The sequence below is a fragment of the Salvelinus namaycush genome, chromosome 21 (genome assembly GCF_016432855.1).
Source record: "Salvelinus namaycush isolate Seneca chromosome 21, SaNama_1.0, whole genome shotgun sequence".
Taxonomy (NCBI): Eukaryota; Metazoa; Chordata; class Actinopteri; order Salmoniformes; family Salmonidae; genus Salvelinus; species Salvelinus namaycush.
Window position 1 is genome coordinate 18,530,715 of NC_052327.1, and position 117,241 is coordinate 18,647,955.

The 117,241-nt window shown below is 42.9% G+C and overlaps 1 protein-coding gene across 1 annotated transcript; it reads left to right on the top strand.

Annotated features, from left to right (window-relative positions):
* The first annotated feature begins 37,424 nt into the window (after positions 1–37,424).
* On the top strand, positions 37,425–104,236 carry LOC120066152 (peroxisome proliferator-activated receptor alpha-like). The gene is made up of 7 exons (XM_039017312.1): positions 37,425–37,593; positions 78,916–79,159; positions 82,816–82,973; positions 89,514–89,652; positions 94,839–95,044; positions 98,346–98,802; positions 98,995–104,236. The coding sequence occupies exons 2-7, from the start codon at positions 78,964–78,966 to the stop codon at positions 99,237–99,239; spliced, it is 1,401 nt and encodes a 466-aa protein (XP_038873240.1). The 5' UTR covers positions 37,425–37,593; positions 78,916–78,963; the 3' UTR covers positions 99,240–104,236.
* Positions 104,237–117,241: the final 13,005 nt, after the last annotated feature.

A 117,241-nucleotide genomic window follows, 5' to 3' on the forward strand; every position in this document is an offset into this window, starting at 1 on the left:
TTCCGTACCAAGAAGACGGTGAATGTTCCTGAGTGGCCAAGTTACAGTTTTGACTTAAATCTACTTGAAAATCTATGGCAAGACCTGAAAATGTTTTTTTAGCAATGATCAACATACAATTTGACAGAGCTTGAAGAATTTTGAAAATAATAATTGGTAAATATTGCACAATCCAGGTGTGGAAAACTCATAGAGACTTGCCTAGAAAGACTCAAGTTGTAATCGCTGCCAAAGGTGCTTCTACAAAGTATTGACTCAGGTGTGTTTTCATTATTGGGTATTGTGTGTAGATGGGTAAAAAAAAACGGTAGGTGGGGGGCAGTACATCCTATATAAACACAAACTCACTTCCTTGACAACCGCTCTGCACTGCTTAGCAAAGCGCAAGAAGTATGAATGCCCTGACTTCTGCTGAGGCCGTATCACCGTAAATGCTGCATGGCCAATGCAGGAGTCTGATTGACCATGCGCCCAGATGCACAATGCACTTCTCTCTCCAGAATGCGCTCATTCCCAATTCGTGCACATTCATTGTTTCATAACTTAATTGTGTGAATTGTTTGCGTTTGATTGTTATTGTATATAAATTCCCCATTACATATATCATCAATAGTACATTTACTGTTAATTCCTATAATATATTATCTACAATGTTTGTTATTTTGGTTACGGTCATTTATTTTTATGCATTCAATATTATTATTCCAGTCGTCCTGTTCTCATTGTCGGTGTGGACACATTGTTTGCAGAGTGCACAAGCTATGCTACACTTGTGAGAAACAAGTTTGGGATTATTTGATTTCATTTACGAGTTTTGACAATTGAGTCTTTTGTTTGGAGCGCTAAGTAATGTTTTATTCTCCTCAAACAGCAAGCAAACAAAGTCTGTTTTCACATCCATTGACAATTACAATAGTTCCTCAATGTAGTTGATAACCACTTCAGAGTGAAAGGGTAACATGTCATGCTCTGAAACGTCATAAAATAGGCTACTTATCATAGGCTACTTGAACTGAAATAGGTTCCGGTACTCATTTTGGGTGCTGGTACTGTTTATATTTAGGTGCAGGAGCTCCACAATACTTCTGAGCTAATATTCTATAAGGGGAACAGGAGCTCGAGCAGTAGATCATTTGAGGTGCCGGTACTCAGCTCCGGTGAGCTCCTGCCCAAGTCAACCACTGCTTGTTATCCCAAGCGCAATAGCCTACAGCTGTGAATATCCCGACGCGGGAAACTCTGAGGGCCCAGAATATTTTATACAATGTTGCAAATTCGCTAGCGCAAGCTTCAGGCCGGACCCATTTAGTTAATAGTTGACACAATGTTTCAAGTTCCTTGCAGACTGGCCATGTGTAGCCAATGTGATTCATAGGATATTTATTTTTATCAGGATATTTTCTACCTGCAGGCTGCAATGTTTTTATTTGTTGGCTTTATTTAGGCTATTTTTACATAGTTGGCAATAGCAATATAAGTTCCTTTTTAGGTTTGCATAATTTTCATTGAGATTTGGATAGAATTTTGATTAACCACATGACAAGGATTTTGAGATATGAAGACTTTATTATAAAAAAATAAAATAAAAAAACCATAACTGGCACACAGATCGGTAGAAATAGTAAGATAAATTGGAATTCCACATGAGAAAGGTTGCTGACTCCTACTGTAGCCTATTACTGGCAACTTCAGGAGAGTAATGGCAGAATCTGGGAAAGCAAGCAGGAATGGGAGGAGAAAAGTTGGGTCAGGTTAAGTTTTTTTTTCTTCTTCTGGTTATCTAGATCTCTGGCGCCCTCTTCAGGCATCAAACCGTAAGCTTAAAGCGTCAGACAAACTGGAAATAGTTGATTTTATTAAAACACATATATATATATTTTTTTCACCTTTATTTAACCAGATAGGCAAGTTGAGAACAAGTTCTCAATTACAATTGCGACCTGGCCAAGATAAAGCAAAGCAGTTCGACACATACAACAACACAGAGTTACACATGGAGTAAAACAAACATACAGTCAATAATACAGTAGAAAAATAAGTCTATATACAATGTGAGCAAATTAGGTGAGATAAGGGAGGTAAAGGCAAAAAAAGGCCACGGTGGCGAAGTAAATACAATATAGCAAGTAAAACACTGGAATGGTAGATTTGCAGTGGAAGAATGTGCAAAGTAGAAATATAAATAATGGGGTGCAAAGGAGCAAAATAAATAAATAAATACAGTAGGGGAAGAGGTAGTTGTTTGGGCTAAATTATAGATGGGCTATGTACAGGTGCAGTAATCTGTGAGCTGCTCTGACAGATAGTGCTTAAAGCTAGTGAGGGAGATAAGTGTTTCCAGTTTAAGAGATTTTTGTAGTTCGTTCCAATCATTGGCAGCAGAGAACTGGAAGGAGAGGCGGCCAAAGGAGGAATTGGCTTTGGGGGTGACCAGAGAGATATACCTGCTGGAGCGCGTGCTACAGGTGGGTGCTGCTATGGTGACCAGCGAGCTGAGATAAGGGGGGACTTTACCTAGCAGGGTCTTGTAGATGACCTGGAGCCAGTGGGTTTGGCGACGAGTATGAAGCGAGGGCCAGCCAACGAGAGCGTACAGGTCGCAGTGGTGGGTAGTATATGGGGCTTTGGTGACAAAACGGATGGCACTGTGATAGACTGCATCCAATTTATTGAGTAGGGTATTGGAGGCTATTTTGTAAATGACATCGCCGAAGTCGAGGATCGGTAGGATGGTCAGTTTTACAAGGGCATGTTTGGCAGCATGAGTGAAGGATGCTTTGTTGCGAAATAGGAAGCCAATTCTAGATTTTACTTTGGATTGGAGATGCTTAATGTGAGTCTGGAAGGAGAGTTTACAGTCTAACCAGACACCTAGGTATTTGTAATTGTCCACATATTCTAAGTCAGAACCGTCCAGAGTAGTGATGCTGGACGGGCGGGCAGGTGCAGGCAGTGATCGGTTGAAGAGCATGCATTTAGTTTTACTTGTATTTAAGAGCAGTTGGAGGCCACGGAAGGAGAGTTGTATGGCATTGAAGCTCGTCTGGAGGGTTGTTAACACAGTGTCCAAAGAAGGGCCAGAAGTATACAGAATGGTGTCGTCAGCGTAGAGGTGGATCAGAGACTCACCAGCAGCAAGAGCGACATCATTGATGTATACAGAGAAGAGAGTCGGCCCAAGAATTGAACCCTGTGGCACCCCCATAGAGACTGCCAGAGGTGCGGACAACAGGCCCTCCGATTTGACACACTGAACTCTATCAGAGAAGTAGTTGGTCAACCAGGCGAGGCAATCATTTGAGAAACCAAGGCTATATGGAGAAATACACGTTAAAAAACAGACGACTTTCGGTCGGCCAAGATTTTTTTTCAGGGACAGACCTTGAGCTCATGAATGTATGTGTAGATATAAAAACAACTAATGTTCTTTGTTTGTTTGTTTGTTTACAGAACCCTTTATATTTTATTTGTCATACAATTCTAGTGTTCAATTATACTCTCCCATGTAAATTAATTAAATAAACTTGAATTTGGCATGTTTAAGGCTGGCCTCAGTTATAGATTGTGTTGTCCAGCTTTCCAGGCTTACAGCACTGAGGCTGAAGAAGACTAGAGTGGGTAACAGTGGCCACTACAGGTCCTCTAGTCTCTGTGTAAAGCAGGATTATATGCAATACACTGGGGCCAGAGAAGGCAGAAGCAGAAAAACTGTGTAGGTTTCCCCTCAGACCCCCTAGCCATGCTCTCCTCTCCTCTCCTCTCCTCTCCTCTCCTCTCCTCTCCTCTCCTCTCCTCTCCTCTCCTCTCCTCTCCTCTCCTCTCCTCTCCTCTCCTCTCCTCACACATGGAAGCCATTAGCTCATTATGCCGCTGACCACTGAGGATTGGGGGCCATTTTATTCTCTCTGCGTTTATCGGGATGTCATCAGGCACGTCACATGAGATTTATCCATGAAACCACACGAGCTCCGCCGAGACGCTGAGCATAGTAATAATGACATAATATTGGACTGGGGGAGAGTTTGGGGGATGATGTCGATTTTCCTCCTCTAACGCTAGAAGTCCCCCATGTAGGCCCTTTTGTCTCAACTTTGACCTGCACTCAATCAGTTTACCTCAGCAGACCAAATGAGCGACTCAAATCACCAACAAAATAAACTTGCATTCGGGCTGGTTCCAGGTACTAGTTAGTCATGTTTTAGATAGTTTGTAATGGGTAGTGTACCACGTCCAAAGGGCCCCTTAGTACAGTATGCATCGTTTGGATGGATACTTGTTTTATGTACCTGCCAGGCTGAGTGATATTCCAGATAGCATTTGGGCTGAGAGCCTCTACTAGTTTTTCTTCCAGCACTCATATATTCCCTCCCTTTTTTGGCCTCAGTCGTCGCCATGGCGATTTTGTCCTAGAAAAATTGCAGACTGCAGAAGTGTAAAGTTAGAGGTAGGCTACTGGAGCAGAGTGTCAGAAGGTTTTTCCAGAAATCTCCCACTTGCTATTTTATCCACTCCAATCCCTCTCCTCGCCACCATTTTCTCAAACTAAAGACTGCCAGTAGGAGGAAATTGTTAAGCTTTTAGTTGTGTGTTAGATTTAGTACTTTTAGTCAGTGAATGTATCTGAAAATGTTATATCTTGATTACATGATTGTAACCATTTCTAGGTCTTGTAATTTGTTGGATGGTGATATTGTTACATTTACGTCATTAATTGTAACAACAACAAAAAATTCAAAGTGAAGGTTATTGTGGAAATGCATGTAGTCATAGAACAAGTGAATACCCTCTCACACTGTCAAGGCAAAGAAAATTAATATGGACCTACAGTATGCTCTTACTTGGAGTTTGGAGAATACAATTAAAGTAGTTTGTTGCTTGCTGTTAACAGTTGGGCATCTTTGTAAAGCCTTTATAGCTCAAATGGTTGTGTTTTACTATGCCATCCTACAGTGTGTCTTGGTTCACCCACACATCACAGATACTGTATGTCCCCTGCCCTCTGCAGTCTGCACCTTCTTCTTCAAGCCTTTTGACTTGTCAAAACAGTACAGTTCCACTGCCTCTGCTCCGTCGTCACAGGAGTTGGGTTACTCACAGCAGGGCCATAAACATGCACTGGCATAGGGCCATCTTGCCCTACTGTAATTACAAACATTAGAAACAATATATAAAAGACCCTGGCTGCCTCTGCAAGGCTACATACTCCAACTGCAATTAATGTCCTTGTACAGAATTATCACCCTTCAGCAGCACGGCTAAGTGGAGGCTGGTAATTGGTGGTACTCTCCTCCAGTCCAATAGGAACAGCCCTTTACTTCTCTCCATGCTACCACCTCTCCTTCTCTCTGTACTTTGTTGAGAGTTGGCTAATGATGATAACTAACTACCCCCATCCTCCGTCCTTTTCACCTCCACACACTCGCCATCACATGGGAGATCTGTAGGCACACACACACACACACACACACACACACACACACACACACACACACACACACACACACACACACACACACACACACACACACACACACACACACACACACACACACACACACACACACACACACACACAAGGGCCCCCCGTCCATTAAGACAAGTCAACAGTTTTTCCATAACATTCCATAAACTCCCTTTAATATAGGTCAACTTGCGCTACAGAGAGAGATAGCAAATCCTCCTTATTCAAAGTTTAGCTGTTCCACAAGGTCTTAGACCAAGGGCTGAACAATATCTTTTCATGCATCCTTGACTTGACAAAATTCAAATTGCATGTTTTTGTATTCTTGACAAAGTTCAGCATTTTTGCCTGTCATGCACATCCGTGTACTTTTACGGGAAAAGATGTAGCACGATAATACAAAATGTACATACGTTTAAATTCTTCTTTCGCTATGCAAAATAAAAGAGGCCCGTGATTTTGTAAGGTAATTTACCTTCATGGTTAGAACTGTCTCCATTACGGCGGCAAGCCTCGAAACTTTTGTATACCGTGTGGGTCCGAGTCCCACTTGCAACAAAACAAAATGTAAAAAATTCCTACTGCTAGTCTTTGAGTCAAATAACGAATATGTGATGAAGTAGATGATAATAACAAAGTATATAAAACATAGTACATTTAAATGTACACGTCTATGTAATATGTAATATTATTAGCAGTGTGTCCAGGTAAAGAAAGAAGCACTTAGTCATTATTGAATCCTCATTTAAACAATGTTGGCTGCCCTTCCCTTCTTAACACACTACCACAATAAGTGTAACTTCTACATTTCAAAGAAAAAATAGATATAATCTGTGATTCCAACCCTTGCAGCCACCTTACACTCTGAGCTATTTCACCAGTCCTTCCTTATAAGGCATTTGATGGCAAAATGTTGTTGTGTTGTTAGTGTTGGTGTTGTGGTTGCTAGAATTTTTGTTGGTGCTCATGCCGATGAATGTTTTGGTGTGTGTGTTCAGTGTTCAGCGGAGGGAGCAGAGAGATTGTGGTGTGGTACATCCTGCACTAATGAGTTTCCTTGCCCAAGTCAGACCATGGGGAGAATATGGGGCGAGCTCATTAGTCAGCAGACTACAGAGACGGGAGGCCCTGGAACCAGACTGATCTCGATCTATCTCTCTCTTCTTCCTCACTCTCGCTGTTTCTCTCCCTCTTGCTCCCGCTCTTTCCCTCCCTCGCTCTCTCTCTCTCTCTCCCTCCCACCCTCTCTCTCTCCCTCTCTCTCTCTCTCTCCCTCTCTCTCTCTCTCTCTCTCTCTCTCTCTCTCTCTCTCTCTAGGCTGCATGACTGACTCAGACCTTGGCCGATGGCAAGGGACTTTTGGCCAATCAGAGAACCCCATGGTCAGACAGACGGACAGCCCTAGCAGTAAGTAACTTATTGTAAGCTATTTTATAATACAATTTGTAATATATCATATCGTATAGATTTGGATTTGTTTAGTATTTATGACTGCCTCATCTTAATTTGAAATAGCAATTAGCAAGTGCAGGTGGCTAAAACACACAAACACACACACACACCACACCGTACCTAATCTTCAGAATCCATTTGGGCATAAAAAGTTCTGTGTCTAGCCAATCAGCGCTATCTCTCTCCTGTGCCTGAAACCGTTACAAAATGGTGTCCGCTCTCTGCCTTCAGCTCCCTCCAGCCCCCTGCAGCTCTCCCATCCATTTTGTGTGTCTCTGCCAAAGTAGTCAGGTAGCAGGATGAGAGGAGAGAAAGAGAGAGAGAGAGAGAAAGAGAGGAGTTGTCCAGAGAGAGAGTAAAAGTGAAGGGATGGGGTAGGCTAGATGGGGCATAGAGAAGAGGGCACTAGTCCAGAGGATATTGGGTGGAGAGAGGTATGTTAATGTACAATGACAGGTAGGAATACAGAATCTGCTCTTTTCTTATTTGGAGGTTTAATTGTTGCCGACTGACTGACTGACTGCATACAAAAACAGCCTTGAAGACAGTGCCGCTGGACCCTTCCCAGCTCCTCTTCTCAAAGAGCTGACCTTGGGCGGACGCCATAAACTGTTATTTTCCATTGGCCCAAAATGTGATGCTGGCAAGGCCTGCAGCTGCACACCCCCACCCCAGCCCCCTCCGTGCCCCGCCCTGGCTCGACTCCCCCAGCAAGTCTGTGCCTGGCCTGACCCGTAACACAACCTGCCTGGCCTGCTTACGGTGCAGAAGAGCCGGGGCCGCCCGAGCTCTATCCAATGCCCCTACCGTTTCCCCAGGCCTAACTCCAACCTCAGCCCCAGTTCCAGCCCCATGCCCCATCCTCAGCCAAGCCTCCAGCCCCAGCTCCAACCCTGACCCCAACCTCAGACCCACGCTAAGCCCCAAGCCTCCAATCTTTAGCCAGTACTGCCCGCGGCTCTGGAATTCTGCACATGCCAGGCATTCGATTAGACAGACATAATAGTGTATAGATCCCGTGCTGCCTGGCCATACTACCACGGCTATATGGATAAGGGACAAGGCTTCAAAGACCCATGGTCTTTAGCTATGCTAAGCTAACTGTGCATCATTCCTTTATTGGCAATGTTAGCAAACTCAGATATTGCCCCCTTTTTAGCAATGTGGGAATCTATAGCCTACAGGCTACCAGTAGACCCACATAGACTCAACAGAAGCCTAAGTTAGGCTGTAGAGCACTGTTCAGACAGTCAACACCTCCATAGCTCAGTTCTTTCGTCCTCTCTCTCTCTCTCTCTCTTTAATATCCTTCCTCTAATCTGCCCATGTGCTCCAGTATGGCACAGAACAGCCTACATATTGTATTTGTGGTAATGAATTATAGATGATATTGCATAACCGTTCCCGTTATAACCTTATCTGTGAATCATCTACCCAGAGACATGCATCATGGATACATTTCCCCATGCTTGCAGTCTAGACCGGACCTTGTGGAAATGATACTGTGAAGTTGCCTGGCCTCTGGTGGGCCTGCGTTTGTTTATGGTTACACACAAAGCAGATGGACGCGCAACATGGTCGCATATCTCACACTAACACTCGCTGACACTGCCACAAGCACACACACTCACCCACGCACACACTCACACTCTCGCACACTCACACGCCTGAGGAACAATCGAGGTGGACTCGTGAGCTATTTATTTGATCTCTGATCTCTCTTTCTATTCTCCCGTTATCAATGGGTTTTATGATTGTCCCATATGACTCATGAGGATACTTAACCTGAGTAGCTAGCTAGCATTGACAACAGTGGTTTACATGGCAGACCTGATCCTGCCAAGGGCTCAAATGGTAAAGTACAGCAGCTAACGGTAGCTAACTGTATGTAAGTTAACTGTATGTCGGTTATAGTTAACATTAGCTATTTGTAGCTAACAGTACAATAGATAACTGTACAGTAGTAGCTAGCTGTATCATAGCTAAATGTACAGTAGCTAACCATCCTAGCTGCTAACCTGTTCATCAAAGTTACTGTATATACTGTAGCCCCCTGTCCTCCCACTCTCTCAGCCAGTTCAGAGCCAGGGAGAGCGAGGAGAGGAGAGGTATGTGTCCCACCCTCTATTAATAGATCTACGACAGATGGAGCTCTGTGTAGGCAGGGCGCTCCGCGGCAGGCGCTAGTCTCGTCAGATGGCCAGGGGCTGGGGCACCGTCAGATCGAGGGGTGCAGGGGGGACAGCCAGAGTGGAGGGATGGACGTGTCAGAACTGTTGACTTGTCTTAATGGACGGGGGGCCCTCTGGGTCACCAGGAAGATGCATGGCTCCATCAGTGCTTCTGTTAGCATGGTGGCTAGTGGGTATTAGTGGGACTATGGCCATTACTGAGACGAAGGACAAAGGGGCGATAAGACTTGAGGAGTGAATAGAACAGGAGCCATAAAGCAGGTGGGCAGAAGAGTATTTTGGGTCATATTGCTGATCACACAGTCCCTGTACAATAGTTAGCCTGGAGGCTACAGTTATGGCTGGCCTTTCTGGATTATTTTTGAGAGAGGACAAATGCCATGTTTCTCTGTGCTGTAGAATTGGGAAAATCACATTTCTATCACGTTTGTGTTTGTGTGTATATGTGTGTGTGTGTGTGTGTGTGTGTGTGTGTGTGTGTGTGTGTGTGTGTGTGTGTGTGTGTGTGTGTGTGTGTGTGTGTGTGTGTGTGTGTGTGTGTGTGTGTGTGTGTGTGTGTGTGTGTGTGTGTGTGTGTGTGTACATGTTTTACTATAAAATTCAGAGAAGTGGGGACATTTTGCCTGTCCTCACGTAAAAAAGCTATTTTAGGGGTCAGGTTTAGGGTTGGGCTAAGGGTTAGTGTTGTGTGTGTGTGTGTGCGTGCGTGCGTGCGTGCGTGCGTGTCTGTCTGTCTGTCTGTCTGTCTGTCTGTCTGTCTGTCTGTCTGTCTGTCTGTCTGTCTGTCTGTCTGTCTGTCTGTCTGATGAGAAACAGCTGGTGGGTAAAGCTCCCTGTTCCGGGTGATCCCTGCTGCATGCCTTGTCACTGCCATGACTGAGGCCATTTTTCTTCTCTAAAGATGAGGTTGGTGCTAGGTCAGCTAATGTTGGTTAATTCTGCTTCCATACAGGCCATGTTAACGAGGATTTGCTATGTGCTAGATTATCACAAGATATTTTCTAATCATACAGTCAACATGCACAGATGAATATCACTCCATAGACAGACACACATGCACAGCATACACACCAGGACACCTCTCAAGGCCCATATCAGCACCAGAGGTTATAGGGAGGTCAGCTTGTCTGACTTTGACCAGAACCCCCCCCCCCCCCCCCCCCCAGCCCATGTGTAACTGGACCTGGTCTGCCAACCTGCTCCCTGCTCTATGCGTCTCCCTCTCTAAACCTGGTATGAATAGATGTCCATGCCTACTCCCTCCGTTAACCCAGGGGGCTAAGAAGCCATGCTTCCCTTTTTAAACGCTCTGACGTTTCTGTCTGGATACCTCCTGTCTGCACCTGGCTACCTCTCTGGGCTACACACAAACACACTGATAGAGACACACACACACATACAGATACTCAAACACACACACACACCGGTCTACAGAAGCTCTGACAGGGGGAATGCAGAGAGGGGTGTACGTTTGAGGAGAGGGTGTGTGCGTGTGTGTGTGTGCGTGTGTGTGTGCGTGTGTGTGCATGTGTGCATGTGTGCAGGTGTGTAGGGAGGTACTGTGTACAGTATGGAGGGCAGGAAGGTCTGTGAGCCTCTGTCTGTAGACAGCCACTGCTTAGGTTAAGTATAACTATGAGAAATCTAAGATGTGTCAAATAAATGATATGCAGCTCAGGCCTCCAGCTATGCATTTGGTTTGCTAACTTACTAAGTGGTTAGATGTCAAGATCAAGCTTCTTGGTTACAGCAGAGACATTCAATCCCCTCCTGGATCAAGATCCCTGTTTCCTTCATAGTTTTGTGCAGGTTTTTTTTAATGAAATAGCGCCTCCTGTTTGCACATTAGGTAATACCTTATATGGTACAGAAACGGTATGATGGTATGAAAATCTGAACCCTAGTGCGGGCGTGCGTGTGTGTGGGTATGTGTGTGTTTGCGTCTCACTGGATGTTGTCAGCTGGTCCATGTTCAAAGGAATTCCTTTACCAGCATAGTGTCAACTATGGATCATAACTCTACAGCCATCTGCCATATTAGAAGATAATGTCGAATCAGCAAGCTAAGGTCAAGTGTTTTCACCTTGTGAACCAAGACCGCTCCTTTCCAGTAAACATGTATTATAGTGTGTGTGTCCATGTGTCTGTGTGTCCATGTGCGTCCATGTGTGTGTTTGTACCTAGAAGCCAAGCCTCCAGTGATCCACTTACCAGAACAGTAAGCAAAGCTATGTTTAATAATGCAGGCAACAGAATCCTCCTTACTACTGAGCCGACACAATGGGCCTCTCAAGACTCTCTGTACTCTCCTCTCCTGCTCCTAGGGGATAAAGCAGCAGAGGAGCACTATCCAATGTGATTGAATGACTTGACAGCAGGCACTGTGAAGTGAATGAGAGAATGTATGTGCGTACTTGGATGCATACTTCTGCATCAACACACCAATTGCATTTTCTTTTCATTTCACCAGGCAGTTGATTGAGGGAAAAACTAATTTACAACAATTACCTTGTTCTTACATTTGGTTGCAAGAAGCCAAATATCAAGTTTAAGTTTTCCCCTTTCTACAAGTAATAGATTTTTCCTCTTGGGTCCTTTCAGATGCTGCTACCTGACAAGCTGCTTAGAGCCTGATGGAGAGAGGAGGAGGAGGAGGTCATAGGCCAGTGTTTTCCCCTCTCTCTCTCTCTCTCTCTCTCTCTCTCTCTCTCTCTCTCTCTCTCTCTCTCTCTCTCTCTCTCTCTCTCTCTCTCTCTCTCTCTCTCTCTCTCTCTCTCTCTCTCTCTCTCTCTCTCTGCGTGTTAAGGAGCAGGTGAGAAACATTAACAGCAGCAGCTGCACTTTTCTGCTGCTGCGCTGCTCTGCACACATGTGGTTCAGGATATTCACCACACTGTCTATCTGTCTGTCCACCAGTGTTAACACACTCCTCTCTGGGATATGCCTAGTGTACACCAGTTACCAGGAAGACATTTAGGACAGGTTTTCCAGAAGCACATTAAGTCTAGTCCTGTACTCAATAGCTCTTTCAATGGAGGTTCTCTATAAGGATGATTTTTAGTCCTGGATTACACTTATTCTTTGTCTGGAAAGCTGTCCAATTGAGTAACAGAGTTACACTTCAGACAATCCCAGTATCTCTGTGTCAGACTGCTTGGAGGTGAATGATTCTGTGATTGTGTGTTCATGCTTCAATCCTAACCATTGTTCTGTGTCTTCTGAGATGTGTTGCAGCTGTCTTCTTCTGTACAGGACCACACACGCCCCCTTGGTGACCGACTGTCTTTGCCCCAAACTACTTTCAGTAACCATCTCTGTCTGTCTCTCCATTTGTACTTACATCTGTCCTGTCAAAAAAAACTAGAAATGACATCTGATCTCCTTTAAAAAAATAAAAAACAAGTTGTCTTCCTGACCTGGTTGATTGGGACCAAGGTGCTGGAGTGCCAGTGTAGACCGCCGGGTCTATGATGGTCCTTTGGGGTGAGGTAGTAGGTTGTATAGTTTTAGGGTCATACCCTTCCTGTCAGATAACTATACAACTTACTGTCTTTCCTGAAGTGGCTGTAATATCATCCATCATCTCTGCAGAGCACTTGCCACCTAGACCTCGATGGGAATATGTACTATGAACCAATTAAAGTTGATAACATGTTTGTAATGTCATTTATATGATATCTATGCATCATTTGGTTCTGTTTTGGTATGGCTCTTTGTTCATTTCAATACTTTTGTTTGTATGACGTAGTTATTATTTTGCCATGAAAGTGATCTTGCCTCTCTGATGTTCGCACAGGGTGAGGTAGTAGGTTGTGTGGTTTCAGGGTAGTGATTTTGCCCCATCAGGAGATAACTATACAACTTACTGCCTTCCCTGAAGGGCAGCAATACTACACCAGACAACTGCAGAGGGCGCTGTTGGCACCACATGATAATCTAGCATTGGAACGAGGTCATCTAGCTTTTGATCAGCTACAGAGGTGACTGCAGCGTTTCAGGTAAAGTCTACTGACAATCTAGTATTACGATGTATCTACCATGTTATTTGATCACTTTGAAATTGTATTTATTCAAATAAGTAATAAAAATTATTATTTTATAAATGTCAACTGTCTGTACTTCGTCTTTCATTTAGCTGTGTTTGGATTTAAGAATCATATGAAACTCTTCAGCAGATGATAGACAGTACTCTAGCTCCCTAGTCCTAGCCAACACCGCAGAGAGATAGAGAGGAGATGGAGTGTGTTTGCCAGTCAGTATCGGGCCAATATGGGTTTCAGACGTGCCTTACTGTCTAGGACTGCAGTCTGTCTGCTGTATCTCATAGCAAGGACAGATAGATTTATTACCCTGGCTGGTCCAGGCCTGGTTCAGGTTCACACTGGGACCTTCACATTATTGCCTGGCCGGACCATGAGCAGCTCACAGGCAGATAGCTGTAGCTCTTTCCTTGGTCTCATGGGTGGAATGTTATTCATCTATTTCATTATTAATAAAGATTATACATTTTTTAAACATCTAAAATCTGGTGTTTCTATGTCAAACAGTTTTGTTCCATTTCAGTCTTGCGTGATATATATATATAGGGATGCGAAATTAAAATGAAATAAACATCAAGTCTATGTCTGACATGGTATAGGTGTCTTCTTTTATTAAGCTCATAACAATGTGTGTCTGGTGTTTCAAAGTAGATTTGTTTAAGACTACTAAGAGTCACTGTGACCCTGATTTAGCCCAGTGCAGTAAAACGTTTTGAACTGGGTGACCGCTTCAGCAAAGCTCATCACAGCTCCTTGATACACTATCTGAAAAAAAGCATAAGAGTTAAGTATAATTTACCTCAACAAACAGGACAATGCAACGGCACTCAATACAGATTTTAAAAATCTGTCACGCCAAGAATTTCTGGCTCTAGTTACATGTACATCAGCCACATTTTCCATTGATATTGATTATAAATACCAGTGTATACAGTACTCTGTCTTCAACTGGTATGTGTGTGTAGTTTCTCACTATGCGTGTGTAGTTTCTCACTATGTGTGTGTAGTTTCTCACTATGCGTGTGTAGTTTCTCACTATGCGTGTGTAGTTTCTCACTATGCGTGTGTAGTTTCTCACTATGCGTGTGTAGTTTCTCACTATGCGTGTGTAGTTTCTCACTATGCGTGTGTAGTTTCTCACTATGCGTGTGTAGTTTCTCACTATGCGTGTGTAGTTTCTCACTATGCGTGTGTAGTTTCTCACTATGCGTGTGTAGTTTCTCACTATGCGTGTGTAGTTTCTCACTCCTTCAGTGCAGCTTATATTAGTATGGATCCTGCGCCTCTTACCAGTCCTCTGACCGGCCACCATATTGAATTGATGTGAGTCTTGGCCCTGGCGACAAAGAAGAGTGAGCTGAATACTAAGACACATGACACAATGGCTCTGTTCACTCTGTCTCAGGGAGACACTCACCAGCCTGTTTCACCTAGCATCTAGACTACATTTTTAATTTCAAGTGGTGACTGCCTGTGGGGTGAGGTCATATCAATCCTACAGTGGCTGTGTCTTCATTTGCGTCCTTTTCAAGGCATTCACTTAAATGAGTGTCCTCTAGACACCTCCATCTGAAATATTATCATCCCCTATTATGAACACACTCTTGGGTAGTCACATAATGTGCATGATTTGGATGAGTTGTATTCCACTTTAATACTTGAAACACAATTTACTGGTATGAAGAAGAGCTACTTCACTTTAGTGAAATGACTGCTTCGAATTCATAAAGGTGATTAGATCGCCATCTAGTGCCTGCTTGTGCACAAGACCAGAGCCACTTAACAATCAAGCAATAACATATCTACTGCTCCTGTCCTTAGCTGCTAAGAGATGTTCTCAGAACTATCTATTTTGCAGTTAAATACGACACGTTTGACACATTTCAGTCAATTGAATTTTGATGCACTGTGTGCATTACAGCAGCAGGTGGGGGTAGAGGGCCATTTCACTCAGTGCAGAGCCTTAAAAAAAATCACTTTGGTGCAATTTTCACAGGTATGTGGTACATTTTGTTGTACAACTGTTAGTACAAAACTCTAAACAGATCATCAAAAATGCAGTTGTTTTAAAACTCTTAGCACCTTTTCAATTGACCAAGTAGGACACACAAAATCACAGTCACTTTTTCTCCAAGCGTAATCAATGTTTCATTTAGAAATACATGTTTCACATTGCAATACACGTTCGTATCAAGTAATTTCCTTTCACAATGCAAGGCTCGCATTACTTTTTTATATCATTTTATTTTCATTTGTTAAAATACATTTGACTTAATCCTACTGCTCTTAATTTATAATCACTTAACCGTTTGATAAACCTATAGATCTTTTACTGGTTTTTCTAGTACAGATTTTGAAATCTACATAATAAAAATGTATGTTTGTAAAGTATAAACACATAAAGTATGGTATATACTATGCGATTAGGACTATTACGATTTTACTTCACAGTAGGTAAAAAAATATCTGATATTGACATCAGAGATGTACGGTCCCTGCTAAAAGAAAAACAGCATAGACCAGCATAAATTTCAAGCTGGCCTATGCTGGTCTATTCAGGTCAGTGCTGGTCAGATGCGGGTCAGATGCTGGTAAAACTGTTCTGACCAGCATAGTCTAGCTCAGGGATGGGCATCTCCAGTCCTCAGGGGACGGATTGGTGTCACACTTTTTCTCCATTCATAGAAAACACAGCTGATTAAACAAATTGCACTCTAAACTGAAGATCATGATTAGCTGATTATTGGATTCAGGTGTGTCAGCTGTGGCTGGGGCAAAAGTGTGACACCGATCAGGCCCCCAAAGACTGTAGTTGCCCATCCCTGGTCTAGCTGGTTATGCTGGCATACCAGCCTTCGTTGTGTTTTCACTGGTGACCAGCCTTCGTTGTGTTTTCGCTGGTGACCAGCCTTCGTTGTGTTTTCGCTGGTGACCAGCCTTCGTTGTGTTTTGAACATTGGTGAAAAGTATCATCTAAAGCAAAACCAATATAAATTAACATTACGCTAGTTTGCAAAGTGACATTTTATTCCTATTGGAACTCAGCCAGCGTGGATTCCTGCAATCTGCATTCAGAATGACTGCCAGGGTTAGAAAAGGAACTGAATGAGAGTAACTAAACCATCTAAACAAGAAAGACCATTTCAGTAATGGGTGCAAAAGTCAACTAACAGACTGGATTAGTTTAGAAAAAGGTAAGTTATTTGTGTTAGTGTAGCATAAGATACATTAATTAATTAATAAATCAGTGTACATGCAAAAACACAGATATTGAAACAAACAATTCAAGAGAATTTAACTGCAATACAGTATGCTGGGAAATATGATAATGAAGGGTAGAGTTTCGCAGACCAGCAATATTCTGATTACTTGGGAGTCAACTTCATTTGGGATTTGAACACAAAACCTCTCCGGTGCCAACAACCTGTATTTCTTGCTATGCCAATGGATCTGTGGGTGTGATAAAGGTTATGCCAATGGATCTGTGGGTGTGATAAAGGTTGTTCAAAGATTAGAACAAATAAGCATGCTGTTGTTTGTCCCTGTACGGATGGGAACCCGTTTACGTTCCATTTAGAACCCTCTCATGAAGAACCCTCTGGTTCTAGGTAGAATTCAATGACAGGTTCTACAGTTATAGGATGCTTTAGATGTGCTTATGGCACACACTGTAAAAAACAACCTGTGATTTGACAGTAAATTACCTGCTACTGAGTTGCAGTAAAAATACAGTTTGTTTACAGTTGAATAAAGGCGTTATTGTTGTAAAATGACTTGTTATTGTTTACCTCACTTTCACTGCTCTTTAAAATGTAGGTGGGGGCAATGTATTGGGGAGTGGCTCATCGCCATATTTAGGGGTATAGTCTAAAATATGTTGTATTTGTGGCAACCGTTAGTTAATTAAGGTTGAGCACCTCAGTTATCAACAGTTTGAGTTTGTGGCAATTACAAGTTCTGCTGATATGAGGTTACTGTGAATTTCTCTACAACCTAATGGCAGTTGGTCACTGGGAAGTTTACTTTTCAATAATCAGCTTGCTGCAAGTAGTTATTGTGAAATTCACAGTGACTTACTGTAGCTGATCTGTCACGCCCACTGACTTGATGATGTGGCAAGATCTCAAGGTTGAGTCCAGGTGAGACTGGGTCCCAAGTGGGCTCACCACAAAGAATGCTTGAAGGTTCTGAACAGAAATCCTGATTCCCATGTTAAATAGCCTTTTGAATGACTAAAATATCACCCATAATATTTGTGTATATATAGAATAAAGAAAGGCTCAAAATGTGAGAAAATGTACTTCTATTTTTCTCTCACCGTTAACTACCAGGAAGTTCGAAAAGACAGGGTGAGTGGGCGGGGAGCTTATATTCATGGGCTGGCCTTGACTGACAGCTCTTTGAAACACCTATGACAAGAAACTTGAATGCAGTGAGCAGTGTTGCAGTAAAATCATCTAAAGCAAATTTGGTGTTCCACAAAGCAACTCAAACAACATTGAAATGGCATTAATTATATATATTTCCCGTTTGGCAGGCCTCTTATGATGCGGTTCACAGCAGCACTGACAACTGTGTCAGAGTTTTGAACTACCCTCCTCCCCCTTTTGTTCCACGCTGGCTGAAGACCTAGCTAGCCAGTAACTAGCTAACACCAGACACAGATGAAAGGGGAAACATATAAGTATCTTTGCCATAGATGAATAGTGTAAACGTAAAATTATATTTGCTGACACACAACAGTCAAATTTTGGCACCAGTAGAGTAGCTAGCTCTCTGCAGACATGCCTTCTCCGATATTGGTTACAAGGAGGTACTTATTCAAATTAGGTAAGAGCATATCATGTTACCATTGGTGTATTAAAATTAGAGTTAGGGGGATGTCACCCTATCCCCTTAATAACCCCTTCTCTTAAGCAAGTGTTTGACATGGGGGAGGGGACCAGTAACTTTATGATAAAGCTTCACCAAAGCAGACACAACAGCCATTGTTCACACTTTGGTGATCTGGTTTCATCCAAATATCCTCCAATTTTATGAGAAACAAGATTTTGACTGACAGTGCAGGTTCTAAATGTCATGTACTCATACAAAGATTGCATAACTGACAGTGTTAAAAGAGGTATGTATCCTTTGTCAACATAACCATCAACCACTTAAACTGGGACAACACTTCCACTGATGGTTGGCACAAATACACATATATTAGACCATGCACCCACATATGCTAATGAGCCCCACCAGTATACTGCCCCACCTACATTTGAAAGCCCAGTGATGACTGTACCTCAACAAATTTACCATTATACTAGATTATCTGCACATGTACCCGAAAAATAACTGACCAGTACCATGTGGGTCCTATGTGTACCTATGCGTACCTCTGAAGGTGCCTTATGTGACCTTTGTCCTTTTATTACCCCAAAAAACAACACTGTACCTAAACGGTACCCTAATATTGAAAGTATGTGGATATATGCTCTTACTAATAAAGATGTTCCTAGTGGCACGGCTGAAACATTAATGCACTTCTGCCCAAAAGATTCAAACCCTCAAAGCATTTATGTACACTTTACATCAAGTGTCTCTGAGCACTGCTATTATTACATTGGTGTTGTCAGATAATCAGACAATTATTGGCTTGATTCTGGGCGGAACTGTATTCTTGCCATTAAATCTGTGGTCAATCTCTGCCATTCACCCAGACCTGGCAGCAGTGCAGGAAATTCAGGTCATTAGCAACCAAGAGGTTGTGAGTTCAAATCCCAATGGAGGTATAGTCTCAAGTAATCAGCAGTATACTGTCCATCTACAGCAATAACACCTTAACCCACCTGTGTTTACTTTACTTTCACTGCAACTAGTGTACTGTAAAATTACAGGAATCTTTTAAAGGGCTACTATAGAATTTTGTTAATGAAGCCGCTTCGCTAGTTCCTCCGAGTCAGATGAACTCGTGGATACCATTTTTAATAGCGTAGCATTTCATGGTATTAAAGGAAAACATGGTGGCGAGAGAAAGACCCCCCCCCCCCTCAGTCATTCTGAATGCAGCTTGTAGGTCAGTAAAAGTTACAATTGTTGGATGATCCACACAGTCTGGATGCTGGTCACTAACACAACAAAGACTAGTCACCAGCATAAACAAAATGAAAGCTAGTGACGGGGAAACCAGGCTTGATGAAGCAATGAGGTTTTCCAACCAATTGTTTTTCGAAAATAGGTTAATTACGCGAGGCTTTGATCAACACAGTGTACACTAGTGGCACCTGCTGGTCAAAATAATTTAGAGCAGCCAAATTATTATAGATGACGTCCCACACTCCCTAGCACGTGCGTAGCGTAACCATATTGTCTTCTACCAAACCAATACCAAACCAATCAGGTGGTTGTTTGACAAAACAAAGCTTCAAACGTCATTGATCATGTGCTTCTGATAAAAAGGTAAAGGCATTGGCAAACTGCTTCGAAGTAAACTGCTTAGCGATTTCGATGCATGCTTTGGAGCTCCGGCATCAAATGTAACATCACTAGCGAAAACACAGCGAAGGCTGATCTATGCTGTTTTTTTCAGCAGGGGAATGTAATACATCCTCTATACAGTAAGCATGTATCCAACATGAAATTGCTGGGGTATTTTTGATGGGGGGTTTCACACTGCTTTCATAAAATTGCATTGGTCAATACAGTATTGTAATATATGCCATTTATGTAGCAGGGGTTTTTATCCAAAGTTACCCCTTTGGCAATTGAGCCCACCACTCCAGTGTTATTAATGCCATGTGCTTAGTAACTGAGCCACACAGGACCACTAAAGTACATAAATACAATACAATACTGTAATATACAATGCATGATTACAATACAGGTGGAAGGTGTATGATTGTCATCCCCTTGAGCATGCCAACCTCCTTCAGGCATGGATTTGCCATGCCAAAAGGTTTTTCCCCAAGTGCATGAACAATGAAGACATTTACTGTGTCGATGAGAACCTATGGCCAAATGCTCAAGACAGGCTTGATGCAAACTAGTGCCTACTAAACGTTGTTTCTTTTATTAATTTATTTGATTTGATTACAATACACCTGGAATGCTTTTCCAACACTCTTCAAGGAGTTCCCACATATGCTGAGCACTTGTTGGCTGCTTTCCCTTCACTCTGCAGTCCAAGTCATCCCAAACCATCTTAATTGGGTTGAGGTCGGGTGATTGTGGAGGCCAGGTATTCTGATGCAGCACTCCATCACTCTCCTTCTTGTTTAAATAGCCCTTACACAACCTGGAGGTGTGTTGGGTCATTGTCCTGTTGAAAAACAAATGATAGTCCCACTAAGCGCAAACCAGATGGGATGGCGTATTGCTGCAGATTGTCTTCAATTGTAAATTAATCACTAACAGTGTCACCAGCAAAGCACCCCCACACCCCCACACCTCCTCAATGCGTCATGGTGGGAAAAACACATGCAGAGATCATCCGTTCACATATTCTGCGTCTCACAAAGACACAGCGGTTGGAACCAAAAATCTCAAATTTGGACAAATTTGGACCAAAAGACAGATTTCCACCGGTCTAATTTTCATGGAATCCACTACTAAAGGACACCAATAAGAAGAGACTTGCATGGGCCAAGCAAGTCTCTTCTTATTATAGGTGTCCTTTAGTAGTGGTTTCTTTGCAGCAATTTGACCATGAAGGCCTGATTCAACCAGTCTCCACTGAACAGTTGATGTTGAGATGTGTCTGTTACTTGAAGTCTGTGAAGCGTTTATGTGGGCTGCAAACTCGAATGAACTTATCCTCTGCAGCAGAGGTAACTCTATGACTTTGTTTCCTGTGGCCGTACTCATGAGAGCCAGTTTCATCATAGCACTTGAAGAAACTTCAAAAGAAGGTTCTTGACATTTTCCGGATTGACTGACCTTCATGTAATTATGTACTGTTATTTCTCTTTGCTTATTTGAGCTGTTCTTGCCATAATATGTACTTGATCTTTTACCAAATAGGGCTCTCTTCTGAATACCACCCCTACCTTGTCACAACACAACTGATTGGCTCAAACGCATTAAGAAGGAAAGAAATTCCACTACTTTGAAGAATCTCAAATATAAAATAGATTTTGATTTGTTTAACACTTTTCTGGTTCATAGTTTTGATGTCTTCACTATTATTCTGCAATGTAGAAAATAGTACAAATAAAGAAAAATCCTTGAATGAGTAGGAGTGTCCAAACCTTTGACTTGTACTGTATGTTGTAATTATATCAAATCAAAATCAAATGTATTCATATAGCCCTACTTACATCAGCTGATATCTCAAAGTGCTGTACAGAAACCCAGCCTAAAACCCCAAACAGCAAGCAATGCAGGTGTAGAAGCACGGTGGCTAGGAAAAACTCCCTAGAAAGGCCAAAACCTAGGAAGAAACCTAGAGCGGAACCAGGCTATGAGGGGTGGCCAGTCCTCTTCTGGCTGTGCCGGGTGGAGATTATAACAGAACAGGGCCAAGATGTTCAAATGTTCATAAATAACCAGCATGGTCAAATAATAATAATCACAGTAGTTGTCGAGGGTGCAGCAAGTCAGCACCTCAGGAGTAAATGTCAGTTGGCTTTTCATAGCTGATCATTAAGAGTATCTCTACCGCTCCTGCAGTCTCTAGAGAGTTGAAAACAGCAGGTCTGGGACAGGTAGCACGTCCGGTGAACAGGTCAGTGTTCCATAGCCGCAGGCAGAACAGTTGAAACTGGAGCAGCAGCACGGCCAGATGGACTGGGGACAGCAAGGAGTCATCATGCCAGGTAGTCCTGAGGCATGGTCCTAGGGCTCAGGTCCTCTGAGAGAGAGAAAGAAAGAGAGAAAGAGAGAATTAGAGAGAGCATACTTAAATTCACACAGGACACTGGATAAGACAGGAGAAGTACTCCAGATATAACAAACTGACCCTAGCCCCCCGACACATAAACTAATGCAGCATAAATACTGGAGGCTGAGACAGGAGGGGTCAGGAGACACTGTGGCCCCATCCGATGATACCCCCGGACAGGGCCAAACAGGAAGGATATAACCCCACCCACTTTGCCAAAGCACAGCCCCCACACCACTAGAGGGATATCTTCAACCACCAACTTACCATCCTGAGACAAGGCCGAGTATAGCCCACAAAGATCTCCGCCACGGCACAACCCAGGGGGGGGCGCCAACCCAGACAGGAAGATCACGTCAGTGACTCAACCCACTCAAGTGACGCACCCCTCCTAGGGACGGCATGAAAGAGCACCAGTAGGCCAGTGACTCAGCCCCTGTAATAGGGTTAGAGGCAGAGAATCCCAGTGGAGAGAGGGGAACCGGCCAGGCAGAGACAGCAAGGGCGGTTCGTTGCTCCAGAGCCTTTCCGTTCACCTTCACACTCCTGGGCCAGACTACACTCAATCATAGACCCACTGAAGAGATGAGTCTTCAGTAAAGACTTAAAAGTTGAGACCGAGTCTGCGTCTCTCACATGGGTAGGCAGTCCATTCCATAAAAATTGAGATCTATAGGAGAAAGCCCTGCCTCCAGCTGTTTGCTTAGAAATTCTAGGGATAATTATGAGGCCTGCGTCTTGTGACCGTAGCGTACGTGTAGGTATGTACGGCAGGACCAAATCGGAAAGATAGGTAGGAGCAAGCCCATATAAGGCTTTGTAGGTTAGCAGTAAAACCTTGAAATCAGCCCTTGCCTTAACAGGAAGCCAGTGTAGGGAGGCTAGCACTAGAGTAATATGATCAAATTTTTGGGTTCTAGTCAGGATTCTAGCAGCCGTATTTAGCACTAACTGAAGTTTATTTAGTGCTTTATCCGGGTAGGTGGAAAGTAGAGCATTGCAGTAGTCTAAGCTAGAAGTAACAAAAGCACGGATAAATTTTTCTGCATCATTTTTGGACAGAAAGTTTCTGATTTTTGCAATGTTACGTAGATGGAAAAAAGCTGTCCTTGAAACAGTCTTGATATGTTCGTCAAAAGAGAGATCAGGGTCCAGAGTAACGCCGAGGTCCTTCATGGTTTTATTTGAGACGACTTTACAACCATCAAGATTAATTGTCAGATTCAACAGAAGATCTCTTTGTTTCTTGGGACCTAGAACAAGCATCTCTGTTTTGTCCGAGTTTAAAAGTAGAACGTTTTCAGCCATCCACTTCCTTATGTCTGAAACACAGGCTTCTAGCGAGGGCAATTTTGGGGTTTCACCATGTTTCATTGAAATGTACAGCTGTGTGTCATCCGCATAGCAGTGAAAGTTAACATTATGCTTTCGAATGACATCCCCAAGAGGTAAAATATATAGTGAAAACAATAGTGGTCCTAAAACGGAACCTTGAGGAACACCGAAATGTACAGTTGATTTGTCAGAGGACAAACCATTCACAGAGACAAACTGATATCTTTCCGACAGATAAGATCTAAACCAGGCCAGAACTTGTCCATGTAGACCAATTTGGGTTTCCAATCTCTCCAAAAGAATGTGGTGATCGATGGTATCAAAGGCAGCACTAAGGTCTAGGAGCACGAGGACAGATGCAGAGCCTCGGTCTGACGCCATTAAAAGGTCATTTACCACCTTCACAAGTGCAGTCTCAGTGCTATGATGGGGTCTAAAACCAGACTGAAGCATTTCGTATACATTGTTTGTCTTCAGGAAGGCAGTGAGTTGCTGCGCAACAGCTTTTTCTAACATTTTTGAGAGGAATGGAAGATTCGATATAGGCCGATAGTTTTTTATATTTTCTGGGTCAAGGTTTGGCTTTTTTAAGAGATGCTTTATTACTGCCACTTTTAGTGAGTTTGGTACACATCCGGTGGGTAGAGAGCCGTTTATTATGTTCAACATAGGAGGGCCAAACACAGGATGCAGCTCTTTCAGTAGTTTAGTTGGAATAGGGTCCAGTATGCAGCTTGAAGGTTTAGAGGCCATGATTATTTTCATCATTGTGTCAAGAGATATAGTACTAAAACACTTGAGTGTCTCTCTTGATCCTAGGTCCTGGCAGAGTTGTGCAGAGTCAGGACAGCTGAGCTTTGGAGGAATACGCAGATTTAAAGAGGAGTCCGTAATTTGCTTTCTAACGATCTTGATCTTTTCCTCAAAAAAGTTCATGAATTTATTACTGCTGAAGTGAAAGCCATCCTCACTTGGGGAATGCTGCTTTTTAGTTAGCTTAGCGACAGTATCAAAAAGAAATTTCGGATTGTTCTTATTTTCCTCAATTAAGTTGGAAAAATAGGATGATCGAGCAGCAGTGAGGGCTGCTGCTCGATGTGATACTATCGAAGGGTCTATTTATCACACATATCTGAACAATATATTTTTTCATCAATGATTGTGAAAGATGTTTTCAATCACACCTTTTATCACACATGGGATAGAAATTATGTTATGTATTTTGATGGCTAGTGCAAGTATATATTGCCTAATGTCAAAACAGTGTAATGTACTGTAATTCGCAGTACTGTAGCATATTACATTCAAAGGGCAATTTTGAAACATGTATCTTGCCATTTTTGCTATTTGGTTGTTAAAACAACTACATTCAGAAGATATCATTATCTTGTGTTTTGGTGATTAAATCAATAAATTCAAATCGACAAATCAAATTGTATTGGTCGTATAAACATATTTAGCAGATGTTATTGCGGATGTAGCGAAATGCTTGTACATTGCAAAGTTTCTTAGGAGCCATGAACCTGTGCGACCATGTTTACAGTGCATTCGGAAAGTATTCAGACCCCTTGACTTTTTCCACATTTTCTTATGTTACAGCCTTTTTCTAAAATGGATTAAATAAAAAATGTTCCTCATCAATCTAGAATCAATACCCCATAATGACAAAGCAAAAACTGTTTTTTAGAAATGTTTGCAAATTTACATAAACAGAAATACCTTATTTACATAACTATTCAGACCCTTTGCTATGAGACGTGAAAATGTGCTCAGGGGCATCCTGTTTCCATTGATCATCCTTGAGACGTTTCACAACTTGAATGGAGTCCACCTGTGGTAAATTCAATTGATTGGACATGTATTAAAAAGGCACATCTGTCTATTTAAGGTCCCACAGTTGACAGTGCATGTCAGAGCAAAAACCTAGACATGAGGTTGAAGGAATTGTCCATAGAGAGCCGAGACAAGATTGTGTCGAGGCACAGATTTGGGGAAGAGTACCATAAAATGTCTGCAGCATTGAAGGTCCCCAATAACACAGTGGCCTCCGTCATTCTTAAATGGAAGAAGTTTGTAACCATCAAGACTCTTACTAGAGTCCTGGACTTCCTGACGGGCCACCCCCAGGTGGTAAGGGTTGACAACAACACGTCTGCCACGCTGATCCTCAATACTGAGGCCCCTCAGGGGTGTGTACTTAGTCCCCTCCTGTACTCCCTGTTCACCCACGACTGCGTGTCCAAACACGACTCCAACACCATCATTAAGTTTGCTGATGACACAACAGTGGTAGGCCTGATCACCGACAACGATGAGACACCCTGTAGGGAGGAGGTCAGAGACCTGGCAGTGTGGTGCCAGGACAACAACCTCTCCCTCAATGTGAGCAAGACAAAGGAGCTGATTGTGGACTACAGGAAAAGGAGGACTGAACAGGCCCCCCATTAACATCAACAGGGCTGTAGTGGAGCGGGTCGAGAGATTGAAGTTCCTTGGTGTCCACATCACCAACGAACTATCATGGTCCAAACACACCAAGACAGTCATGAATAGGGCATAACAAAACTTTTCCCCCTAAGGAGACTGAAAAGATTTGGCATGGGTCCCCAGATCCTCAAAAAGTTCTACAGCTGCACCATCGAGAGCATCCTGAGCAGTTGCATCACTGCCTAGTATGGCAATTGCTGGGCATCTGACCGTAAGGCGCTACAGAGAGTAGTGTGTACGGTCCAGTACATCACTGGGGCCAAGCTTCCTGCCATCCAGGACCTATATAATAGGCGGTGTCAGAAGAAAGCCCATAAAATTGTCAGAGACTCCAGTCACCCAAGTCATAGACTGTTTTCTCTGCTAACGCACGGCAAGCGGTACAGGAGCACCAAGTCTAGGACCAAAAGGCTCCTTAACAGCTTCTACCCCCAAGCCATAAGACTGCTGAACAATTCATCAAATGGCCACCGAACTATTACAATGACCCCCTCCCCATTTCTTTTTACACTGCTGCTACTCACTGTTTATTATCTATGCATTGTCACTTCACCAGTACCTACATGTACAAATTACCTCAACGAACCTGTACCCCCACACACTGACTCGGTACCGGTACCCCCTGTATATAGACTCGTTATTGTTATGTTATTGTGTTACTTTTTTTATTTGTATTATTTTATTTTTTTACTTTAGTTTATTTGGGGAATATTTCCTTAACTCTTCTTGAACTGCACTGTTGGTTAAGGACTTGTAAGTAAGCATTTCACGGTAAGGTCTACAAATAAAGTTCACGGTAAGGCGCATGTGACAAATAACGTTTGATTTGATTTGATTTTCGAGCTGGCTGCCCGGCCAAACTGAGGAATCGGGTGAGAAGGTCCTTGGTCACGGAGGTTACCAAGAACCCGATGATCACTCTGACAGACCTCCAGAGTTCCTCTTTGGAAATGGGAGAACCTTACAGAAGGACAACCATCTCTGCAGCACTTCAGGCGTTTATGGTAGAGTGGCCAGACAGAAGCCACTCCTCATTAAAAGGCACATGACAGCCCGCTTGGGGTTTGCCAAAAGGAACCTAAAGGACTCTCAGACCATAAGAAACAAGATTCTCTGGTTTGAAGAAACCAAGATTCTCTGGTTTGAAGAAACCAAGATTGAACTCTTTGGTCTGAATGCTAAGCTTCACATCTGGAGGAAACCTGACACCATCTCTACGGTGAAGCAGGGTGGTGGCAGCATCATGCTGTGGGGATGTTTTTCAGCGGCAGGGCCTGGGAAACAATTCAGGATCAAGGGAAAGATGAACAGAGCAAAGTACAGAGAGGTCCTTCATGAAAACTTGCTCCAGAGCACTCAGGACCTCAGATTGCAGCAAAGGTTCACCTTCCAACAGGACATCGACCCTAAGCACAGAGCCAAGACAGGACAAGTCTTCAGGACAAGTCTCTGAATGTCCTTGAGTGGCCCAGCCAGAGCCCAGACTTGAACCCGATCAAACATATCTGGAGAGACCTGAAAATAGCTGTGCAGCGACACTCCCCATCCAACCTGAGAGAGCTTGAGAGGATCTGCAGAGGAGAATGGCAGAAACTCCCCAAATACAGGTGTGCCAAGCTTGTAGCGTCATACCCAAGAAGACTTGAGGCTGTAATCGCTGCCAAAGGTGCTTCAGCAAAGTACTGAGTAAAGGGTCTGAATGTTTATGTAAATGTGATATTTGAGTATTTTATTTCTAATTAACTTGCAAAAATGTCTAAAACCTGTTTTCTTTTGTCGTTATGAGGTATTGTGTGTAGATTGATGAGGATTTCTCGTGGTCTGAATATTTTCAGAATGCACTGTAAAGGTACCATTTGCTGCTCATGGCATTTCACAGTAAACTTATATTTTGGATCAATGGTTGTGTGATGAAAGATGTTTCCAAACAAAATGAATGCACAAGAGGTTTTGAATATAAGACTTGCTGCGTTACAAATGTTACCAATTTGGAGTTTTGTATTAAGAGTTTTGAAAATTCACAACATACATGTGAAAATAGCACCAAAGCTATTGTTTTTTTAATTGTTTTATATACTGAACAAAAATATAAACGCAACAGGTGACAATTTCTAAGATTTTACTGAGTTACAGTTCATATGAGGCAATCAGTCAATTGAAATAATTTTGTTTGGCCCTAATCTATGGATTTCACATGCTGGGCAGGGTGGCAGCCATGGGTGGCCGCAGGCAGGCCCAGCCAATCATAATGAGTTTTTCCCCACAATAGTGTTTTATTACATACAGGAATACTCCTCAGCACCCCCCCCCCCCCCCCCCCCTTCTTGATATGCCACACCTTTCAGGTGGATGAATTATCTTGGCAAAAAAATGCATTTTTTGTGCGTATGGAATATTTAAAAATACATATATTTTAGCTATTGAAACATGGGACCAACACTGTAAATGTTGCGTTTATATTTTTGTTCAGTGTAGGTCAGTAGATCAGACAATGATATTTTAAGACAATGATAGACAATGATAGACAACTATATTTTTCAGACAATGATAGTTTAAACCCTTTACAATGAAGATCTGTGAAGTTATTTGGATTTTTACGAATTATCTTTGAAAGACAGGGTACTGAAAAGGGGACGTTTCTTTTTTTGCTGAGTTTATATTGTATATCTGTATGGTTAAGCCATTTTGTCTCAAATGGGAGTCAATGGGTTGATCCTCAATGAAGGAGTTGTGGGGAAACATTCTGTGTCCATTCCCCTGATTCAGATTGTGAAACCAAACAAAGAGGTGCAGACAGAGAGACTGTAAATCCGATGGCTGGACACTCTTTTTTTGACAATCCCTCTGAGACATGTTCAAAAAGTGTTGAAATGAGCCCTATCTTCTTAATGATCCTTTCTTCACAGGGAAAAACCTCCAGTGCCATGGCTCGGGCCTTGGAGCCGCTCCAGGGAATGCAGAGAGCTGCCGATTACCGCTTGCCACAGGGCTGTGTGTGTGTGTGTGTGTGTGTGTGTGTGTGTGTGTGTGTGTGTGTGTGTGTGTGTGTGTGTGTGTGTGTGTGTGTGTGTGTGTGTGTGTGTGTGTGTGTGTGTGTGTGTGTGTGTGTGTGTGTGTGTGTGTGTGTGTGTGTAGCACAGTATTTGGAGCACAGGGGTCTGGAGGGTACAAACTGGCCCCAGGGTACGGGAAGAGGAGGAAGGTATCTGGGCCAGCAGCCAGGGTCTGATGGAGCAACACACAGCACTCTGCCAATGGCACAGTGTGATGGAGTCCAGACCGGGGACAGAACATGAAGAAACAGGCTGCAGGAGAAATGTAATCAGTGGACGGGTTGTTGCACACTCAGCACCTGGCCAGGCCCGTACAAACAAAAATGGTCCATTAATGTTGAAATTAGTGCAACAATTATTGCAATATCCATATGTTATCACATTCTCCTCAAGGTTTTAATGCATGTTCTTCTAAATCATATAAACTGTGGGTAACTTAATACTCCACGCTATGATGCGTTTGGCGTTCCTCACAATGATATGGACTGGTTTTTGTATTTTTCATATTAATATGGCTGTAGAATTTAACCTTCATGAAAACAATTATTTAGAATTAAGTATTTTTGACATTTAATACAAGCTTCTCATTGACAAGGTCCTCCTGCCCTGGTATGCCTGTTTTGTTTGGACAGTATTATATGACCTTTTCATCAGGCTATGGGCAAAACTACCAAACACAATAAAGAGCAACGTATCAAAATAAACTAGAAAATAATTGTACTTTGAAATTGATTTAATTTAAATACGTATTTAGTATTTTAAAATACAGAAGTACATTTTCAAGTAGACGACACGAACAGCAAAAACATTCTCAGTAACGGTTCCAGAACCGTTTTATTTGCTATGGCTGGGATATGTGTTGTTTATCTACCTTAGTTGAATGCACTGACTCTCTGGATGAGCGTGTTTACCAAATGACTAATATGTAAATGTTTATGTGAAAATGGACATACCAAAATGAACTGCAAAGCACACAGGGTATTACACTGGACAAAAATATAAACGCAACTTGTGGTGTTGGTCCCATGTTTCATGAGCTGAAATAAAATATTCCAGAAATGTTCCATATGCACAGAAAGTTTATTTCTCTAAAAGGATGTGCACAAATTTGTTTACATTCCTGTTAGTGAGCATGTTTTATTTGCCAAGATACTCCATCCACCTTACAGGTGTGGCACATCAAGAAGCTGATTAAACCACATGATCGTTACACAGGTGCACCTTGTGCTGGGGACAATAAAAGGCCACTTTAAAATGTGCAGTTTTGTCACACAACACAATGCCACAGATGTCTAAAGTTTTGAGGGAACATGCAATTGGCATGCTGACTGCAGGAATGTCCACCAGAGCTGTTGCCAGAGAATTTAATGTTAATTTATTGTAAACCGTCTCCAAAGTCATTTTAGAAAATGTGTCAGTACGTCCAACTGACCTCACAACCGCAGACCACGTGTTTTGTGGGCAAGTGGTTTGCTGATGTCAACGTTGTGAACATAGGGCCCCACTGTGGCGGTGGGGTTATGGTATGGGCAGCCATAAGCTACGGACAATGAACACAATTTCAATTTCATTTCATTTCATTCTAGCCATGTGAAATCCATAGATAAGGGCCTGATGAATTTATTTCAATTGAATGATTTCCTTATATGAAATGTATCTCAGTAAAATCTTTGAAATTGTTGCATGTTGCATTTACATTTTTATTCAGTATGTTATTGGACTTGTTTCGGGGTCATGGCTAGATGGGATACAATTTATTAACCTAATTGTCCTAACCTGCTATGTTAATTCTCCTAAACCTGCTATGAAACGTCAATTTTGACAAAATATGTATCCCTTCTAGACTAAACCTTGATTTGGGCGGAGCTTATTGGAATAATATGCCATTTTTACATACACATTTATGTTTAGTTAATTTAGCAAATGCTCTTATCACACCATAGTCCCATCAGACTTCTGACACCAATGCAAGTTGAAAGGGGACCATAGTGATCTGCTATATAAAAAAAATGAATAGAAAGTATTTTGTATTTTGAAAATACAAATTACAGCTCTCGGAAGTATATTGTTACAAAATACATTGGACTATAGTTCATCCCAGTATAATACAAATGACAAAATACTCAGAAGTATTGAAATACATACTTCGATGAGCCACTACAACGCAGTGAGGCTGACAGTAATCTCCAACGAGGAGCCTGCCAAGGATGGAGCCGTCAAACGCCAAGGAACAGCAGGACCAGAAACAACAACCACCAGACCAGAAACCATGACCCGCCTGGAATTCAGCAGGGTAGTTCTCCAGAGAGGAATGGGCTTTGTGCCATCTGACGTGAACTGCCTCGTAAAACCCCCAGCGCCACAGGAATCATTTGAAGGCAGTTTCAGGACTCCCCAGTTACTAGAATAGTTTTGGTCAAAGTTCTGAAAGTGCGAAGATTCAGCCCCATTTAACTCTGAGCATACCCCCCTTTCCGACACAGAACCCAAGGTAGTTACAGTACAGTTCCACAATGAATGCATCCAGGACTACGACATACACGTTTGGTTAAGCAGTTTCGCCACCCTCAAGTCAGCGGCTAGGAGGGTCCTGGACGAAGACAATGTCTGGACTTGGGCACAAAAAAGGCTAGTAACCAGACCCAACCCGAGTGGGCGGAGTCCAACACCTCCCCAGCATAATCATGCTGGGAAACAACAGAGGCTCTGTCCACTGCTTCGGAATGCCCAAACTGTGCAGTACATACATAGAGCTGCCCCACGGAGGCACTAGCATTGAACACACCTACCAACTGTTTGCTCTGTGGTAAGGTGGGTCTGGGCAAGGGCCCTGTTTGCTCCTTCTTTCTTCCAGCTTTGCCGCTGCATCACTCATGCCCCAACACCAGGCCAATGGACATACCCTCCACCACCCCCATCCCCTGCTCCCTCTTCATCCCTTTCTCCCTCAACACTTATCCCTCTCACAGAATCAGACCAGGACTAGGAACCATTCATCACCACACTAGAAGAGGCGTGGAGGAAGGACCAAAGCTCTAGACCTATGCCCGGAGCGAGCAGGCCATAGGGGAGTACCATCACTGACCTATGGGTCTTGTGCTTCCAGGTGTGTCTGCTCACTGCTCAGGTTGTCCTTCCTCTCCTCTACAGACCCAAATCTTGACCTAGCACCTGCAGCAGCCCCAGTTACTGGTTCCTGTTATTTTTCTTCCCGGTCCCCAGCACCAACCCTTGGCCTCCAGTCCCAGTCCCAAGAGAAGTACCAACCCAGGTTTTCCCAGTCCAAGCCACAACACCAGCACCAACCCTGGAAACAGCACTGACCAACCACACCTGCCAATTCCTTTCAGCAACTGCCAGCCCAGACCACACCCCTTCCCCTACCACAACACAAGGACACAGACACATTGTGGACGGAGTGACCGATTGACTGACTATAAAAAATATATATGTATTGCTTTTGTTTTGTTTTTGTTTGATTGGATGACCCTTTGTTTATTTATCTAATTTAAATTGATTACGTATTGTTTGAATTGTTTATTTGGAATTTTAAATGAATTATGGATGTAATTTGAACTTTAAAATGTAATTCATTTTGGAGTAAATGTATCCTAAGTGCCTATGTACCTTCGGAAAAGTATTCAGACCCCTTGACTTTTTCCACATTCTGTTACATTACAGGCTTATTAAGAAAAAAACTATCTACACACAATCTACACACAAACAATCTACACACAATACCCCATAATGACAAAGCGAAAACAGGTTTTTATAAATTTTTTACACATTTATTAAAGATAAAAAACAGGAATACCTTATTTACGTAAGTATTCAGACCCTTTGCTATGGGAGTCGAAATTGAGCTCAGGTGCATCCTTTCTCCATTGATCATTCTTGAGTTGTTTCTACAACTTAATTGGAGTCCACCTGTAGTAAATTCTTTAGATTTGGAAAGGCACACGCCTGTCTATATAAGGTCCCTCACTTGCATGTCAGACAGTGCATGTCAGAGCAAAAACCAAGCCACGAGGTCGAAGGAATTGTCCGTAGAGCTCCAAGACAGGATTGTGTTGAGGCATAAATCTGGGGAAGGGTACCAAAACATTTCTGCAGCATTGAAGGTCCCCAAGAAACCAGTGGCCTCCATCATTCTTAAATGGAAGAAGTTTGGAACCACCAATACTCTTCCTAGAGCTGGCCACCCGGCCAAACTGAGCAATCGGGGGAGAAGGGCCTTGGTCAGGGAGGATACCAAGAACCCAATGGTCACTCTGACAGAGTTCCTCTGTGGAGATGCGTGAACCTTCCAGAAGGACAACCATCTATGCAGCACTCCACCAATCAGGCCTTTAGGGTAGATTGTCCAGACTGAAGCCACTCCTCAGTAAAAGGCACTTGACAGCCCACTTGGAGGTTGCCAAAAGGTACCTCAAGACTTTCAGACCATGAGAAACAATATTATCTGGTCTGATGAAACTGAGATTGAACTCTTTGACCTGAATGCCAAGCGTCACGTCTGGAGGAAACCTGGAACCGGAACAGGTGTTGGATCTGCAGAGGAGAGGAAGGACAACCTGAGCAGCGAACAGACACACCTGGAAACACAAGACCCGGAGGTCAGTGAAGTACTCCCACGTGTCTGCTGTACGTCATATACCAAGAGCCCACAAACTCAACTTTGGACCTTGAACCAAGTTTCACTAGGGACTGAATTAGGTCTGGGATTAGGGACTGAATTAGATCTGGGACACCAGGTATGTGCAATGAATTATCAGGTAGAACAGAAAACCAGCAAAACAGAGACCACCACGCTGCTTGGGGTCACCTTCCAGAGGGATGGAGATAGCTCCATCAGCTGAGAGGAGACCATCCACCATATCATGTTATTTTTGCATTTTATATCAGAAGGTGTGATGTGCAAAAAAATGTAATAAAAATGCAAACGTATGGAGCACAAACTTAAAATGATGGACATGAATGACATTTATCCTCATGGGTTGCCAAAGCCCCCAATAGGCCACACCTTTGGAATAATCAAACATGGGTTAATTTAGCCATCAGTTTTTATTCACTTTCATGCTGAATGTCTTTTTTTAATGTAATCCATAGATTATTTTCAGGAGGTGTGGCCTATTGGGGGTGTTTCTTTGAAATAGGTATTTTTGGCCACCCGTGAGCGAACATGTCATTCCTGTTCATTATGTGATGTTTGTACACTGTAAACATTAAGTTTTCTTCAATATTCTGCGCATTAAATATTTTAAAGGTCATGAACAGTCAAAATAATATATTTCATGAATTTTGATGATACTTGGATTAAACCAGATCAAAGAATGGAAAGTGAAGTTTGATCATGAAGTTACTGTTCCCCTGCCCTGTGTCAAACTATTTGGATTTAGGAAGCAGGATTGTTAAGGGCACATGGTGACATCACCCTAACGTTCTCATTTGAATACGCCAATGGTAACGTGATATTCTTCTACCCAATTTAAATAAATTATGCCTTGTAACCAACATCGGAGAAGGCGTGTTTGCAGAAGGGAGTGATTTATATAGCAAGATAGCTAATCTACTGGTGCCAACATTTGACTGTAAACTGTCAGCAAATATAATAAAAAAGTTTACAGTTTTCATCTATGGCAAAGATACTTATATGTTTCACTATTAATCTGTGTCTGGTGTTAGCTAGTTCCTGGCTAGCTAGGTCTTCAGCCAGCATGCAACAAAAGGGGTCTTTCAAGACTCCGATACAGTTGCCAAGTCAACACATGCATGTGTGCTGCTGTGTACTACATTACAAGCAATGTGCCAAATGGGAGATGTATAATTGATGCAATGTCAATGTTTGAGTTGCTTTGTGTATCACCAAAGTAGGAAAAGAGAATAATGCTGCTCACTACATTCAAGTTGTTTGTCATAGGGGTTTCAAAGAGCTGTCAGTTAGGGGGAGCTCATGAATATAGGCCCCCATGCCCACTCAGCCTATCTGTTCAAACTTCCTAGTAGTCAGACATGAGTGATAAAGTACTTTTTCTACACAATGTAGCATTTTTATCTAAAACAAATATTAAGGGTAATATTTTAGTTACTCTGTGATGTTCGTCGTCGGAATGAGACCAAAGCGCAGCGTTGAAAGTGTTCATAATTTAATGTTCACAAAAACACTCAAACAAAAGGAGAAAACAAAAGCGCACAGTTCTGTCAGGGAAACAACCTAAACAGAAAACAACTACCCACAAAACACAGGTGGAAAAAAGCTGCCTAAGTATGATTCTCAATCAGAGACAACGATAGACAGCTGCCTCTGATTGAGAACCACACCCGGCCAAACACAAAGAAATACAAAACATAGAAAATGAACATAGAATGCCCACCCAAATCACACCCTGACCAAACCAAAATAGAGACATAAAAAGCTCTCTACGGTCAGGGCGTGACACACAAAAATATATTTTACATAGGAATAAGAATGACTGTTCAGTACCTTTTTAATATACAATTAATAACATTGTTTAAATAATATAAAGTTGTAACTATTCCAACGTTGGGATACGCATAGGCATTTGAGGAACTCAACTTGTGTAAGCCTCATTAAGCTACCAATGTGTCAGTGCTCACCCTTAACATGTGTTGACAATACAACAGAATAGATTGACCAGAATTACATGTACTCTCACAGGTGGCCAAAAATAACTATTTGACAGCCACGCCCTATTAAGCCAAGCCTCCAGTCTTCTGATCTAACGCTGTGGATCATAGCTCAATAACCCAACTGAAGCCTTGTTCACAGTGCAGGCCTTAATGCTCGGATCAGTTTTGTTTTTTAAATCCATTTTGGACTACTGACTGTCCAAACAGCAAGTTACAAGTAACCAAATCGAATTTGTGTGTGTTCAGACGGCAGTAATTTGCTGACATGGCTACGCTAGTGGTCATAGTAACAACAGGTGTGTGTTCGCAGTGGTGTAGGCTGATTGGTGGTGGTGCTCATGCTTCCTATCGCTCAGAAGTTATGTAGCAAGCTAAGGTGGCAACAATGCCGGCCACGGATGTTTCCCAGTTGCTTTGAATGTTCTAAAGTATAGTGTAAGAACACTTTTAAAGCCTCAAAGAATAAATTATCCAACTTTCAAAACAAGTCATTTTTGGTTAGCCACAGCAGTCAACTAGCTAGGTAGCCACAGCAGTCAACTAGCTAGCTAGCCACAGCAGTCAACTAGCTAGGTAGCCACAGCAGTCAACTAGCTAGCTAGCCACAGCAGTCAACTAGCTAGGTAGCCACAGCAGTCAACTAGCTAGCTACCCACAGCAGTCAACTAGCTAGCTAGCCACAGCAGTCAACTAGCTAGGTAGCCACATCAGTCAACTAGCTAGCTAGCCACAGCAGTCAACTAGCTAGCTAGCCACAGCAGTCAACTAGCTAGCTAGGTAGTTGTTTAGCTTTCTAGCACATTCACTAATTTGTTTGTAAACAATTAACAAGCAAGTTAGCTACCACATGTTCTTGTCAAAACTTTAAACAGAGTAGCTAGCAAGCAACAAGATATGTCAAATAACAGTCTAAAAGCCACTTGAGGGTAAATAAATCAGATTTGACCATTCAGACACAAGTCACATGGCCAGGAATCAGATTTGTATCTGATTTCAAACCACCTACAAAGGTAACATGGCTACACTAGTGGTCATAGTACAGGTGTTTTTTGGCTGTTCAGACTGCGGGAGAAAGAACAGATTTGAATCGGATATGCAAATAAATAGGATTTGAGTCACTTCAAACTGCCAATGTGAACAAGGCTTTCAAGTGACCCAACTGAGTCACCCAGCATATTTTAAAAGTGTACTCTCTAGGGCCAGTGGTGAGCTGTGGAGGCAGAGGGGGGCATGACAGGGGATTCAGGGAACTAGTAGGGGGCACTTGAAGTGGAATGTGTGTGTTTATTTTGCCACTATTTAACAGGTAAGTCATTGAGAACACATTATATTTTACAATAACGACCTGTGTGTTTGTGTGTGTGTTTATGTTTTTAACATGGTAATACAGGTATATAAACATTGAGTAAATGTAGATATGAGGGCACAAAAGTAGAGCATGAAAGTTCTTATAATGCCCATATTTAGTGTTATTGATGCTTCTGTGACATTCTTTCCTACGACATTGGCAAACAGCGACTAGTGGACAGAGTTGGATGATGCGGACTGTTCTTGCCTTGCTCTCTCATGTCATTTCATTGTTAGGAGGCGTCCTGAACAAGGAAAAGACATGGGGAGAATCTCAATATCATTCTTCTCGAGTCCTCTCGCCCCTCCTCCTTCTCAAAACCTATTGGAGGAGAAGGACAGAGAGGAGGGACCTCTGGCTTTGTCATCCAATGGTTGTTGAGAAGGAGACGAGGAGCGAGGACGCGAGGTGTGACAATTGAGATCTTTTAATGAACTTTTTCTATTCGTTGAAATGATAGGTGTGTCAGGGGTGTGTGCTTATTTTGCCTCAGCTGTCAGTTATTACGTCAGTTCCGGCGGGTGGGTCGAGCTCTGTGGTCTGTGTGGTGGTGAATTTTGACAGCGACAGCGTTGTTTAGGAGACAAACAAGGACGTGTAGAAGGGGGCTATTTTTCTCTCCTCGTTCCTCCCGATCTCGCACTGACAGTTTCTCAACGCACCTAGATTTCTGACGATATGGCGGCTTCAGATCGGGCTGTCTACTGTAAGGTAGATCAATTTGAGCGCTTTATTACTGCACATATCGATGTGAATTGCATTACTTTATGTATATATGGTGTTGACAGAATTGAAATGTTACGATTCGAATTTGCCTAATTTCATCGACTGATGTTTTTGATGGAATTTATTCCATTCATATTTATAGTTTGAGCAAAATAACAGAAAATCTATGAATAGATAGTGTTGCAACAACATACCTGGGGCCATTGTTATTGTATAATCTGATTTCACATCGAGCACGCCGGCGCATCCGACATGGATATCGATACATGCTTTTCGTGATGTAAGGCTGTTCATAACTCCCGTAGTCTGTTACTACTATGAATAAACAGCTGCCCATGAGAGTTTTGTGACAGTCTTATACTCCAAGTTGCACATGCAAGACATTGTTAAGTTATTTTTCCCACGCATAGACTAGGCTACATGTTGCACTGCACAGTCCTTGAATCAAAGTAACAAATGTTTGCCCTAGTGGAGCCTTACCCTAATCATGGGAGCTTGAGAGAGATGTTCTATTTTAGGATATGCATTTAACTTATAGAACATGTTCAAGATTTTTCTCATTGCAGAAGTGTTAAGTTAAGACAAAAACATATGTTTTATTGTCCCATGCACCAGTTAGCCTACACTTTGAAGTTTATCTTGATATGTCAAATAGGGGCGAGAGGTGGTGTTGAGGACATATTCAGTGATGGAGCTAAAATGTTTGTCTGGAATGACAGTTGTTGGAGCGGCATGTAGCCTAGAGGTTGGAGCATTGGGTTCGAATCCCCATGTCGACAAGGTGAAAAATCTTGAGCAAGGTACAGTACTTAACCCCAATTGCTCCAGGGTCGCTGTTGATAATGGCAGGCCCTGGCTGTGACCCCACTCTCTGAGGGTGGCATTCAGTGCCAAATTGCACACTTCCTCTGTGAGTCTGAAACTTGACCCAAATCCTGCTGTACCTGTCCCAGTCCAACCAAGCTACAGGAATGCTGCCTGGGTTTTTCCACATCCAGGCTTGTTGAGATTTTAACCCATTTGTTGCCTTCTTTTAGTCATCCACAATTTTTCTGAATTTGTTACACATGGGTCACAGTATTCTCTGTGAGGCTTGGTAAGGATATACTGTTAGACGTTTTGTAATTGTATCAGTAACTTGTATTATTAATCAACAGTATTATATTGTATAAACTGAATACAATAGATTACCGTAGAATGCACAAGACCTTTCCGTAGAATGCACAGTAAAATACCATAAATGTGTTTTACAATATTAATTATGGTGCATTGTGGAAGGGGAGTCTCTGACAATGCACCATAATTAATACTGTGTTACACATTTACTTTATTTTACTGTGCATTCTACAGTGTTTACAGAAAGGTATTGTGCATTCTACGGTAACCTACTCTCTTCAGTTTAGGGAGTCTCTGACATATTTCAAGGTCTGCTTTAAATAAGCTATATTTGGGGAAAGGGGATACCTAGACAGTTGCACAACTGAATGCATTCAACCAAATGTGTCCTCCACATTTAACCCAACCTTTAAATCAGAGAAGTGCTGGGGTTTGCCTTAATAGAAGCCCAGGAAGCAGTTGCTGAGATTTTTCCACCTTGCCGGCTCAGGGATTCTAACAAGCGACCTTTCAGGTCCAACGCTCTTAACAGCAAGGCTACCTGCCGCCCATATTTGTTGCAACTGTGAGTGAGAATGCTGTATCCCCACAGATATGATAATATACTGTATTTTAGGAATTCTACAAACCTTGTCCTGAAACGCTACTGGCCAATTGCTGCCAGTAATTTACTGTGATTCAGATTACAATATCAATACTGCATTTTTGGAGTGCCAAAACCCTTTTGAACACTAGTGGGTGTGTGGTATTGTTGTTTCTTACTCATTAACATATTTTGAGGTGTGTCTTATAAGCAGCTATATTTGTTTCACCCGTTGGTGAGAATGCTGTACCAATTTAACTGGTATGTGGTAGTGGTTCCCTAACAATTATGTTTATATAGGATACAGATCAAAGTAGCAGCAAAACTTTTATTTATTTATTATGGAGTTTGGAGAGCTAAAACTACTAAATATCAAGGCATTAAACCTCTCTCTCACAAAGCTACTCTTAGAGAGGCACATCTGATGTTTAAAAGGTGGCTCTTTGCTGTTATACAGATTAAAACTATCAATTTCTGGTGGATTGACAATGGAACCCTGTTTAAAGTAACCTTATTTTAAATGAAGCTATACAGAGTTGGCTACAATTCCAATTTTATCCTCCAGAAGAAGCAATACAAAATTATAACCAACTAATCGCAGCTCTGCCACAAAAATGTAAAAGGCAATTACTTAAAAGAGAAAGGAATGAATTTGTTTGTCTGCCACCAATTAAAGATCATAAATGGTTTTAAAATAGCTAATATAAATCGTTAAAAAATCTGTTTCACTTTTTGTCAAGAGGGTTGACCACTATGCTACGTACAAGATAGTTGGGAACAGATTTTCGATGTCCCAATACCATGGCATCGGGTTTATGAACTGATATACAAGACAACAACTGATGCATCAATTTAGCTTTTTTCAATATAAGATATTATATCAATTTCAACAGTCAGACAGTTGCAGACTCTGCCATGAGGTAGAATCTGTAGAGCATCTCTTTTGGTACTGTCCATCGGTAGCTTGTTTTTGGAGTCAGGTCCAGGAATGGTTGTTATGCCATAATATCAGGGTGCGGTTGGACCTGGAAACTCTATTGTTAGGCAATTTGAAGGACCACAGTCAGTCAATAGGAAATATCATTGCTGCCTTGAGTAAAATGTTTATTTTCAGGGCAATTTTGGCACAAATGTTGCAAATGGGGAGGTTCAAGTCCAGAGTGTGACGCCATGGGAGAATGGAGGGATGTATTGCTTAGGGAAATGTTACAATGATGATTTATTGGGAAATGTGGGTTGATCTGTGGCTGTCTGAAGGGTAGAATTGATGAGCGTTGAAATAGTTATATACACAAATGTACAGTGTAAATGTTTGAGGTCCTCCAATCAGGGGTGAGGGTGGGCGTAGGATTATTGTATGTTTTGCTTTTCGTTATTTATGTTTTGTGGTTTGGCTTCACGCTGTGTGCTGGTCCGGGTAGTTATGGGTACGCTCGCTTCCACGCTCAGCTGGGTGTCGGACGGGGCTTGGTTTTTCCCGCCCTTGGAAAATCACTTTGGGCCGGGGGCAGGGCCTTGCCGTGCTTGCATCTCGGGGCGGGTGGTGGCGAGCACACCCTCTGACCAGAGAACCTTTAATATTTGAGTTGCTAGCCATGTCCCTTTGATCTGTTTTGCCCAGTAGTCACTGTCAGTTTAGATGCTTTTGTTAAAGTCTAAATTGCAGGTGATATAAAACACAAAATATCAGTTAGTATGCTGAAATATACAGTATAAATAGTTAAATATGCACTATTAGAAAATGCTGATTTTATTTTCAATACAATTCAACAGCAAAGTACTGTTTTGCTGTTTTATTATATATTTACTGCAGCAAACTGTAAATGATGGTTTATTGTGGAGAAATATTGTGGGAAGAGAAAGAATCGCTGATCATATTTTAAGGCTTTGTTAGTGGGTATATTTGTTGCATCCTTTAGTGAGAGTGCTGTACCAATTGAAGTGATATGTGGTAGTAGTTCCTTAATAATACAATTTATACTGAATAAAGATATACTGAAAAATAAATGCAACAATTTCAAAGATTTTACTGTGTTACAGTTCATATAAGGAAAACAGTCAATTTTATAAAACATTTTAGGCCCTAATCTACGGATATATCATATGACTGGGAATACAGATATTGCATCTGTTGTTCACCAATACCTTTTAAAGAAAGTAGGGGCGTGGATCAGAAAACCAGTCAGCATCTGGTGTGACCCCCATTTGCCTCACACAGTATCTCCTTTGCATAATGTTGATCAGGCTGTTGATTGTGGCCTGTGGAATGTTGTCCCACACCTCTTCAATGGCTGTGCGAAGTTACTGGATACTGGCGTGAACTGGAACACGCTGTCGTACACTTCGATCCTTATATGCTCAATGGGTGACATGTCTGGTGAATAAAGCAGGCCATTGAAGAACTGGGACATTTTCATCTTCCAGGAATTGTGTACAGATCCTTGCAACATGGGGCCGCGCATTATCATGCTGAAACATGAGGCGATGGTGGCGGATGAATGGCACGACAATGGGCCTCAGGATCACGTCACTGTATCTCTGTGCATTCAAATTGCCATCGATAAAATGCAATTTTGTTCATTGTCCGTAGCTTAACCCCACCATGGGGCAATCTGTTCATGACATTAACAAACTGCTCACCCACACGACACCATACACGTCTGCGGTTGTGATGCCGGTTGGACGTACTGCCAAATTCTCGAAAACGATGCTGGAGGCGGCTTATGGTAGAGAAATTAACATAAAATTCTCGGGCAACAGCTCTGGTGGACATTCCTGTAGTCAGCATTCCAATTGTACACTCTCTCAAAACTTGAGATAAAACTGCACATTTTAAAGTGTCCTTTTATTGTCCCCAGCACAAGGTGCACCTGTGTAATGATCATGCTGTTTAATCAGCTTCTTGATATGCCACACCTGTCAGGTAGATGGATTATCTTGACACAGGAGAAATGCTCACTAACAGGGATGTAAACAAATTTGTGCACAATATTTGAGTGAAATAAGCTTTTTGTGCGTATGGAACATGGCACCATGAAACATGGGACCAAAACTTTACATGTTGCGTTTATATTTGTGTTCAGTACCACCAGATATCTTATGATATACAGGATATCTGACTATATCTGGTTAGTGCTAATACAATACTGAGATATTCACTGTAACTTTGATGCCAGAACAATGAAATACAGTGTAATACAGTATTTTGGTAGATAGTGTGGTCTACAGCTTATCATGAGGTACTCTACCTCAGGCAAGCAATACCTTGAGACTTCCTTAATATTAGACATCACGCACCAGCTGTTATTGACAAATAGACACACACCCCCACCCTTCGTCTTACCAGACATAGCGGTTCTGTCTTGCCGATGCACAGAAAACCCAGCCAACTGTATATTATCCGTGTCGTCGTTCAGCCACAACTCAGTGGAACATAAGATATTACTTTTTTTAATCTCCCATTACTAGGATAGTCTCGAACGGAGATCATCCACTTTATTCTCCAGTAATTGCACGTTGGCCAATAGAAAGGATGGTAGAGGCGGGTTACCCACTCGCCGACAAATTCTCACAAGGCACCCCAATCTCCGCCCCTTGAATTTCCGTATTTTCTTTACATGAATATTGGGGATTTGGGCCTGGTCTTGGAGAAGCAGTATATCCTTTGCGTAGGACTCATAAAAAAAAAAATCTTTGTCCAGTTCGAGGTGAGAATCCGCTGTTCTGATATACAGAAACTATTTTCGGTCATAAGAGACAGTAGCCGCAACATTATGTACAAAATAAGTTACAAACAATGTGAAAAAAACACACAAAATAGCACAGCTGGTTAGGAGTAAAACGGCAGCCATCTCCTCCGGCGGCATCGTGGGCGGGTGGTTTGCCGATGTCAACGTTGGGAACAGATTGTCCCATAGTGGCGGTGGGGTTATGGTATGGGCAGGCAGAAACTACAGACAACGAACACAATTGCATTTTTATCAATGGCAATTTGAATGCACATAAACGCCATGCCGAGATCCCGAGGCCCATTTATTTCAAGGTATCTGTGATTAAAAGATGCATATCTGTATTCCCAGTCATCCGTAGATTAGAGCCTAATGAATTTACCAATTGACCAATTTCCTCATATGAACTGTAACTCAGTAAACTCTTTGAAATTGTTGCATGTTGCATTCATATTTTTGTTCAGTATACAATTATTTTCAAAACCAATGGATCCTTAACTTAACATTTTCAGTAACGTTTATAGACACGTTTTAATTGCTGTGACTGTGATAAGTGTTATTTTTATCAACCTTCATTGAATGCAGTGACTGCAAGTTGCTAAGGGCAAGAGTGCCCTCTAAATTACCAAAATGTAAAAATTAAAACTTGCAAAGAACACTGGGTAATATGTCGCAGCATGGGTAATTCCAGTAATATACTGTAAATCAGAATGCAGTAAACATGTTGGTACTGTAAAATGGATTACCATAAAATGAAATACAATAGCTGTAGTGTCAAATAAATTACAATAACTTATTGGCACATTGCTGCCAGTAATGCACTGTACATTTTACTGGAATTGTTTTACATTCTAGCCTGGACACAAACTGACTGCAGTGGTAGTTGATGGTTACATAATAATTATCTTTGGTAGCTGCCTTGGGGCCTTTGTCCATACTGCCAGGGGTGTGTGGAGGTGGAGTTTGCCTTTAGTTCAAAGGTCACCCTCCCATCAGTGAAAACTTTCCACACTGGCCCTTATCATGCTTCAAAGTTCTGCCATGGTTGCATATCCCAAAGTGTTCATGTTCCTGCACAAGGAGGTCTACTCACTTTCCTTCTTTTGTGCATGTAGGCTAAACTATGTTGATTGCAAGCTGAAGTTCCTGAGGACCGCATTTTCAGTTGCAAATACTTTCTAGAAATTGATCTGATATTGATGTATGAAATATTCCTCAAGAGTCCTTCAATGTGCACCTGCAAAACTGTTCTTTCCGCTGCACCAATGATACAGGGGGATTTGAGCTGCAGGACACTTCTTCCACCAGCAGCAAGTTGGTAGTTGCCTGTTGAGTTGGTTACTGACAGAACCCAATGGATCTTCTGTAGCTTTCAAAAAGGTATCATTTCTCATCAGAGCTTTCCATGCAACTTCACATCATGGTGCACGGCGCTATAGTGTAGAACCACTGCAGATGAATAGTACCTGCATAATGGCTATGACCCACAATCTCAGGACATAGTCCCTTCCTAACCATCTGTTGTACATGTTTAGTCTATTCCTATGGGAGCAATGGGATACTTCTCCTGTTCTGTTCTTAGGCAGTATGTTTCTAAGTGGCTTGGCTGCACTGTGAGAGACTTGTCTGTAGGAACTTGACATTGGTGGAAAAAGTACCCAATTGTCATACTTGAGTAAATGTAAAGATACCTCAATAGAAAATGACTCAAGTGAAAGTCACCCAGTAAAAAACTATTAGAGTTAGTATGAAAGTATTTGGTTTTAAATATACTTAAGTATCAAAAGTAAATGTAACTGCTAAAATGTACTTAAGTATCAAAAGTAAAAGTACAAGTGTAAATCATTTCAAATTCCTTATATTAAGCAAAGCAGACGGCCACATTTTCTAGATTTGATTTATTTACGAATAACCAGGGTCACGCTCCAACTCTCAGACATCATTTACAAATGCAGCATGTGTTTAGAGATTACGCCAGATTAGAGGCAGTAGGGATGACCAGGGATGTTCTCTTGATACGTGTGTGAATTAGACCATTTTCCTTTCCTGCTAAGCATTCAAATGTATGGAGTACATACTTCACGACATTCCTGAAGAAAAGTAAAAGTAAATATTATTAGTCAAGTCATGTACAGATACCCCCCAAAACAACTTAAGTACTACTTTAAAGTATTTTTACTAATGTACTTTACACCACTGGAACTTGAGCCCTGTAATTGTCTTGGCTGCTTTAGACAGCTGCATAGAGACACAGAGCGATAGAAAGACAGAGGGGAGGGCTTTACTTTTTCCCTCCTCAAACAGGACTTTCCGGTTTCGTCTTTACTGCTTTCTTTCTTGCATATATCACCTTTGATTCTCTGTGATTCCAAAAACAACATGTCAGTAGGTTTACAACACATCGTCCTCTTTCAGAAGCCTGGTATGCGTGTTCATTAGGGAGGTGAGAGTCCTTCTGAAGACAAATGTCACCATAGAGCAGTATCAAGAGGCTGCTGTAGTTCAGAGAATGTGATCATGGAGGTATCGGCGAGCGTGTGGGCATGTTGGTAACTCTGTGAGTGCATGCGTGCGTTGGTGCATGCACGTGTGTACTTGTTTGGCGACGTGTTTATGTGTGTGTACTTCTCTGCCTGCGCAACTGACTATGTGAGGATATGTGCGAGTCTCTTAAAGCCGATTTATGCTTGATGCGGATCGGAGGCTCCGTACGGAGGGTGTGGTACAATTGCGGCACCTCCAGATGCCAAATCAAGCTCCGTATGGCGATGCCGTGCGTCTCCCAAATGTTTTAACAATGCAGAGGGCTCCATTATAGCTCCACATTGACATGATTGGTTGACGGTAGGTCAGGCGAAACGTCCTGTATAAACACAAACTCCCTTCCCTGACAACTTCCTTCACAACAGCTCTGCTCTGCTCCTCAAAGTGCAAGAAGTATGAATCCCCTGACTTCTGCAGAGGCCGCATCGCAGTAAATGCTATACAGCCAATGCAAACGCCGGATTGACAATGCTTTTTGCTTTACTCTGCTATCCACTCCTCTTAGATGCTAAGGGATCAGTAACCCCACAGCACTCCCATTGATGTCAGAGACTACAGGGCCCTTCTGGTATTTCTCAAGCCTGTGTACACTCTTAGAAAAAAGGGTTCCAATAGGGTTCTTTGCAGAGGGATAGGTTTTTTTTATCAGAAAACTTTTTGAAATAAAGTATTTTTTAATGATTCTTCAGATGGCAAGAAGGGTTCTATATAGAACCATATATCATCTTTCCCAGCATGCTCTATTGCGGGTGATTTTCAGAATTGTTTGTTTTAATATCTGTTTTGCATATACATTGATTGGTTGATTAATTTCATTATTATTTTTTATTTAACCTTTATTTAACTAGGCAAGTACAACGACGGCCTACCGAAAGGTAAAAGGCCTCCTGCAGGTACGGAGGCTGGGATTAAAAATTTAAAATACAATAAAAATATAGGACAAAATACATATCACGACATGATAAACACCACAACACTACATAAAGAGAGACCTAAGACAACAACAGCATGGCAGCAATACATGACAACAAAGCATGGTAGCAACAGAACATGACAACAACATGGTAGCAACACAATATGGAAGCAGCATAACATGGTAGCAGCACAAAACATGGTACAAACATTATTCGGCACAGACAACAGCACAAAGGGCAAGAAGGTAGAGACAACAATACATCACGTGAAGCAGCCACAACTGTCAGTAAGAGTGTCCATGAATGAGTCTTTGAATCAAGAGATGGAGATAAAACTGTCCAGTTTGTGTGTTTTTTTGCTTGGCATCTTAGTTAGTTTTGCAGCTGGGGTGTAAGAGGAGCGATTACGATAGAGGAAGCCAAGTCTAGATTTAACCTTAGCCTGCAGCTTTGATATGTGCTGAGAGAAGGACAGTGTACCATCTAGCTATACTCCCAAGTACTTGTATGAGGTAACTACCTCAAGCTCTAAACCCTCAGAGGTAGTAAACAAACCGGCGGGGAGAGGGGCATTCTTCTTACCAAACCACATTATGTTTGTTTTGGAGGTGTTCAAGAACAAGGGTAAGAGCAGAGAAAGCTTGTTGGACACTAAGAAAGCTTTGTTGTGGAGTGTTTAACACAAAATCCAGTGAGGGGCCAGCTGAGTATAAGACTGTATCATCTGCATATAAATGGAGGAGAGAGCTTCCTACTGCCTGAGCTATGTTGTTGATGTAAATTGAGAAGAGCGTGGGGCCTAGCATCGAGCCTTGGTGTACTCACTTGGTGACAGGCAGTGGCTGAGACAGCAGATGTTCTGACATTATACACTGCACTCTTTGAGAGAAGTAGTTAGCAAATCAGGCCAAAGACCCCTCAGAGACACCAATACTCCTAAACCGGCCCACGAGAATGGAATGATCTACCGTATCACAAGCTTTGGCCTAGTCAATAAAAATAGCAGCACAACATTGCTTAGAATCAAGGTCAATGGTGACATCATTTAGGACCTTTTAAGGCTGCAGTGACACATCCATAACCTGACCGTAAACCAGATTGCAAACCAGAAAGAATACTATAGACATCAAGAAAGCCAGTCAGTTGATTATTGACAAGTTTTTCCAACACTTTTGATTCACAGGGCAAAATAAGAATAGGCCTATAACAGTTAGGATCAGCTTGATCTCCCCCTTTAAATAAAGGACGCACCGTGGCTGCCTTCCAAGCAATGGGAACCTCCCCAAAAAGGAGAGACAGGCTTGGCGATGATGATAGGGGCTGCAACCTTAAAGAACAAAGGGTCTAGGCCATCTGACCCAGATATTTTTGGGGGGTCAAGTTTAAGGAGCTCCTTTAGCACCTCAGACTCACTGACCACCTGCAGGGAGAAACTTTGTAGCGGGGCAGGGGGAAAAGAGGGAAGAGCATCGAGGCTAGTCGCATTAGAAGGTGTAGGAGAGGGTGATTAAAGAGTGGTGATTAAAGAGCTCAGCCAGATCACGGACGACCAAGGGGCTGAACCTGTTTTTAATGCTCATTTTCTTTATGGGGGTGTGTTGGTTAACAATACCACTGAAAATATATAAAAAAGAAGGTCCAAGCGTCTTCGACAGAATGGCTCAAGCTGATTCTATACCATTTTACAGAGGCCAATTCATGAAGGAAGGCTTGCTCATTAATGTTTTTTAGCAAGCATCTATGACAAATCAGGACAGGTCATTTTACTGAGCAGCCATTACGAACACAGGCTGTTAAACAGTGATCACTAAGGTCATTACAGGAAACACCAGACTGATACCTATCAGGATTATTTGTGAGGATAACATCAAGGAGAGTAGCCTTTTCTGGGTGTTTGGAGTCATACAATGGGATTGGTAATAATCTGAGAAAGATTTAGGGAGTCCCATTGCTTTAGGACTTGGTCAGGTTGTTTAAGCATGTCCCAGTTTAGGTCACCTAGCAGGACAAATTCAGACTTAGTTTAATTGGCCAGGAGCGAGCTTAGGGCATTTAGGGTACAGGCCGTTGCTGATGGTGGACGATAACACCTAGCAACAGTCAACAAAGAGCTATTTGAAAGTTTAATGCTTAAAACCAGCAAGTCAAATTGTTTGGGGACAGACTTGATGGAGACAACTGAGCACTGAAGATGTTCCTTGGTAAAGATTGCCACTCCACCACCTTTGGAAGATCTGTCTTGACAAAAAAGGTTATAACCAGAAAGGTTAACAACAGTGTTTAAAACACTCTTTCTTAACCACGTCTCAGTAATGACCGAAACACATCTGGATTAGAGCTGTGAACCCACACTTTCAATTGATCCATTTTAGGTTATAAGCTTCTAGTGTTAACGTGCAGAAAACCCTGAAATCAGTGAAGCAGATATCAGAGCACAAGTCAGAATTGGGGCTACCAACAGTAGATGGGCCAGGGTGTACATACACATTTCCAGATATCATCAGCAGTAATACAATCAAGGCACAGCAGAGGACAGGGAGAGCTCTGATGTGTTGATTTTTTATGACATTTGAATGTGCATTAGATGGCAACAAGATAATATTGTACAGCAATATCATCAGGTAACATGAATACAAAGCCGGCGAGAAGTTAGAATAGGATGGGAGGCCTTGTAACCAATAGAGAGTCAGAGTCCCGAGTGTGGGAACAAACATAGTCTGTCCCACGGTTGGGTAAACAAGCAAGTTCATAGTCAACAAAGCATGCAAGAGTCACGAGGCAAATAAAGCACAATTAAAAAAATCTAATGACTTGGGGCTAGCCATTGTAAGTTCAGAGTCACTCGCCCCAACAGTGCGTGTGTGCTGGAGGCGAGTGAAAAGTCGGGAGAGGCAGGATTGTGGCTGGGGTACCTGTACCAGACGGGAGACAGGCCAGGGCAGATGGTGAACAGATCGCCAGGTGCAATCCAAACAGCAGTGCAGCAGGCAATGGGAGTAGGTGTCACACTCACTTGGGAGAAGCTTTTTTCGGGAGGCAGATTCCTTGTAAAAAATCACAGTTAGCTAGCTGATGTAGCAAGTCTCTGTCCATCATTTAGTTTCCATGTGGAAAAGGAAGTCATTAGCTAGCTATATCTCTTCAGTTTCGGCTTTTGGAGGTTGCAAGAAGGATATCTTCTGATATGATCAAAGCAACAATATTGTTTCTTATTGAGATAATTTACAATTGAAGTGTCCTGGCTGCATATCAGTTCAAAATAGAGATTAATCCAGGGGTTACTGTATTGTAATGACCTCTGCACAGATGGAGGGGGCTTCAAAGGTCTCTGCATTTGGGTGGGGGAGGCTGTGAAACTCTCCTGCCAGGGCTTTGAGACACCTCACTTCACACCTCAGTGCTAATTGATTTGATCGGATCTGTTCTGTCCTAGCAAACTTGGTAGCCTTAACTTAGCATTCCGTCCTTACAAAGTAAAATATATCATTGTAATGTATTTTTCTTCTTGCCTTTTAAAAGTATCTTCAGACTAAACATGACTCACTCAGTTCCAGGTGTTTTCAGGTTTCTTCTGCTTCTTTTGCTGTATAGACCTTGGAAATATGAATCTTTGGTAGCAGGAATCTTTCAGGTCATTTTGTCCAACATCAGGTTTTAGTTTAGAAGTTTTGATTTGGAGTGAAGGTTATGTTGTGGAGGGTAGTATCCTGTATATGTCCTTGCGGAAAAATCAAAGTTTACTGTATCTATCTTTTTGTAAAAACATGCGGGAGCCCATCTGCTCATGATCTCTCTCACTCTTTGTGATGCTACACAAAGATAAATAACATACAATCTGTTAGTGGTAGGTCTCATTGCACCCGTTACTGGGATGGTTGTTCCAGTTTAGATGATTGTGGTAGTCTCAGTATTTAATCCTAATTCTGAATGCATGTTGTGGGTGATAAAAAAATTCCACACGTCCTTCTGATAAAGTGATACAAGTATTAGCGCACTGTTTTGAAGCAAACTGCTTAGCAATTTCCACGCATGCCTCGGAGCTCCGGTATCAAACGGACTTGTGGCCTGTAAACCAGGGGCTTCCTAACACCACTGTGTTAGGATATAATTAGGCCCTCAACGATAGGCCTTCTGATATGTATAATGTATTGTCATAAATATTTAAATCGTAAAGGCTAATAACACAGGTGGAACCGTTCATAGAGGGTTCTAAGAAGAACCTTTAGATGATACAATGGTTCTTGTTAGAACCCTTCATAGAGGGTTCTAGGCAGAACCTTTCATAGTGTTCTAGGTATTCTAGGTAGAAACATATATATATATAGTGGATTCTATGAAGAACCCTAAATAGAGGGCACAAAAAAGGGTTCCGCTATGGGTAAAAACTTTTTTATAAGAGTTTTGACTAACTAAGGTCCTTGGAGGACACCTTACAACAGTAAATAACAGAGAAGTCTCTTTCGCTTTCTCTTTGTCACTCTCTATCTGTCTTTGTTTTTCCCTCTATGTTTGTCCCGCTCTCTCTCTAGTATCCATTGGATTAGCTCCAGGGACTTATGAGAGAGATACAATTTGAACATCCTCTGAAAACACAGCCTGACTAATGTCATTTGGGAAGTAGTGCACTACGTAGGGAATAGGGTGCCATTTGGAATGCAGACTAGATCTTCCATGGTAAAGTTCCTCAGTCCCATCTATAGGATTGGGTCATAGCCAAACTTAATGTAAGCTGCTCTGGACAGGCACTAGCCTGAAGTACTGCTCGGGCAGCGCCATCATCATGGCCCACTGATGTCAGCTGACTGACTGTCAGGGTAACTTGAACCCCAAGGGGCTTACATCTATGATGATAGTAACGGGCTCCCTTGAGTGTCTCTCTCTATCTCCGTAGCTGCTCCATAGTGTTGGAGTCAAGGTCTACTGTGTCTATCTGGCTGGAGCAGGGGTGTATTTGGCCAAAGGTGTGGGAGGTGGCGATAGGGGTCAATGTGCCGGGTGAGTTGGAGTTGGGGTAGGGGTCGGGCACGTCTGGCCACATGAGGCCTGTCTAGAGAAATTGTCATCAATCACGTAGCTTCAGCCTCTTCTGCTCTAGTAATGTCTTATCCATTACTGGGTTAAGCCCTGACCAGTCTCCGTAGATGTTCGACCATAGATGTACTGTAGAGCCTGACTCAGAGTATAACTGCAACGTATTAACGTTTTCCCTCAAACAGCCTGATCGGTTGATTGGATGAGCCTGGGTATAAGTGGTCACTCATTATCAACAATGTACTATGGAGAAGGGCTGTTCCTGCTATATTCCTTGGAGCTTAATTAAGACTGTTTATAAGGGTGATACCTAAGAGTCTTGGTTGGTCAGGAGTGCTGGTGTTTTCCAGTGGTTCTGTATGCTGCAAGTCTGTATGCTCATTTACACTGGACTGTGTGGGAATCTTTGTCAAACTAACTGTGTTGTGAAGAGAGACATATATATATATATATATATATATGGGAAACTGTCGCAGTTCAAATAATCTTAGAACCTATTTAGCATATGAATGTTGTTTAGAATGAATATAATGATTTAAGCTGACAAAATAGTAGTGTTTGTGTGTTTAAGAGGCACACAGACTGTTAGTGTTAGTGTGAAAATAGGGCCGTCCAAGCGCTGGCCCAGGAACAGTTTTGTTTGTCAACTCCAACCGTTAGTTTAGGTTGCATTGTTGCACTAACCCTATCACAACTCCCTCAGGCTGAAACAGCAGCAGTAGTAGTGTGTAGTAAACTACATGGACTGGGTCATTCCATGAATAGAGGGCCTTTTGGGTCAAATCATTTGGTCCAAAATAACTATTTATTTCACCTAGTTTTAACATTCTGTGATAAAGAACACAATTTCAACTTCATAACAAACATACAGTTGAAGTCGGCGGTTTACATACACCTTAGCCAAATACATTTTAACTCAGTTTTTCACAATTCCTGACATTTAATCCTAGTACAAATTCCATGTCTTAAGGACCACCACTTTATGGACCACCATGTCAGTTAGGACCACCACTTTATTTTAAGAATGTGAAATATCAGAATAATAGTGGAGAGAATTATTTATTTCAGCTTTTATTTATTTTATCACATTCCCAGTGGGTCAGAAGTTTACATACACTCAATTAGTATTTGGTAGCATTGCCTTTAAATTGTTTAACTTGGGTCAAACATTTTGGGTAGCCTTCCACAAGCTCCCCACAATAAGTTGGGTGAATTTTGGCCCATTCCTCCTGACAGAGCTGGTGTAACAGAGTCAGGTTTGTAGGCCTCCTTGCTCACACACTCTGTTTCAGTTCTGCCCACAAATGTTCTATAGGATTGAGGTCAGGGCTTTGTGATGGCCACTCCAAAACCTTGACTTTGTTGTCCTTAAGCCATTTTGTCACAACTTTGGAAGTATTCTTGTGGTCATTGTCCATTTGGAAGACCCATTTGCAACCAAACTTAAACTTCCTGACGGATGTCTTGCGATATTGCTTCAATGTATCCACATAATTTTCCATCCTCATGAGCCATCTATTTTGTGAACTGCACCAGTCCCTCCTGCAGCAAAGCACCCCCACAACATGATGCCACCACCCCTGTGCTTCACGGTTGGGATGGTGTTCTTCAGCTTGCAAGCCTCCCCCTTTCTCCTCCAAATGTAACGATGGTCATTATGGGCAAACAGTTATATTTTTGTTTCATCAGACCAGAGGACATTTCTCCAAAAAGTACGATCTTTGTCCCCATGTGCAGTTGCAAACCGTAGTCTGGCTTTTTTATGGTGATTTTGGAGCAGTGGCTTCTTCCTTGCTGAGTGGCATTTCAGGTTATGTCAATATAGGACTCGCTTTACTTTGGATATAGATACTTTGTACCTGCACTTTTTGCACCAAAGTATGTTCATCTCTAGGAGACAGAACGGGTCTCCTTCCTGAGAGGTATGACGGCTGCGTGGTTCCATGGTGTTTATACTTGCATACTATTGTTTGTACAGATGAATGTGGTACCTTCAGGCGTTTGGAAATTGCTCCCAAGGATGAACCAGACGTGTGGAGGTCTACAATGTTCAGGTCTTGGCTGATTTCTTTTGATTTTCCCATGATGTCAAGCAAAGAGGCACTGTTTGATGGTAGGCCTTGAAATACATCCACAGGTATGCCTCAAATTGACTCAACTGATATCAATTAGCTTATCAGAAGCTTCTAAAGCCATGACATAATTTTCTGGAATTTTCCAAGATTTTTAAAGGCACATTCAACTTAGTGTATGTACACTTCTGACCCACTGGAATTGTGATACAGTGAATTGTAAGTGAAATAATCTGTCTGTAAACAATTGTTGGAAAAATTACTTGTGTCATGCACAAAGTAGATGTCCTAACCGACTTGCCAAAATTATAGTTTGTTAACAAGAAATTTGTGGGGTGGTTGAAAAACTCGCTTTAATGACTCCAATCTAAGTGTATGTAAACTTCCGACTTCAACTGTGCTTCCCATCTCATGAGGTTAAATTCCCAAAAGTGACTATAAAAGTGGCCATTAAGGGCCTCCCGAGTGGCGCAGCGGTCTAAGGCACTGCAGTGCTTGAGGCGTCCCTACAGATCCGGGTTCGATCCCGGTCTGTGTTGCAGCCAGCTGTGACCGGGAGACCCATGAAGTGATGCACAATTGGCCCAGCGTCGTCCGGGTTAGGGGAGGGTTTGGCCGGCCGGGATGTCCTTGTCCCATCTCGCTCTAGCGACTCCTGTGGCAGACCAGGGCGCATGTACGCTGACACGGTCGTCAGTTGTACTGTGTTTCCTCTGACACGTCAGTGCAGCTAGTAGTGCGGCTTGGCAGGGTTGTGTTTTGGAGGACCACAGCTCTCGACCTTCGCCTCTCCCGAGTCCGTACGGGAGTTTCAGCGATGGTACAAGACTATAACTACCAATTTGGGGAGAAAAAGGGGTGTAAAAATTATAAAGTGACAGGGTTGACAATGTCATCTTAACTTATTTTTTTCTTATTTGATTGAAAACACACTAATTTTGGAATTGTTAACGTGGTTTAGTTTAGGTACAGCAAAGAGGTATGTGATTCAACTGTTAAATTGAAAGTTTTATCAAAATGTACACACCTAACATGCTGACCAGACCGGCTCCGCGCATGCGTCTGCGTGTAGCATTGTGCACATTTAGATTTTGTCTATCCCTACCAGACATGTTCATGACACGAAAGTTAAAATACCAAAACCAACTGTGAACCATCTGTATTAATTTGGGGACAGGACACACATGAAACATTCATGGACATTTAGTTAGCTTGCTGTTGCTAGCTAATCTGTGCTGGAAAATAAACATTGGGTTGTTATTTTACCTGAAATGCATATGGTCCTTTTTTAGCTGTCAAATTTCTGTCAAATTTTTATCCAGTTTGAGTCATACAACATTGTGTTTTCCCTACTCCGACAATAAGTCCACAGATAAAAAGGGGAAATCTAGTTCGTTTTTAATTTTCTTTGATAAATCTCTCCCCGTTCATCTTTCTTGTTCTTTTTCTGTGGATTTTATATGGCGGTAGGCAACCGACTTTAAGGTGCATTTCCGCCACCAACTGGACTAGAGTGTGGACCTCAGTCACCCACGTGGGTATATGCTCTTAAAAACCAATGAGTAGATCGGAGAGGTGGGATGTGCAGCGCGTCAAGCGTGTAAAATAGATCCAAGTTATATTTTAGCGCCTGGCTACGCAGACGCCTGTTGACACGCAAGTCGTGACCTAGTTTCCTGAAACGGGTCACATACGCTGAGCACTTGTTGGCTGCTTTTCCTTCACTCTGCGGTCCAACTCATCCCAAACCATCTCAATTGGGTTGAGTTCGGGTGATTGTGGAAGCCAGGTCATCTGATGCAGCACTCCATCACTCTCCTTCTTGGTCAAATAGCCCTTACACAGCCTGGAGGTGTGTTGGGTCATTGTCCTGTTGAAAAACAAATGATTGTCCCACTAAGCTCAAACCAGATGGGATGGCGTATCGCTGCAGAATGCTGTGGTAGCCATGCTGGTTAAGTGTGCCTTGAATTCTAAATAAATCACTGACAGTGTCACCAGCCAAGCACCCCCACACCTCCATCATCCTTTCATTGACACTGCGTCTCACAAAGACACAGCGGTTGTAACCAAAAATCGAAAATTTGGACTCATCAGACCAAAGGACAGATTTCCACCGGTCAAATGTCCATTGCTCATGTTTCTTGGCCCAAGCAAGTTTCTTATTTTTATTGGTGTCCTTTAGTGGTGGTTTCTTTGCAGCAATACGACCATGAAGTCCTGATTCACGCAGTCCCCTCTGAACAGTTTATGTTGAGATGTGTCTGTTACTTGAACTCTGTGAAGCATTTATTTGGGCTGCAATTTCTGAGGCTGGTAACTCTAATTAACTTATCCTCTGCAGCAGAGGTAGCTCTGGGTCTTCCTTTCCTGTGGCGGTCCTCATGAGAGCCAGTTTCATCATAGCGCTTGATGGTTTTTGAAAATCTTGACATTTTCCGTATTGACTGACCTTCATGTCTTAAAGTATTGAAGGACTAACGTTTATCTTTGCTTATTTGAGCTGTTAATATGCCATATTATCGACTTGGTCTTGACTATCTTCTATATACCACCCCTAACTTGTCACAACACAACTGATTGGCATAAACACATTAACAGGCTGACTGCACCGCTCGCGTCACATGCATTTCCTCATTGGTTATACCCACGTGGGTGACTGAAAGACAAACGAGGTCGGTGGCGGTAATGCACCTAATTTATGAAAGTTGCCAATCGCAATATAAAGTCCAGAGAAGAAAAAGCCTGGAAGGAGGAGAGATGACTAGAAACGATTCGGTTGACCGTTTTATGTGTGGATTAATTGTCGGAGTAGAGGACCTTGTGCATTTCAGGTAAAATAACAACTCAATGTTTATATCCCAGGACAAATTAGCTAGCAACAGCAAGCTATCTAAATAGGACAAATTAGCTAGCAAGTGCAAGCAAGCTAGCTAAATTGCCATACATGTTTAATGCTTTTTAACCTCTAATTCCTCCCAATCCCGGATCCGGGAGCACCCCCATCAGTAAAAAGGCTGACTAGCATAGCCTAGCATAGCGTCACAAGTAAATACTAGCATCTAAATATCATTAAATCACAAGTCCAAGACACCAGATGAAAGATACACATCTTGTGAATCCAGCCATCATTTCTGATTTTTTAAAATGCTTTACAGGGAAGACACAATACGTAAATCTATTAGCTAACCACGTTAGCAAAAGACACCACTTTTTTTACTCCACCATTTTTTTACTGCATCAGTAGCTATCACAAATTCGACCAAATAAAGATATAAATTGCCACTAACCAAGAAACAACTTCATCAGATGACAGTCTGATAACATATTTATTGTATAGCATATGTTTTGTTAGAAAAATGTGCATATTTCAGGTATAAATCATAGTTTACCATTGCAGCCACCATCACAACTCTCACCAAAGTGACTAGAATAACTACAGAGAGCAACGTGAATTACCTAAATACTCATCATAAAACATTTCTGAAAAATACACAGCGTACAGCAAATGAAAGACAAACATCTTGTGAATCCAGCCAATATTTCAGATTTTCTAAGTGTTTTACAGCGAAAACACAATATAGCATTATATTAGCTTACCACAATAGCCAGAAACACAACACCATTTACCAGCAGCAAAGGTTAGCGATCGTAACAAGCAAGCAAAAGATATATAATTTTTGACTAACCTTCATAAACTTCTTCAGATGACAGTCCTGTAACATCATATTACACAATGCATATAGGGTTTGTTCGAAAATGTGCATATGTAGCGGCACAAATCGTGGTTATACAATGTGAGTAGTGGCCAAACTTCAAGCAATCTGTCCGGCGCCATCTTGGAGAGGCACCTAATCTAATTGATAACTATTCATAAACTTGACTAAAAAATACAGGTTGGACAGCAAATGAAAGGTACATTAGTTCTTAATGCAACCGCTGTGTTAGATTTTTAAAATTAACGTTACTGCGCATACAGCGTGCGCTAAAGCGAGACCGCACCGAAATTCATGGCGGAATTATTGTTTAACATTTGTCAACATAAATACGAATTAACAGCATAAAGACTTCTTACTATTTGACGAGCTTCCATCAGAATCTTGGGCAAGGTGTCCTTTCTCCAGAACAATCGTCTTTTGGTTGAAAGATGTCCTCTTCTCCTGTAGAAATAGCAGCTAACGCTAGCCATGTGCCGGAGAGGTGTCCAACTAGCGATAGCGCGTGACAAAGAAATTCCAGAAAATCGCAATAAACTGAATTTAAACCGACTTATAGCAGTTTATATAACTACCTTATGAAGTTTTTAAGACAAAAATCAAATTAAATCAGAGCCGGAGATATAGAACTGCTAAAACGAAAGCTTTTCAGGACGCCATTGTGATGTCCCTCCTGCGCCAGGCGCCCCGTTGAAAAGGTCGGACCTTCCGTTCCATGAGCTTTTATAGTGCCCCAGATGGTGCAATCCACTCCATTCAAATTCTCACCGCTTACTGACATCTAGAGGAAGGCGTATGCAGTGCATGTAGCCCCATAGCTTACATGGGAATTTATAAACTGACCCTAGAACAGAGACCTCGATTTCAGAAATCTCACTCCTTGACAGGAAGTGTGCTGCAGAATGAGTTCTGTTTCACTCAGAGAAATAATTCAAACGGTTTTAGAAACTAGAGAGTGTTTTCTATCCAATAGTAATAATAATATGCATATTGTACGAGCAAGAATTGAGTACGAGGCAGTTTAATTTGGGAACGAATTTTTACAAAGTCGAAATGGCGCCCCCCTATTGACAAGAAGTTTTAACCTGTCCCCAAATTAATGTAAGTGGTTCAGAGTTTATTTTGATATTTTAACCTGCTTGTCGTGATCGCGTTTGGTGTGGGGGGACAAAATACATTTATGCATGATGGCGCACGCGCGCAGCCGGTTTGGGTTCCGTGTAAGAAGGAAAGAAATTCCACAAATGTACTTTTAACAAGGCACACCTGTTAATTGAAATGCGTTCCAAGTGACAATCTCATGAAGCTGGTTGAGAGAATGCCAAGAGTGTGCAAAGCTGTTATCAAGGCAATGGAGAGCTACTTTGAAGAATCTCAAATATAAAATAGATTTTGATTTGTTTAACACTTTTCTGGTTACTACATGTTTCCATATGTGCTATTTCACAATGTAGAAAATAGTAAAAATAAAGACCCTTGAATGAGTCGGTGTGTCCAAACTTTTGACTCGTACTGTATGTGTACATTTATTTTGCAACGCTCGCGCACGCAACGCGGAACGTCTGATCAGCATGTAATGTCTGAGAGACATAAAAGGCACTCTATTCGTGGAATGACCCAACTGTCCGTCGCCAGGCCTGTACGCACGTCACTGCATGCCTAGCTTCCAACCTAACAAACATGTAGGCTGACTTGGCAGCCAGACAATGTCATACTGGAAAATGTAACAGGACCCACACAGCTGTCTAGTGGGGAGAAGTGCTCCCAATGTCCATCTCCCAACATTTGTCCTTGTAGTAGTAGTATTCACCTCAGAAACAGACAGAATTCACACATCGGGAGGTCAGACCCTGTTCTGTTCTCAGCCTCCTCATGCTTTCTGTATCTGTCTGTCTGTCACTTTGTTTTCATGCACATGCTGTTCCTGCTGTAATCCGAAGGGGAGAAAAGCTCATTGTTGTGCGTCTGCTATTGTTTTAGCCCGTCGGGTGTGCTACAAACAAGTAAGAAAATAATTTGGTGAGCTTACTTCACACCCGTGACAAATGACCACCATTTACACGCTCCACAGAATAAAGAGGGACCTTGACCAAATGCTGCCCTTCATGCACTGACATTAAACTACAGTTCCTTCAGAAAGTATTCATACCCTTTTGACTTATTCCACATTTTGTTGTGTTACAGCCTGGATTCAAAATGGACTACTTTTTTCCCCCTCAAAGATCTACACACAATACCCCGTAATGTTAGCAAATGTATTGAAAATGAAATACAGAAATCTACATTTACTCAAGTATTCACACCATTGAGTCAATACATGTTAGAACCACCTGTGGCAGCGATTACAGCTGTGAGTCTTTCTGGGTAAGTCTTTCAGAGCTTTGCACATCTGGATTGTACAATATTTGCACATTATTTTTTTAATTCTTCAAGCTCTGTCAAGTTAGTTGTTGATCATTGCTAGACAGCCATAGATTTTCAAGCCGATTTAAGTGAAAACTAACTAGGCCATTCAGGAACATTCAATGTCGTCTTGGTAGCCTTGTGTTTTAGGTTACTGTCCTGCTGAAAGGTGAATTTGTCTCCCGGTGTCTGTTGGAAAGCAGACTGAACCAGGTTTTCCTCTTGGAATTTTTCTGTGCTATTCTGTTTTTCATCCAAAAAACTTCCTAGTCCTTGCCGATGACAAGCATACCCATAAAATGATGCAGCCACCACTATGCTTGAAAATATGGAGAGTGGTACTCAGTGACGTGTTGTATCGGGATTTTTGCCCCAAACATAACACTTAGTATTCAGGACATAAAGTGAATTTCTTTGCCAAATTCTTTGTCAAATTTTTAGCAGTATTACTTTAGTGCCTTGTTGCAAACAGGATTCATATTTTGGATTCTGTTTATGCTGTACAGGCTTCCTTTTTTTCAGTCTGTCAATTAAGTTAGTATTGTGGAGTAACTCCAATGTTATTGATCCATCCTCAGTTTTCTGCTTTGACAGCCATTAAACTCTGTAATTGTTTTAAAGTCACCATTGGCCTCATGGTGAAATCCCCGAGCGGTTTCCTTCCTCTCCGGCAACTGAGTTAGGAAAGACGATTGTGTCTTTGTAGTGACTGGGTGTATTGATACACCATTCAAAGTGTAACCAATTACTTCCCCATGCTCAAAGTGATATTCAATGTCTGCTTTTTTTACCCATATACCAATAGGTGCCCTTCTTTGTGAGGCCTTGGAAAATCTCCATGGTCTTTGTGGTTGAATCTGTGTTTGAAATTCACTGCTTGACTGAGGGACCATACAGATAGCTGTTGGGATAGAGATGAGATAGTAATTAAAAAATCATGTTAGAACACTATTATTGCACACAGAGTGAGTCCATGCAACTTATTATGTGACTTGTTAAGCACATATTTACTCCTGAACTTATTTAGCTTTGCCATAACAAAAGGGTTGAATACTTTTGACTCAAGACATTTCAGCTTTTATCTTTAATTCATTTGTAAAAATTTCAAAAAGCATATTCCACTTTGACATTATGGGGTATTGTGTGTAGGCTGTAACAATCCAGGCTGTTACACAACAAAATGTGGAAAAAGTCAAGGGGTATGAATACTTTCTGAAGAAACACAACTCACCCTGTCAATATCAGCCAAATCCTAAGCTTTACCGTAAAGCATTCTTATCGATGTCACATATGCTACTCCATCCTCGTCAGTCAGTCAGAGAGCCTGTGTAGACAATGGCTGATGAAATTTGGTTGTCAGCTGCTAGCCAGGGCACCTGCCAACCCAATTCACACATGAATAGCCCTGGTAGATAGAACCTCCTGTGCAACTCAATTTCCAGGCCTGAGCAGCTTGGCACAGTGGCTGGTTAGGGACACACTCCTGTATGTCTCAGTTAGGCAAGGTAGGAGGTATGTGCACTTGTCTTGTCCGCTTCTCCATGACAGTTGTATCTCTGTGTATCTGGAAGTGTGTTCACACACAAGAAGTCAGCAAAGACAGAGGGAGTAGTAAACAGTGAATGTTAAAAACGTATTTTCTTCTTTACCATAGGTGACTAACGATGTGGGAAATATATAGTGTATTATGGTTTTGATATTTGGCTTTCTAGGGCTATTGTGTTGCTCTTACTAGAGAATATAGTGTGTAGTGACTGACTGTGCAGTACAGATAGAATTCCTTCCTCTTCAGCCAGTGGTCCAGCTGTCCAGTGGATAAAATAGCTGGGACCGATTGCTGCTGTTTGTCTTTCCCCACTCTGAAATGTACAGTACAGTTGCAAGGAGCACAGACTTGTTTTGTAACGCTGCTCTGCATCTGATCCTGCTGGCTGATTTGGAAATAAGCTCAACATGGCCGCCAAGAGTTTGGCACAGAGCTGAGGTGTAGCTTAAGGACATTGTTGTTACCAAGTGCTGCTTGGAGCAACAGGGAGAGAGTGAAAGAGAGGGGGGGGGAAGAAAGGCTGCCACTGGTTCAACTCTAAACATTTCTTGCATTACGGGACAGTGTGACCTGACGTTCCCATGTACTCTCAGCGTCACTAACTATGCCATATCTACACACTGGCCCATTCAGGGCAGCAGAATACCAACTGAACTGAATATCCACCTGTATCTGCACCGGTGTGGACACATCCTAAGTAAGCCCAGGAAAGACTCCAGACCATTATTCTGTATTTAGGTTATTACTCGGGTCCCAAGTTTATAAAGATGTTTTTGTTTTTTGACCTGTGTTGGAGTTATGGGGTGAAGTTACAGAGTTACAGTTGATGTGTTTGCTTTGTTCATGACCTCTCTCTGACCTATTATAATGTTACAGTGATTATCAGTATGACACTGGACCTGGACCTGCTGTCAAGTCATGAGACAAAGTCCAGGGGAGGAGTTTATGTAATGTTTGGGTTTAATGTTTTATTTCTCAATGCTTCTATGCACCAGCGGCGGACTGTACATGACAATTGGCCTGAAGGAGAGGCAATGGGACATCTAGCCTCTTTCGCTCCAGGAGACCTGTACACATTGGACTCCCAACGCTGAAGGCTACATCCCATATCCCCGAAAACGTACCCGCCCTCTGTTTTACCTATTTCCAGGAAACTTGTCCCGTCACTGAAGGCAAATCTATAACCCAGAATGCCTTAGCAGTCGTCACGAGTTATAAAATTGTGTGAACGTGTGAAATGTTTAAATTATCCGGTGCTCATTCCCTAGTCCCCATACCCCATAGTAGTTGCCATGCGTGATTACCACGTGATCCCAGATGCCAGCGCACCTTTAGGGAGATATGGAGTCAATTCGGTAAACTCTGGAAAAGTTGTATATAAAGGTTTCTTTTCACACATTTTTCTTCTCCGGATTATAGATTTGGGCAATTGCGCCTAAACTAAAATGTTTACTTAAAATGTATGCCAAACTAAAAAAACATTGATTTCAAAGCTTAACAAACCATACAACTACATGCACAATGACTACTTTTAACAATTTACACTGAACATTTTACAAAACACATTTACTGGAAGAACTATGCAGATGCAAAGTTTGGTAACAGCATTTAGTAACAGTGAAATCAGTAACAGTAAAATCTCCCTCAGTGTCCACGTTTTCCAAAAACTCTGTTAAATGTCTGCAACGAATTAAGATTCAATGACGTCTGCTAAAAGAATGGGTTGTCAGCTATGACATGACATGACATATTGATTTCTGAATAAATATTTTGGGGTTATTCAACTACACTAAGTGAAGTGGATTTCCACCATGTAACGGAATTGTGCTAACGTGCCCCTGATCTGTACTACATATAAATGCATAATTATGGATATGAATGTCATTCTCTTCATGTTGATGTATCCTAAATAGGTACACTAAGGTATACATGTTCAATATTCTTCTTTGGGCATTAATCTACACACTGGCTATTATTTTAATGAGTTCTGCCCCCAAACAAGACCAAATTTGGTTGGTCTGGACTGGACCAAATCTGAACAAATCATAGCTACGTTTTACAAGTTTGGACATCAAAGTAGAGCCCAGTACAGTACAGTACAGCCCAGTAGAGTAAAGCACAGAACAGTACATTACAGCCCAGTAGAGTACATTACAGCCCAATGGAGTACAGCACAGAACAGCCCAGTAGAGTACAGTGCAGCCCAATAGAGTACATCACAGAACAATAAAGTACAGCCCAGTAGAGTACAGTACAGCCCAATAGAGTACAGCACAGAACAGGAGAGTACAGCACAGAACAGGAGAGTACAGTAGAGTACAGCACAAAACAGGAGAGTACAGCACAGAACAGCACAGAACAGGAGAGTACAGCACAAAACAGGAGAGTACAGTAGAGTACAGCCCAGTAGAGTACAGCACAGCCCAGTAGAGTACAGCACAGCCCAGTAGAGTACAGCCCAGAACAGGAGAGTACAGCCCAGAACAGGAGAGTACAGCCCAGAACAGGAGAGTACAGCCCAGAACAGGAGAGTACAGCCCAGAACAGGAGAGTACAGCCCAGAACAGGAGAGTACAGCCCAGAACAGGAGAGTACAGCCCAGAACAGGAGAGTACAGCCCAGAACAGGAGAGTACAGCCCAGAACAGGAGAGTACAGCCCAGAACAGGAGAGTACAGCCCAGCCCAGGAGAGTACAGCCCAGGAGAGTACAGCCCAGTAGAGTACAGCCCAGTAGAGTACAGCCCAGTAGAGTACAGCCCAGTAGAGTACAGCCCAGTAGAGTACAGCCCAGTAGAGTACAGCCCAGTAGAGTACAGCCCAGTAGAGTACAGCCCAGTAGAGTACAGCCCAGTAGAGTACAGCCCAGTAGAGTACAGCCCAGTAGAGTACAGCCCAGTAGAGTACAGCCCAGTAGAGTACAGCCCAGTAGAGTACAGCCCAGTAGAGTACAGCCCAGCCCAGTAGAGTACAGCCCAGCCCAGTAGAGTACAGCCCAGCCCAGTAGAGTACAGCCCAGCCCAGTAGAGTACAGCCCAGCCCAGTAGAGTACAGCCCAGCCCAGTAGAGTACAGCCCAGCCCAGGAGAGTACAGCCCAGCCCAGGAGAGTACAGCCCAGCCCAGGAGAGTACAGCCCAGCCCAGGAGAGTACAGCCCAGCCCAGGAGAGTACAGCCCAAAACAGGAGAGTACAGCCCAAAACAGGAGAGTACAGCCCAAAACAGGAGAGTACAGCCCAAAACAGGAGAGTACAGCCCAAAACAGGAGAGTACAGCCCAAAACAGGAGAGTACAGCCCAAAACAGGAGAGTACAGCCCAGTAGAGTACAGCCCAGTAGAGTACAGCCCAGTAGAGTACAGCCCAGTAGAGTACAGCCCAGTAGAGTACAGAACAGTAGAGTACAGCCCAGTAGAGTAGAGTACAGCCCAGCACAGGAGAGTAGAGTACAGCCCAGCACAGGAGAGTAGAGTACAGCCCAGCACAGGAGAGTAGAGTACAGCCCAGCACAGGAGAGTAGAGTACAGCCCAGCACAGGAGAGTAGAGTACAGCCCAGCACAGGAGAGTAGAGTACAGCCCAGAACAGGAGAGTAGAGTAGAGTAGAGCACAGCACAGGAGAGTAGAGTAGAGTAGAGTAGAGCACAGGAGAGGAGTAGAGTAGAGTAGAGTAGAGTAGAGTAGAGCGCAGCACAGGAGAGTAGAGTAGAGCGCAGCACAGGAGAGTAGAGTAGAGCGCAGCACAGGAGAGTAGAGTAGAGCGCAGAACAGGAGAGTAGAGTAGAGCGCAGAACAGGAGAGTAGAGTACAGCCCAGAACAGGAGAGTAGAGTAGAGTACAGCCCAGAACAGGAGAGTAGAGTAGAGTAGAGCGCAGAACAGGAGAGTAGAGTAGAGCGCAGAACAGGAGAGTAGAGTACAGCCCAGAACAGGAGAGTAGAGTAGAGTAGAGCGCAGAACAGGAGAGTAGAGTAGAGCGCAGAACAGGAGAGTAGAGTAGAGTAGAGCGCAGAACAGGAGAGTAGAGTAGAGCGCAGAACAGGAGAGTAGAGTAGAGCGCAGAACAGGAGAGTAGAGTAGAGCGCAGAACAGGAGAGTAGAGTAGAGCGCAGAACAGGAGAGTAGAGTAGAGCGCAGAACAGGAGAGTAGAGTAGAGCGCAGAACAGGAGAGTAGAGTAGAGCGCAGAACAGGAGAGTAGAGTAGAGCGCAGAACAGGAGAGTAGAGTAGAGCGCAGAACAGGAGAGTAGAGTAGAGCGCAGAACAGGAGAGTAGAGTAGAGCGCAGAACAGGAGAGTAGAGTAGAGCGCAGAACAGGAGAGTAGAGTAGAGCGCAGAACAGGAGAGTAGAGTAGAGCGCAGAACAGGAGAGTAGAGTAGAGCGCAGAACAGGAGAGTAGAGTAGAGCGCAGAACAGGAGAGTAGAGTAGAGCGCAGAACAGGAGAGTAGAGTAGAGCGCAGAACAGGAGAGTAGAGTAGAGCGCAGAACAGGAGAGTAGAGTAGAGTAGAGTACAGCACAGAACAGGAGAGTAGTAGAGTACAGCACAGGAGAGTAGAGTAGAGTAGAGTACAGCACAGAACAGGAGAGTAGAGTAGAGTAGAGTACAGCACAGAACAGGAGAGTAGAGTAGAGTACAGCACAGAACAGGAGAGTAGAGTAGAGTAGAGTACAGCACAGAACAGGAGAGTAGTAGAGTACAGCACAGGAGAGTAGAGTAGAGTAGAGTACAGCACAGGAGAGTAGAGTAGAGTAGAGTACAGCACAGAACAGGAGAGTAGAGTAGAGTACAGCACAGAACAGGAGAGTAGAGTAGAGCGCAGAACAGGAGAGTAGAGTAGAGTACAGCACAGAACAGGAGAGTAGAGTACAGCCCAGAACAGTAGAGTAGAGTAGAGTAGAGTAGAGTAGAGTACAGCACAGAACAGGAGAGTAGTAGAGTACAGCACAGGAGAGTAGAGTAGAGTAGAGTACAGCACAGAACAGGAGAGTAGAGTAGAGTAGAGTACAGCACAGAACAGGAGAGTAGAGTAGAGCGCAGAACAGGAGAGTAGAGTAGAGTACAGCACAGAACAGGAGAGTAGAGTAGAGTACAGCACAGAACAGGAGAGTAGAGTAGAGTAGAGTACAGCACAGAACAGGAGAGTAGTAGAGTACAGCACAGGAGAGTAGAGTAGAGTAGAGTACAGCACAGGAGAGTAGAGTAGAGTAGAGTACAGCACAGAACAGGAGAGTAGAGTAGAGTACAGCACAGAACAGGAGAGTAGAGTAGAGCGCAGAACAGGAGAGTAGAGTAGAGTACAGCACAGAACAGGAGAGTAGAGTACAGCCCAGAACAGTAGAGTAGAGTAGAGTAGAGTAGAGTAGAGTAGAGTAGAGTAGAGTAGAGTAGAGTAGAGTAGAGTAGAGTAGAGTACAGCCCAGTAGAGTACAGTAGGGGCGGCAGGTAGCCTCGTGGTTAGAGCGTTGGACTAGTAACCGAAAGGTTGCAAGATTGAATCCCTGAGCTGACAAGGTAAAAATCTGTCATTCTGCCCCTGAACAAGGCACTGTTCGTAGGATGTAATTGAAAATAAGAATTTGTTCTTAACTGACTTGCCTAGTTAAATAACCGTAAAATAAAAACATTTGTTGGAGGTATGGACTCTACAAGGTGTTGAAAGCGTTCCACAGGGATGCTGGCCCATGTTGACTCCAATGCATCCCACAGTTGTGTCAAGTTGTCTGGATGTCTTTTTAGGTGGTGGACCCTTCTTGATACACACTGGAAACTGTTGAGCGTGAAAAACCAAGCAGCATTGCAGTTCTTGACACAAACCGGTTGCGCCTGGCACCTACTACCATACCCCGTTCAAAGGCACTTCAGTCTTTTGTCTTGCCCATTCACCCTCTGAATGGCACACATACACAATCCATGTCTCAATTGTCTCAAGGCTTAAATATCCCTCTTTTAACCTGTGACATCAATAAAGGATCATAGCTTTCACCTGGATTCACCTGGTCAGTCTATGTCATGGAAAGAGCAGGTGTCCCTAATGTGTTGTGCACTCAGTGTATATACCCAGTGAGGGTTCTATCCCTACCCCAGAGTGTAATTGGGTTTTAGAAAACAGCTAACAGTTAACCCAGTCACATCAAACTCTGTAATGACAGCTAACATTCCCTTTTAATTTGCTTCACAACATTTTTTCCATGGCAAAAAGGAAAACACAAAGCAGGTCCAACTATTTGGTCCTTTAAAAACTTGCTGTATGTAAAATATTGTGTGCTATAATATTGTGTGCTATAATATTGTATTCTATAATATTGTATTCTATAATATTGTATTCTATAATATTGTGTTCTATAGTTTGGAAAATAAATAAATGTGACTCTGGATGACAACATAATGATGTTTGTTCCCAACATTATGGCAGTTTTCCTAAAGAAGTTAAATCTGGTTTGTGTTTGGTTTCCTTGCCACGCTACTAACGAGTATCGCGATACTGGTATCGTCCCGGCTCGAATAATAACGCTGATTTAAGCAATTGGTTAAGTTGGCTTTTCTCCAGCGGATTGATTTACTCTGTAAATGGAGTAAAGTGACTGAGATGGTGACAGACAGTGGAGCCCTAGTGACCTAGCTGCAGTGCAGTAGAACTGGGACAAATGTCTACTGCCTCCATCTCAACCCATAGAGAGACCTAAAGGAGCAGTGACTTCATGTTGACATTTAACAAAGTGGCCTTGACATGAGTCAGGTAAACGATCCATTAGTATTGTAGTTTTGAACCTTCAGATATCACATCACATGGGTGACCGCATCATAAACCTACTAAACTCCTGCTGAAAAATCCCCCAGCCAGTGCAGTGTCTATCATCCCACCCTGTACACTGCACTTTGACCGGTCTCCTTAGAGATGATTGGGTGCTTGGTGGCTGGCGTATCAGTGTGCTCAGATAAGGGCCACTCTTCTGTTTGTTCATTGGGCACGGTCAGACGCCGAGCCGCTGCTACTCTCTGTTGTTATCATCTATGCATAGTCACTTTAATAACTCTACCTACATGTACATATTACCTCAACTAACCGGTGCCTCCACACATTGACTCTGTACCGGTACCCCCCTGTATATAGTCTCGCTATTGTTATTTTACTGCTGCTCTTTAATTACTTGTTACTTTTCTTATTCTTATCCGTATTTTTTGAAAGTGCGTTGTTGGTTAGGGGCTCGTAAGTAAGGTCTACTACACCTGTTGTATTCAGCGCATGTGATTTGATTTGAAAAAGGAAACACTGCAAACACATAGGCTGCATTTGAAATCCCCCCCCCCTATTCCCTACATAGTGCACTACTTTGACCAGAGCCCTATGCGGGCCCTGGTCAAAAGTACCACACTATATAGCATTTTTTGTCGCATTTTGCGACCCTTTGACTTGGCTCTACGAGTTACATTTTTTATACTGGTCGCATTGTTGCGAGCTGCACGGCCTACATGGTCACCTCACTCAAAACGTCCTATTTTTTGGAAGGCTAAAACCACGATTTGGTCAAACGGTAAAGTACAGTATCCTCATGATTCCTGTAATGAAGGTGTCTGCCTTCCCCTGTGCCTGTTTCAGTTGGGCCTACTGCTCTGTCTCTTTTCCCGGGGAAAAAAAAACATTCTGGGGGGAAAAGTGTTTTGATAGTATAACATTTAAAAATCCAGTTGGGGGGGAAACATCCTATCCTGTTGTCACAGTTAGAGAGAAGGTTCTCGGCTTTCTGCATGTATACTTTTTATTTCTCAACTCAAATGTTTACAGCCAAGATATTTGTTATTGCTTTGAAATATGAAGTGTGCAAAATGCACATTGGCCATTGCAATTGCATAGGTCTCATTGGGTGGTAGGCTAAAACTGCAACTTTGTTTTGGCATTAAATGTACGGTTAGATCAGCAGTTCCCAAACTAGGGGTCGACTGATATGAAAATGGGGTCGCGGGAGAATTTCCAAAATCCTGGTAAATTAATAAATTATAATATCTTCTTTGTCTCTCAATCAATGTAATGTGGTTAACCTTAATCTAAGTGAAAATGATTAAAATCTAAAAGTTAAAGTTCAACCAGAGAGTGCCCTTAGTTCGTGGGAAAAGGCCGCACTTGACCGTTACACTTGAATCATTCCCACGGTGAATGGCTAAGCCTGCTATGCTATGAAACCACACACTATTGCATGGACTTTGATAATACCGGCCACAACTGATATGGTGAAAACAATGTGTGGGGAGGTAGAGGCACAGAAACTCACATCAATGCCTTTGTCAGATAACACTGTGAAACTAAGAATGAATGCTATTGCTAGCAATCAAGAGCAAACTGACTCAAAAACTCCCCACCTTATGCTCTCCAAATGGACGTTAGCTGTGAGCGCCAAGATGCATTGACTTTTGTTCGCTACATGACATTTGTTTGCTATTCACGATGACATATTGTTCTGTCTCACAATTCCAGAGCATGAAACGGCCCCGGGGATGTTCAGTGTTCTGCGTGGCTATACAGTTGAAGTCGGAAGTTTACATACACTTAGGTTGGAGTTATTAAAACTCGTTTTTCAACCACTCCACAAATGTCTTGTTAACAAACTATCGTTTTGGCAAGTCGTTTAGGACATCTGCTTTGTGCATGACACAAGTCATTTTTTCAACAATTGTTTACAGACAGATTATTTCACTTATAACTCACTGTATCACAATTCCAGTGGGTCAGAAGTTTACATACATTAAGTTGACTGTTTAAAGGCATTTAAACAGCTTTTCAGAAAATGATGTCATGGCTTTAGAAGCTTCTGATAGGCTAATTGACATCATGGGAAAATCAAAAGAAATCAGCCATCATCCTGGGGAGCAATTTCCAAATGCCTGAATGTACCACATTCATCTGTACAAGCAATAGTATGCAAGTATAAACACCATGGGACCACGCAGCCATCATATCGCTCAGGAAGGAGACGCGTTCTGTCTCCTAGAGATGAACTTACTTTGGTGGAAAAAGTTCAAATCAATCCCAGAACAATAGCAAAGGACCTTGTGAAGATGCTGGAGGAAACCGGTACAAAAGTATCTATATCCACAGTAAAAGGTGTCCTATATCGACATAACCAGAAAGGCCGCTCAGCAAGGAAGAAGCCACTGTTCCAAACCGCCATAAAAAAGCCAGACTATGGTTTGCAACTGCACATGGGAACAAAGATTGTACTTTTGGAAAAATGTCCTCTGGTCTGATGAAACAAAAATACAACTGTTTGGCCATACAACTGTTTGGCCATCGTTATGTTTGGAGGGAAAAGGGGGTGGCTTGCAAGCCAAAGAACATCATCCCAACCGTGAAGCACGGGGGTGGCAGCATCATGTTGTGGGGGTGTTTTGCTGCAGGAGGGACTGGTGCACTTCCCAAAATAGATGGCATCATGAGGGCGGAAAATTAGGTGTATATATTGAAGCAACATCTCAAGACATCAGTCAGGAAGTTAAAGTTTGGTCGCAAATGGGTCTTCCAAATGGACAATGACCCCAAGTATACTTCCAAAGTTGTGGCAAAATGGCTTAAAGACAACACAGTCAAGGTATTGGAGTGGCCATCAAAGCCCTGACCTCAATCCTATAGAACATTTGTGGGCAGAACTGAAAAAGCGTGTGTGTGCAAGGAGGCCTACAAACCTGACTCAGTTACACCAACTCTGTCAGGAGGAATGGGCTAAAATTCACCCAACTTATTGTGGGAAGATTGTGGAAAGCTACCCAAAACATTTTACCCAAGTTAAACAATTTAAAGGTAATACACTCAATTAGTATTTGATAGCATGTAAACTTCTGACCCACTGGGAATGTGATGAAATTAATTAATTATTCTCTCTACTATTATTCTGACATTTCACATTCCTAAAATAAAGTGGTGATCCTAACTGACCTAAGACTGGGCATTTTTACTAGGATCAAATGTCAGGATTTGTGAAAAACTGAGTTGAAATGTATTTGGCAAAGGTGTATGTAAACTTCCAACTTCAACTGTAAGTATTCAGACCCTTTGCAATGAGGTTCAAAATGGAGCTCAGGTGCATCTTGTCTCCATTGATCATCCTTGAGATGTTTATACAACTTGATTGGAGTCCACCTGTGGTAAATTCAATTGATTGGACATGATTTGGAAATGCACACATCTGTCTATATAAGGTCCCACAGTTGACCGTGCATGTCAGAGCAAAAACCTAGCCATGAGGTCGAAGGAATTGTCAGGGGACCTCCGAGACAGGATTGTGTCGAGGCACAGATCTGGGAAAGCGTACCAAAAAATGTCTGCAGCATTGAAGGTCCCCAAGAACACAGTGGCCTCCATCATTCTTAAATGGAAGAAGTTTGTAACCACCAAGACTCTTCCGGGAGCTGGCCGCCAGGCCAAATTGAGCAATCGGGGGAGAAGGGCCTTGGTCAGGGAGGTGACCAAGAACCTCTGTGGAGAGGAGAGATCCTTCCAGAAGGACAACCATTTCTGCAGAACTCCACCAATCAGGCCTTTATGGTAGAGTGGCCAGAACGAAGCCACTCTTCAGTAAAAGGCACATGACATCCCGCTTGGAGTTTGTCATAAGGCACCTAAAGACTCTCAGACCATGAGAAACAAGATTCTCTCGTCTGATGATTCAACTCTTTGGCCTTAATGCCAAGTGTCACGTCTGGAGGAAACCTGGCACCATCCCTATGGTGAAGCATCATGCGTGTTGGCAGCATCATGCTGTAGGGGTGTTTTTCAGCGGCAGGGACTAGGTGACTAGTCAGGATAGAGGCAAAGATGGACAGAGGAAAGTACAGAGATCCTTGATGATGACCTGCTCCAGAGCACTCAGGACCTCAGACTGGGGCGAAGGTTCACCTTTCAACAGGACAACGACCCTAAGCACACAGCAAAGACAACGCAGGCATGGCTTCGGGACAAGTCTCTGAATGTCCTAGACTAGCCCAGCCAGAGCCCGGACTTGAACCCGATCAAACGTCTCTGGAGAGACCTGAAAACAGCTGCGCAGCAACACTCCCCATCCAACCTGACAGAGCTTGAGAGGATCTGCAGAGAAGAATGGGAGAAACTCTCAAAATACAGGTGTGCAAAGCTTGTTGTGTCATGTGATATTTCTGTTTTTGATTTGTCATTATGGGGTATTGTGTGCAGATTGATGAGGAAACAAATGTATTTAATCAATTTTAGAATAAGGCTGTAACCTAACAAAATGTGGAAAAAGTCAAGGGGTCTGAGTACTTTCCGAAGGCACTGTATTTTTAGACTGTGCAGTGATATTTCACAAAAGCTCTGAACCTTTCTATTCTCATAAATTCTACATATTGTAAATGAAAGATAAACATTTTGCTAAGAGTATTATTGATCGATTGACTATATGAAGGGAAATCTTAACTCAACAGCACACAATGACGTTCTAGATGATACTGTGCTTCCAACTTTGTGGCAACAGTTTGGGGAAGGCCCTTCCTTTTTCAGCATGACAATGCCCCCGTGCACAAAGTGAGGTCCATACAGAAATGATTTGTCGAGATTGGTGTGGAAGAACATGACTGGCCTTCACAGAGCCCTAATCTCTACCCCATCAAACACCTTTGGGATGAATTGGAACTGGAACGCAGACTGTGAGCCAGGCCTAATCGCCCAACATCAGTGCCCGACTTCACTAAAGCTCTTGTGGCTGAATGGAAGGAAGTCCCCGCAGCAATGTTCCAACATCTAGTGGAAAGCCTTCCCAGAAGAGTGGAGGCTGTTATAGCAGCAAAGAGGGGACCAACTCCATATTAATGCCCATGATTTTGGAATGAGATGTTCGACGAGCAGGTGTCCACATACTTTTGGTCATGTAGTGTACACATTGTCACACATGCACACTCATCGACAGGGCATTTAGTCAAAGATGAGGGCCGCGAAAATGAGGGCCCAAATTGGTAACAGAATTTCCAAAAAATCGGTAACGGAATGTCTGCAATTGAATTGGCTACAATGGAAAATCATAATAGTCACAAACCACAGTTGGGTCACATGTACTGTCCTCCCTTCCACTGACATACTATTATGTTCAGCTCATAACTGTTTTCTTTCTCTTTCTGTTATCTGGTGGTCAAAGCAAGAATATGAAAGTCTGGACAACTCCTCTCTTTATCTCTTTCTCTCTTTCTCTATTTCTCTCTCTCTTCTCCGCTCTCTCCAATTAATGCCACCTCTCCCGGCTCTTACTGACACCTACCCATGAGCCCCCTCTCTTTCCATTTACTGTAACCAGCATCCTCACCCACTGAGCGCTGATTGACACTGGACATCCATGGACGTTGAAAAGTAGTTGAAATTTGGTCAGTCCCCCCTGGCCTTGAGAATAAGACCAGCATGATTTGATAAGCAATTGTCTACCACGGAATTCTGATGAAGCTAATTGTTTTGTTTTCTAGTTCAGAAATATTACTGCGTGTTAAGTTGTGTTCTATCTGCAGCAAACACGCCTGTACACACCTCTGTGTTAGTCTGCTGCCAGGTTTGTAAAACAGTTGGTCTACTGGTTTATTTCCTCTTTTTGGGGAAGCTTAACCATGGGCTGTCTTAGTCCTAGATCAGTATTGGCTCAGACTGGTTAACTATTTCAGCACATGGGTACATCCTGGTCACCTTTATTGGAACGTAGCAACACACTCTTAGAAAACAAAGGACCTAAAAGGGTTATTCGGCTGTCCCCATAGGAGAACAGGTAGAACCATTTTGGAGTTCTACCGGAAAGAAAAGTGTTCTCCTATGGTGACAGCCGAAGAACCCTTTTGGGTTCTTCGTCCAGTAGCTGTGTGTCAAAATGTAGCTACCCTCTGTGTGTTCTATATATAGCATGTACAGTGCCTTGCAAAAGTATTCATCCCCCTTGGAGTTTTTCCTATTTTGTTGCATTACAACCTGTAATTTAAATTGTTTTTTATTTGGATTTCATGTAATGGACATACACAAAACAGTCCAAATTGGTGAAATTAAAAAATAACTTGTTTAAAAAAATCCTAAAAAATTTCTAACGGAAAAGTGGTGCGTGCATATGTATTCACCCCCTTTGCTATGAAGCTCCTAAATAAGATCTGGTGCAACCAATTACCTTCAGAAGTCACATAATTAGTTAGATTGCACACAGGTGGACTTTATTTGTCACATAATCTGTCACATGATCTCAGTATATATACACACCTGTTCTGAAAGGCCCCAGAGTCTGTAGCACCACCAAGCAAGCGGCACCATGAGGACCAAGGAGCTCTCTAAACCGGTCAGGGAAAAAGTTGTGAAGAAGTACAGATCAGGGTTGGGTTATAAAACAAAATCAGAAACTTTGAACATCCCATGGAGCACCATTAAATCCATTATAAAAAAAATGGAAAGAACATGGCACCACAGCAAACCTGCCAAGAGAGGGCCGCCCACTAACACGCATGGACCAGGCAAGGAGGCATTAATCAGAGAGGGAACAAAGAGACCAAAGATAAACCTGAAGGAGCTGCAAAGCTCCACAGCGGAGATGGGAGTATCTGTCCATAGAACCACTTTAAGCCGTACACTCCACAGAGCTGGGCTTTATGGAAGAGTGGCCAAAAAAAAGCCATTGCTTAAAGAAAAAATAAGCAAGCACGTTTGGTGTTCGCCAAAAGGCATGTGGGAGACTCCCCAACATATGGAAGAAGGTACTCTGGTCAGATGAGACTAAAATGTAGCTTTTTGTCCATCAAGGAAAATGCTATGTCTGGTCGCAAACCCAACACCTCTCATCACCCCGAGAACACCATCCCCACAGTGAAGCATGGTGGTGACAGCATCATGCTGTGGGGATGTATTTCATCGGCAGGGACTGGGAAACTGGTCAGCATTGATGGTATGATGGATGGCGCTAAATACAGGAAAATTCTTGAGGGAAACATGTTTCAGTCTTCCAGAGATTTCAGACTGGGACAGAGGTTTACCTTCCAGCAGGACAATGACCCTAAGCATACAGCTAAAGCAACACTCGAGTGGTTTAAGGGGAAACATTTAAATGTCTTGGAATGGCCTAGTCAAAGCCCAGACCTCAATCCAATTGAGAATCTGTGGTATAACTTATAGATTGCTGTACACCAGCGGAACCAATCCAACTTGATGGAACTGGAGCAGTTTTGCCTTTAAGAATGGGCAAAACTCCCAGAGGCTAGATGTGCCAAGCTTATAGAGACATACCCCAAGAGACTTGCAGCTGTAATTGCTGCAAAAGGTGGCTCTACAAAGAATTGACTTTGAGGGGGTGAATAGTTATGCACGATCAAATTTTCAGGTTTTTTGTCTTATTTCTTGTTTGTTTCACAATATAAAAATATTTTGCACCTTCAAAGTAGTAGGCATGTTGTGTAAATCAAATGATACAAATCCCCCCCAAATACATTTTAATTCCAGGTTGTAAGGCAACAAAATAGGAAAAATGCCAAGGGGGTTGAAAACTTTTGCAAGCCACTGTATACCATCCTGTATATTCCACCAGCACTCTGCTCTATGAGACAACAGTCAATAATTCAGCTGAACCATAAAAGCTCAGCTTGGCAACAATTATTTTACACAGCTCTGACTAGAAGCCCTCTACCTGTCTGCAGTCTGCATGCCTGTGTCATGTTTAGAACTTGCCCCTATAACAGCTCTCCCACAACATGGGGACTGCTTTACAGGCTGTCTCAGGGCTCTGCAGTGGAGACAGCGCATAATGCCTGCACAGTGATACTAAAGCAGGGGTATTAGACCAACTAGACTGCATGTTGATCTCTGTTTTTTGTTCCTAGTACACTTTTCTCTGTTTCTGTTCCTAGTACACCTTTCTCTGTTTTTGTTCCTAGTACACCTTTCTGAGACTCTTGCAGTGGTAATAGATTGTTGTTTTGGAATGTTTTCCCCACCCAATTTTGGCTATCCCAGTGGCTGATGGGAGAGGTATTTTGTCAGTCTCCCGGGGTTAGACCAGAGCCCTCCCCTCCCCCTCACAACCCTAACACACACGCACTTGCTCGCACGCACACACACACGCATGCAGATGACCTTGCTTGTCCTCGGTGCAGTATGTGCACCGAGGACAAGAGCCCTCCAGAGCCCTCCTCAGCAGGCTTGGTTGACCTCTGGGACAAAGCACTGCTGTTACCATAGGAACCGCCTGGTGTCCTTTCTCCCTCTTCACCCTCTCTCTCTCTCTCTCTCTCTCTCTCTCTCCCTATGTTGATCTGTTTTTCTGTTACTCTCTCTGTCTCCCTATGTTGATCTGTTTTTCTGTTACTCTCTCTGTCTCCCTATGTTGATCTGTTTTTCTGTTACTCTCTCTGTCTCCCTATGTTGATCTGTTTTTCTGTTACTCTCTCAGTCTCCCTATGTTGATCTGTTTTTCTGTTACTCTCTCAGTCTCCCTATGTTGATCTGTTTTTCTGTTACTCTCTCAGTCTCCCTATGTTGATCTGTTTTTCTGTTACTCTCTGTCTCCCTATGTTGATCTGTTTTTCTGTTACTCTCTCTGTCTCCCTATGTTGATCTGTTTTTCTGTTACTCTCTCTGTCTCCCTATGTTGATCTGTTTTTCTGTTACTCTCTCTGTCTCCCTATGTTGATCTGTTTTTCTGTTACTCTCTCTGTCTCCCTATGTTGATCTGTTTTTCTGTTACTCTCTCTGTCTCTCTTTGCCTCTCACTGCCTCTCTGTCTCAATCTCTCCATCCCTCTCTCTCAATGTCTCTATCTGACTCTCTCTCTCATTCTGTTTATCTGACCAGCCCACCCTACCCCCTCACATCTGTCAGCCTAGGTTAAAGGGGTAATCTGCAGTTCAAACAATAACAAAGTGACACCCTGCCAGTGTTTTGGTAAAAAGCTGAGTGATTTGTCTGTAGAAATGTAACCACTCTCAAATTCATAGACTATGGCTATGGATACAAGGACTGACCATCCAGGATATCAAAATTTATATATTTTTTTACCATGTTTTGAGGCTATACAGTTTTTGTTGACAATGACATTGTTTATAAACAATGGAGTAAAACAGGCTCATGTGTTGGGTTCTAATGGGGTATGACAGTTGAACGTAGCTCATGAGGCATTTATAAGTTATATTCTTGGACTAGGGCATAGTGGAGTAGGGCAGTACTGGAGTGCATAGCTGCTGCTGCTGGTGGGGGTCATGCGGTTTGCATTGAGTGTGTCAGTCATGTCTGTGGAGACTAACCATAAAGGGTGAGCTGTGACCAGGGACCCTGTGTGACAGGTGTCTGTTTACACAATGTCTCCTAGTTAGTCAGTCAGTCAGCCATAGTCAGTCAGCCATAGTCAGTCAGCCAGCCACAGTCAGCCAGCCACAGTCAGCCAGCCACAGTCAGCCAGCCACAGTCAGCCAGCCACAGTCAGCCAGCCATAGTCAGTCAGTGGGAAAGTCAACCATTCAATCAGTCAGCCAGCCAGTCTGTCTGTCAGTCAAACAGTTAGCCAGTCATCTGTCTGTCAGTCAAACAGTTAGCCAGTCAGTCAGTCAGCCAATCAGTTAGTCAGCTAACCAGTCAGTCAGAACCAGCATTGGCAGTGTCAACTGCTGCGTACTGTTACACCAACTCTGTTCATTGTTTATTATCGACATTGGCACAGCAGTGTCTAACCTAGGTACTGTATTTCTTCACTACCTGGCACTGTGGATGTCATGGGAAGGCCCGTGCTGTGATGACATATTAACGAGAGAATTGAATGTCCTGAAACAAGGTGTCCTCTAAATGAAGACCTCTGGGAGCAGGAGGACTATGTTAGTTAATGAGGCCAGCTCTATTTTCTCCTGGGTTAACCAACACTGTTCATAATGCCCGCTGCAGTGCCTACTTTGACCTGCAGCTATTATACACCCACAGTATGCTTCAATGAAACGCAATGCATTTCCGTGTTGACTTAGATCTACAGCTATACACTATGATTCAACGAAATGCTATGTATTTCTCTTATTGGTATATCTGTGACATGGGAATACATTGAGAGGTGTGGGGCTGGAATTCTCTTTGAAGGTGCATGTACTGTTAGACACTATTGACCAGAGCCCAACATAGACGTGAGTACTGCATGGAGTCTGTTAAGGTTAGACTTAGCCTCAATAGGGTCGAGCCCTGGCAGGCTGCTTACTGCAAGCTGGTTTCAGATGGAGTAGCTCCTCCTCCTCCCCCGTGACTGAGGGTAAATTCTACCCAAAACTATTAGGTCTTTCTCACCCCTCCAGCCCCTCTCATCCAGCCCAGCCCAGAGTCATACGTTCTGCCCCCCTCTCCCCCTCCCTCTCCCCCATAACAGTGGGTATGAGGGATCAGGTTGCTGTCTCTAAAATTAGGAGTCCATTGAGGGACCAGACCTGACCAGGCTGTGTTGTGTCACTAGATATGTGTTGCAGAGCTGAAGGCTCCTTCTACGTATGCCCCATACACCATTGTGCCAAATTCATTGTACATCGATTGTGCAAACTGACTGTGTATAGAGCCTGTGATAGCATGTAGAACAGAGTGTGTTCCATCCTTGTCGTCAGGGATACACTTCATTAGGAACGCTTGTTAGTGTTCAGACACTCCATTAACTAACCCGCTTTCTCACTCTCCCCTCCTGTCTCTCCAGTCTGATGAGTAATCCCCCCCCCTGGTCCTGTCCTCCATTGTGGTCGACATGGCGAGCCACTACCGGCCGCCGTCCCCCCTGGAGGATTCGGTGCTGGGCAGCCCGGTGTGTGGGGACTTCCTTGGGGGCATGGAGGAGTTGCAGGACATCCCCCAGTCCATCGATGGTGACGCCCTCAGTTCCTTGGACGTCCCTGAGTACCAGTCCCAGTCGAGTAATGGCTCCGAAGGATCCAACGTTCTAGGTAAGATAGATATACACTCACCGGACCGTTTATTAGGTACACCCATCCAGTACCGGGTCAGAAACCCCCCTTTGCAGCCAGAACATCTTGATTTATTCAGGGCATTCTACAAGTTGTCAGAAACGTTCCATAGAGATGTTGGTCCATGCTGACAATACGCGATTGCTGCAGACTGGACGGCGGTACATTCATGTTGCAAACAGCCCGTTCTAGCTCATCCCAAATATGCTCTATTTTTCCACGCCTCAATTGATTCTTGCCATTCTCCTTCGACCTCTCTCGTCAACGAGCTGTTTTCGCCCACGGGACTGCCGCTGACTGGATGGTTTTTTTCTTTCTTCTTGCCATTCTTGGTAAACCGTAGACACTGTCGTGTATGAAAAGCTCAGGAGGCCGTTTCTGAGATACTGGATCCGGCACCAACAAATCATACAACGCTCAAAGTCGCTCATTTTTCCCATTCTAACGTTCAATGGAATACCTGTCTTCCTGCTTGCTTAATATAACAAGCCACGGCTACATGACTCACTGTCTGTAGGAGCAGTACATTTTTGGGAACTGGCCGTTGAGTGTATACTTTATTATTCCACACAAGATGGACATTTGTTTTCATCAACCCCCCCCCCCCCCCCCCCCTTGCTCAAGGGAACATCGGTGGTTGCCAGCTCACTCCCCGACAGAGCCAGCCCCCCATCAGCACTGGGATTTGATTGGAACTGGCAACCCTCTGGTTGCTGGCCCGTTTCTCTAACCTTGAGGCTACCGCTGGATGTGTATCTTCAGCAATGTGAGGTAGTGGTAGTGTCATGTGTTTGGTTTATTGGTTACTACTGTCTCACACATGTTATGACGTATTCCCCTTTGACTTACCTTCTCTTATGGAAAACTAGATCATTCAAGTGCCTTATGGTTTCCCTAGTGGGCCTGTCCAATATTTTCTAATAGTTTCTCACCCAATTGTATTTCTTGTTAGTTTTCCTTAAAGTAAGAATGAGTAGCCTACGTTGTAGTAATCCTTTCGCAAGCCAGCTCTACGTTGTTATCGTTTGACCATATATTACCTGATCATTCAGGACCCCTCCTCACATAGCTAATCTGTAATTAACCCTGACTCAGAGGGTTAAGAGAGGACACTCGGCTGGTTTAACCTCTGACCTTACATCAAGGCAACAGAGCTGCTTTTGGCAGAGGGGTTATCTGTTCTGTAAATGTCTGTCTGACCTACATATTCACACCCTGAGGCCACTCTCCTCTTCCCCACACTTCCACAGAAGAATTCCTAAATCCTCACACATTCCTCAACTCACAAGCTGAGTCTCACATGGTACCCTATTCCCTATATAGTGTACTACTTTTGACCAGGGCCCTAGTCTATAGGGAATAGGATGCCATTTTGGACTCACATTCCCCCACAGCAAATTAGTCAGTGTTAAATAAACACTGACAGTGTTAAATTTAACTAAGGGCCAGTGTCTATACGAATCCACACTTTTGAGTGTTAAATTAACACTGTGCTTAGTACTGGCACTGTTACACTTTGTCAGTGTTAGGGAATGAAAACTGCAATAACACCTCATGTAGTATTTTTAATCATTAAACCAATAGGTCAGTATCTCTTGACAAAGTCGCACAGTGTTGGGTTAAAGACATTACAATAATATTTACAAGTCAATCAATCAAATGTATTTATAAAGTCCTTTTTACATCAGCAGTTGTCAGTGTCTTTACATGAACCAAGCCTAAAACGCAAGAGAGCAAGCAATGTAGAAGCACGGTGGTTAGGAAAAACTTCCTAGAAAGGCTGGAACCTAGAAAGAAACCTAGATGGGAACCAGGCTTTGAGTGGTGGCCATTCCTCTTCTGGCTGTGTCGGGTGGAGATTCTAAGAGTACATGGCCATTGAGGCTAGATCACTCTTCAAGATGTTCATACTGTAGATGACCTGCAGAGTCAAATAGTAATCACAGTGATTATAGCGGGTGCAACAAGTCAGCACCTCAGGAGTTGGCTTTTCATAACCGAGCATTCAGAGGTCGAGACAGCAGGTGTGGTAGAGAGAGAGACCGAGAGAGGGACAAGGTACCACGACTAGTGAATTCATTCATTTCCAGTCCTGTGGACTTCGCCAAGTGAGCTCCTACTGTAAATTTATGACAATACATTACACATATCATAAGGCCTTACTTTGACTGCCAGGTTCTACCCTAATCAGTGGTGTTAGGAACCTCCTGGTTTACAAGTCACCTTATGCTGGCTTACAAAGTGATGTCTAATTCCTACTGGAATCCAGCCAGAGTTAGGACAGCCAACAGTTTGAATTTTTATTCACCCACAACTTGCATTCAGAATAACTGTCAAGGTTAGAAACATTGATAATGGAAACTACCTAAACCATTTAAACTAGAACAACCGTTTCAGTAACGATTGCAATACATCTAACTAACTGATTGGATTAGTTTAGGAAAAAATTATGTTATTTATCTTTGTGTAGCATAAGATCAATCAATCAATGTACATACAAAAACACAGATATTAAAAACAATCCCAAAAAAATCAAGCTGCAGCAGAGCATGCTGGGAAATATGATAATGATGGACGGGGTTTTGATTTTATTCTCCACAGAGTACACAGACTCTCACACTCAACACTGGTTATTAACACCAACACTGGGGGTTCTTTTACACCAATGAGTGTTAAATTCACTCTTAGAAACTTAATTGAACACTAGAAATGTTACACTGAAAAATTAACACTTGGTAACACTGGCCAATTTGCTGTGCCTAAATAATATTTTTGTAAACATTGTGTTGTTTTGTGTCTAATAGAAACCACTGGCATGTGTTAACAAATATTTTACTACGTATTAGTTATTATGCAAATAGAATTGAAACAGTGACTGGAACGTAAACAGAGGCAAAGAGGGGGTGGTGTATTGGGAAAATGGGATAGGGACTAAGAGGGGGAAGAGGAGTGGAGGAGGGGGCTTCATGGAAAATAACAATGATGATATCATGGAAAAGTAATGGAGAGAGTGTTGGAGAAGTACTGGTTGTTTATGGTGGTTTATGGAGTGAAGAAGGAGGGAGAGAGGGGGGAAGAAGAAGCAGACACAGTATCTGTGACGTGATATTCTCTTCCTGGTTACAGTGTAGACTGTAGAGTATTTGTGTGTGTGTGTGTGTGTCACGTGCAGTTAGTCCAATATTTATCCCAAAATGTATTTGGCTTCTCTCACCCACCTCATGTGGGATGACTTAGTGCTGCTCTATTTTGCACCATCCCTGGAATGCTGTGTTTTGTATTCAGGTAACAAGAAAGATACAGTGTGTGTATCATGGGTCAATATTTGACTCATCCCCTGAATTTAGAAGTGTTGCTCGTCCACTTTTAGTGGTGTGTATGACTGTCTCTACGTATTTATAGAGATGTCATGGAACACATATTACATGTGCTCTTCCTCTGTGTTGGGCCAAAGGCATGAGACACCAGTGACTTTCCACTGGTGCACATATTCTGCCAGCAAAGAGGCTTCACAGCCAAGACACTAATAGGAATATCAATGTCTCCAGGTTCATTGGTTATAAGTGTGTGTGTGTGTGTCTGTTATCTGGGCATGACTTTATTAATGTGCCTGCATGCGTGTGTGTGTTCTCCAGATGCTCTGACCCCAGCATCCAGCCCGTCGTCAGGGGGGTATGGGGCGGCTGCAGGGCTGGAGGAGTTCTCCTCCACCTCTCTCAACCTGGAGTGTCGGGTTTGTGCCGACCGCGCCTCCGGATACCACTACGGAGTTCACGCCTGTGAGGGCTGCAAGGTGAGTGACCAGCCATCACACACACGCACGCACGCACGCACACACACGCACACAGAGCATGCACATACACACACACATAAGTATAGGCCTACATAAACACACGCCTGGTCAGAGTGCACTCCAACACATATTGTACAACAAGGACACTGGTGTGGATGCTCTCTTGGTTAATTATTTCTGGGCCTGTTGAAGAGCAACCCAAGACTTATGTGTTTTGTCACAAGTCACTGAAGGACAGAGGAGATCTCAATCTGCCACCGGAAGGCAACTAGATCACACTGTAAGATAATGTCGTTTTGGTGTTATTATGATGCACCACTAACCGCTAAGTAAGCATATCCCAGTCTTTAGTTGTAACCCAAAAGGAGGTGGTCTATGTGCTGACCCCATAAACTTTAACATTGTTACTGTATTACTTCTGAGCCTTTGAATGGTAATGGTTGGGAAAAAAGAATGAATCAACATTTTAAAATTAATATATTTGGTCAATTTTTTTTCATTATTTTGACCTCCCTACGTTATCAAATCCAAATGTCTTTGTCGCGTACACAGATTTAGCAGATGTTAAAGCAGGTGCAGCAAAATGCTTGTATTTCTAGCTCCAGCAGTGCAGTAAATGTGCAATTATGCAGATGAAGGATCTTCATTTGATCACCCTGTTGCTGGAGAACTTTCCTGCATTGAAGGAAATGTCAAACTTGTGGTCATGTAGGAGGTTTAAAAATGCTTCTAAAGTTTGTATTTTCCACTTTAAAAATTCACTTAATTTTCCCTTACGGAAAATGTATCAACCCCAACAAAAATCTCCATTAATTATAATCCAGATAATAATACACATTTCCTTTTGGTGCAGGATTATTTTCCTACTGTAGCAAACTGTCTCAAATTAAGATCCTACGTCTGTAATTGGAAGATGAAGTGTAAACTCTAACATAGCCTACTCCAAACACATGGTTAAACAAAGGTTAGCCATGTGTTGGCAAAAAGTCAAGAAAGCTTACAAGCAGCCAGAGGCACTTGCCGCGACTGGTACTCACTAGTGCTTTTTCAAAGGCAATGTCAGCTACTGCGTGTAATTAACTCCAATTAGTCTAATTTGGTCAATATTAGGAGTTGAGAAATAAAGATTGCATTATTCCAAGTATTATCGCGTAACCCCCTGCAGTACCTCCGAGACCCCATGTTGAATACCCATGCCCTAAGGAGAATAGTCAATTTTTACAATTGGATTGATCCTCTCTACCACACGGAACCCCACTAATCTACCGTCGGAAACGCACGAGGTGGCTAAAATCAGACTTCCATCCTATGCTAGCTTGCTACCGATGGCTCAGCTAGCTGTCTGAATCGCCGTTACCCCAACCAACCTCACTACTCACTGGACCCTTATCACTCGACTAAGCATGCCTCTCCTTAATGTCAATATGCCTTGTCAATTGCTGTTCTGGTTAGTGTTTATTGGCTTATTTCACTGTAGAGCCTCTAGCCCTGCTCATTATACCTTATCCAACCTTTCAGTTCCACCACCCACACATGCGATGACATCACCTGGTTTCAATGATGTTTCTAGAGACAATATCTCTCTCATCATCACTCAATACCTAGGTTTACCTCCACTGTATTCACATCCTACCATACATTTGTCTGTACATTATACCTTGAAGCTATTTTAGCGCCCCCAGAAACCTCCTTTTACTCTCTGTTCCGGACGTTCTAGACGACCAATTCTCATAGCTTTTAGCCGTACCCTTATCCTACTCCTCCTCTGTTCCTCTGGTGATGTAGAGGTGAATCCAGGCCCTGCAGTGCCTAGCTCCACTCCTATTCGCCAGGCGCTCTCTTTTGATGACTTCTGTAACCGTAATAGCCTTGGTTTCATGCATGTTAACATTAGAAGCCTCCTCGCTAAGTTTGTTTTATTCACTGCTTTAGCACACACTGCCAACCCGGATGTTCTAGCCGTGTCTGAATCCTGGTTTAGGAAGACCACCAAAAATTCTGAAATCTCCATTCCTAACGACAACATTTTCAGACAAGATAGAACGGCCAAAGGGGGCGGTGTTGCAATCTACTGCAAAGATAGCCTGCAGAGTTCTGTCCTACTATCCAGGTCTGTACCCAAGCAATTTGAACTTTTAAAAATCCACCTCTCTAAAAACAAGTCTCTCACCGTTGCCGCCTGCTATAGACCACCCTCTGCCCCCAGCTGTGCTCTGGACACCATATGTGAACTGATTGCTCTCTTCAGAGCTCGTGCTGCTAGGCGACCTAAACTGGAACATGCTTAACACCCTAGCCAACCCACAATCTAAGCTTGATGTCCTCAATCTCACACAAATTATCAATGAACCTACCAGGTACCACCCCAAAGCCGTAAACACGGGCACCCTCATAGATATCATCCTAACCAACTTGCCCTCTAAATACACCTCTGCTGTTTTCAACCAAGATCTCAGCGATCACTGCCTCATTGCCTGCATCCGTAATGGGTCAGCGGTCAAACGACCTCCACTCATCACTGTCAAACGCTCCCTGAAACACTTCAGCGAGCAGGCCTTTCTAATCGACCTGGCCGGGGTATCCTGGAAGGATATTGATCTCATCCCGTCAGTAGAGGATGCCTGGTTATTTTTTTTAAATGCCTTCCTCACCATCTTAAATAAGCATGCCCCATTCAAGAAATTTAGAACCAGGAACAGATATAGCCCTTGGTTCTCTCCAGACCTGACTGCCCTTAACCAACACACAAACATCCTATGGCATTCTGCATTAGCATCGAACTGCCCCTGTGATATGCAACTTTTCAGGGAAGCTAGAAACCAATATACACAGGCAGTTAGAAAAGCCAAGGCTAGCTTTTTCAAGCAGAAATTTGCTTCCTGCAACACAAACTCAAAACAGTTCTGGGGCACTGTAAAGTCCATGGAGAATAAGAACACCTCCTCCCAGCTGCCCACTGCACTGAGGACAGGAAAAACTGTCACCACCGATAAATCCACTATAATTGAGAATTTCAATAAGCATTTTTCTACGGCTGGCCATGCTTTCCACCTGGCTACCTCTACCCCGGTCAACAGCACTGCACCCCCCTCAGCAACTCGCCCAAGCCGTCCCCATTTCTCCTTCTCCCAAATCCAGTCAGCTGATGTTCTGAAAGAGCTGCAAAATCTGGACCCCTACAAATCAGCCGGGCTAGACAATCTGGACCCTTTCTTTCTAAAATTATCTGCCGAAATTGTTGCAACCCCTATTACTAGCCTGTTCAACCTCTCTTTCGTGTCGTCTGAGATTCCCAAAGATTGGAAAGCAGCTGCAGTCATCCCCCTCTTCAAAGGGGGGGACACTCTTGACCCAAAACTGCTACAGACCTATATCTATCCTACCCTGCCTTTCTAAGGTCTTCGAAAGCCAAGTCAACAAACAGATTACCGACCATTTCGAATCCCACCATACCTTCTCCGCTATGCAATCTGGTTTCAGAGCTGGTCATGGGTGCACCTCAGCTACGCTCAAGGTCCTTAACGATATCCTAACCGCCATCGATAAGAAACAATACTGTGCAGCCGTATTCATTGACCTGGCCAAGGCTTTCGACTCTGTCAATCACCACATCCTCATCGGCAGACTCGATAGCCATGGTTTCTTAAATGATTGCCTCGCCTGGTTCACCAACTACTTCTCTGATAGAGTTCAGTGTGTCAAATCGGAGGGCCTGTTGTTCGGGCCTCTGGCAGTCTCTATGGGGGTGCCACAGGGTTCAATTCTTGGACCGACTCTCTTCTCTGTATACATCAATGATGTCGCTCTTGCTGCTGGTGAGTCTCTGATCCACTTCTACGCAGACGACACCATTCTGTATACTTCTGGCCCTTTTTTGGACACTGTGTTAACTAACCTCCAGACGAGTTTCAATGCCATACAACTGTCCTTCCGTGGCCTCCAATTGCTCTTAAATACAAGTAAAACTAAATGCATGCTCTTCAACCGATCGCTGCCTGCACCTGCCCGCCCGTCCAACATCACTACTCTGGACGGTTCTGACTTAGAATATGTGGACAACTACAAATACCTAGGTGTCTGGTTAGACTGTAAACTCTCCTTCCAGACTCACATCAAACATCTCCAATCCAAAGTTAAATCTAGAATTGGCTTCCTATTTCGCAAAAAAAGCATCCTTCTCTCATGCTGCCAAACATACCCTTGTAAAACTGACCATCCTACCGATCCTTGACTTCGGCGATGTCATTTACAAAATAGCCTCCAACATCCTACTCAAAAAATTGGATGCAGTCTATCACAGTGCCATCCGTTTTGTCACCAAAGCCCCATATACTACCCACCACTGCGAACTGTACGCTCTCGTTGGCTGGCCCTCGCTTCATACTCGTCACCAAACCCACTGGCTCCAGGTAATCTACAAGACCCTGCAAGGTAAAGTCCCCCCTTATCTCAGCTCGCTGGTCACCAAAGCAGCACCCACCTGTAGCACACGCTCCAGCAGGTATATCTCTCTGGTCACCCCCAAAACCAATTCTTCCTTTGGCCGCCTCTCCTTCCAGTTCTCTGCTGCCAATGACTGGAACGAACTACAAAAATCTCTGAAACTGGAAACACTTATCTCCCTCACTAGCTTTAAGCACCAGCTGTCAGATCAGCTCACAGATTACTGCACCTGTACATAGCCCATCTATAATTTAGCCCAAACAACTACCTCTCCCCCTACTGTATTTATTTATTTTGGTCCTTTGCATCCCATTATTTCGATCTTTACTTTGCACTTTCTTCCACTGCAAATCTACCATTCCAGTGTTTTACTTGATATATTGTATTTACTTCGCCACCATGGCCTTTTTTTTGCCTTTACCTCCCTTATCTCACCTCATTTGCTCACATTGTGTATACCAACAAAAAAAATTATACTGTATTATTGACTGTATGTTTGTTTTACTCCATGTGTAACTCTGTGTTGTTGTATGTGTCGAACTGCTTTGCTTTATCTTGGCCAGGTCGCAATTGTAAATGAGAACTTGTTCTCAACTTGCCTACCTGGTTAAATAAAGGTGAGAGAAAAAAATATATATATATATATTTTTTTTCTGCTATGAAAGTCAGGCAAAGATAATGGGTTTTCATCCGCTACATAGTCTTTCACCCTGAATGTATGGGTGATGCCTTCTTAGATCCCCGGCCAGCCCATCTATCCCTGTGCCAGGGCTGTCTGAGTATGGATCTCACATGGCGAAGTTGGCGGTGCTCTGTCACTCCTTCCCCTCGTGTCAACACACTGTTACACTGAGTTCCTACCCTGCCCTGGCTGGACCTGGCTCAGGGCTAGAGTGGACATTGCCTGAACTGGTCAAGCATAGCTGTCCCAGATTGGAACTCCAGCTATGTGCGCTACGTGGCCCATGGAGCAGGCCTGGCCAAGGTACGGGTCCGTAAACCAGAGGTCGCAGTTGCTTTTACAGTGAACTCTGTGAACCTTCCTCTTGGCCAATCAGATGGGCAGCATGGAGTGGGCCGGTGTTTCTCCCGGAGACATGGAGACACACTGAAGGGCATAGTTAGATACACAGACACACAATACATAGCACACATACAATACAGACACACACAGGTATTTGGAACCTATGAGTAAATTGGGATTGATAAAACTGTAAGTTCGGATCCTAGATGCTGATAGGCTAAAACAGCATTCCAGCTTTCCCCTCTCTGATGTCACATACCTACGTGTGCCCTGCTCCTCAGCTGTCTGGTCATCTGAGAGGGACGGGAGGGGAGAGGAGGGGACTGACCCCTGGATAGGACGACGTACAAATACACGAGACAGGCCTGTCATGAGGCCGTTGTGTCTGACAGGCATTCTGCCCTGGCCTCATGTGATCCTCGAGGGGTGGGTGTGTGTGTGTGCGCATGCACGTGGCATGTCCTTGCAAGCGTTAGTGCATGCCATGTGCAGGGACACATTAAGGAGATCTTTCACAAGAATTGGGAAATGAATGGGGGTGGCTAAATATGTTCTTCTTAAGCAATTCCCTGTCCATTTCAATAACCCCCCAACCCCAGTCCAAGCCCCTAACCACTCAGCACAGGACATCTACTACTGCCCATAGCCAGACACTGTTGTTTCTCAGGGTTGTGTAACATAAGTGAAATCCCATTTAGATGTGATAAGCATATATGTCCAGACTGAGAGTGTCATGCTCCAGTCATTTGGGGCCATTCTCTGTATTTGACTTTTTTAGCGGTGAAAGTGGCTGTTGGGTGATTGGAGTTTTCCTAGTGTCATGTTCTAGGCCAGGACACTGCCTTCACTTCGCTGATAGATAGCTGAGCTTGAGAAAGTCTTAGATGACGGAACACGTTTAATAAAGTTAGCAGTTGAGAGATATCAAGATACTGACAATAGTCTTCTTTTATCAAGTCACTATAGTGTGTGGTTGAGTTCGCCTACTGAGTCGAGGCTGAGTTTCTTTCATGAGTGCAGTCTATTGGGTCTCGACCTGAACATTTATCTCTCTCCTCTTTCTGTGCCTGCAGGGTTTCTTTCGGCGGACCATCCGCCTGAAGCTGGAATATGACAAGTGTGACCGCCGCTGTAAAATACAAAAGAAGAACCGTAACAAGTGCCAATACTGCCGCTTTCAGAAGTGCCTGTCTGTGGGCATGTCCCACAACGGTGAGGATTTCTTTTCTTTTTTACAAATGTTTTCTTTAACCTTTATTTAACTAGGCAAGTCATTTAAGAACAAATTCTTATTTACAACGACGGACTACCCCAGCCAAACCCGGACGATGCTGGGCCAATTGTGCGCCGCCCTATGGGACTCCCAATCCAGGCCGGTTGTGATACAGCCCGGAACACAAACATAGCCAGATCCCTGAGTACGACTTTCTGCATACAGCACAACCTGCCAGCAGCAACCAGAGAGGAACACACACACACACACACATACGCATTTGCACGTAGACATATGCACACATACATGTACGCCATTCAAAACCACACTCTTGAGGAACCAGGAGTTGCAATTTAACACCACATTAACACAGAAGGTTGCTTTTCAAGACTAATGAGAGTAGGTAATCACTTGAGAGACTGCCGTGAATCCTACAATTTTCATTAAAAAAACAAAACAATTGTTCAACATTTGCACCATTTCATATTTCGCTTTATCCAGACTAAAACGACGCAATTGGTGCATGAGTCTCTCTGCCTCTGTGTGGTGGTCTCTATGCAGACTCTCTGTGGTGTTTCCTTGTGATGGTCAGTAAAACTATAAGGTGGGGTTGTATTGCGTTGGCTGAATCCTCCTCACCCTTTAGCTGTGGATGTGTGAACAGAGAAACATACAGTGGGAGTCTCAGCCTGGGCCTGCTGGTCATGTGACCAGGGCTGATAGAGAGCTTTACAGGGTAGTGCAGCGTGGTTTTCAATAGGATACGTTACTAGTGCAACATTACTGCCTGCACACAGTGTAAAAAAAATCGTACAACAGATTTCACTGTACAGAAAAAATCACAGACATGCACCCTCATACATACAGACAGACTAACTACAAGCACTGTAAACATAAGGATCTTTACTTTATTTAATCTACAAACAAAAACCTTGATCCAGGACAATTAGTTCAAATTCTTTGACCCTATTGGATGGATGTTGTTTACCTGTGTGTTTTATGTCAGCATAAAACATGGCATTCTGAACCTTAGCTAAGATCGATGTCCTTCCGTTTACAATGGACTCCAATAGAATTTCGAGGTTGTATGTTGTGTGGAGTGATGTGAAGAGGGGCTTAGCAAGATCACTGTAGTAGTCGGTCAGAGTTGACAGACAGATGGACTGAAGGACAGACAGACACATACAGATGTAGGATCTTAATATTATCACTCTTTTGTTGCTGAGAATTTTCCTGCACTCCAGGAAATGCAAACTTTTAGTGTATTTGGGTTTTAAAAAGGCTTCTAAAGTTTGCGATTCCACTTTGAAATTGCAGACTTAATTTTCCCCAAATGAAAAATGAATTAACCCCTATAAGAATGTACAGTACCAGTCAAATTTTAAAACACCTACTCATTCCAGGGTTTTTCTTTATTTTTACTATTTTCTATATTGTAGAATAATAGTGAAGACATCAAAACTATGAAATAACACCAATTTTCTTTTAAACAAATCAAAATATTTTAGATTCTTCAAAGTAGCCACCCTTTGCCTTAATGACAGCTTTGCACACTCTTGGCATTCTTTCAACCAGCTTCATGAGGTAATCACCTGGAATGCATTTCACTTAACAGGTGTGCCTTGTTAAAAGTTAATTTGTGGAATTTATTTCCTTCTTAATGTGTTTGAGCCAATCAGTTGTGTTGTGACAAGGTAGGGGTGGTATATAGAAGATAGCCCTATTTGGTAAAAGACCAAGTCCATATTATGGCAAGAACAGGTCAAATAAGCAAAGAGAAACGACAGTCCATCATTACTTTTAGACATGAAGGTCAGTCAATCAGAAAAATGTATAACTTTGAAAGTTTATTCAAGTACAGTCGCAAAAACCATCAAGCGCTATGATGAAACTGGCTCTCATGAGGACCGCCACAGGAAAGTAAGACCCAGAGTTACCTCTGCTGCGGAGGATGAGTTCATTAGAGTTACCAGCCTCAGAAATTGCAGCCCAAATAAATGCTTCACAGAGTTCAAGTAACAGACACATCTCAACATCAACTGTTCAGAGGAGACTGTGTGAATCAGGCCTTCATGGTCGAATTGCTGCAAGAAACCACTACTAAAGGGCACCAATAAAAAGGAGAGATTCGCTTGGGCCAAGAAACACGAGCAATGGACATTAGCCTGGTTGAAATCGGTCCTTGGTCTGATTAGTCCAAATTTGAGATTTTTGGTACCAACCCGTGTCTTTGTGAGACGTAGAGTGTGGTTCCCACCGTGAAGCATGGAGGAGGAGGTGTGATGGTGCTTTGCTGGTGACACTGTCTGTGATTTTACTTACAATTCAAGGCACACTTAACCAGCATGGCTACCACAGCATTCTGCAGTGATTTTCCATCCAATCTGGTTTGCGCTTAGTGGGACTATAATTTTTGTTTTTCAACAGGACAATGTCCCAACACGCTTTCAAGCTGTGTAAGGGCTATTTGACTAAGAAGGAGAGTGATCGAGTGCTGCATCAGATGACCTGGCCTCCACAATCACCTGACCTCAACCCAATTGAGATGGTTTGGGATGAGTTGGACCGCAGAGTGAAGGAAAAGCAGCCAACAAGTGCTCAGCATATGTGGGAACTCCTTCAAGACTGTTTGAAAAGCATTCCAGGTGAAGCTGGCTGAGATAATGCCAAGAGTGTGCAAAGCTGTCAAGGCAAAGGGTGGCTACTTTGAAGAATCTAATATATAATATTTCCAGGTGCTGCAGGGTTATTTTCCTGCTGTAGCAAACTGGCTCAAATTAAGATCCTACATCTGTAGACCTGGGGACTAGTGTCAGTGAACTCATGGACACACTTCAGGTTGTGAAACCACTGAATTGAACACTATCATGCTGGAGAGCATTCTAATATGTGGACTGATGCTCAACATTAATATTTATTTCACATCTGGGGTGTGTCCAAGACGAGTTTCTCCTTGTGGAAACACGTGCGTTGTGTTTCCTAAATGTAACAGTATACAGGGGAAAGGACATGGGAGAGGGTGATGGAACCTGATACACTGAGGAGGACTACAGCAGGACTCCAGCCCTCCCTGCTCTTTAAGCCTTGCAACAGCATAGGTTGGGTTGTTTGTTGTTTGATAGACGTTCTGACAGATTGCTGTCCCACACCATCCCTGTGCTCTGCTGTAGAGGGTCAGCGACTCATCCTCAGCTTAGTCTGATGTTCTTATCCTGGGTATCCTGATCCCTACTCAGAGCATCTCTCACTTCCTCTTTCGCTAATGAATCTTTCAAATACATTCAGCGTTTGCTTTAGCCTGCCTGGAGACACAGGTGGTTGGCTCTACACCTGTGAAATTGTGATTTGTCCAAATAAACAGTGATGAAAAATCCAAGCTCTGGAATTCTGGTGATTGTTAGCTATCGGTGCCCATAGTATAATTAAGCAATAAGCCCTGAGGGGGTGTGGTATATGACCATAATACCACGGTTAAGGGCTTGTCTTATGTACGACGCAACGCGGAGTGCCTGCATACAGCCCTTAGCCGTTGTATATGGGCAATATACCACAAATCCCCTAGGTCTCTTATTGCTATTATAAACTGGTTACCAACGTAATTAGACCAGTAAATAGTACTTTTTTGTCATATACCACAGCTTTCAGCCAATCAGCATTCAGGGCTCGAACCACCTGGTTTATAAAGACAGTTATAAACTGGGTGGTTGAGCCCTGAATGCTGATTGTCTGAAAGCCGTGGTATATCAGACCGTATACAATGGATATGACAAAAAAGTACTATTTACTGGTCTAATTACTTTGGTAAACAGTTTATAATAGCAATAAGGTACCTCGGGTGTTTGTGATATGTGACCAATATTCCACAGCTAAGGGCTGTTTCCTAGCACTCCGCGTTGTGTCGTGCATAAGAACAGCCCTCAGCCGTGGTATGTTGGCCATATACCACACCATCTCGGGCCTTATTGCTTAATTATAAACTGGATGGTTTGAGCCCTGAATGCTGATTGGCTGAAAGCCTTGTTATACCCCACTTTACTGCTCTAATTACGTTGGTAACCAGTTTATAATAGCAATAAGGCACCTGGGGGATTTGTGGTATATTTCCCATATACAACGGCTAAGGGCTGTATCCAGGCACTCCGCGTTGCGTCGTGCTTAAGAACAGGCCTTAGCCGTGGTATATTGGCCATATACCACACCCCCTCGGGCCTTATTGCTTAAAGATCTACAGTACTGTACCAATATATGTTTACATAGTCTGTCCACAGCGATGAAGATATGTAGTTGAAGGCATTCAGTTGTACAACTGACTAGGTATCTCCCTTTCCTTAATAGGGGCACCTGCTGTTGTGCTACCTATGAGGGAGGTGTGTGTTTGTGTGCGTGTGTTAGCCCACTGAGTTATTGGTAGTGCAGCTGTAATCTGATTAGTTAGACACTTAGGATCAGACTGTCTGAGAGAGTCAGTCGCTCTGTACAAAAACAACACACGCGCACACATACTAGCACTAGCTATCTGATTGGTCCTATTTCCTTTAGCGGTCTAACACATTGTTCCTCAACTGCCTCTCATCCTGCCCCCACTTCTCTCAACTGTCTCCAGGGATCCATAGCCCGTCTACATTTTACTTATTTTTTTAAAAACACGTTTGTCATTCAGCAGATGCTCTTCTCCAGAGTGACTTACAGTAAGTGCATTTATCTTTAGATAGCTAGGTGAGACAACTACATATCTCAGTCGTGGTAAGTACATTTTTCCTCAAAGAATAGAAAACATAACAAATAACACAACAGAAACAAAAGGCCCAGGAGGTGGGGCAGCCCAAGAGGCAGGCGTCCATCTTGTTTCTCATAACTTCCAACGTATCACTCCATTACCACATGCTCCTGGAAACAACCATACCTCTTGGACGGCAATCCCTTCAGTGGGAAGCTTCTAAGTTACACCCAAAAACCTTTGAACAACAGTGTTCATGATTTGGCAAACAAATAAAAAAATACACATTGACTTGAGCCTCCATATCTTTCTAATGTTGATATGACAAACAATATACAATTGTCTTGAGTCTCCATATATCTCTCAGCAAAACAGATGCATTTTTGTCTGTTGTATTGTAAATACTGTATATAATTTTTTTTCATGTACGTTCTCATCTGTGCAATCGCCTCTTTCCTCTCTAATTAGCGATCCGTTTTGGTCGGATGCCCCAGTCTGAGAAGCTGAAGCTGAAGCTGAAGGCAGAGATCCTGACGGGTGACAGGGAGGTGGAGGACCCCCAGCAGGCCGACCAGAAGACCCTGGCCAGGCACATCTACGAGGCCTACCTCAAGAACTTCAACATGAACAAGGCCAAAGCCCGCACCATCCTCACCGGCAAGACTAGCACTCCAGTAAGAGCAGTGTGTAGAATTGTGTGTGTGTGTGTGGGGGGGGGTTTGGGGTGCATGTTGGATCAAAAATTAAACTAACTCTCCAAAGGGAATCATTCAAATTTTGCAAATGCAATACTATTTTTTGCAACCCCGATGGTACTGCATGTCTTCTGTGCAATCAGACGGGTCCAATATTACATTTTGAATTATTCCCTTTGGAGTGCGTTGGCTGCATTTTGATCCGGTTTGAATGGGATGCAATGTGCAAACCAAACAGTCCTTGTGTGTCAACATAACCTGTTGGCAACCACTACCCACTAGGAGCCAAAGAACCATACAACGACAGAAATAACTCGATCAATGACATTTAGAAGCCAACGTGTCTGGACAAGGACACATCTGTCTGAATACATCAAGAACAACTCTGTATGACCCTGACTTATAATGGACCATTATCAACAGTGTTTGAAGACCACTGCACACCTCCCTCCCTCTCTTTCTTTCTTTAAAGATGGTCCCCTTAGATCTGTGGTCTCCATTCATTCTTTCATCACATAGGAGAATAAATGGGTGGGGTAAGGGTGAAGTCTTCTGGTGAGTGGTTGAAATCCATCTTCGGTGGGTGTAGGTGTGGCAGACGTCAGAGAGGAGGATCACGGGATTGTAAACCGTGAGTAGAAGTGGTGGATCAACTACACAGTAACACTGTATGGATAGACATTCCACTCAGCTTTAGCGTAGCCTTTAGCAATGCATTGTAGTGTCTTCTGACCTTGTTTTCTGTTGTTGATCAAGCTGCTCTTACCCAGCTGCCACCTTCAGCAATAATATTCTGGCCTGCATTGCCAGTCAGATGTTGGGAGCGTATCATATTGTGAGTTGAGTAAGCTGTGTGTAATACGCAGCTCTTGGTTAGGAGCAAGTGCTGGATTGGCTCCTGTGGGAACTTTCACCACTGCAGCTCTGGTCGTGTACTTACAGCCCGACCAACACGATGACCCAGATACGTGTTGTTTAGCAGCCTCACACTCTAAAAAACAACGTGCTGAAAACACCTCATGAGAGTCAGTGATAACAGTTGAGTTTAAGTTCACAGTCCTTGTGTATTTTCTATTGGAGCTGGTGTCCTTGCAGTGCTTGCTTGAAGAAGCGCAGGCAGCAGTGTTTTTGTAAGACATGGCTCTATCTAAGGGTACACACCTGATAAGATTAGATTGTCTTGTTGTTTGTTTTGCTACAGTGTAGGACATCACAGCTAATCTAGACCCGGTTTGCCCTGTCCCCCAACAGACATATTCCAGGAGAAATAAGCTACTGTAACCTTCACAGTTACATAACGACAACCAAATAAAATGTAGGTTTTGAGACTGTGACACATGAACGGAGGTGTTCTATAATGTACCATAGGATCAAGGACAGGACTTGGGTTATGTTACAATGAGGATTTACAACTGCTTGCAATAAAGGCTCTCTTTTCTTTCTGTCAATAAATGTTTTATATAGGCTCACTATCCCTACATGTAGGCAGGACTGTTTGTGAAACATATCGTTCCTTCATTCTAGTAGTAGTAGTAATATTACAAATACCTACAGTTGAAGTCGGAAGTTTACATCCACATAGGTTGGAGTCATTAAAACTCATTTTTCAACCACTCCACAAATTTCTTGTTAACAAACTATAGTTTTGGCAAGTCGTTTAGGACATCTACTTTGTGTATGACACAAGTAATTTTTCCAACAATTGTTTACAGACAGATTATTTCACTTATAATTCACTGTATCACAATTCCAGTGGGTCAGAAGTTTACATACACTAAGTTGACTGTGCATTTAAACAGCTTGGAAAATTCCAGAAAACGATGTCATGGATTTAGACACTTCTGATAGGCTAATTGACATCATTTGAGTCAATTGGAGGTGTACCTGTAAATGTATTTCAAGACATACTTTCAAACTCAGTGCCTTTTTCGCTGACATCATGGGAAAATCAAAAGAAATCAGCCAAGACCTCAAAAAGAAATTGTAGACCTCCACAAGTCTGGTTCATCCTTGGGAGCAATTTCCAAACTCCTGAAGGTACCACATTCATCTGTACAAACAATAGTACGCAAGTATAAACAACATGGGAACACGCAGCCGTCATACCGCTCAGGAAGGAGACGCGTTCTGTCTCCTAGAGATGAACGTACTTTGGTGCGAAAAGTGCAAATCAATCCCAAAACAACAGCAAAGGACCTTGTGAAGATGCTGGAGGAAACAGGTACAGACGTATCTATATCCACAGTAAAACGAATCCTATATCGACATAACCTGAAATGCCGCTCAGCAAGGAAGAAGCCACTGCTCCAAAACCGCCATAAAAAGCCAGACTACGGTTTGCAACTGCACATATGGGGACAAAGATTGTACTTTTTGGAGAAATGTCCTCTGGTCTGATGAAACAAAAATATAACTGTTTGGCCATAATGACCATCATTATGTTTGGAGGAAAAAGGGGGATGCTTGCAAGCCGAAGAACACCATCCCAACCGTGAAGCACGGGGTGGCAGCATCATGTTGTGGGGTGCTTTGCTGCTGGAGGGACTGGTGCACTTCACAAAATAGATGGCATCATGAGGCAAGAAAATTATGTGGATATATTGAAGCAACATCTCAAGACGTCAGTCAGGAAGTTAAAGCTTGGTCGCAAATGGGTCTTCCAAATGGACAATGACCCCAAGCATACTTCCAAAGTTGTGGCAAAATGGCTTAAGGACAACACAGTCAAGGTGGGCAGAACTGAAAAAGTGTGTGCGAGCAAGGAGGCCTACAAACCTGACTCTGTTACACCAGCTCTGTCAGGAGGAATGGGCCAAAATTCACCCAATTTGTGGGAAGCTTGTGGCAGGCTACCTGAAACGTTTGACCCAAGTTAAACAATTTAAAGGCAATGCTACCAAATACTAATTGAGTATATGTAAACTTCTGACCCACTGGTAATGTGATGAAAGAAATAAAAGCTGAAATAAATCATTCTCTCTACTATTATTCTGACATTTCACATTCTTAAAATAAAGTGGTGATCCTAACTGACCTAAGACGGGGCATTTTTACCAGGATTAAATTTCAGGAAATGTGAGAAACTGAGTTTAAATGTATTTGGCTAAGGTGTATGTAAACCTCCGACTTCAACTGTATCTCATCCACAAGGTCTAGGTAGGGGCTAGGGTTCAGTTTGAAATAGTTTCCTATCTACCGGCCTTCCTTCATACAGGGCTGTCATTACACATGGCTACGACTGTGTTTCCTCACCACCCTGTCTCCCTCCATGCCCCTGCAGCCCTTCGTCATCCATGACATGGAGACCCTCCAGCTGGCAGAGCAGACCCTGGTGGCTAAGATGGTGAGCACGGCTGGGAGCCATCTGCTTGAGAAGGAGGCTGAGGTCCGCATCTTCCACTGCTGCCAGTGCACCTCCGTAGAGACGGTCACAGAGCTAACCGAGTTCGCCAAGTCTGTCCCCGGCTTCTCCAGCCTGGACCTGAACGACCAGGTGACTCTGCTGAAGTACGGCGTGTACGAGGCACTGTTCGCCCTGCTGGCATCGTGTATGAACAAGGACGGCCTCCTGGTGGCCTACGGATCGGGCTTCATCACCAGGGAGTTCCTAAAGAGTCTGAGGAGGCCCTTCAGCGACATGATGGAGCCCAAGTTTCAGTTCGCCATGAAGTTCAACGGGCTGGAGCTGGATGACAGTGACCTGGCTCTGTTTGTGGCTGCCATTATCTGCTGTGGAGGTAAGAGAGAGAACAGGAGAGGCTGTGATCTGGGGTTAATGACCACTAATTGGTACACTAATTGGTTTTAGTGTTAATTACTATGCGTCTTCTTGTTGGATTTGCTAGTCCCCTCAATGCCAATCATAATGTCTCTTCTTGGGTTGACATAATCATTTCTCTAACTCTCCTCTCCTCTTTTGTCTCCCTCAGACCGCCCTGGCTTGGTGAACGTGACCCACATTGAGTGCATGCAGGAGAACATTGTTCAGGTGCTGCAGCTCCACCTGCTGGCCAACCACCCAGACGACACCTTCCTGTTCCCCAATCTGCTGCAGAAACTGGCCGACCTCCGTCAACTGGTCACCGAGCACGCTCAGTTGGTCCAGGAGATCAAGAAGACAGAGGACACGTCACTCCACCCCCTGCTGCAGGAGATCTATAGGGACATGTACTGAGATATTGAGCCCAGGGAGAAGGGCTGGGGGCTGAGAACACACACCTCACCCTCCATTTTGGGGACATGTACTGAGCCTAGAAAGAAGGTGGTCTGCCATTTTGGGGACGCAGGCGTGAACAGTCCCACGGTGATAGGGTTGAACCACTGAACCCCCAGATACAGGGTTGCATGTATTTCTCAGCAGTGAGAGTATTGGTGTTTATGAGGCCCAGACATCACAGGACAAGACAGAACTACAGGACACTACTCTGGGCACCTGCAGTTGGGTCCACTACTCCTTCATGGACCTAAAGGGCCGTATTACGTGTGTGGAGGAGCAGTGTGGAGCTGAATTGAGTCTCCTGTTCTATCCTAGTGTTTATCCTAATGCAGTTCCCAGCTAGAGAACATGTATCGGGCTGGAGTACACAGATCAAATAATAAATTGCTGGTTTGGGTAAGTAAGATTCAGTCAGACTATAACCACCAGAATCCCTGCTTAAAGGGGTCTGCACTGAGCCATACTCAGGCACTAGAGTGAAGAACAGCAGATCTTACTCTTCAGAACACCACTTCAGCGGTATGTTTATAACTTTGCCATTTTGTACCGAACGTGAGAGCGAGAGGAAAGAATGATAGTGATGCCCACCTACTTTGCAGTAAAGACACCCAAGTGACTTCAATGCCGACTACAGATTTTTAGATGTGAGTGACTGTGTCTCACAGCAAGGCAGCTTTTTCAGTGATTGGCTGTGCTCCCCCAGTGAAGTACAGATGTAGGTTCTTTATTTGAGATGGTTTGCTACAGCAGGATAATACTTCTGCAGCAACAGGAAATGTGAATTATAATTCATGGACATTTTCTGTTGATACCTTCTGGGGTTGATATCTTTTTCATAAGTGCCAATCAAGTCTGAAATGTAAAAGGAGAAATTGGAAACGTTAGAAACCTTTTACACTACAAGTTTGCATTTCCTGCTGTGCAGGAAAATGTTCAGCAACTAAAAGAGTGATTAAGAGCCTACATCTGTAATGGGATTGCATGGTCAGTTTCCTAATACACCATACTGTACCAGACTATTGTCCCTCAGATGTGGCTCAAAATCCAACTCACAGGACAAGTAAATGTAACAGACTGCTTCATTCATTTTGGGAAAGCTCTCCTGTGCCTTATCAAATTATTTCACCTGCTTAGGCGATAACAAATCATGTATTATAAATGGGATTCCTCTGAAAAAAACTATAACTATAATTTAGCCATTGATTTAACATGGGCACGTTCACTAATGTTATCAAGGAGGAGGCTAAAGAGTTTCAGTAATTGCTCCCTCTATATCTCTCTGAATATTTCGTCCTTTGCTATTTTCGACACAAGACCCACAGCCTCAGTTGGACAGACACACTCTTGGCCTCAACAGGCCTCCGTTGTTCAAACATCAGTTACTCTTCAGTCATTCTACAGATAATTATTCCCTATGTGCTGTATAGGGATGGTTTTCACATACCTTACCATCCGTCTCATTTTCCTCTCCTATCTAGACCAAACTCTAACAGGGAGGCTTTGGTGCGCATTATATTCATTTCATAAAACCAATGTGAAACTCAATGAACTTTAACCGATTTTTCAGTACTTTCACAAACAAAGGCAAACAAACTACCATGTCAATAGTGTTTCCCCCACCCTTCAGAACATGGCTCTATCAGGACATTTTGTTTGTAAGTAGTTTGATTTTCTTCATAACAGACATTCAGAAATGACCACTGTCAGAGATTCACTCTGTAAATGCACCCACAATGCAACACTAAAGCACAAGTATGCTTCCGAGATGTGATATGAGTCTATGTTGTATACTGTACCTCCGTAATTATGCCTTTTGGAAGAAGAAAACACACGAATATTTGGCACTCCATCTTGTTTTGCATTCTGGTATTAAAGGTCTAATACGACGTTAAACTACATTAAAACCTTAACACATGCAGATTGAGAGCAGGTTTACCACATTTTAAGCAATTTACCAGAAAGCCTGTTCTTTTACTCTCTCACTCATATTATCCCAGCCCCCATTAAACATATCTGACTTACTCTCTTACTCAATCATCTCTCTCTCTCTCTCGCTCTCGCTCTCGCTCTCGCGCTCGCTCGCTCTCTCTCTCGTTTTCTCTCTCGTTTTCTCTCTTGTTTTCTCTCTCTCTCTCTCACAGTGGCTCGTTTGGCTTGGTCCTCTTTCTTGCTCCATAGATTAAGGGCCCGATTCAATCTGTAGCGTGGAGGATCTGCGCTGTAGCTCAGATGACATTTAAAGTTCATTTCCGATAGAGACGACAAATGCAGCGTTTAGTGTGAATGCAATCTCTGCAAACGCGGTAACATTGCCTTTAAATGTTAGATCTTCCCGAGCCCTCAGGTTCAGGGAATTATGCTACACAACGATAATACTTTCTTTTGGATTGATGACAGTTGACCATTGTTGCGCTCTCTTTTTCTTCCAAAATAGAATAGCAAACATTTCAACTCTGACTGGTATAATATGAATGTCAACTAACCCAGCTCTCTCCGTGATTTGAAATATTAATGGAAAAGAACTTACACCTGAATGTTAGAATCTAGTCGAGATGACATTCTAAAGCTGCTTCATCAAACCAGCCATCAATCCCTCACAGAACTAATGGGAATGTTGCAAAAGCATAATGAAATAATCATTCATGTGTGTATGTTTGTCTGACGGAAATACGTTCTTAAGTGCATTTTCTGTGAGGGAATGTTTTTTGTTCTTTGCTTACCGTACCAAATTCTCATCTGAATCCATAAATCAATGATTTGGTTTCATGTAATGGACCTAGATTCACTCGCTGCACCACATTGTATAAATGCTTTGTACATAGGTTCAGTGATTATGTGATTGCTTGCCCCAACTATAACCGGAGGTGTACAAGATACTAACTAATATTGGATATGTTTTGTATTCCTCTTTGTCTGGTAAATACTTTTCAATGTTTTCAATTGTACAGAAATGCAGGTATGTTTTTGCTTAAAAGCCAAATCCACTCCACAAAATATTTAGGTATTTATTTCATTAGTCCACTGTTAATACAGTCCCAAAATGTATTGCAGGTCAGCAGTCAAGTTTTTAAAATATAGGATTTTCAGGAAGCAAAGTGTTTCGCATCATATGATGCATTTTGTATCATTATGATGATGTGGCAAGCGACACTTTGCTTCTTGGAAGTCCAATATCTTGGACATTTGACTGCCGACATGGACTAATGAAAAAAATACAAAAATATCGATTTGAGGTGATTTTTCTTTTAAGCCCTACCTAATTTGACCATGTTATAATTGAGTTGGATCTTATTTTTATACTAAAGCTAAAGCAGATATATGAGTAGATCTGAAATTGTTCTGTTGAAGAGTGCAATGTAAATAGAGTAACTAAGAGTAACTAAGTAACTGGTGATGTAACCATAGATTTGATTCCCAATGGGGACATTCCTTTTGTTAATTCCCACACTATAGAGGGAGAGTTAACATGTTATGTACAGTGTGTGCTGTGCTTAGCTTTAGGGATACTAAAAGCACTCATAGCTAATATCAAGACTTGACTGCGAAACCTGCTATGGATTATTGGCACTACTTTTTCACTAGACAACATGATCTGGATATATTCTTTGTCTTGAACAGACATAAGTAAATAATTAGCGTTAAGACTGGTAATAATACAGTACTGCAAGTCTCCTATGTTGTCATCTCAGGTTAAAGATTAAAATAGTAGAGGAGATGTTTAGGGCAGAATTTCACTATTCACAACATAAATGCTCCATAATTGCCTCTTCGTGTACTTCAAGCCAAGCGGTTTGTCGTTTTTGTGGCCCTATTATATCCCTTCTCTGTATTGATAAATATATACAACATTATACACTCATAACTTGTCCACTTAGACACAATGCACAGCGATTTCATAACAGTTAAATGCAGGTGAAGAAAAATGCAGTATATTGTTTATTAACACGCTCCTGTTGTATCAAGCTTTTTGCCCGCTTCCTTTCTCCTCCTCACTCACTGTTATGTTCTAACTTAACCATAATCATGCCATATGTTAGATGACTGAATTTCAAGCTGCCTGTAATGGTAGTTCTATAGTATGTATTCCTCGGGAATGTCAGGCCTCCATAGAATGCAACGATGCTTTAATCCACTGCCACCTGGATCTAGATTCTAGAATCACCAGGTGAACTGAACACACTAGGGATTCAACACAACCCGTGCCTTAACCCATGCCATACAACATTACACACAATACAGTATAGCCCTAAAGACGCACACAGTTCTGTGTCACCAAGGTGCCGGTATGGATATGACACTACACAGTACAGAGATACACAAAGAGAGGATATGACAGAATTAGGGAAGGTATCAGAATTGTGATAGGCAGATGGATTATTGTTGAATCTGTGGAACATAATGACTGTTTGGAATCACATTCTTCCAAATTAGAGCGATCTCTGTCTTGCAATAGTGAAAATATAAACCAGGTAATATAATGGTTCAAACACTAGAGATTTCTGCTACCCTTAGTGATGTATATTGTTTTGTGTTGAATTGTCAAGCAACTTTTGACAAGTATCAGGGAAAATGTTGTCTTAGTTTATCGTAGTTTAGGACATAGCGGGGTATTCTTCTTCTTGTTGAGTTTATAGGGCACTGCCATACAGCACACAAATAATAATAGCAATAATAATAACAAATAAATAAAACTAAATCGAAATGACGAGGGCATCAGATATAGGAAATACGATTTTTATTCTGTATTAATTTACTAAATGTCATGGAGTTGATGCAGTGTTTTTATGGCTAGTGTCATGCACAGACACCGGAGATGGTCTTTGGAGGTTTATGTATACTGTGGCTTTGTAGCAATACTGTAAATGTTTGACAAATGTACTGTATATCTTAGTCATTTAAACAATAAACAAGTTGACTTTGAATGGACTTTAAAATAAAATTATTTTAAAATCCAACATTATTGTCCATCTATTTGTTATGTGAATAATAACGTTGTATTGATGGTGAGAGCTGAAAATATGAAAGAAACAGGCGATTCTAGGATTTTTGTTGATGGGGTGGCCAATGGGGCACCAAGAACCAGTCATGTATTTTTTAAATTTTTAGTCCCAGCCCCCGTTCCCGCAGGAGGCCTTTTGGTAGGCCGTCATTGTAAATAAGAATTTGTTCTTAACTAACCTGCCTAGTTAAATAAAGGTTAAATAAAAAATAAAATAAATAAAAATGGGTAGCCATAGGAAATCAACAAATTGTATCACAAATAGCGTTTGAAAATTGTCTTGAACTACGATTCAATGTATTAAATAACTTTAAATTTGTTACTGCCCTAATTTATTCAAATAAATCCATTTGAAGAGATCCATATTGATCCATATTCAAGCTAGATACATGTTCAGTGGTAACACCCCGTCCAAGGATTTTTTGAAAGGTTAAGCTAATTTGCTGCATTTCTGCATGCTATTTGCTATTTGTAGAACAGATAAAAACAAGCAAAGGGACATATACACTGAGTGTACAAAATATTAGGAACACCTTCCTAATATGGAGTTGCAGCACCTTTTGCCCTTAGAACAGCCTCAATTTGTTGGGGCAGGGACTCTACAAGGTATCAAAAGCTTTCCACAGGGATGCTGGCCAATGTTGACTCCAACGCTTCCCACAGTTGTCAAGTTGGCTGGATGTCCTTTGGGTGATGTACCATTCTTGATGCACAAATGTTGAGCGTGAAAAAGCCAGCATCGTTGCAGTTCTTGACACAAACCAGTGTGCCTGGCACCTACTACCATAGCCTGTTCAAAGGCACTTAAATATTTTGTCTTGCCCATTCACCCTCTGAATGGCACACATACACATCCGTGTCTCAATTGTCTCAAGGCTTAAACATTCTTTAACCTGTCTGCTCCCCTTCATCTACACTGATTAAAGTGGAATTAACAGGTGTCATCAATAAGGGATCATAGCTTTCACCTGGATTCACCTGGTCAGCATATGCCGGATGCCTGGTCAGGACCCGGAGAAGGCGAGTGGGAAAGCTGCCGTTACCGTCAATACTACTCGGCAACGTGCAATCATTGGACAATAAATTAGACGAGGTACGATCACGAATATCCTACCAATGGGACATCAAGAACTGTAATATCCTATGTTTCACGGAATCGTGGCTGAATGACGACATGGATATTCAGCTAGCGGGATATACGCTGCACCGGCAAGATAGAACAGCACACTCCGGAATACAAGGGAGGGGGGGGGTCTGTGCATATTTGTAAACAACAGCTGGTGCACGAAATCTAAGGAAGTCTCTAGATTTTGCTCGCCTGAAGTAGAGTATATTGTGATAAATTGCAGGCCACACTACTTGCCTAGAGATTTTTCAGCTATACTTTTCGTGATGTAGTTTTGACGCTTTGCCTGTTTGATGGTTCGTCGGAGGGCATAGCAGGATTTCTTGTAACCTTCTGGGTTAGAGTCCCGCACCTTGAAAGCAGCAGCTCTACCCCTTAGCTCAGTGCGGATGTTGCCTGTAATCCATGGTTTCTGGTTGGAGTATATACGTACAGTCACTGTGGGGACAACATCATCAATGCACTTATTGATGAAGCCAGTGACTGATGTGGTGTACTCCTCAATGCCATTGGAAGAATCTCAGAACATATTCCAGTCTGTGCTAGCAAAACAGTCCTGTAGCTTAGCATCTGCGTCATCTGACCACTTCTTTATTGACCGAGTCACTGGTGCTTCCTGCTTTAGCTTTTGCTTGTAAGCAGGAATCAGGAGGATAGAATTATGGCCAGATTTGCCAAATGGACGGTGAAGGAGAGCTTTGTACATGTCTCTGTGTGTGGAGTAAAGGTGGTCTAGAGTTTTTTTCCTCTGTTTGCACATTTAACATTCTGGTAGAAATTAGGTAAAACAGATTTAAGTCTCCCTGCATTAAAGTCCCCGGCCACTAGGAGCGTCGCCTCTGGATGGGCGTTTTCCTGTTTGCTTATGGACGTATACAGCTCATTGAGTGTGGTCTTAGTGCCAGCATCGGTTTGTGTTGGTAAATAGACAGCTACGAAGAATATAGATAAAAACTCTCTTGGTAAATAGTATGGTCTACAGCTTATCATGAGATACTCTACATCAGGCGAGCAAAACCTCAAGACTTCCTTACTATTAGATTTCTTGCACCAGCTGTTGTTTACAAATATACACAGACCGCCACCCCTTGTCTTACCGGAAGCGGCTGTTCTAACTTACCGAAGCGACGTAAAACCCGCCAGCTGATATTACAGTTTTTAATGTCCCAATGGTAGTATATTGGTGATTGTAGTTAGTCTATTTTGTCATCCAATGATGGTACGTTGGCTAATAGTAGTGATGGTAGAGGCAGATTACCCACTTACAAGGCACCCCGACCTACGTCCCCGATATCTCCGTCTCTTTCTCATTCAAATCACGTGGATTTGGGCCTTGTCGGGTGTCTGAAGTAAATCCTTCGAATCCTACTTGTTAAAGAAAAAATCTTCTTCCAGTGCAAGGTGAGTAGAGGCTCTTTTCGGTCATAAGAGATGGTGGCAGAAACATTATGTACAAAATAACTTACAAATAACATGAAAAACCACACACAATAGCACAATTGGTTAGGAGAACGTAAAACGGCAGCCATCTCCTCCGGCACCATTATCTCCTTTAACTTTTAATTCTGTCATTGTAATTCCATCTTCTATGGATTAGATATCTCCTAACTTTTGCCACACGGAGCAAGGTTCTATGACTGTAGCCTATTGCCTCTTTGATGACTTACGATTGGCAAACAAGCTACATGCGCCACTCTCGTGATAAGCAAGAGCAGCAGCATAAATTATGCAATTTCTCTCTCTCTCCTGCAGCAGTCATGTTTCGATCTGTACGGGCCCTTCCGGACAAGTCAGTTATAATTACACATACCCGAGACCCGTGACAATAAAATCAGACCCCACCCAGACCCGTAACATTATTTAGAACTCTGGATCCGCTTAGGTCCCGGAATGGGTCTTGGGTATTCAAGTACATGTAGATCCGGGAAGACCTCTTATTGGCATCTAATATGTTGCATTACCGGCCCCAACTGGACTATAGTATAAATCCATTATACTTATTGATACAAAATGAAAAAATAAAATAACACACCTTCCAACCAGCACTAGACTCATTAATACCCACTACCCCATTCTACTACTTTGACCCTATCTGCTCCTGCACAATGCCATCAGACTGGGAGGACGGGACACCACCACTCAACACACCCTGTAACTCTTATGAAGTCAAATCTCGTACCCCCAAGTACTTCTCTGCAGCTGCCACCACAACACCTATTTTCTGTGATTTACGTTTAATTTCTGCTGTACAGATGATAACCATTGCTGTAAACGCTAAGAAGCCAATCTCTAGCATGGTAATTGTTATAGCCTTACATGACCTTGTCATGTAAAGATGAAAAACTCTAAAGGACAGACTGTGACACCTCTGTTTCACCACGCTCCCAAGCCGCGTTGTTCAATTGATGCAGCTGTTCAATTGATGCAGCCAGCCAATTAAACAGCATTTCCACTGGCTCTGAGGCGTCAAAATGGTCCTAAAGCCGAACTAAACTGCCAGAACGGACTGGGGGAGAGAGAAATACGGCCGGCAATTGCATTGGGGCATTGAACCATGTATTTGATACCAGTCCACTGATTCCGCTCCAGCCATTACCACGAGCCCATCCTCCCCAATTAAGGTGCCACCAACCTCCAGTGGTGGCAGGATATGATTGGGGGTCAGATAGAAAAACATTGCTTTATATGTACAAGGCATTGATCCGGTCATCTTTGGATTATGGGTGCTTTGTACAGTATATGGATCGGCAGTCAAAACGGTACTACAGCGCCTGGATAGGATACGGTCAAAGGCCCTGAGATTGTGTGTGGGTGCCTTCAGGACAACACCTGTTGAGGCATTGCAGCTTGCAGGTGGATAGTGGGGAACTGCCACTGAGGATAAGGCGGGACAAACTTGCATTAGCGTACTGGGTGAGGTTGAAAGGGAGTTCAGAGGGACATCCTGTGGTCATGGCAACTGGGGAATGCTGGGAACGAGAAGGGGGTAAGCAGAGGGCGTACGGTTGGACAATCGGGTAGAAGGTGGTAGAATATGGACTGGGGTAGAGAGAGACAGGGCCGGCAATTGCATTGGGGAACGCTCTTCCGTGGCTGTTTCCGAAACCAAGTGTAGATGTTGACATGATTGAGGGAAGGAGAGAATGGGGTGAGGACGTGAGGTGTGTGGAGAGATGTATAGATAATCGGTTTTATTCATTTTTACGGATATATACAGATGGTTCAAATGATCCAGTCAGTGGTAGGGTGGGGGTGGGGGTGTATATTCCAGATTTCAATGTTAGAGTATGTAAGTGGTTAACTGATTATGTGTCAGTGTATGCGGCCGAGTTGATGGCCATGATTCTAGGTCTGAGATGGGTGGAGGAGGTGAAACCACTCAGAGTGGTGATCTTCTCTGATTCGGCTGCAGTGTTGAGTAGTGTGAAGACAGGCAGGGGAGACTTGTTTGTGGAGATGATGGTGCTGTCAATGGGATTGGAGAGGATGGGAGTGGTGGTAAGCATTTGCTGTCTTTCCACCCATGTGGGTGTGGAGGGTAATGAGAAGGATGATGTGGTGGCTGTGAGTGCTGTGAGGAGAGAGCGGGTAGATATTCAGATCCCGCTGGGCTGCAGGGAAGTCAAGTCCTTGATCTAAAGGGCTCGATCTTTGGAAAAAGGAGTGAGATGCTAGTAGTAAGGGGAGGCAATTTTATTGCACGCATCGGTCAGTAAAGGAAGAAGTGGGGAGTATGGGATGTAGGAGAGAGGAAGTTGAGGATGTTTGAATGCCACTTTGTGGATGATAGGGAGGCATAACACAGGTCTGTGTGATGAGTGTTTAGTGGAGGAAATGGTGGAACGTATTGATATTTTGTGAACTGTATAACGTAGATGGGGAAAGATTGTGTGAAAGGGTTAGAGAGGCTGGACGGGGTTGGGGTTGGGGTTTGGGTGGTGTAGTGGGGAGGAAAGAGGAGGGAAGTGGTGTCTAGGGCTTTATTTCACTTTCTTAGAAGAACGGGACTAATGAAGAGAATTTAATGTAGTTAGGCAGTGACTGGCCTCACACTCCAGTACAGTAGGTGGCGGTGTATGCACCCTAAATGTTGGTTGCGATCCGCCAACCCAATCCCAAAGAAGAAGGCCATATGAGTCTATGAGGCCATGGGATGTTGAGATTGAGGACTCCATCTGCTGGTCTTCAGACATAACTGCAAATGATGTCTTGAACAGGCACCACTAGCATCTTGGACAAATGCTAGTGATGCGTGGGTCAGCTTTTTGTTCACCCGCACCCAAAATAATTCCATACAAATATTTTCTGTGCAAAATTTCCAATTGACAGCAGTTTTACCGGTTGTAAGGACATAGAAAGCTGTGAAATCGACGCAACATATTTCTAATAACATTTCAGTTCGGCTTGGATATATACACTGCTCAAAAAAATAAAGGGAACACTTAAACAACACAATGTAACTCCAAGTCAATCACACTTCTGTGAAATCAAACTGTCCACTTAGGAAGCAACACTGATTGACAATACATTTCACATGCTGTTGTGCAAATGGAATAGACAAAAGGTGGAAATTATAGGCAATTAGCAAGACACCTGCAATAAAGGAATGGTTCTTCAGCATGACCGGTTTGGCGGTGGGTCAGTCATGGTGTGGGGTGGCATTTCTTTGTGGGGTGCACAGCCCTCCATGTGCTCGCCAGAGGTAGCCTGACTGCCATTAGGTACTGAGATGAGATCCTCAGACCCCTTGTGAGACCATATGCTGACACATGCACATTTGTGGCCTGCTGGAGGTCATTTTGCAGGGCTCTGGCAGTGCTCCTCCTTGCACAAAGGCGGAGGTAGCGGTCCTGCTGCTGGGTTGTTGCCCTCCTACGGCCTCCTCCACGTCTCCTGATGTACTGGCCTGTCTCCTGGTAGCGCCTCCATGCTCTGGACACTACGCTGACAGACACAGCAAACCTTCTTGCCACAGCTCGCATTGATGTGCCATCCTGGATGAGCTGCACTACCTGAGCCACTTGTGTGGGTTGTAGACTCCGTCTCATGCTACCACTAGAGTGAAAGCACCGCCAGCATTCAAAAGTGACCAAAACATCAGCCAGGAAGCATAGGAACTGAGAAGTGGTCTGTGGTCACCACCTGCAGAACCATTCCTTTATTGGGGGTGTCTTGCTAATTGCCTATAATTTCCACCTTTTGTCTATTCCATTTGCACAACAGCATGTGAAATGTATTGGCAATCAGTGTTGCTTCCTAAGTAGACAGTTTGATTTCACAGAAGTGTGATTGACTTGGAGTTACATTATGTTGTTTAAGTGTTCCCTTTATTTTTTTGAGCAGTGTATTTAATTTGGTTGAAATACTATCAGCTTTTATGATGCTGATAAAGATAGCTCCTCTACAGATGGTCCCTAATGGCACATTCAGGCATTCTCTCAAGATGCTGAAAGAAATAAATGATATTTCTCCACTCCTTTACATTTGGTGTATCAATTTACTGCAAGAAAGGCTTAATTTTGCAGTAGTCAATATTAAGGCTTTGTGAGAGGTTATACAGAGGGGTGCTGTTTCGCTCACTCGGATACTTTCTCCTGTGAGATACATTCATCCTCTTGCGAATTGAAGGACATTTATGAAACACAGAGAGACGAAAGATACATAACTTTATCGGGGGGGGAAAATGATTGGTACATTTTTGGGGGAAGCATTGCTTCCCTTGCCATCCATGAATAAACGCACGTTAATAAACGTTTGCTTTTGTGGCACAACTGATGCCACGCAGGGTTATGGGCCAGAAGCTTGAGGTTAGCCGACCACCACAGATGAGCTCAGTCTTTCTGCCTGTTTCATTACTTCACGATCAGAGCCGGTTGCAGACAATGATCAGCCAGGGGAAAATCTGAGTTTTAACATTTTGATACAATATTTATTATTATATATAATATATGCAACAAATTTGTTTGGCTTGACAATGTCATTAACCTTTTTGGTGTTTTTTAACAGATGTCTCTTACCATTCATCAAATTGCCTCTGCACAGTTGAGATTGATTGATTGACTTTATTTGTCAGTTAAAAAAAGACATACTGTGTATACACAAATCATTTTAAAAGTGACCGGGATTGCACAATAAAATCGGGGACTTATTTTCATTGTGGTTCCTACATTTGCTGCAGCAAATGCTACAGTACTATAAGGACTGGATGCACGTCTATTTTACACATCTCTATCCGGCTTTCAGGTGTCACCTTATTTATGAACATAGCTACATCTATGGGCTTTTATGTTTTTCTGTCATGTGTAATGGGTAGTAGCCTATATCATAGGCTATGTATTGGATAACAGCACAATCATTAAGGCTTTTTTGGGCTTGGGCTCATAAAATGTATAATGTAGGGCTCATAAAATGTATTCAATGTATGACTCAAGTAGCATCAGACTTGAACATGCCGATCCAAGCTCTAATCAAATCCAGACATATTAATATGCTTTATATGCTTTAGAATGACACTTCCGGTTTGGGCGGGAAATATTTGGTTAGCCAGGAGAAAAGTTATTATTCTCGGGATGGAACATTTGTAAAATACCGGGAAAATATTCAACCCTAGTCTAATCAAAGTGACACTGGACTCGCACACATGCCAGTCTTTAGGGTGTCTATAGGTTTCCATCCAATTGTTGACAAACTTTCATGCGAATATTCTAAAATCTGCATAAAAACATTGTAAACCTGTATTTCTGTCTGTAATAAAGCTCAAGGTAAAGATGAACGGAGCAAAGTACAGAGCGATCCTTGATGAAAACCTGCTCCAGAGGGCTCAGGACTTCAGACTGGGGTGAAGGTTCACCTTGCAACAGAACAACAACCCTAACTACACAGCCAAGACAACGCAGGAGTGGCCTCGGTGTCACGCCCTGATCTGTTTCACCTGTCTTTGTGAGTGTCTCCACCCACCTCCAGGTGTCTCCTATTAGTCCCCTGTGTATTTATCCCTGTGTTTCCTGTCTTGACTCAAATGATTAGCCTTTCAGAAGCTTCTAAAGCCATGACATAATTTCTGGAATTGTCCAAGCTGTTTAAAGGCACAGTCAACTTAGTGTATGTAAACTTCTGACCCACTGGAATTGTGATACAGTGAATTATAAGTGAAATAATCTGTCTGTAAACAATTGTTGGAAAAATTACTTGTGTCATGCACAAAGTAGATGTCGTAACCGACCTGACAAAACTATAGTTTGTTAACAAGAGCTTTGTGAAGTGGTTGAAAAACGAGTTCACCTTGCATTCTGTCTCCTAGAGATGAACGTACTTTGGTGCGAGAAGTGCAAATCAATCCCAGAACAACAGCAAAGGACCTTGTGAAGATGCTGGAGGAAACTGGTACAAAATTATCTATATCCACAGTAAAACGAGTCCTATATCGACATAACCTGAATGGCCGCTCAGCAAGGAAGAAGCCACTGCTCCAAAACCGCCATAAAAAAGCCAGACTATGGTTTGCAAATGCACATGGGGCAAAGATCGTACTTTTTGGAGAAATGTCCTCTGGTCTGATTAAACAAAAATAGAACTGTTTGGCCATAATGACCATCGTTATGTTTAGAGGAAAAAGGGGGAAGCTTGCAAGCCGAAGAACACGATCCCAACCGTGAAGCACGGGGGTGGCAGCATCATGTTGTGGGGGTGCTTTGCTGCAGGAGGGACTGGTGCACTTCACAAAATAGATGGCTCATGTGGATGGAAAATGATGTGGATATATTGAAGCAACATCTCAAGACATCAATCAGGAAGTTAAAGCTTGGTCGCAAATGGGTCTTCCAAATGGACAATGACCGCAAGCATACTTCCAAAGTTGTAGAAAATGGCTTAAGGACAACAAAATCAAGGTATTGGAGTGGCCATCCCAAAGCCCTGACCTCAATCCTATAGAAAATTTGTGAGCAGAACTGAAAAAGCTTGTGTGAGCAAGGAGGCCTACAAACCTGACTCAGTTACACCAGCTCTGTCAGGAGGAATGGGCCAAAATTCACCCAACTTATTGTGGGAAGCTTGTGGCAGGCTACCCGAAACGTTTGACCCAAGTTAAACAATTTAAAGGCAATGCTACCAAATACTAATTGAGTGTATGTAAACTTCTGACCCACTGAGAATGTGATGAAAGAAATAAAAGCTGAAATAAATCATTCTCTCTGCTATTATTCTGACATTTCACATTCTTAAAATAAAGTGGTGATCCTAACTGGCCTAAGACAGGGAATTTTTACTGTGATTAAATGTTAGGAATTGTGAGAAACTGAGTTTAAATGTATTTGGCTAAGGTGTATGTAAACCTCCGACTTCAACTGTAGGTGTGCCAAGCTTGTAGGGTAATACTCAAGAAGACTCAATGCTGTAATTACTGCCAAAGGAGCTTCAACAAAGTACTGCGTAAAGGGTATAAATACTTATGTAAATGTGATATTTCAGCTTTAATTTTGTATTTTTTATTTACAAAAAATGCACTGTAGGCATACCATAAACAACAACGGAGAAACATTTTAACACAGAACAGCCATTTATATCATTCAGCCGCAGTAGCAGCCAATGTGTGGTGTTCAATGGAGGCCTACATTCCATGAGACTTTTGAAAAAAACATGCAGGCTTGACATAAACCTGTTTTTTCCACTTCAGACACGGTGACTGAAAATGTTGTCTTGTTTGATGCAAGAAACCACATTACAAAATACAATTCATTATTATCCCCATACCACTACTACAGAGAATCAGACAAATTATGATATGCTCTGCATATTGGCTACTTAGCTTATTCAAGACCTTCTCAAAATACAACCCTGCCCCTTTAAGACATAATAAAAAGCTCTTACCTGCCTCGCTTTTCAAAGCTATTGTAGGAAGCAACCACTCCCCCATTGTTGACCTAAAATGATCTATAACTGGGCTAATAACTCACTAACTAGCAAAGAATATGAACAAATGTGCACACGTGGCTACGCGCAGCTCTTGCTTTGATCTCAAACAAGCACATCTACTGTAGCCTAAACACAGTCCCGACAGGCCTCAGTCATGCTCCTCAATGCAATAGAATTCTACTCCAATGCACTCTACCTACAAGAACATCTCTTGCCCAGTTAGTTTAGCATACTAAGGGTCTTGCATAGTTCGTTTTGTTTCGGTATGTTACACTGAAAGTGGCTAATATTGTGTTAATTCAATCACAATTCCCACAGTAGATGGAAACGTCAATAGTGTTAACTAAAGGAGAAAACTCTATAGAAAGTTGAGTGAAGTTCAGTCTTGTGCTTCTCTGTGCGGGCTGATATTTCTTCTTAGAGGGAACATTAACCACAACCCTAGCATTGCAAGTGGCATGGTAGTATGGTACAAGTGGCATGGTAGTATGGTACTGCTACTACTGCTGGTAGTAGCAGTACTACCAGTAGAGCTGGTATGTGTCTCAATTTTCAAGCAAACGGAATGAGCAGCAGCTACGTTTGGTAACATACGGACCGTTAGTGGAATTCCCATGAGAGAGTAATGGTTAAAGTGATTGGATGTTAATCAATTGACTAGTATTTGGTTTCTCAAATGACTGCCTCGCCTGGTTCACCAACTACTTCGCAGACAGAGTTCAGTGTGTCAAATCGGAGGGCCTGTTGTCCGGACCTCTGGCAGTCTCTATGGGGGTGCCACACGGTTCAATTCTCGGGCCGACTCTTTTCTCTGTGTATATCAACGATGTCGCTTGTGCTGCTGGTGATTCCCTGATCCACCTCTATGCAGACGACACCATTCTGTATACATCTGGCACTTCTTTGGACACTGTGTTAGCTAACCTCCAAATGAGCTTCAATGCCATACAACACTCCTTCCGTGGCCTCCAACTGCTCTTAAACGCTAGTAAAACCAAATGCATGCTTTTCAACCGTTCGCTGCCCGCACCTGCCCCCACGACTAGCATCACTACTCTGGATGGTTCTGACCTAGAATACGTGGACAACTACAAATACCTAGGTGTCTGGCTAGACTGTAATCTCTCCTTCCAGACTCATATCAAACATCTCCAATCCAAACTCAAATCTAGAATCGGCTTTCTATTTCGCAACAAAGCCTCCTTCACTCACGCCGCCAAACTTACCCTAGTAAAACTGACTATCCTACCGATCCTCGACTTCGGCGATGTCATCTACAAAATAGCTTCCAATACTCTACTCAGCAAATTGGATGTAGTCCATCACAGTGCCATCCGTTTTGTTACCAAAGCGCCATATACCACCCACCACTGCGACCTGTATGCTGTAGTCGGCTGGCCTTCGCTACATATACGTCGTCATCTATAAGTCTATGCTAGGTAAATCTCCGCCTTATCTCAGCTCACTGGTCACGATAACAACACCCACCAGTAGCACGCACTCCAGCAGGTATATCTCACTGGTCATCCCCAAAGCCAACACCCCCTTTAGCCGCCTTTCCTTCCAGTTCTCTGCTGCCAGTGACTGGAACGAATTGCAAAAATCGCTGAAGCTGGAGACTTACATTTCCCTCACTAACTTTAAACATCAGCTATCTGAGCAGCTAACCGATCGCTGCAGCTGTACATAGTCCATCTGTAAATAGCCCACCCAATCGACCTACCTCATCCCCATATTGTTTTATTTACTTTACTGCTCTTTTGCACACAGTATCACTACTTACACACCATCATCTGCTCATCATCATCTGCTCATCTATCACTCCAGTGTTAATCTGCTAAATTGTAATTACTTTGCTACTATGGCCTATTTATTGCCTTACCTCCTCATGCCATTTGCACACACTGTATATAGTCTTTCTTTTTTTTCTATTGTGTTATTGACTGTACGCTTGTTTATTCCATGTGTAACTGTGTTGTTGTTTCTGTCGCACTGCTTTGCTTTATCTTGGCCAGGTCGCAGTTGTTAATGAGAACTTGTTCTCAACTAGCCTATCTGGTTAAATAAAGGTGAAATATTTTTTTTTTAAATAAAGGTGAAATATTTTTTTTTTAACTAGACTACCTGTATTTGACATTGTGTTGTTATTTCGCTGAACACTAGATGGTTTCATTTTATTTTTGGCAGTGAAACGATGCTACTCAGGTGAGAAAAAAACCTCACCCAAATGTACGTACAGCCCCGTTGGAAAATAGAAATGGTGTCACGCCCTGACCTTAGAGAGCCGTTTTATTTCTCTATTTGGTTAGGTCAGGGTGTGATGTGGGGTGGGCATTCTATGTTTTGTTTTCTAGGTTTCTGTATTTCTATGTTTTGGCCAGGTATGGTTCTCAATCAGGGACAGCTGTCTATCGTTGTCTCTGATTGAGAATCATACTTAGGCAGCCTTTTTCCCCCACCTAATGTGTGGGTAATTATTATTTTCCGTGTGTGTTTGTGTGCACCTCGGTTGCGTCACGTTCATTGCGGTTTACCTGTTTGTTTAGGTTTCACTCCAATTAAAAGATGTGGAACTATATGCACGCTGCACCTTTGTTGATTTAGGACAGGGAGTTTGAGGATAGCGAGTGTGACAAATGGACTGTTTGAAAATGTGAAGACATTTTTATTTTTTATAACAATAAATTATTGTGAATGTGAAAATGTGAATCACATTTTTTTTGGGGGGGGGGGGGGGAACCCCTGACGGCATTGCCCAGGGGTACACGTACCTCAGTTTGGGAATACCTGTAACTACATGATGAGATTATTATGGACAAAAGTGTGAGATTATTTTAATTTGTCTAATGGCAGCCAAAAACCAATCATCATGTCACCAGAATAAGAACCTCAATATTTATATATATTTGATTTTTAATGTTA

Coding starts and splice junctions, on each gene's coding strand:
- LOC120066152 (XM_039017312.1), top strand. CDS start 78,964: ATGGCGAGCCACTACCGGCCGCCGTCCCCCCTGGAGGATTCGGTGCTG. Junction 79,160..82,815: donor CGAAGGATCCAACGTTCTAG/GTAAGATAGATA, acceptor TGTGTTCTCCAG/ATGCTCTGACCCCAGCATCC. Junction 95,045..98,345: donor CCGGCAAGACTAGCACTCCA/GTAAGAGCAGTG, acceptor ATGCCCCTGCAG/CCCTTCGTCATCCATGACAT.